Source organism: Pangasianodon hypophthalmus, chromosome 19 (genome assembly GCF_027358585.1).
Source record: "Pangasianodon hypophthalmus isolate fPanHyp1 chromosome 19, fPanHyp1.pri, whole genome shotgun sequence".
NCBI classification, from domain to species: Eukaryota; Metazoa; Chordata; class Actinopteri; order Siluriformes; family Pangasiidae; genus Pangasianodon; species Pangasianodon hypophthalmus.
In genome coordinates, this window is record NC_069728.1 from 6399642 (window position 1) to 6523870 (window position 124229).

The following is a 124229-nucleotide window of genomic DNA, read 5'->3' on the forward strand; positions in this document are numbered from 1 at the left end:
TAAGAAAACTGAGAGTTGGTGTCACAGCCTTTACATACTGAAGCAGGAGAGTGTATTTGTATAGAACCTTATTCCCTTATTAGGGAACTGTGAGGACAAACATTAGTGGGGCCCTTTGTGGAAGTGGCATTGAAAATGGATGACGTTGTCTTCTTCCTCTCCAATGCAAATGTGGCCTGCATCTTCATCGGCGTACGGCCTGTCCAATTAGTATTCCACAAGGATATCTTCTTTCATTGTTAGCATAATTGGCTAATGAGCAAAACAATCATCTAATTAGTTAAGGGATACAGCTGAGGCAATGAATGAATTAGCAAAGCTTCTAGTAAGAGTAGCAAACACTGTCATTTGCTTTGTAATCACATTATAAAAAGGCTTGTCTGACTATTACAGCAAATTTTGAGAGCATTTTAGGAACTCTTAGCATTTTAGATAGTCACCAGTTGCTTGGAACCTATATTAAATGAAATGTTCTTCTTAAAACTGTGAAATCAGAGCTGGTTCAGGAATTGCTGCAATGTCACAAGGTCTCTAACAGAACCTTAAACTGGACTTTTAAAACAACCATTTTCTAAAATGGAAAAAAAAGTTCATTTATCACATTTAATTTGGGTAAACTCTGTGCTAGTTTTGGGATAGTCGTGGTGCTGTTTCAGCAATTCCTACTCTGGTCTTTTAGGAATGAGGGTGAATGGGGGCAATGATGGAATGAAAGAAGAGTAGACATAGCCAGTCTACTCAAAACAAGTCTCTCTCTCTCCTGTTCACTCTTTATTACTAACACACACACACACACACACACACACACACACAAGAAGTGATTCCCTCATTAAGGGTATTGTCAAAATGCTGATGTAATGAAAGTTAATCTGCTGCTCTCTCCTTGGCTAAGAGGCCTTTGTAAGTGTGATTACTCTGCCCACCCCTTACACAGGTTCATTAAGTCATTGAATGTGTGTGTATTTAAGTGTATGAATGCAGAGACAATGCACTTTGGGAGTAGATAACAAAAGGCAAGACCTTCTCAGCATGTGCTTTAGAGCACGTAGGCTAGTCTGAAAGGGAACATGAGAGTCCATCTATGTCTGCATAAGCATCAAGTCCCTGAGTAAGGAAATGCTGAGTTCATTGTCACACGATAAGTGTGTGACAAATCTGCTGTTTGTTAAAAGTAAATCACGTAATATCACTGCACCCTCTAACTGAAATCAGAGAAATCAAATATTATAATAAAAAAAAGAACCTTAAACAAGGTGACAAGGTGAAGGTAGTCCTCACATCAGAAGCAGCGTTTTCTGAATTAGCAATAATATCTTATTGCAATACGCAGAATCCCGCCAACTTACTATTGCTGTCACTTTGCATAGGATATAATATATAGCCCATGGTGCAGCTGATATCTTTTATACACTTTGCTGGCCACAGGCTTCAGGATCTTGACGGTTGCAATCTGATTGGCTCTCTGCATTTCTGTGCATGCCCACTTCTATTAGCCAATCATCAGTGACTTGTGACAAAATGAGCTTTTTGGAGCGAGATCGTCACTGGACTGAAAAAAAGTTCACAATATCTTTTAATATCATTGGGCATCATTTATAAATTTTTTGTGAAAGCTTGTTCACAGCATAGCTCTTTTGCGTTTAGTGACACCCACAAAACATTATTTAGTAATAACACCTTTTCAGGTAACAGCACCTGAAAAGGAAAAAATTTCTGGAGCCAAATTACAAAAAAAATGTGAATTACTGTAGGTGTTAATTAAGTGAAGTGATGTTTGGCTTCCAAGACATCATGTGATATAACAGGAGCTTGCATTGTATATGTGAATAGCTTGGACAGGAATGTACTTAATGTACTGAGAAAAGAACAGAAAACTTGTTTACTCAAAACTTGCTTACGATGGAAATCCAGCGGTTTGATTCCTTCAGTTTTATTAGATGCAAGTTGAAAACTAGATCTATTACCCTTTATTAATTTGGACAATTCAGAGAGAATGTCATAGCAATGTTGTTCTATCCAACTTTCATACTATGAAATATCATTCATTCATTTTCAGTAATCATTTATCCTAGTTAAGGTGGTAGTGGAGCCAGATTCTATCCTGGGAACACTTGTGGTGAGGCAACAATTCACTTGTCATAATGCTTGTCCATTGCAGATCACCATACACTCACACATATTTAGCATAGTGAACCCACTTACTGGCATGTTTTTGTGAGGTGGGGGAGCAAACACGGTCACAGGGAGAACATGCATTGAAACTCCACGCAAACAGTAACCCAAGCTCAGGATTGAACCGGAGACACTGGAGCTGTGAGATGGCAATGCTACGTACGGCACCACCGTGCCACACGCAATGGATTAGTACAATAAAATGGAATTACAGCTACTTACACATTCATGAAAGGTTTGTCGTATCCATATGCAATCAGGCCAAAATACCTGATTTGGCCTATTTACTTTGAGAGGTATTGATTACGTTGGCAACGCATAACCAAACGTTCTTCTTCAGTTCTTCAGGAAAAGTAGTGTCATCTTCAGAAGGATGAATTTTAGAGATTTAGATAAATTTATAAATGCGTTTGAATGAAAGATTGCTGAAAGCATTTTTTAAACATTTTTGCGTAGATATTTAATGACTGCCTCTTCAGTTGTTTTGGGGTTTTGAGTAAACAGGTTTGTTTTGATCAGTAATAAGTAATGAAAAGTGTCGAAATTATTGCCAAAAGTAATAGCACATGTACTACAGATATGGTAGATTTCTCCTTTAACGCTCAGTCACAAATCACTCTCAAAGTTAAATAAATAAATAAATCAATCAATCAATAAATAACAAATATATAAATGTGTCAGAATATCAGTATATTAAATATATAAAAAATATCAATATATGAAAGTGTCAATTTGCTTTATGAGTTTGCTAAGTGGACATAAAAAAGCAAACTATTTAACTTTAATTTTAGCACTGATAAATGACCAGGCATGACTTAACCAAAAAAAAAAAAAAAAAAAAAAAAAGAAAGAAACAAAATGACAACTCAGCATCTTTTCAGCAGTCCTTTCATGGTGTCCATCATTTTTCTTCACTGTTAAATATTTGGTTTGAAATGTCTTTTTGAGAATGACTGTGTACCGAGATTAGGAAAGTGCTTTTTTCATCTGGTGTGTTAAATTTCTTTTCTTTCTCTCTCTGTTCACCTTTTGACAGCAGGCTTTGTGTGAAGACTGTGGGAAAGTTTCCTTTCCTGATGAGGTCATGCATCCAAACCCCTCTTTCACTTTCTCTGTTTCACACACACCCACAGGATTGGGATATGCCATGACCTGACAAAGAAGTGTGTGTGGGTGGATAGGGGGTGATTAACAGTTAATCAAGTATACAACAAGATCTTAGCTGTTGAATGCATGTTGGTAAGTGTGGAAAAAAGTGAAGCTGGGTTGGAAATGCTAGAAGTGATGTAACAGTATCCACGGTACTTTTTTTTTAACATGACACCTAATTTCCTTGACAAGGCTTACTTTACAATTCTATATAAAAAGTGCACATTTAGACATGACAACACATGCTCAAGTAATACACACCAACCCCCATAGCTCACGTAGGCACCAGAAGTTAACATGAACCCCCTCTGGACACACATTTACATATACATATACCAACCCCCCAACCTCAGATTTTTCTACATCCTAAAGCTAAACGTACAGACCACCAACCCCCATCCATCACGTACATCACACGTAATCCACATACAATACACATGTTCCCTATAGACACATGATAGATAACACATCAGTGTCCTAATACGCACGCACACACACACACACACATACACACACACACACACACACACATACATATATATATATATATATATATATATATATATATATATATATATATATATATATATATAAAGTTGTTAAAAGTTAGTTATTATAATATATTACGATTCTTGAAGACTTTGTCAATGTTATAAAAGTATTCTTGACAGTTCATTGTGATACAGCTGCAATGCAAGTTACCACAATATTTGTATCCTATTATCATATCATCCAGCCTATTATTGCGGACCAAAATCCACAGCATTTTAGGGACAAAACTAAACACCTCTCTGTCTGAGACACTAACCCAATCCCTAAGAACTTGTATACACACACACTCAAAACAGACTAAACAGACTAAATGCAATTTGTCAGTACCGAGCTCATGGACTACTTCCTCATGACCATGAGTTTGTTGAAGAAGAATCCCAGCTGGGCACCCATCCAAACAGACAGACAGACACACACATACACACACACACACACAAACCATATACATTCATTACACCTCAAACACCTCCATCCTTGAGAGGCACGCTTCATACACACAAGATCTAAAGCATCAAGCGGCCCAGATTACGAATCTTTCACTCTTAGTCAAGCATGCTGTGACTTGAAAAGAGGCAACATAAAGGCAATGAATAAACAAAGCGAGAGAAAGGGAGTGTGTGTGTGTGTGTGTGTGTGTGTGAGAGAGAGAGAGAGAGAGAGAGAGAGAGGGAGAGACAGACAGAGAGAGAGAGAGAGAGAGAGAGAGTGAGAGAGAGAGAGCTAGCACACACAGTGTTATTATGGCTTGAGCCATCGTAAGTGTTTCCAGTATAGATATTTGTCTTTTCTTGCAAACACCCATGCACAATTAAGTGTAAATGATTGTCTCCATTGCATTTGTCTATACTTATGTATGTTTTAGATCGCATTTCCATTTTATATTTTAAACATTGTATGTGTGTCCCCACAGTGATATGAATATCTGACAGTTTTGAACTTGTAGGGACATTTGGCTGGTCCCCACAGGGATAACTACTTTTTTTAATCACAAAAGTTTTAAATAAAAAAGCTAAAAGTTAACTCTTTGGATACTGAGGTTAAGGTTAGCATTAGGTTTAGGTGTTGCATAGCATTAATTAGCTGCACTATTAATTATGTCAAAGGAAGGTCCTCACAAGTATAGTAAGACGAAAGCGTGCGTGTGCGTGTGTGTGTGTTAACTATTGCCACCTGCTGGTTTTGACTGAAACATGTCAGTCTTCATATGTTGCCAAATGAGACTAGATTGCAGAAGTTGCTTTTATTATATAAGCATGTAGGATGCAGTCATATCTATACATCATTTACACCAAATACACCTGAATGGAAGTTATCAGAGCGAGAGAGAGAGAGTGAAAAATTACAAATGAAAGAGATGAAATAAAACTGTGAAAGTATTTGCCATTCCTTCATACTGAAAAAATGTGTATGTGTAGAAACCTGGGGTCTAAGTTCTGGATCTGTTCTACATGAAGCATCTTGCAATTTTATTTATGGAATATGTTAATTAGGAGCTGTTTAAAGTCAGTACACTTACATTTTATATGAAACAATTTGCTTATACTTGTATTGCGTATACAAATACTAAATGGCAAGTACTGACCTGGTAAGCAGCAATAGAAATTATCATCATCATCATCATCATCACTGTATTATGCAGTGGGGGATGACTTAACCAGACTGTAAGAACCAAGAATTAATCATGTTGCTAAAAATAATTAATAATTATTCATTAGCTTCTTCATTGAGAGGGGAAAAAATATTGAAAGATGGCAGAAGCTACATGTGAAAGTGACATACACTGAAAGTCTTCGATATACAGGAGCACTATATGTTGAAGAAGAAAGCTGAGCAAATATGAAAATTATATATGAAACCTGCACTATAAGTTCTCAGTTATAAATAATGTACTGGATATCTGGTCATCTAGCAGTGGAAGAGGAAAAGGCAGTTTCATTTTTGCAGAGAAATTCAGTGACAAGCAATACATCCTTCAGATTGGTGGATTAATTGATATGCTTTATGAGATGAATACACAGATTTTCTAAACAGATTGTAATGCAACGTAATAAATGCTTTATGCTGAAAATAAATATGTGCACTTACATTAAATATGATTCATCGTGAGTCTTACTAGGTTGGTAAATTGATTATAAAAATAGTCAATACTCAATAGAAAAAGCTGGCCAACTCACAAAATGATTGATTTAGTGATCAAATGTTTCTATGGACAAATTATAATCAAGCACTGATGAATATAAAAGAAGCATACACAAAATATGAGCTATGATGCATATGATACATATTTTACCAGTAGAATATGCCAAATGCCACTAATTATTAATATCAGGATTTAAATATTAAAAATTAAAACATTTAATATGTAATTTATGGCAGTAACAGAGAGGATTTGTAAAAATGTAGAGGCTGTTCAAGCCGCTGTAAGCACTACATTTTCAATGGGTATCAAACAGTTTGACTCATTTAGCAGCCCAAATTATCCGTCAAATGTATAATCGAAAAACATTATCTTTTAGACATGTTTATCAGAGTGAATTACCTTTTTGCAGAGCAAAAATAATGATTCAATAACAGTTATTGGACTTGACAGTTCTATTTAATTCAAGAAGCAGCGCAGTTTACTGAAGTTTGATGCATGGCACTGTGAATTCACCGAGAATAGTGCTGAGAAATGTTTTAAGGATTTGATGAATGGCTTTCAAATCGAGGCTTACTGGAAAAGGAGTTGGGAAAGCATTCTCACACAACTTGCAGACTCTGCACAGTACAGACTGTAACTCTGGTATGTAGATCACATGGTGCTTCTTTTCGCAACGGACACAGCCGGTAATTTAAAGTTATTTTAAGCTGAGATGATGGGACTCCCTCTATTGGATGATCGGTATAAAAGGCAAAAGCAGCCTGTGATGAGTTCAAGGCCATGAAGCTCGACTGTGTGCTCATTTAAAGAACTTGTTACTCTGAGCAAAGGCCATGCTCTAGTCCTCAATAGTCTTTTTGTAGTCTTTAATAGTTCGCAGTAGTTTTGATGTCCCCATACAGGTACAAAATGTTGATTTTTGTTGGTGACACCCATCCACATGTCCACAAGTTTGAAGAAAACAGCTGCCATATGCCTCTCAATCCAGAGTGGAATATGAAAATGGCTGAAAAAAAGGGTACGTTTGATTTATTTGGCCTTCTGGGAGCCAATCATCACCTTGGAGACGAAGTTGACGATAGCACTGGCCGGCTGCTCGGGGTCATGCTCTGCGAAAAGGTGACACACGTTCCCTGTGCTGCTCCCACTCTTCCTCGCTACAAAGCCGAACATCCTGTGTGCACACAGATACATGCAAGGCAAAGAAAAAATGTATTTAACTTTACTTACTTAACATTAGTTTTACAGTACAAAATAAGAAACAGAGTGAGATATGGAGATGAGTTTAAAAAAAGAGGAGAAAGACTTACTTTGCATCCAAACAGCCATCTCTTGTCCATCTGTAAATCAAATATAAGTGAGTCTTGCTGGAATACATCAGTACACATTGGGTATGCTGTAGATGTAAGTGTGTGATAATTACTTTCTGTCCTGAGGGTCCAGGGCACAGAATATGACTGTGTTGACAGGATAATGTCTCCTGAAGAACAATCTGGAAGCACAAAATATTGGAGGAACTCAAACTGTGATTTCTGAGGAACTCAAACTGTGAAAAGCAGCAGATGAGTGACACTGGTGTGTGTGTGTGTGCATGTATGTGTGTGTGTATGTGTGCATTTTTATAATGATTTAAAAAAAAAAAAAACACATGTGGACTGATTTTTTTCCACTATTTTTTCTTCATAACTTTAAAAATCTGCAAAAGTTTTTCCTCTTTGTGTGTGTGTGTGTATGTGTGTGTGTGTGTGAGACTTACTTCCTCTGGTTATCTGTAAGCGTGATGCCCTGTGCAGACACTTTGAAGTGAACGATAGTGGAGGTGGCTGGAGGATCCTGACTAAGACTCACTGTGGTGGCCTTTTGTACTGCCTGTACACCTGTCAGAGACTCCAGCTCCACACTGCCCAGGAACCACACATTACACGCTGAAACACACACACACACACACACACACACACACACAAGGTTGGGATCTGCTTCTGTATACGAATTTCCATGCACCAGATTCCAGACTTTTGATACTTTTGAACATTGCGACACAGTGAGGTTGTCAGAGGAAGATATAGTCACTGGACTGAAAAAGAGTTACAGAAACGCATCTTTAAAAGTTTTATAGGATTTTGCTAGAAGCAGTTAACAGGGAGTTAACATCATAATCCTGCATGTTTGCCAACCAGCTATGAAAATGGGTCTGTGGTTGGTTGTCTGCCATGTAATTAAAACTGCCTCGGTCTGTAAATGTAGATGGTTCTTGGCCACATTTATTTATGAACCATTACACAAGACTACCATGTACATGCACATAATAAAGGATTTGAGGAGATTGGAATATTGCAGTCCAGAAGTCTAGATCCAGCCCTTGACGTCAAATATAAATTAGTCACTGTGTGCTATTCTCCACCTTTTGGCACTATGTTTTTAAAAATTACATTTCCTTTTTTTTTGCATTTATTATTTCCACTAGACGCAATGCTTAATTTAATTAAATAGAGAACCAGTGCACTGGAGAGAATTTTCCCAGGTAGTGAGAAAGCACCTGCATCAACAAGATGTAGTAAGTTCACAGTCCAGTTCAGCATTGAATTGACTACAGAGTTTGAATACTGACTGAAAGTATTCAGACCCTTTCAGACCCTTTCATTTTTTTTTTTTAATTTTTTTTTACATTTTGTTATGTTGCAGCCTTATGCTAAAATGTTTTAAATTATTTTACTTCAATCTGCACTCCATATCCTATAATGACAAAGCAAAAACCTGATTTGTGATCATTTAAAAATTTATTAAAGGGAAAAAAATGAAATGAAGGGGTCTGAATACTTTCTGAATGCACTGTATTCTTATTGGACTTTACTGCTTACAAACCTGCTCCTTGTTTCAGTAACTCGGTGGCTGAGTTTGTAGAAGTCTGTCCTTGAGACTCATTCAGCTCTTCCAGAGGGTCTGTTAGTGAGAAAGTGGCAGAGACAGAGAGAGGAACTCAAATGGTTGTAATGTTAAGGTTGAAGAATGCTTGTGTGAATATGTTATAGACACACACACACACACACACACATACAGTACACACAGGGTACCTCTGTCTGGGATGATTAGTTTGCAGGGCAAGGCCAGTGGTGTGATGGAATGTTGGCACACGAGAGCTGTCAAGCTTCCTAGAAGCAATTTAAGAACATATTCAAATAACACATTACTCGGCTGGAAGTCGAGACGGGCGAGACAGAAAGGCATTCTCTGATGATGATGATGATGCATATATAGAAATATAGGAGTGCAAAATCTGGCCACTAGAGGGAGGTAATGGTGTAAAATTTTGTGAGAATTAAAAAACTCTTGCACCTGCATCCACACTGACTTGCCAGACACACACACACACACACACACACACACACACACATACCGAAGTAGGGTTCGTTTGGGCAGCCCTTCAGCCTCACTCCTTTCTGTGTGCACTCGATCAGGAAGTGACGTACAAGCTCACTGGTCAGATCCCCCACTGCACACAGACACAGCGTTGGCATTAATTACAGACAGTACACCTGAACCCATAAGCTCAGGCTAATTCTGATTACATACATACATCGTTCAAAGTTGTTTTCACAGCATTAAATTTATAATTCTTCAATTTAAAACTTCCGTATAAAAAGATCCAGGTCACATATAAGTGTCACGTATGAGCTCAGTCGCAAAAGTCACAAAATAGACTCAACAGCTTAAAGTGATCATGGTCCGATATGCAAATTTGAGAACAACGACATTGTAACTACAGAAGTTTATAACTGCAGTAAATCTGGATAGCTAGTCCACCTGAAGCAACTGAACAAACAAAATCATTATTGTTATGGTTTATTTTGACAGGTTTGGCTACTGTTAAGTCAATTGCTGAGAATATGACAAATATGACAATTGAATATGCAAATAAAGTATGAGATATTGAATTCCCACTTGTGTCTACCGGTAACAAATCCGAGCTTGTTTGCTAGCACTGATGGCTGAAAGACAATTCCAAACTGCATACTCATTGATCCTGGCAATTTTAATGAAGGTAACAATGTGTTCCTGTATTACATGTAGTTGTTTCTAAACCATTTATTATTCAACATAGATCATATTGTTATTTAGAATTGGTACTTTAACTCTCTGGACCTGTTGGCGGATGAATATTAACACTAACTGTACATACCTTTTCTGTTTAGTTTCACTGTAGTTTACTGACTACTTCATAATAGGTAAATACTATTAAGCATTAAATAATGTGTTAATATATTTTGTTGCTTTGGGGAATCCAGAGCTGGATGTAAGTGTGGCTATGTGTTTTTCGGGCTGACCTTCTCCCTTGCTAAAATCATCAGCTTCAATTTTTTTGAGTATTTTTCAGCTTTGTGTTAAAGGACTTTCTCTTTTTTATCTTCTCTTCTAACTCTTCTATCTTTTATCTTCTCCTCTCTGCTCCACCTTTCCTCATCTTGTCCACTTTAACAGAAAGCTAGTTAGCATTATGATTATACCTGTGTCTTCAGACTGAAAAGAGTAAAAATATTAATGCTCTTTCTTTCTTTGCTGAAGTACATTATGGTATGGTAGTTGTGTGATTGGTTGTTGGAGCAGAGAGGCAGGGAGATGTTGTAACTGTTGTAAAATCTCCCAATGCTCCTGCACACAGCCTTAGAAAGAGTTAAGATAGTTTTGTTGTGATTTCTTCCCTCACCCCACTCTTCCCAATAAAGGCTCTGACCACAGATATAGATAGTTTGTACATGTGGTTGAGGATGTAAGTGTGTTACATTGTTAAATGCAGTGTGTGTGTGTGTGTGTGTGTGTGTGTGTGTGTGTGTGTGCGCGCCTCGCTTCCTTCCTCTGATTGAAGGAGGCAGATGGTTTGTGAAGTTGCTCTGATATAAACACACACATTACTGTGCATAGAACAACACCTTGTGGCAACAAACACAAGCAGACCTCAGTCACGGCTCAGTCTCTGATTTGATTCAGTTCAAAGGCAAATATGTACAAAGAAGTTTAAATCATACTTATGAAAAGTTTGGAAAGAATAAAAATAAAAAAAATATATAGCCAGAGTAGGTGTGAATAAGCTCTGTATTTTTAGTCTCCTCACCTTTCTTGCTCTGCTGTAGGACGGAAGGCGGGGGCGTGGCCACCTTCATGGCCAGTCCATACGCTCCTCTGAATGAGTGACTGTCTCTGACGATGAAGGCGCCGGGCTCTTTATCCTTCAGCACTGTGATGGCTACAGCACACCAATAGAGTCAATTCAGAAGATTCATAATGTTAAGCAAAACTGTCAAAGAAAAAAATGTGGCAGACATATTTATGAAATCATGATTAATGCTCACCCTGCTCTCTAGAGATATCCGGCTTATACCAGAACTTTGATGTGTCTTGAACAAATTTCACGTTGTCAGCTTTACTGGAAAATGAATCTGTTTCATGTGGAAACAACATGATTAGCATTTTTTGTCTTCAGTTCTGTTGAACAGGATTTCTATTTTGACTTTGAAATCAAGATATCTTTATTGATTATGTGCAACAAATGGACTGGAATATTTTTTGGCCCAAATGGTTAGAGAATATAAAGAAGATCTGACAATGTACATATATACATGTATATTTTATACATACAAAGATAATAATAATAGAGTATGTGTCCATTATGCTGGTATGTTGGTATTCATCATTAACGTCCCGCTCCCTAAATAAGTGCACCACATAAGCAATTAAACAATAGTTTTTCCACCCTTTGTAGGGCATTATATGTTTAAATTCTGAGCCATTATAAATGTAAAAGATGTCATGTGACCTAAATTATGTTTTAACCACATCAGATATGAGTCTCTTGATATGTATGCCTGAAAATACAGTCTAATCTAATATCAAAATATGTTTTGATATTTTGTCTCTAAAAGAAGTATTTTATCTTTGTATTATTTCTTCAGAAACATTGCTGACAGAATGGAAAACACAAAGTAATGTTGGAAAACTGAAATTAGACATAGAGAGAGATTAGCTTCACTGAAAGTGAAGTGGGCTGTAGTTGATAGTATAGGTATTTTTTTTGTTTGTGATTAAAAAAAATTATAATAGTTACATAAATAACTCACTGCTATGTCATACAGACTTTTAATTTCTGGTCATCTCTATGAACAGAAATTAGCACTGCTTATGAAATACCTTTACAAATACAGGGTGTCCCAAGTCTCCATTCACAGGGGAAATTAACACTTTTTAGCAAAATCTCTTGCAAAATTTTTTATATGTAGTTTATATTATATATATTTTTTTCAGATAGGCTTTAAGAATGCGTTTGACAAAAGAAGAACGTATTGATATCATTCTCATTGTTGGATCAGGAAGCTGTCACAAGGTTGCAATGGACTTTAACAGGAAACATGGCAAGCACACCACACACCACACTGCTGATAAACTTATTAACAAACTCAAAAAGACTGGAAGTGCTGCAGACCAACTGAGAAGTGGACGTCCACGAATATCCACTGACGAAGACACAACCGCCGTGGTGCTGCCATACATAGTCCCCTGTGTATGAAGACGTTTGGGACACCCATATATTATATACCTTATATTACAGACTTTTAATACATCATACAAACACTTAAGATTATGGTCTTTTATAAAACATTATCTTATATTCTGTGGTTCTGAGTATTCAGGTACTCATTTGGAATACAAATTTCTGAAGCCTGTAAAATGCTGTTCGGGCCGGCCCGACTTTAATTTTCCTTTTACTCAAATGACTTGAAGATCTTTATTCTTTTTCAAGTTGTTTAGAGAAAGCGCATAATGTTTCATATTTTACCTGGACTAGGAGAAGATGCTGGAGGTGACCCATTATTATTGGAACCTCCACTTAGGCTGAGTGGCGAGTTCAGGGATAGCTCTCTTCCATCCATCCCTCTCCTCTTTTGAGGTAACAGCGGCGGCTGCGTTCCATTTAAGCCCAGAGACTCCAGACCCTCCATTGCTTCCAGTAGACTAAGCTCCAAGTTCCCTACATCAAGACGGGATGGCAGGGCACGAGGGGAGCTGTGGGCGTTAGGGGTGGAAAGTGAGAGTGGAGGTGAAGGCTGGGGTGTGTAGAAGCTCAGGGGGGTGTTAGAACCACTCTCTAACCACGAATGTGCTGGAACGGGGCTGGAGGGACAGAAGAGTATAGAGAATATCAGAATAGAAGATAGATCAGTATAATTTCAGAATCTAATCCAAACGCACAATATCGTGCAGTATAATACACAGATAATACAGACGTTTGTGCTCAGTGTACATCATGTTCATTATTAAATCTGTTTATGTGGAGCCTCTGCCATACAAGTCCCTGTGAATAACATGTTTCTGTAAAAAAGATAATGTATTAGAACAAACAGATTAATATAAACCTGTGACTATAATCACAGCCAGAATTACTGTCCGAGCCATACTGTTATAGAAAATGTTCTGATCAATCAAATTTGAGAACTTAACAGCGCTGTGGTTTGAATAGCTTTATTATGCTTGGCCATTTAGAATATTTAATCATGAGGATAATTCTGTTTGGTTGTAAATCAATCACATTTATTATGTTTTAATAAATGTTATTATGAAGACTTTTAAAAATTTTTTTTTTGATTGCTTTATTCAGAAGTTTTATATATCTTATATGCAAAGGGCCTGTGTGGTTGCAGGCTTTCATACCAGGCACACTTTACAGGAGACCAAGCTGAAGTGATTAAACAAGTGGAATCAGGTTTGGCTCCTGCTTGGTTGGAATGAAAGCATACAGACACACTTTCCCTTTGTGGATGAGATTGAAAACCCCTGGCTTTATTTCTCGCTCTGATCTTTTCATTGTGGTCTTTTTCACCAACCCTGTGAGTTTGTGTTCTGAGTTTTGCAATAAATGAAATATAATGAACAATGCAAGGTCAGTAGGTTTGAGTGACAGTACCTGTCAATGTTGGGGAGTGGACTTGAGGTGCTCACTGAGCGCATGGAGCCAAACCCTCTCTGGCAGGGGGCGGACCTCGATGTTACTTCGGAGTGAAACAGGTCTCCATCTGATGACACAGAAGAGTGTGTCATATTATCCATATATCCCCGTGATTCTGGCAGGGAACAAAAGAAATATTCTAAATGCAGTGAATTTCATCCAAAAATTTTTCATTTAGTAATTTATATGTAATTCTGCCTTTTGTCTGTATAACAACACTTCTAAAAGAAATGAAACTCGTGCAGTTAGGACAGTGTGTCTTTTTCTGGTTTGCTTTGTCAATAACGTCTGAACTTGCCAACACATTTAATCCTGTTACGTATGAGGAGTTTTAAAAACAATCAAGAGTTGAACAATAAAGTGAATGCATGTGATCGAATGTTTGTGTCCTAAGTGTTAATGGCTGGTGGGCTGCACACACCCCCACAACCACTCATACACACCCAAACACATTCCTGACATAGTGCACATAACACCACACAGAGGAGGCTCCCCACAACATTTCTCTCCTTCACCGAGTGCCTCGAAAATACAACAACCTGGACAACACGTTTTAAACAGTAGCAAAGTAAATTCTCACTAAAACCTCCACATGTCCTTCTTCAGTAATGAAGTTCTTTAAAAATGGGCAGTTTTTCTGTTCATAAGCAAAATCTTTTTATTCAGTAAGTACAAGAGAAATACAAGGAATGTGTCATGGTGACGGAGTCAACAACAGAGAATACAATTATACAACATACAATATGCAATATACAATACTTAATATACATAATATACAATAGTTTACACAATAGAAAGTAATTTACAGTAAACATACAACAATTTACAGTAGACATCGGCAGCTGGTACATATAATTATGGTGCAGTGGGCTGTTAAATGCAAGGTCCGATTAACCGTCGGACAGGTTACAGTGGTGGAAAGACGGAACAACATATCGAAATCATTACCATTAAAATCGTGTAATAACAAAGTTTGCCAGGGTTACAGTATATGTACATAGACAAAGAGACAAAGAGAAGTGGTGACTAAAATTAAGTTTCCAGATGGATATAGTGGAGAAAAGTGACTCACCCTAAAACCCCAAACCTCAAAGTGTATACCCAAAAGCTTTGAAATCCCAAGTGCTATTTACTCAGAGACTTGTAGGGTCACCCAGTGGAAGTGAACTCGAGAGGGATCCATGGAAGAGAATGTAGAGGAATTGAATAGGCATTAGTTTGATAATCTGAAAAATCCTGAAATTGATTATTTTAATAAATAATCTGACTCAAGCATCAGGATGATAAATGACCCTGTGGGACTCAGCCAGTCCATGGGGTAAACTTGGGAAGATGAATTTTCCATATCAGAGGCCAAAAGATCTCCCCATCGTATGCTGCATTCAACTTGGGAAGTGGGAAGTCGTAACTTGGAATTAGGTCATTTTCAAGGTCTCCGTGCTTGTCTTTTGTTAGCAACAAGCTAGCCAGCTAACTGTGATGAGTGATGCATATTTTCCTCCTCAACACAGCAATCTGTGTAGTCAGTGTTATAGATGTAACAAGCAAATATTCTGTTTGCTGATTGATCTTGTATATACATTATAAATCATTTTAAGTAAAGAAGCGCTACTTTGATGCTTGACTGTTGATGCTGTGAGCAGCCATGTTGATTTGATGTCACTTGCTGAACTCAGGGTTGTGCAGACCTCCCCAAGTTTCCAAGTAGGAATTCAGAGTAGAGGGGGTGTTTTCTGTGGGTTTTTTCTTGTCTAAGGTTGGAAATTCAGAGTTACAAGTATAGGTGGAATGAAGCATTACTCACAACACGTCCATTTCAACACACAAAGATCAGGAGGGGTATATCACAGCTGAAAATGTAAAAACCAAATATGGCTTTGGAAGATTCCTAGGAATTGTCAGCATGTAGACTTGTGTTATTGGTTACTTTCTGTCATCATTTCATTTTATGGCATTATTGCATGCAATCACATATACTAAGGAAATACAATAAGCTTCACCAAACACTGGGGTGACAAGATAACAGCCTGGACAACATCAGATTACAGCAAGTAGCTGATTAAAGTCCACTCTGTCTTATTTACTGGTGTAAGCCATTTATAGGGACAATAAGAACAAAATGGCAACAAGTATATGCAAAATTAAGGCATGAATGATACAGAACATTAAAACAATCTTCCACTATTTCAGACATATGACTAACATGGGGAAATCAAGTGGTTTGGATATTGTGGGTCTTTTCTTTTTGGGGTTTTGCTGCTGTTTGGTATGAGAACGATGCACACAAAGGACTCTCTGTGCTTGGCAGAATAGAATACTCACTACCGATATATCCATATATCCAGCCCATAGAGAGCCAGAGATTCATTTCTTTCTATATATAGCAAGTGACTACACCACACATTCTAAAAAATGTTATATAAACTCACTCAATTCTTAGCTTGCAGGATTTTGAGAGGCTGCAAATGATTAAAAAGTGTGTGAGTGTCAATTATTTATTCCAACAACAGAGTCTCTCTGGATTATATCTCCAGAAAGACAAAGAACGACTTTAGTGTTACAGGCTTAACAAACTCACCATTCACAGGAGGTATGCGCACACACACACACACACGCGCGCGCGCACACACACACACAGCCAAGTTGAAAACTATTCAGCTGTTGTGATCAAAGCTGCACTGGGGAAAATGAGTGGGGGGAGGAGAGACAGAGGGGTAAGTGAAAGGAGAGAAAAGAAAATTTCTTGACCCACAGAATGGTTAGTGCAACGGTATGACACACTAGTAAAATATTCCCAAATTATTTGTAGTGCTATGAATCATTTTCATGATTAAACTCTTTCTTCCATAACGTCATCAGACCTAACGGAACATTCTGCATTTAACAAGGATAGCCATCATCTACTCCGTTACTTATAAAATGTTTCTAGTCATAAAGGATAACAGTAAAAATAAAGACTAATAATATCTAAAACAAATCAACACTGCTGCTATACTAAAGGACTGACCAATGAAACGTGTTTTGTAGGAGTATTATTCATGATTCCCTAAACTAATCTTTCACCATTCTTATGAAACAGATCATTCCTTAATCTAGGCACAAACTGAAATGAAATGACCAGGCATGTTTATACCCATGTACAGGCCCATAGCAAAATAAGTGTCAGCTGCTCCCCTTGCAATTACCCTTATGCAATTCACGCAGACTTAATGAGTCATATCTAGCTCATGTTGATTTCAATTCTCCTCCAGTAGCTCAGTAGTTATATCCCTGATCATTAAGCATAATAGTGTGGCTATAAGATCAGTGCAGTAATGCCAGTATGTCATTTTTTAACTTGTATGGATGAACACATGTTCTTCAAATACCACGTTGTCTTATAGGTAATAATGTGGTGCCATCGCTTTGTGTCTTCTTGCCCTTTCTTTGCCACTCTATGTCTAAAAAATCATTGCTGCCCATGTAGGTAGGTTGCTAGTAAATTGGAAATGTCAGACACATTTGCCTCAGATTGCTCACCATGTTCTCTTCCAGGCAAATAAAATTAGAGCTTCCTGAGTAAAATGGTTCCTGAATGAATTGCCAGGACTCCATTCCATCCAGAACAAGGAACCACTCTCTGACTTTAAATGACTGTTCTGATTTTATATGAATAACCACAAATAATTGAGAAAAAATGGACAAGCCTATAAAACCATACCTTCCAACAGAATATAATACGCCTAATGCGTTAGCTTTAGCTGTAACTGCTGCAGTCTGCATGGTTTAATATACATGGGCATCTCATTCTTTGGCAAATTCTTAGGAGCACTAGGCTGTGCTCTTAAGAATTCTTCTAAATGCCAGTTTAAAATGGCGCATGTTCAGAACCAAGGCATTATTTCACCAAAAGGAGGCAGGCTGAAAAGCAGCCTCGTTGGGTTGATTAAAAGAAAGCACATTAAGAGAAATGGCTAAGAGTCTGTTTGGTGTAAGCCATGTGTTTTTGCACTTTCTCTTTGACCCTGTCTGTGATTCAAAGGCAATGTGTGGAAAACACTGACCTCATTTCTGTATCTCACTGCCTAGCAGGGGTAGTAATAAAAAGAACAAAGCTTTACATAATGTATATTAAACACACAGCCTTAGGATCCACCGATTCTCATGATATTGGATGAAACTGGACATTCAGTTGTAAATTACTTGTGATTTGTTGCTTCTGTCTGGTTAAGCACCATCTAAGCTTGAAAGCAACAAGTGTTCCAAGTGCTTCTGGGATACTTGAGGACTCCTACACTCCTTTTCACAGAGACATACATAAACCCAGGCTTTCCAGTAGTAAAAGAAAGATCTATAGAGAACATTCTAGCATAGTCAACAGCCAGAGGAGTAGATACAAGAGATCAGCACACACTTCAGTGCCTAATGCTAGGAGTCCACCTATTTTATGATTTCAGTGTCTTGTGTGCTTACATACAGCAGCTGCCCAGCAAAACCTCATTCTCTCTCTTTCTCTTCAGGCAACACAATTTTATCCAAGGGAATGTTCTGTACCACAGACAGCCACAAAAAGACAGGGGTAGAAAAATAAAACTGAATATTTTCCACAAAAATGCATTGGTGTGAAAATGTGTCTGTGTGAGACACGTGAGGAATTCCAAAGACCTTTAAATCATGGACAGACTTAAAAAAAAATAAATAAATAAATAAAAAACACACACACACACACACACACACATTGATACACTGCAAAAAATGGTATCTTAGCAAGTGAAGTTTAAACATATTTATTAATTTCAAGCTTGAATTTGTCTGTTTTATTTTAATTATTATTTTATTCTATTTTACTGGCATATGATTTTGCATTCATCCTAAAATCTGGAAATAAGCACACTTATCTGCCAATAGCTAATATTTAAGGCTTGAAACAAGCAAAAACATCTAGAAACAGGATTAATAGTTTTGTACTTGTTTAAAACAATCTACAAAGGAGTAACATTAGCTGAATTTGCCTATATTCAAGATATTTTAATCACTAAGATATCATTTTTTGCAGTGTGATGTTGAGGCATGGACAAGTAGCCAAATATGTTAATGTGCTTTAATGGTGTTTACAAGCTGCTCCTATCTGCACCAGATCTGGAGACTTATCTGGAGTTTGAGTTAAAGCCTCAAACACATTCTTCTCCAAAAGTGGAGGAATGGGCATAACAGGAAGAGTGTGCAAAAGAAACCAAAAAATAAATATAGAAACATAAAATCGTGCACAAAAATACACACAATATCTCCATAGTTACTACAGCAATGAAAGGGTTCAAAGTTTTTTCTGTACACAAGACATCAGAGAAGGGAGGTTATGAAGAGGCCGAGATCAGGACCGACAAAATAAATAGGGAGAGAAATCTGCATATGAACGCAGTGACATTCCAAAGCCTGTTTGTAAATACACACATTTCCTGGGGTTGGAATCTGCATGTTATCAGCGCATGAGATGTGAAGAGAGAGCAAAAGAAGAGCAAAGAAAGAAAAGACAAGAGCAGAGAAGAGATCTACTCTACTAGGATGAAGATCTTCTTACATTGCCTGCTGTCTGAGTAGACAATGCAAGCCTGCCAGAGACGGTTACAGCAAATGGCTAATCCATTAGCATACACACACACACACACACACACACACACACACACACACACACAGGTATTAAACAAAAGTAAGAACAAACTTTGAATACATACATGTATAGAAAGTACTTTTCACACATACCTAGAGAAGCGGTCATGATGAGGAAATCCTCATGGGAGACTCCTACACAGAAAAAAGCCGACTCCTGTGGTTATGTGTAAAGTCTCGCAGATGTCTGTCTCCCACTATCACTGAAAGTATGTCTCTGTCCCTAAAGTTCACTCTCTTTGTTCCCTCACTATGCTCTGCTTTCTGACACAAATAATAACAGCATGTTACACAGTTACTGTCTGTTCTCTCCAACTTTCCACTGTCCCTCTCTCTCTCTCTCACACACACACACACACACACACACTGTCTCTCTCTCTCACACACACACTCACGCTTTCTATTTGTCCGTGCCACGATTGAATGAAGTCATTGAGTTGGCCGAGATCTGCGAGCCTCCAGATGGAAAACTACTCCATCCTTTCTTCCTAGAGTAATGTGCCATTGAGTGACTGCTTTGAGGAGACACAGGGAGGGACAGAGGGAGGGAGAATGAGAAAGGGAGGGAGGGACGGACAGAGAGAGAGCAAGGGAAGGTCTGTGGAGGAGGAGGGTAGACGACTGCCCCCGCCTGGTGCGAGGCCGAGGAACAGAGAGAAGGGACACTTTAGGCTCATTAACATATGACTTCATGATGACTCTCAGGCTTTTCACTAAGCATCCTGCAGACCTTCACAATCTGTCCTGTCCAAGAACAAGGCCAGCACCACAGGTCAGAGGTTAGGATGTCCTCTTACCGGTGTCCATATGTTCGCTTTTTTTCTCAAGTGGCATGTGCAAGCACTCCAAACATTCTCTTTGTGTGTGTAACACGCACAGTCTCGTGTCCACTTCTCTACAGTGAGTAAAAGTACACTAGTAAAACATTCTTTCATTCTTAACCCTTCCTGGAATACATACTGCTTTTGTAAAATTTGAATTCCAGAAATCACGCATTACACAAAACTGATCACCTTGTTACTTAGTAGGGTTGCTATTTAGTGTTATTTATTTATTTTAAAAAAATATTTGATGCCAGTTGATATTCAGTAGTTGAGAAGTTATCTAGGCAAGGAAATACCAGGCTACACTATTGTCAGTATTCATCAGAAAAAATAGCACAATACATCAGTTACAAGTCTCAATAATTCAGCCTAGCAGAAGCTCTAATGATAGGTATTACTCTTCGCTATTTCACTATTTAAATAGCCAAAGGTAATAATAACTGCCATAAATCAACTGTATTTATACCATTCTTGAATCAGAAGGGATGCATACATTTTGTAGAGCAGCAGCTCTGACTGTACCATAAACGAGAGGTTTATCAATGAGCTAATTAATGAGTAATACGTTATTGTTCCTATTGTAAGAGCATAGTATGACAGACGCTCCACATAATCTAATGCTAATAATAAATGGATTAAAATCTGTTGTTGTTTAGCAAATTGAAACGTATAATCATCAACATGGTGAAGCTTTCTGTTAGGAGACGTTGATGTAATGTTTATGAAAGTAGTCTTGAGTGTCAGTGCTTTCTTACAGTCAGTAAGTTTCCTAACATGGAAAAGTCTTCAGGACAGAGGGTTTTGTGTTTTCTGGTTTTTCAGTCACATGGCAATTTAAAAAAAAAAAGTGAGATAAAAAAGCTAGGCTGATGAGGGAACGACCAGTTTATAGCTACTATAACGTAAGCGATAACAGGAACGTGTTTTACGGATGTTCCACAACATTAAACGTAATTATAAACAGTTAAAAAGAATGGGTCATACTTTAAGAAATTAAAAGTTTGCTGTGGTAGAATAAAGCACTTCATTGTGTTCTGTTATATGTAGATAATCTACTTTTGGGGCTGAATATCTGTGTATAACATCTCGGTTCATCATGTGTTATTCCTTACATAAACAATGAGCAAGTTCTCAATGACTGACCATTTAACTCTCAATAAACCTTTAAAACAACGTTGTTAATAAATGGAACCCAGTGTGTGTCATTGGTGATGTTACAGCATTTATTACAGTTGTTAGATTAGTGTAAGTTGTTTATTTAGTTAGTTAGAATTTAGTTAGTGTGGTTGTAAGCTTAACTGGAGGGTCACTGGAACTGAATGGGTTAAAACGTAAGCCAGTCACACTAATTTGTTTCTTGGGATGCTGTTCCTGTACTGCAATTTTTATATATAGAAATAGAAAAAAAGAGCTGTTTATATGATGCAAAATGTTTAGAATATTTTAACACACTGCTGTGCACGTGAAAAAGTGCTGGAAAAAAAAAAGTTCCAGTAAATGAACAGAACAGTGCAATCCTGTGTTTAATATTTGAACTCAGTTCTGAATATTATTGACTATTTGAGTTGAATAATGAGCATAAAGTAAATTGGTGCTTCAAACATAAAAGAGTATTTGTATTTGGAATATTTTGAAACTAGAAATGTTTTTGAACCAACAAGTGAATCCATACAAACACAGAATTGAGGTTTACGCTGCTTTACGTATGCTAATAATTACAAGCAACTATCCAAACCAGAGCAATGTTTCATATTGCTTGAATCTGGTATTGCTTGGATGAACGTGCAGGGGGTTAGTACAGCTCCCCAGATGGTACAAAGCTGTTACTACAAGCACAAACGTGCTGTTTATTTAGATTCATTATACGTTTGTGAAGAAATGGAAAAAGGGATGAGCTACTGCACTCAGTGACTCTCTCTTTCTCTCTCTCCTTAAGTAACTCAGTAAATATTTAGATTCTTCCTTTAGTGGCTATTTGGTTTTTAAGCAATCTACTATTTTTCACATGGTTATTTTTAAAATAAAACATGGAGAGTTATTAAGGAACCACATATAATTTGGTTATATAAACCTCATCAGGAAATTATAATGCACAACTCTGGAACCTCAGAGGTTCCTCCCTTTTCTTGTTTGTTTGTGTTTTGTGTAATGGAGCCACTTCATATTTCTCAGTTTAATTTACACAGTATAGTTGATGTAGTAAAAAGATTAAGTGCAGTACAAAGTTTCCAGAGAAACACCATGTTACAGATAACAGTCTTGTCAGTTGTGCAAGCAAAGTGCTTCTGATATATATTTAAATCTATTATTTGGCAGATGTTCATATCCAAGAAGGCTCATAATTCTACTAAGGGAGTAATAGAGTGTTTGGTAACCTAAAATAAATACTTCAAAACCTAAACAATACAATAATACTCCAATAATTTGGCATCATTTGCAAAAGTGGGCAGAGAGATATTTTAATATCTCTATTTATACAGTTTTCAATCCACAGCCTTACAGAGATATGTACATCCTTAAAAAAAAAAATCCCAGTTGAGGCACAGGATGTCCATTTCCTGGCTCACAAGGCCACTTCCTGTAGCAGAAGGAGCTATTTTAGCAGCTACACACATTTAATTGAGGAAGCTGATTTTGGGGAGTTTGGGGAATACTTCTCTAAAATGCACACAAAAGCATTTGGTTGATACTTTGTTTTCATTATCTTACTCTTGCACGTCAAGCAAGCATGTATGGCTGCACGCACACACACACACACACACACACACACACACACACACATAGTCATAAACTGTGTGTGTGTAGTGTAGTGGGCTCTGTGCCAGTAACCCTGAATGATACTACAGGGCAACTTAGTGCAGGGAGTCTCAAAGGAAATCAGACCAGCTGCATGAGTTACTGTAATGAAGTTTGTGCAAAATAGCTCATAAAGAACAGTCATTTAGGATTTTTGAGATAAAAACACAAGAAGTGGTACAGTTTTGAGGTTCTTCAAACAGAGTTGAGTCCATTAATTACTATGAGCTATGATCAGATACTACAATGCATTATTTGTTTCCTGTATAAGAGCAGACAGGTGAGTTGCGTTTACCTTGCTGTGTCCTTGAGAGCAGGTGCTGTGGGCCAGGCTGAGAGCTGAGACTCACGTGGGAAAAGTCATACACACTCTTCACTGGTTACATAGAGGACAGAAACAAAATAAGCACTTATTAATTCACTCACAGGTTGTAGCTGGTTTAGAACAAGTAGCATATGCAAGCCATATTTCATGCATTTATGCTTTTTTTTATAATATACTTTAATATGTATCATTACATTTGACCTGATTACATGGCTACATACATATTTGTCATGTGTTATCTAAACTAATCATTTTTGCAGCCTCTGTATTTATTTCGAAGTGACTCTATTGAGTAGACTGTTTTAGAGACTATAATAGAAAATAAACTTTCTGATAAAGGGTGACTGTCATAAATCAGTGAATCTCAAGAACAAGCTTAGGGTTATTGATGAAGGAATGTGAGGTCATCAGACCATTCAGTCTGGCTGTCATATCTACTGAATCAAATAACTGATGATAAACATATATCTAATAAATGCAACATTGTGGAATTATTTTATTAGCATGGTGAGATCATGGTTTTGAATACAGCCTGTGCACATTGGATTGGCTGGCACAGTCATTTTATTTTATGCCAAACTTACAAGAAAAAAAACACTGTTGTCAAGGTGGAAAAAAGAATCATTGACAAAATGGAAACATTCATTTAGTAGGAGGGGGTCTGGTGTGTGTTTGTCAGTGTGTATTTGTCTGTGTGTAGCAGTGAACTGGCCACACACTAACAAACAAGCTTTTCAAAAAATGTCAAGTTGTCATTCCAAAAAAAAAAAAAAAAAAACAAGAATTTTTGTTACCAACTGAATGTTTCAATTGCTAAATTAACAAATGTAGCTGGAGTGTGTGTGTGTGTGCGTGTGTGTGTGTGTGTGTGTGTGTGTGTAGTGAAGAGCTGGCCAAAAGAAGCAGCAAGCTGCAAAGCATTTCTTTCATTTGATTTTTTTCACATTTGCGTTTTACACTTCATGTCCAACAACAACAACAACAACAACAACAACAAAAGCCCCCATACACAATCTCAGCCTGGTTCTGCTGGGTTCTCTGACAGGCATACGGCCAACACTGTAACAATGAACAATGTAGATACTGACTGCAGTTTAGATGAACGCATGGATGCAAGTTATGCACATAAATGGAAAAACAACTCACACCAGGGGCAGAAGGTGTAAATGGGCTAGCAAGGCTAAGCTACTTGTCTTTCAAAGATAAAAAAACATCAATATAATCTAATTAATATATGTATAATTTTTGGCATAAAAACATTGTCTTAAAGCGGTTTATTTTGCACTTTTGCATATTTTGAAAATAACTGCATTACCCTGCCACGTTAGCACGTGATTTGCAAGCCCATTTGTGTTTGGAGAGAAGAGGAGAAGTTTCTTGAGCCCGTTAAGTCTAATCATATGTTGTGAAAAACACAAACATTAAGCATTAATGTTTTAAAATGATTTATTACATATTGATCTTATTCAAATAGCATAGTGGGAGGAGTTAGCTTGGTTAATTTATGTTGGTGCAGAACGTCACATACAGAGCATTCAAGTGAAAGTTTGCTATGTCGCTATGCAACATGTGCTTATGCCAGAACATTGATATTCATCATATATAAGGTACATGCAAACGTTTTTATTCTAAGAGACTGGGATGAACAAAACATTTAAAAAAAAAAACCCTTGGTGTACCAGATATAAGTGCTGTGACAACCAACCCCACCCTATTCAGCACATTTTTGTGTGATTTTTTAAGAAAAGGATCTATAGATTGAAAATGTGAAATATATAGATGATCTGTTGACTTTCTGTAGTGTCTGAAGTGGGCTATCCAAATAAAGCATTAAACTATTTCACCAACTATTTCCATAAAAATACAGAACCTCAGTAGGCATGGTTTCTAAAAATCTGACAGCATATCTATAAGCAATAGGAACAATATTGGAGGATTTTTTTAGGTTTATACAAGTGAGTCAGTTAAGTGTTTGCATACCTACTATTTATTTTGTAACCCTAACACTGGACAGTGGTAATGGTAGTAAATATAACTACGCTGTAGATATTTTAGAACTAATAGACACTCACTGACAAACTGAATATTACTTTTAAATACTTTTATTACTTCTGAATTAAGATGCCAAGAGCAACACCTCAGTCACACAATTAATAATTCATCCATTTTTGTACTGCTTATCCTACACATGGTGACTTATCCCAGAAGGCTTGGGGCACAAGGCGGGTTGGACGGGGTGCCAACCCATTGCAGAGCACAATCACACACACACTCACACACTATGGACAATTTAGAGATGCCAATCAGCCTACAAAGCATGTCTTTGGACAGGGGGAGGAAACCGGAGTTCCAGGAGGAAACCCCCGAAGCACAGGGAGAACATTATATTATTATCAGGACATCAAGTTTTATTCATGATGAGTAAAGAATATATATTTATCTGAATCATATCTCTTGACTCTCCAACAGTAACATAAACAATCTTCTAGGACTTACTGTAAGGTGTAGGAGGTGTCACAGGAAATGCAGGTGTCAGTGGAGATTGGTTCAGATCCACCCATAACAGACTGTCATTCTCAGGACTGAATTCCCCATATTCCACTGTGTCACTACCATACTGACACACACACGCGCACACACACACACACACACACACACACACACACAGCAGGCCAGATGTTTATTCTACATGGAGGTGGAATTAGTCATAATGAATGACAAATATACTCTGGTTACAAAGGGGGCACTGTATGTGTACATGACATGATGTGTGTGTGTGTGTGTGTGTGTGTGTGTGTGTGTGTGTGTGTGTACCTCCAATGATTTGCAGACAGCAGGCTTTGATAACGGCTGTAAAAAATCACCATCACTGCACCTGGATGCAGGATCATTAGTGGCATTAGTAATCAGCTTATTTCTCCAGCCTGAGAAAGAGAGAGAAAGAAAATAGAGTTTAATAGCAATTCCATGAATTCCAGAGTCACTGTGTAAGAAATACAGTATTCCAGGGATTAAAGTGAAAACTTTCCACAGTCATTATAATATGTTGGGATTGGTCCTTGCCTCATAGTTTTTGTTAGGGGTGCGGCCTGAACAAGGATATAATAATATCAATTTTACTGTGTAGAACAGATTTGACCAGCGACAACACCTCTTTTTTTTTTCTTTTGCCAAGTTTCAGTATTATACCTGAAATGTTCAGTTGTGATCAGTTGTAACTTGTTGAGAAGGAGAGGGTGCAAGCAGAGCAACATGGATGCAGATTGTTTGCCTGTACAACTGAGAAAAATACATCTATTGGCAGTTGTTCTGCCCGAGGAGTTGGCTCTCTAAACAACTTATTTATTACACTCTTTCAAACTGACTAAAAAATATTCCAATGTTAGCAAATCGACAAGATATCCAGCATTGCAGTGCGCTCAGAGACATATTCAGACCCTGCTGAGCAAGCTTGCTATCCTTACACGTGCTTCAAATTGGGTCATAATTTTTCTTAATATACTCCATGAAGTTACTTTTCTTGCATTTTCAGCTTTCACTAGCTGTTCACAGAATCCAGTGCGATTTAACTTATTACAGTCCACTACCTGACTCCAAACCAAAAATATGAAACACATTTCATATACACTGACTCTGCCTGGCTCACTTTCAGACTCCCTTTATCAAAAGGGAAGATAAATTAGGTCTGAACAGAACAAACTCAGCTATTTTTGATGTAAAACTCCTCTGTAACCTCTGTGTTAATGACCTGGGTTTGGCCCTCTCTGTTTTGGGCTGACCTCAGCACAGCAAATGTTTGCAACTTTGCTACATAATCCATTAGAGACTATTTCAATTGCATGAAATGGTAGCTGTGAATCTTCTTCGTCATAAAAATCTTAAGCTGGACATGGCTTCTGACAACATCTAACAGTAAGAATTACAGTGAAGTGGACCATAATCACAATATTATTAATAACAGTTTTCTGACAGTTGAACATTGATTTTAGATCCTTCAGTGAATGCGACATACAGTATCTCATACCTCTGTAAAACAAAGAGACGTTTTAAGTTTTCAAATGCATTCCTAAGCTCTTATGCAATACATCTGCAAACAGAGACACACACAACAGGACGTACTCCAGAGTTACTGTATAAACATCCTTTCTATTTCTTTCTACAGAGGGGTCATTGCACCGTTTCACTCAAAGCCCTGTTTAGGAATGACCAAGGACACACATCGAGCACGTGAGTAAGGAATTACAGTACCTAATGACACCTAGATTACCTGAATGGTCAGGTTAGATAAAACATTCTGAATAGGAAGTTCTGGTTTTGGATAGATATGTTCCAATAAATTACTAAGCAAATTGAGAGAGTTTGTAGATAAAACTCGTTATTTATGGCTCTGGGAGTATAACAGCTGCCACCAAAGGAGTAAAGGAGGAAATTCAAGAAGCACATACTCATAAACTAACCATCACATAAAGCAATACGGCTCAAAGTGCAAAGGTACACCTGGAACACAGTCTGCATTGCTGAAATCAGATTTGTCTTTCATGCCAGGTTATTAAAAAAAACATATAATCAGTCCCTGCTGCCTTGAAAACATACAAGTTTCCTAATTACAATAATTGAATATGTTTACATGGCATTTAATATCAAACCTATCTGAAAAGATGTAAGCACATAACCAGAGGCCAATATCACATTTACTGGTTTATCATATCATAGAAATTTTCCATACCAAATTCCAAGGACTTAGCAGCATCATGATCACAAGATGTTGAATATAAATGGACAGATTTTGCATTTTTCTCAGCATTTATGACGAGAGTCGATTTTAATGTCATTGTGCCAGGTTTTAAGAAAGAACTTGGTGAAAGTCATAGTTAAACAGCACAGTTGCTCTACCCCTAGATGTTTACACACCCAAACGCACGTATTATGCACACACACACACACACACACACACACACACACACACACACACACACACTAAGGATTGCCCACGGCAATACACTCCAGTGTGAAGGAGTTTATTTTCTTTAGCTGTACCTGTTCAGGGTTCTACATAGAGGTCCATTGTACATTTGTGTGCGAGCGTAAATCCACTCAAGCCAACATAAGCTTTCCAAGTTACGAAAACACATAGTGAGTCAACGGTCTTTCAATTTTTTTTCAATCTTTCTTACACAGTGGGCAAAGTCAAATATCTTTTTTTTTTTTGAAGGCCTACAGTCATGTGGTCTATATTCACTGTTTCCGTTGTTCCAAAGTAAACCAGAGGTTCTCATTAAAATGTGTTTATGTTTAAAATGTCCTGAAGACAGCAGGTCCAGTCTGAAGTTCAGTTTAAAAATATGATTAAAAAAAAATCATATTGCATGTTAACAGTCAGGGATCAATAATTCTGTAACGTACTATAGCAATGAATCATTTTTGACATTATTGTTAAATATATCATTTTGAGTTTTTATTTGAAATTAAGTTTAGCTTTAGTTACTTTTAAGTTTGCTTTTGATTCTTTTTTCTTCTTTTTTTTTTAGCAACTTTAGTTTTCCTGATGAATTTAAAATTGAATTTGGATCTGCTGTATATGTTCAGGTCATTTTCAATGATTCATTTTATTTAGTTGTAGTTTTATTCAAATTCAGCATATTACTTTAATTTTACCTCGCAAATGTTTTTGCCATTTTAGTTTCTGCTTTTGCTGACCCTGGTTTAAACTAGTCCATTGGCCTCAGCCCTTTTGTGTGAGTAGGTCATGGTATTGGTTTCAATTCGACTGTAGTGCTCAAAACTAGCCCAGCTGTTTGTCAGGTGATGTGGTGTGTTCTGTCTGCTTCAAATGACTGTTTGTACATGTCTTTGCCCTCATATGTGTAGCAGCCTGGGAAAACCCTTCACATGGTGACATTTTGACATTTTCTACTCTACATAATTCTGAAATATACAGGCCTTCCTGAACTGAAAGATTTTTCTCTTGTGCATGTATCTTAACTGCAAGTAAGGTTCATTTTAAGTCTGACTAAAAGTGAAAAGGGAGAAAATTACACTTAATGATTCCCGTCGGACTGCAGCGCAGAAGCATTGCTAACATTTTAAGAGCCAATGTCTGGTTACAAACTGAAATGATTCGACTTATGTCCAGTTTGCTACAGCATACTGCTATCCAACAGCATGATCAAAGCCAGGCATTCAATTTGTGAGGAAATCACACCGAGCTAGGAAGATTATAGACATCTTTAAATAGAAGAACTGTTTTTACCATCACAACAGTTAAACTCTCATGGCATTTGTAAAACATTTGTTGGCTCCTAACACAACACGATCTTTGCGACAACACAGTCATCTTTTTATCATTTATCATCTTTTTTGGCAGAATTCAGCCACATCGCTATCTGAGAACAGTACTGTTACACTCAGAGGCACAGGCAGTTACAATTATAAAAATATGTGCCTCAAATAAAATATTGCTGTGCCTCTTTACATTAAGTAAACATCTTTATCTTTGAGTGGCTATGCAGAGGAGATGCAGGGCAATTTTCGATTTATATAGTAATTAGTTTATAATTCTTCCATGTTACTGGGGAACTCTTACCTGATTGGCTGGATTTTGCTTGGCCAACTAAGGGTCCAACTCCATTAGTGCGCACAGAGGTTGAGCAGATCATGTGACCCCTAGCCAGTGTGGGTACAGGTTCAAATTCTGGGTCCAGGTCTAGGATCAATTGGTTCAGCTGCTCAATTGATTGGTCAATATCCAAGGCGAGGGAAGCGAATTCGTCATCCTTGTCTGCCGCTGGTTCCGCCTCCAGAGAGTCATTTTTAATCCCTGATTCCACCTTCTGTTCCAGTCTATCTGGCATGGTGTACATGTAAGAATCAGCAGAGACTAGCTGTTGCTGCTTCACCCATATGTGTGTCTGATCACTGCTAGGCGATGTGCGAGTGTGAGTCCGTGTGTCATCCGGGTGCACCCCATCTCCAGCATCTTCTGACTGGGCCGAGTACTCATGTCTACTCAAAACAGGAAGTTTAAGGCCTGTTTCTTTAGAGTCTGACACTATAGCAGAAGATGTTTGCTCATCCTCATCATCTAGGATATGGGTTTCTCGTTGCGCACTCATGATTTTACCATTCATGTGAAAAGCAGGGTCTATATGATGAAAAATTTCCCCTGTTGTTCTCTCATCTCTGTCACTTGTGACTGCAATTTCAGAGGTTAGGACATGCACACGAGGCTGCTCTCCTGCCATGCTGCCCCTAAGAGTGGCTTTCTGGACTTGGCTCTGGAGCCCAGTGCCTGCTGCTCCGGTCCACAGCGAGTTAGTGGAGAGCCCAGAATCACTGCTTACGGAGGACAGTGTGCTTTCAGTCAGCTGAGCTGGGGGTCAAATACACAGAGAATAAAAAGAATTATTTTAAAATATAGCCTATATAGGGTCTGCGTGCAAGGCTACATGGCCTATATAAATAACAACAGAATAATGTTTTTTTTTTTTACATTAGATGTCATAGCTCTGTTTTTAAGGACCATATCAGTAATATAGAGATTATATTAAAATCGTATTAACACTTGCCTAAATATAAAAGAAAAAAATATTTTAGACAGGGTCACATGTCAATCTCTTATTGGCACTCATACCTGCCACCAGGAAACTCCCCAAACATGTGCAAGGGTTTGTGTGTCTGTTTCCGTCTATATTGTTTATATTGCTAATAATTAATAAGAATATATCCTGGATAATTTAAAATTAAATTCTTTGGGATAAAATGTAAAGAAATCACCTAATTTCATATGGGCCTGGTTTGTGCTTGATTGTAAATATCTTATTTTCATTCTTCTGAAATTTTATTTCTATGATTTATGTTTCCATTTATAATAGTTACTTTTATAACTATACACCATTTAAAAACATTTTCTTGACACTCATATTCCACAGGTACAGTACAGTGTACAGGTGTGTTCAAAACCAATCATACCAGAATCCTCTGCTGACATACACTTCCACCTTTACGATGCTGTGTGTCAGATCTGACAGTCTAGACACACAATGTCAACACACTGACAAAGGATTATTAACATGTCATGACACACACACACACACACACCTGACAAGCTTTGTCTAGATTTACTTTTGTCTGACCATCATACTATGTTCCAGCACATCATTCACGCAGCAGCAGCTGAACACTGAACAGACCTGATAATGTGTGTCATCTCTCTTTCTCTCTCTCTCTCTCTCTCTCACACACACACACACACACATACATACACACACACAGTTACAACTCACGCTCCCCAAACAAAAGAGGGACACACATGTTGCAAGAAAATTTAGGGTTTTATACAAAATTATACAATCAATATCATAAAGCAGACGTATAAAATAGATGCATGCTAAATAATCAACATGATAAAACAAAGAACGAAGGAAAGTAATGAGAAAAAGCAAGCAAAAGAAGGAAGAGAAAGCCAGAGAAAGAAGAGGCATGCATTGTTTTTTTAAAGATCTGGAGAACTCCCAGGTCCAGGTGATACTTCTGACAGATAATAACACGTCCTCTTCCAATTTCCTATAATGAGACAGACATACACAAACTCCAACACCAAAACATGTCTAGGGGGTCATCATATGCACACACACACACACACACACACACACACACACACAGATTGCAGTCAGGTAACATGTCTTGCATGAAACCACCAGCATCTGTACAAACCCAAACATGTACTCACCTAGTTTCACTCTTTCTCAAAAGCTCACATCACTTTTTCCTATCACACATGTCTGGGGTTAAAAAGCAACCCCCAACATCTCCACTCCTAATCCCAGTGAGAGACTACCTACACACTGCTCTCTCATGGCATTCCAAACTCAGCAGTTAATCAATCTCTTCCATATGTCGGGATACACCACACATTCCAGGGTGTACATTCTGCCACTAGGAATCAACATAGTTGACCCTAAGTCTCATAGACCCTAAGTCTAACAGATTCTAATCTATGTCTGATTACAGTTTTTGCTTCTTAGGTGATGATTTTTTTATGGAGGATAATTTGATTCGCTGAAATTTGTTGATGTATAGAATGGATAAAAAGCTGGAGGGATGAGACATCACTTAGTTCTTTCCTTTCAATTTAATCATGATACAATCTCAAGTTTAAAAATCACAATGTTGCCATGGCTACACCAAGGACGGAAAATGCCTCGAAACTAATTCGTTGGCTTCTAACTTTGTAAAAGTGTGCCTCCACTTAAATACATAATGAAGTTCTGTGACCACATAAAATTAGACAAGGGTGTTCTCTGAACTGAGTTCCTCCTATTTTATTCTCTAATCTCTGGATCATGTTAGGATTTCACCCTAGTGCCTCTTAATTCAGTCAGTATGAGGCGCTTTGTCTGGTGTGTGTTTCTGTCCATGTGTTCCTCAAAGCAGATGGACAGAGATGATTTTGGAAGCAAAGATATTAGTGTAGAAGATATTAGTGCAGTTCAAGATAAACATGCACACACACACACACACAAACATACATAACAGCAACAAAACACATGCATATACACATCAGTAAACTAGCAAATCACCAGAAAACAGTCTCAACAGATGGAAATCCAAATACCAGGGATGCGTGATAAACCACAGCTGGCTAGTGACACACTCACACACACACACACACACACACAAACACACACACACACACACACACAACTCAACAATCCACTCTTCATGAGGTCATCTTTCACAGGACTTATGGTCATACCAAAAGGCTTTTGTCATATAAAAGTATCCAAGCGACTACACTAACACTCATACATCTCGAACATAATACTTCTTTTGAGTAGTTACACCTAAAAAAAAAAACCACTATATTGCAATCTACATAGGCTGGATTACAATTATCTGCAGAGACCTCTCATCCTTTTCACTGCACTAAATTTCTTCATAAATTACCCCACATTAGATTATCCAAAGGCCAAATTACCCAAAGTACAAAGCGTCACTCTTATTGCATTACTATGTAAGCACTGTAAATCATTCCTGCTTGATTGATGTTCCATTAAAATACTGAAAAAGCCACATGCATTAGACAATCACATGGACAATTAATTGCAAAATCAAATCCCATAGACCTCATAGAACATACTACAATGCACCTATCATTCAATACATGATTGCACACATATAAATACACGAATATACAAATGTTTTTTATTGCATTAACATCTCTGCATACTCTATCTGAAATCAGTAGATAAGAGCTGTAAACAATAAAACCGTATAAAGAAAATCAGGTAGCTATAGGCAACTTTTCTGTGACAGAGGAAGAAAAGAAGAGAAGGAGTTCTAACCGTGCGTTCCTGGTGGTTCGTGTCCATTCTCTCGGACTCTTTCTCTTTGCTTCTTACTTTACTTCCTCACTCTCTCCGTACAGCTTCGCAGGGGCGGGCAGCTTGCATTCTTTACCATGAGGTGATAACAGCTCCCCTGTGTCGTCTTTTCTTTCCTCCACTTTCCTTTTTTCTTTCTCTCTTTCTCCTATTTGTTTCCCTACTGCCCCATTCTGCTGTGATATGAGTCCCTCCCTCTCCCTCTCTCTCTCTCCCTCTCGCTCTTTCCAGGTAACCCTGTGTGGTGCCTCTCTTGATGTAGAGGAGGATCCTAGCTAAGGAAACATTATTCCTCTTAGAGTAGCCAGCACAAGTTTTATCCACACACACACACACACACACACACACGACCTTGAGCCGTCCAAATATGGTGTGGGGAATGTAAACAGGAGGGTGGAGCTTCATGCTGGCAGAGAGAAAGGAGTAAAGAAACAAAGAGCAAGGTAAGGTCGTGACACAGGAGGCAAGAGAGAAAAAGTATAGAGAAATGGATGGATTGTGGAGGAGATGAGAGAACGTAAGAAGCGACTGAAGAAAAATATGTAAAACTGTATTCCACTGCATTACTACAAAATGTGACTCACAACAGCAAGCCGTTAATATTGTACATGTACATACAGTTCTATAAATTTGCCTCTCCTAAAATCAGGGCACTGGAATTCTCTTAACATCAGGCATCTCTAATTACACAGCGGTTCAAAACTGACTTACACAACCAGATGTGCATCAACTGTAAATCACTGCCCTCTGACAAACACACACTTGTGTTTGGGTTTGTTTTTTGGAGAGTGGCAGAGAAAAACAGGCTGCCTTTAAATATCCGGCCTGTTATTTCCTCTGTCTGGAGTCCAAAATGGGTCCAAAAATGTTTCACTCCCAAACGCTCACTCAGTCACATACAGATGGTGTGGAGTCTCCGTCAGTGGAAGCGCACAAAGCAAGCTGTAGTATTGTCTGTGTCTCACAGTTTCTCCTTATAGCTTTCTACAATGCTTTCTATGGCAAGAGAACTTCCACGCCTTTGTGTACTTAGGTGAACGTTACCATCTATATGAGAATAAAATGTTTCCTCTTTAGCTGTGTCGAGGTCAAAGGCAGGTTAAGGCAGCAAAATAATACAAGACGACAAGATCTGGTAACATTGTGACATTGGTGGAGATTAGACATAGTGGTAAAAAGTAACATTTCATTAATAGACGATTCATTCCTGTTTGTTACATGGCAGCTGTGAGAATAAAGGTTGCAACGGAGCATGGTTGTTGGTGCCAGATGTGCTGGTTTGAGTATTTCAGAAACTGCGGTTTCCTGGGATATTCACCCAATTTTTACGCAGAATGGTGCAAAAAGGTTTTTCAGGCAGAATTGCTTCGCTGATGAGGGACCTCAGTAAGACTACAGTAACTCATATAAGCACTCTTTACAATCATGGTGAGCAGAAAAGCATCTCAGAATGCACAACACATCAAACATTGAGGCGGATGAGCTACAACAGCAGAAGACCACATCAAGTTCACTCCTGTCTGCCAAGAACAAGAATCTGAGGCTACACTAGGCACAGACTCACCAAACCTGCACAGTTGAAGATGTTTTTTTTTTTTTATCTTCAACTGTAAGTAAATTGTTCGATATTCTTACAACTGAAACTTGCCTGTGTGAACTTGGCTGTGTTCTCTTCTCAACAGTTCATTTACTTCAGGATGGTTTACAGTAATTAGAGCATTTCGATTGAGTCATGTGACACAGTCACCAAGCCAGTGAGTCTGTTAAAATACCCCTATCCTCAAAAACAGGATTTTTAAAATATTAACTTCTCTTGAATGGCTGATTCCAACTGCAGAGATAATGTTTGGGTGTAGTCTGTTAGCACAGCACCAAATTCACTTTCATGTTTTACTTCCATACTTCCATAATAAATACTTTTGGAGCATTATTTAGATGCCATTGTACCAGGAATACTTAGCTGCAAAATGTGTGTTAAGCAAGCTAGCTAATTTTAATAAACAAAACTGAACAAAATTGTCTTTGTTGTTATAGCGTATTGTGACAGGTTTGGCTATGGATAAATAAATTATTAAGAATATGACATTGAAATTCAGATACTGAATTCAGATACTATTTGCCATGACAAAGTTGACTAGCAATGAATTATCAGGGAATTTGGGATGGTAGAAGGATGGCAGTGTTTCTAAACTGCTCATTGCTAGACACTGGCATTATAAAAGTGCCAGGATCTATGAACTGTAGACATTTTAGTTGTTTAGGTTATTAAACAATGTGTTGTATATGGATTATTTTAATGGTTTAAAATGATATCTTCATGAGTATTTTAAGCTGATGCACTCTCACATGCAATTAGTCACATTCTTCTTCTTTTTATTATTATTATTAGTAGTAGTAGTAGTAGAAGTAGCAGTAGTAATAGTCATAGTACTATGTATGTCATAATATGTCAACTGGCGGCCCCACCATATTGTAGCGAACTGAATTGAAGATGACTAAGAAACATAACGTGAAATTGATGTTTGATGAGTAGTCATGAATTACTCATCAATGGATAAGTACTAAATGGGAACTGTCGTCACCACTCTGTCATGTTAGTTGCTCCAGACCTTTGTAAGGAAGAAATTTTATGAAACGGGATCTTCACAATTTTTAGTCGAATATCCTTGACCTAGAGGATCATTCATTCATTCTTTCTTTCTTTCTTTCTTTCTTTCAATCGATTGAAACTCTTATCAAAGTTTATTGAGGTCAGGCATAATGATATGAAATGATAATGGTAAATGGTAAATGATAACTAACAGGCACATCAGAGTCCCTTCCTGTAGTTGATAGCTAAACATGGCTTGTAGCTCTGGAGGACAAAAGAGAGTCTGTCCATGGCTTTGTTTTGTGCCTTAAAGCCGTTTCATGTCTTAAAGCTACAGCTATGAGAATTCCAACAATATAGCACAAGAAGTGCAATTCAAAAAGGCCCAAGAGGATTTTGCAGGACTAGGGACAAACCATATGTTTCCTTATACTGTAGGTACGTAAATGATTATGTCAATATGTGTGTGTGTGTGTGTGTGTGTGTGTGTTTTGTTTTGTTTATTGAAAGTATGTGGTCCACATCTCCCTTGTAAGTGAAACATGCTTCCACATTAGTAGAACAAATTCTGTAAATATTCCCAGGATATTGGTATCAAAGGCTTCAACTTCCTGTAAACAACAACATCCCGAGCCCACTGACAGTGTACAGCATTTGTGTTTGCAGCTAATAAGGCAGTTAAAAGACTCAAGCAATTTGAAGGAAGTATCTTTTTTAAAATCATTCTTTAATACTATGTCCACTACTTTGCAATAGATATACCTTTGATTCAAGTAATTTCTTTTGATTTTACCACACCACAATTGTAAAACTGATATCAAGAATATCCATCTATTTTCTGTACTGCTTATCCTACACAGGGCTGTGGAGAGCCTGGAGCCTATACCAGGGGACTTGGGGCACAATGCAGGGGTCAACCTGAATGGGGTGCCAACCCATCACAGGGCACAACTGCACACACACTCTCTCACACCCATTCACACACTACTAACAATTTGGAAGAGCCAATCAGCCTAGAACGCACATGTTTGGATTGGGGGGACCGGAGTACTTGGAAGAACATGCAAACTCTGTGCACGCAGGGTGGAGGCGGGATTCGAGCTCCCGACCCGGAGGTGCTAACCACTAAGCCACAATGCCCCCCTATCGAGAATATAATTACTGTAATAATATCAATAGATCTCTTATGATCTATAGTATATGCAATATAAACAATATTCATGGAAGACACACAGAGCCCTTCACATGCTTGTGAACGGTCCTGATGGCAGATTAAACATGATCATTTTAAACTAAACAGAATATAAGAACGTGTGTGTGTGTGTGTGCGTGTGTGTGTGTGTGTGTGTGTGTGTGTGTGTGTGTGTGTGTGGCTACAGTACCTCTTGCTGTAATGTTCTCATAAGAGTCCCAGTGGACTAGAGGATCCAGAGTGTCGTAGTCAATGATAACTGCAGAGCTGTTCTTCCAGCCAACACTACCTTTATCAAGAGTAACTAACATCAGCATGACAAAGAACAGGACCATGCCATGTACACAAGTATTCTGATTTGTCTTTTTCCTGATGTTATAATCTACTTTAAACAGAAATATGAATATGTGTTTGTACCCTAAGGCGCACACATACAATCTTCCTGATACAACATGATACAACAACTTTAGTCAATCATGAGCACGATTATAGCTAAAGGAGCTGTTGCTTCATCTCCTTCTTATTCTTCTTCTAAATGTCCCTCAACGACATCAGTCGTAACGTACGACCAAAGCAATTTGTCTTATACAAAAAAATAATATATATAAAAAAAATATAACAATAAAATAACATATAAAGAGACTTACCTTGTGGAAAACCTGGAATTTTTGCCATATTTTCTGAGAAAACTACCTCCACCTCTCCTTCTTCTGGAAATCTGGGATCTAGGTTAGAAATAGTGGAAATAATTAAATTAGTTCAAAAGAGAGAATCATAAAATGTTTTACTGTTACATACAACCTACCAATGCTATTTCTTTTCTCTTCCCTTCTAAGTACTGCATTTTAATATCTAACTGTGAGGACAGTGCACATGAGTGGCTGATTAGTTAACTGCACGAGTGTGCAGGTGTACAGGTGTTCCTAATAAAGTGGATGGTGAGTGTATATATAAAAATTAAGATTATTAGTGCTATTGAAGTCAAGACTACTGTGGTATTCCTTTTTAGTAGTTCTCATGCATTAAGTGATGTTAAATCAACAAAACAAAAATGCAGGCCAGATGCAATTATTCGCATATGCAGGCCAGATGCATTATTCATATGCAGTATAAGTAAAAGCAGACCAGGTCTTTATAATATGCATTATAATCATTTCTTCATTAAAAATCTCCAGACAGGAAAACAAGCACAGGTCATATCCATTATGCTGCCCTGTTTTCTGGTAATGATGGTTTCCAGCAGACCATGTGGAGTGCTAATATTGGAGTCTGCTCTATATTTCAGACGACATCACAGCATTCTAGCTATGTGGACAGATGGTTTAAAATAGGGATGTAACTGAATACTATTTTTATTTTTGGTTGTATTAAACAGATAATATATTCTCAATGGATATAAATAAAGACATGAATAGACTCTTCACTATATTATTGTTTTGCCAGAAAGGTTTCACCTGGCATTGAGACTATTTTTTTATGTTTATATGTTTATGTGGGCCATTACGCTTATATACTTCTATTATTTGTTTGTTCATGGAACAAAAAAAAAAAAAAAAACATGTCACTTGATGCATTTACAGCATTTATTTATGACATGCTGACAGTGCTGGCATTTCCAGCTCTGTTTTTTTTTTCCCCAGTGTTTCCAGAGGCATATTCCCTTCTGGTTTGGGCCAAGTCCATTTCAAGTTTAAATCAAAATACAGATACAGATTTGAATATTTGGACCACTAAACAGATACAGATACAGATACAGATAGTGGCATTGCATTAAACACCCCTTATTTATAATATGGGCATAAAAACAGTATCAGTATCTTCATGATATACCATTTTCACTAAACTGAAGTTGAGTGGTCCTATTTGGCTGAACCTGTAATCATGTAGTGTAGCGTGTTTGTCATTGCAATACTTGCCCTATGAATGTGTTAATAGTAGATGAGCACAGAGCTAACACAGATAAACTCTCTAATGCTGTCACAGATAGCAACATTGGTTCTGTCTGTTATGTACTACACACGCAGTGCATGATTTGACAGGTGCAAAATAAATGTGTCTCTGGCTCCATACTTGATTTGTGTGGCAAATATTGTACAGTGTATGAGTCTTTTTATTATTCTGCATTTGTTTGTATTGTATGAGACAGTTACTGCAAGAGTGTTCAGAAATACTCTAGAGTAGTTCTTAAGTATGTGATTTGTTTGGTTAACACAAAACATTTCCTATTTTCTTTGACAGAAAGCAAGGACACTGCATCACATGCATCGTTCAAGTCCTTGCTACAGAAACAAAAGTCCAGCAGCTGGAGCTGGATCTGGTCCAACTCCTCCTATAAGCCTAACCATAACCCCTCACCCCTAACCCCTAACTCTAACACACACAACACTGTACAATATGAAACAACATATTAAAGATACATATTGTTTCCAGCCCCTTGATTTTTGGCTCAACTCCACAAAAGTAGGAGGAGCCGGATAAGGTCTGACTCCACCCCATTTTTTAAAATTTATTTATTTATTTATTTATTTATTTATTTTTGCAACAAGGAGTACCTGCATCTTTGAAGCACTACGAGCATGAGCCAAAACATTACTAGTGTGAAGTGGATGGAAGGGACAGGGCTTCCAGAGAGTGTCAGTTGATATCGGAGAGCTTCGAACAAATATCTATTGGCTCATCTGCCGTTTTTATTATGAAATAAAAACATTGGCGTAGGTCCCAGGGTATGCTGATGTTAAAATGTGGTAAACAAACAAAATGCATAAAGGTTGCTATTCATACAGTCTTTTAAAAATTTATTTTTTGATATTTCCTATTTCACCCCTCACCTGCAAACCCCGCCCCCTCTCCCCCATTCTACAGTTTTTTGGGTGGCACGCGCCACAGAAGGACAACCAAAAATTCTATCTTTTCCCTCTCTGAAGTGCATGATTTCACACATCCACTACTCAGTGTGTGTACCTTTGTTTGCAAGATCAAGGTCCTTTTTGTGGAAGACTGAAGGGTGTCCTTGAAGAGTGCCTGTGTGGAACTGTATGCGAAACACAGCCTCTCTGCTCCTCTTTGCAATGTTCTTATAATAGCATACAATCTGCAGAAAATATGAATTACCACTTGCACAAGCCAAATGAAAGGTTAAAAATGCAGTGCCACTTAAACTACAAAACATTAACAATGTATGAGTGAGTGGCCACCTAGAACATGTCATTAACTCACCAGAATGTCCCCTTTGAGAAGCTGTGGTGGTTCCAGTGCGAAATACACTTTGTCTGTCTTCCCCACAGAGACCTGACTGAGAGTCACACACACTGATAATGATATTGCCACATCACCACACATGGTCATTTTTTGTGTAATGTGTATGCATCTTACTGTATTCCTGTTGTGCAAACCAGCTGCATGTCTTGGTATACTCTCACAAACAGTCCACATACTAAAAAAGACAAATGCTTGAAGATTCAGAAAGTAATGCATTTAATATGTTATTTTGGTGTGTCTTTGCTGTGTGTGTGTGTAGCTCTTGCCTGTGGGGTGCAGATTTGGCATGTGCTTCAGAGAGATGCAGTGGAAGAGGAGAGGAGAGGAGTTTATCTTTATCTGATGGGCCAGGAGCTTGCCAAACATCTGCACATACCTGAATCACACACACTATCCTCAATCTCCCCATAGCACTGCAATGAAATTCTTTCAGTATAAGCACACACAGGTTAAAAGCCTTGAAATATCTGATGCCTCTTAAGAAAAACAAGGGACTGGATTATGCTTAAGATGTATGACATAAAAATACTTTTTTTGGATGAAAGCATTAAAAAAAGGAGAAAGATTAAATATCTGACACAGAGTCTACAGTCTCTGGAGCTGTACTGGAGGGATGGAGCAACATTCTTCCAGAAGTTATTCCCTCAGTTCATATTTTGATGGTGGTGGTGAAAAACATGTCAGACCAAAATTTCCCACAGGTGTTCAACTGGGCTGAGATCAAGTGATTATGAAGACCATAGAATATGATTTACATCATTTTCATCCTCGTCAAACCTTTCAGTGAGCCCTTGTGCCCTGTGGTTGGGGGTGGAGTTATTCTGTAAGAGACCACTCCCTTCGCGATAGAAATGTTTCATCATGGGATAAAGCTGATAACCTTGTAGAATAACCCTGTATTGATTGTGACCCTTTCCTCTAAGACAAATTCTGCCTGGACCACATCAGTATTTCTGTGAGCTTAAAGTATAGCCATAAACTAAAGCTATGAATTAAAAATGTATAATTATCTATTCAATTGAATCCCCAACTATAAATGTAGAATAGGATGATTTTAGGGAAAAGAAGGGCTAACAGAAACTATTAAACTATATGCCCTAGGTGTTAATAGTGTGTCTAAAACAGTATAAATATAATATTTCAGATTAGATTAAATGATTTCTACATTCCGGTGAACATTATGAAAGGCTACACTGGGAAAGTATTTTTTAACTTTGATATCAGGTTGTATGCAGGGTGTACTGCGCTAATCAGTTCTTGCCTTAACTAGGGAAAAGACGACGGAAAGTTGACTAGTCCACTACTCTTTTTAAATTTTATATATAACTAATCATCTAGTAAAAAATCATTAGTCATACAACCATATAAACATATGTCATATAATATAATATGATAAGCATATAATAAACACATAAATCACACAATAGTCATATAAGCTTTATATCTGTAAGCTTATATACAAATATATAACAGTAACAAAGAGATTTAAGAAGACCTCACAAGGAATGATAAGTACATACTGTATATAAATGTCCTTAGTCTCTCATCTGTGTTGTCTTTGCGCTCCATCGGTTTTTCTTTTTTCAACGGATCATATCTCTGAGGGTTTTACGTGATTTGGAGCCAATCACTGAATCATGGTGGACGTGTTTCTAAATCATTTTAAGTCTGCAGCAGATCGTTGGTTTTAGGGCGTTCGTGGCATTTCAGAGCTGTGACGTGTGAGCATATTTACACTGTACAGTGGCGTGTGTGGAACATGGGCAGTGGCCCTGTTATGGATCTGTTCAAACGCTGAGCAGAAGTTATTTTTTTGCAAGCTAGCATGAACCGAATGAAACAAGGCATGTGGACAAGTGGATCCTAAGCCATGGCAGCAAACTACCCCCTACAGTATAACACAGCCCCAGGAGTCAGGCCTGTACTGTTCCTGCATATCAGTAGAGTTCCCTGTGATTATTTGCACCACTGATCTCTCAAATGTGCATTTGTCTTTGTAATGAGAGGTTTATGCACTGCAACCTGGCTCTAATGCTCCTCTCTGTGTAGTTGTGGAATGACTGTTCTTGCTGAAAGTCTGATCACCTCCTTCATTAACATTCTTAGTCACCTAAAGAACAGTTGCTCTTCTGCTGTACTGTATATTGTACTAATGCACAAGCATCATGATAATTAAATGTGCATATTTTCCACCTTATTTACTAATGTCTATATGTACATGTCACTTTAGCCACTGTTTAGTTTTGCTGTTACCACCCCAAAGTTGATTATTTTCCTATAGCAGCACATCCCAAGATTCCACTTATACCACAGTGATTTGCCAACATTAACAATTTTTAAACATTATTTCATCCATTTGTAGTTATGTTTAATTTTGTGGAAGATTCGCAAAACAATTTAGTTCCTGTTCTCACTTACATTAGAACAGCTATAAACGGTCATTCCTTCACCATCCTCTTTTCGCTGATTTGAAGTTACAAGACAACCAAATGTCATGTTACTGAGAAACCACAAATCTCTCTGTCCTGATGACTTGAAACGTAAAGAAACAGCTTTACCTCTGTTTGATACAAAGTGCTGACACTGGAGACTCCTTCCAAAAATGCAAAGCATCTCGTCACAGAAAACGTAGTATTAGAAGTTTTAGAATGAGTGAATTAATTTTTTTAAAAAAGTGATTTGGCTTGAAGTTGGACTACTGTCTCAGCCATGCTGTTATAGAAAAATAGCTGATCAACTAGAACTCAACAGCACTGTGGTATATGTTTTATGTGCCATACAAATAAAATGTGCAATATGCAAAAGATGTTTAGAGGCAGCTATCAAAGCTACAGGTGGATACGTTATTACAGAATACTTATACTGTTATTACAAGATCACTATAAAACATTCATCAAGGGAAATGCAAGCTTTTGAACTTATATCAGAGTGAGGAGCCTCTTGCATTTGCATTCTTAGACTGAAAGCTGAAGGGTCAATCAGTATATCACAGAAAAAGGAAGTAGGAAAAGTAGAATGAATGTTCTCTGTCCTATCCTTATGATCTGACCTCAAATCACATTCTGGACATTCCCCCCTTATAACCCTTTGCTCTTGTGACTGATCTGCTGCTGTAAGAAGCCTAAACTTCCTGTTTCTTTCTAATTTTTTTTAATGAAACTTAGAGTATTGCTCCACTGTAAAAATGCCTGTGTGATAATTAGAGAGAAAATGTTTGCCTTTTCTGAGAAGGAGTCATAAGGGAAGCCATCTTATCACTGTAGAACCGTTTCATGGTGTAGCAGTCTAAAGCCTTCTCTTCGCTGAGAAAGAGAGAGAGAAAGAGAGAGACAGAGAGAGAGAAAGATGGAAAGGTCAATTAATATTATACAATGAGAAATCAACAGATAGATACTGTAGATGTGCATACAGGTAGCTAGATGATCATTTAGGATCTCATATAGTTAATGCAGTAGTACAGTATGTATCATATATCACTTTAATGTTGTGTGTGTTATTGAGCTTTCATGTAGCTACAAAACTGGCAAGGAGCAGGCATTTGGATGTCACGTGGCAACCCTCCCACAAACAAAACAAAACTGTGGCTCAAAGTTCATCCAAGTAGCCTGTTAGCATTAAGCTATACCTGACCTATCAATCCCTCTTTGCTTATTATAAACAATGATTCAGTACAGTGTTTACAATATGTATTTATATGTATATCAGGGGTGGAAAATAGTTGTACTTTGTTACTATATGTGAATACTTGTACTCTTACTTAATTACATTTATATTTCCAAGAAAAACAAACTTTTTCTTCTTACATTTTCATTTAGATTTTCAAAGTACTCATTAAATTCATTTTAATTCATTAAAGTCTCTTCTTTTCTCATCGAGCCAATGACTGTATGTTATACTTGTATGTCAATTCAATAATCTCAGTTTAACACCCAACCACTTCAGTTTAGCATCCAATGAAGTACATCAATGTAGAAAAAAACTATTTTGTGCTATAGCTATCGGTGTGTGTGAACATGGATAAGCCACCGGATTGCAGTGTGGAACTTGAGGATGAGCGCTCCTGGCCCTGCCTCAGTAAAACATTTCAATATGGTGACTCATATAAAATGTGGTGTCTTGTTTGCCTCGCTAGAAGGCATGACCTACATCTAATTGAAAAAGAATGTTGAGGTAAGTTTTGCTCATTTGCAGACATTAACTGGTTATATTTAACTAAGCTGGCCTGTTTTCATCGCTAATGCCAGGTTAGACTAGCTTTGATTCCAGCAGCTAACATGATTGGCTAGGCAGCAAGTCATATTTGATTTAATGGTAAATATTGGTTATTTAAATGGTATTTTACTTCTGATTAATTCATTAGCGAACTACGTAGTGTTAGTCACGTGTATGACCAGAGATTGAATGATGTTTTCAGGTAAAATAGCATAATTTTAAAATAAAAGTCATCTTCAAACAGTTTTAGATTTGTTTTAGAAACAAAAGTTATTTTTCACATGAACATATGACATTAATTTAATCAGTTAAATACTTTATACATTTTAATACTCCAGTACATTTAGTATATTTATGGAAGTGGTATCTCAGTGGTTAAGATGTTGGACTTCTAATCAGATGGTCATGAATTCAAATCCTAGCACTGCCACTGCTGGGCCCCTGAGTAAGACTCTTAACCTTCAACTGCTCAGCTGAATTAAAAAAAAGAGAGAGATAAATATAAGTTTCCTTGGATAAGGGCATATACCATAAATTTGAAAATTAGCAACTTTTTGACTTTCAATTGAGTACACTTTTTGTCTGGATACTTTTAATTGAAAAAGATTTTGACACATTATCTATACTTTCACTTAAATATTATTTATCAGTACTTGTTCTACCCCTATTTAGTACTCTCTCGGCTGTGTGTAAAATTCTTGGTCTATATCATCCTAATTGCTTAAAATGTGTTTGTAGTTTAAGACTTGCTAGTGTACATGACAGCTTGAATATGTATAATGTTACTTTTACCTGCTCGAGATGCTAGGGAGGTTGATGTAGGATGAAATGACTACTCCTATCCGGTCTTTTGTACCCTATTAAAGAAACAGTGAGAGAATGTATATGTGACTCAGCATACTTAACATTGCATCATAGAAGTACATTGTCTCTCTCCATGTCATACATCACATTCATTATCACCATTGTCATGATGTAGGCATGATCCTAGATTAACTCTCTTATTCTCAAACAATATATATTATATACTATATAATATCTGTATATATACCGTATTTATTTTGCTATTTATTAAAAAATTAATCCAAAATCTTGCTCAGTCATATTATTCTGGATGATCTAAATTTTAAGCTGATATCAGGTGTCACCCAGAAGAAGATCCCCTTTGAGTCTTGCTCATTATGGATCTAACTCTACATCCAGAAAGCTGCTTCGTGACAATTGTGTTTATTGTTAAAAAATGCTGTAGCAATACAATTGAAACTTATTAATGAAACATATTTCATTCAAATGGAATCACCTCTGTGATCCTAACACAGATTGCTAACTGTTAGCTTTGCACTGTGCTAGCATCGCTACTGCCTTAAGTAAACAATAACATAAGAGCAAGTAATAAAAACTGCATTTGGTTGTGGACTCAGACTTTTGGACCCTACTGCATTAGGAAGGATAGAAAGCGTCCATTAGAGAACATTCAGCGAAATCTGTGGAATAGTAATGATAACTAGGGATGATTGCCAACAAGGCCTGGAAGAGAGGGATATGGAGAGAACAAAAAGATGGGCTGAGGGTTTACCGTGCAGTGTAGCAGGAGGACATGCTCGCTATGAGTGCTGAGCCAGTTCTCGATGCTTTTACACATAGAACACAGTAGATGTAGGGATGGAGCATGCTGTTCAGGCCAGCCAACATCCAGTACCTGAGAGAACACACATATATAAATGAAAGAGACACATGGTCATGTAGTGACCAGGTTTTAAATATATCTTGCCAACGTTCTGAGTTGTAGACTTTACCCTGACGTTTATCCTCCTTAGCTCTTCCCTGGGCTCCGAGAGGTTAATAACCTGCCATCAGGAAAAACACAAGACTTTTTTATAACACTGACTCTAACACTGACTCTATTAAAAAAGTGGTGTTTGTATAAAACTGTTTGTCTTCACCATGTAATTGTCTGAGTGTTTGGACTGCAACATCTGTGTGATGTTGCGTAAGTTGTGCAGGTAGGTCTTCTCTGGGCATGTCTGATTGAAGGATACAGCAATGATGCGTTCTGTGATGTAGTTCAGGTCAAATTCACATCCTTCTGCCATCATTGCACTGCTCTATAATAATAATAATAATAATAATAATAATAATAATAATAATAATAACAGGATCTGTTGAGTGGCTCCATATGATAAACAAAAAGGTTAATATATAGTTAGACGAAAACTCCACCCTGAAACATGTTAAATACATTCACTGACCACTTTATTAGGAACACCTGTACATTCATGCAATCATTCAGTCAGCCAATCATGTGGCAGATACAGGTCAAGAGCTTCAGAATGGAGAAAAAATCTCTAAATGTCTAAGGGATTTCGAATGTGGCATGGATTTGGTGCCAGATGGGCTGAGTATTTCAGAAACTGCTGATCTCCCAGGATTTTCACAGATAACAGTCTATTGAGTTTATACAGAAGGGTGCAAAAAACATCCACTGAGCAGAAGTTCTACAGGATGAAACACCTTGTTGATGAAAGAGGTCAGAGGAGAATGGCCAGACTGCTTCCAGCTAACAGGAAGGCTACAGTAACTCAAATAACCACTCTCGTGATAAGCAGAAAAGCATCTCAGAATGCACAACACACTGATGCTTGAAGTGAGTGGGCTACAACATCAGCAGACCACATCAGGTTCCAATCCTTTCAGTCACAAACAGGAATCTGAGGCTACAGTGGGCACAGGCTCAAAACTGGACAGTTGAAGATTGGATAAACATTTTCAGCAATCTCAAACATAAGTGATGGCAAGTCAGGTTTCACTGTTAGCTCCAAAAAAACAAAAGATCAAGAGCTTCTATTCTCACTCACCATTTTTCAGTGACATTTAATGTATTAATGAGAAATCCAGTATAGAATAGGGGAAACAACAAATGTTGGATTTAAGGTTCCAGAATGCAATGCACCTATACAACACAGTTGTGCTGAGTTACAGCTTCAGTTCAGCTAGTTAGCAAGCTACGACTTGACAAGCACAGTGGCAGTTATGGCAGTATTAGCATGAAACTTTCATCTTTCATGCTAATACTGCTAATACTTCAGCTGAGTGACCAGATGAAGAGATAAGAGAGCAAGACAGACTAAAGCAATAAATGCTGCTGCATCAGTCCCTTTGGGCAGAGATAAAGCAAGGCTTCCCATTCATGCCACTATCAGCAGGTAGTCAAAAATCCATTGTGGGTAATGTAGGCCTCATTAACCAAAGTGAAAACAGACTGACATGTTGATGGTTTTGAAGACATTTAAGTGGTGGATCCTTCTTAACACTGCAAGTACTGCAAGGCTTATTCATATAAAATATAGCAAGCTGCGGTTTTACTGAGCTGTTTCCTCAGGTCATGGCTAAAACTAAGCTTGAAGTGAGAAAAAAATAAATGAACAAGTTATGATGCTTCCTGGGTTGAACATTGCTACCATTTTATCTTTATCCTCACATAATCGTTATAAAAATATCTGTGCCAGATTTCATAGGAAGGATACTTTAATAGATCTGAAGAAATAAAGCAGAACATTTAATGACCTATTGAATGTCATACCCTCATAAAAGGAGCACAAATTCTTACTCGTACACATTCTTGTTTTTTAAATTCATTAAAAGCAGACCATTATGTATAACTATAAAACCTACTTGAAAACACATCCTTACACACACTCTTTATGATGAAATGGAATTATGATATAAAGTATGTCAGTCATAACGTGTCTGTAGTGAAATACATACACAGTTCAGCTTGGCTACAGACCAGTCACACCTTATGAGAACACAGGAAAGAAAAGAGCGTCTAAAAACGATCAGTCCAAATGTTTTACTTTCTTTCCTCACTGTCATTATTGTCTCCAGAGTAAGGGACTGCAGCTCATTAATATAAGATTGGTTTCACTTTAAAGTTGAAAGAAACAGTATGTTTTCTTTTGCTGTACATAAGCAATCTTCTCTCATTAGTGTGTTCGAACTGGTTACTGTTTAATGCATATATTCATCAACACTTATATCATCACATTATCTTATATCTTATATCTTATATCTATCAACATTATTGGAGTCTTGTTTGGATGATAACAATGTTGCATATAGAACAAAGTTCAGATTCCTGGCTAAATACATAGAGCTTACCTGGATTACAATGGGATTACAGTGTTTGCAGTCCCACAGGATCATCCACTGTATTCAGCCAGTATAGATGACAAATGAAGAGGAAAGGCAAGAAGGGGAGATGAGGACAAAAAGAGGAACACGCTCTGCACGCCGCATGATACAGCTCACATGCACTTTGGCCAGCATTCTGTATGTGCGCATGTTCTTCTGTTGTCAGCACTTGTTCTCAGTAAGTATGACTAAAGCAAAGAAGTCAAGATTAAGGGACACACCCCTTGCCTATTATACCGACGTTACTCTGAGTCATACAATAAAAAGAATACAGAGTGCACCGCTTTAGTGCTAAATATTTTATTTTATTCATATGACATTTCAATTAGTAGTTAATGATTCATTATAGATTAGCAAGTTAATTCATCAAACTATACATTAATTTACTACCAGCTGTCAGGAGGTGCACATGGTAAAAAAAAAACATTTGAATAAAATCTGTCAAGTATCAGGTGGTACTGAGGTATAACCTGTGGAAGGAGATATGAGTGATTATGAGAATAGAAGAAGCTTTATTGTACTCAGTAGAAAACATGGCACTGTGGCAAATAAAGATCTTTTTGTAGCTGGGTCATAAAGTTAAATATTACCTATCTTTTGAAGTATGACTGACTAAACTACTAAATGTTCATATTTATATAACTGACAATATTTCAAATTTCACTGCTGCTTCAAATACAGTACTGAACAATGCAGAAATATTTCTTCTTGCATCCATATTTTTCCCTTTAAAAATAGAACTATAGTGTGTTCAGAACTGTTACACAGTTTTTAAAAAATGACTGTTCCAACAGATTTCATTTCACCAGGTATAAACAGTTGTTGCTCGTATTTGTTGTTAGGAGAGATATGTAGTGTTCTTCTTCTTCTTCTTCTTCTTCTTTCGGCTGCTCCCGTTAGGGGTCGCCACAGTGGATCATTGGTCTGCACATTTGATTTGGCACAGGTTTTTGTTTATGCCAGATGCCCTTCCTGATGCAACCCTTATCCAGGCTTGGGACTGGCACTGGGAGTGTACTGTCTTGTGTAACCCTAGTGGCCTAACCACTAGTCCTCCAGGGACCCACAGCAGAGACATGTAGTGTACAGTCAGAATTTATTGCTAAATGTCTTCTGTCCTATAAGCTACACCTACACTATGTGGACACCTGACCATCACACTCATATGTGGTTCTTCTACAAAAGTTGGAAGCACACAATTGTCTAGAATGTCTTCGTATACTGTAACATTACAATTTCCCTTAACTGCACCCCAGACCTCCTCACCCAAAATCAGTGCCTGACCTCACTAATGCTCTTGTGGCTGAATGATCACAAATCTCCACAGCCACGCTCCAAAATCTAGTAGAAAGCCTTCCCAGAAGAGTGGAGCTTATTATAACAGCAAAGAGGGGACTATCCATATTAATATCCATGGTTTTGGAATGGGATGTTCAACAAGCATATATGGGTGTCATGGTCAGGTGTCCACATACTTTTGGCCATATAGTTTAAGGGTCTGGTACATTTTATTAAAACATGTGCCCCAGAACTGCTTACTTTCACAGAACAAGAAAATCTTGTTCACTCACTCACTGCATCACATAAAACTCTTTATTAACTTTTAAAAACAGGATTCCGTGAAGGTTTTTCAGTCCAAATCTCATTATGTTGCAGCGTCCAAAAGCCTGGTTTCCCGCTGAAATCTGGCACACATACATGAAAGTGCTGAGAGCCAGTCTGGTGGCAATCTTCAGTATCATGAAGCTTGTGGCCAGAAAACTATACAAACAATATCAGCTGTTCTGTGTCGTCATGCAGACGGATCCCCCGTTTCACTTCTGTATCTTGACTACAGAAAGTATTCAAACATGACAGACATCATAACATCATCCAAACATTTTAAAATGACTTCTGGTTGGCTTAAATAAGCTTTAATATTTATAAAGTTCATTGTATTGTATGTGGATTTGGCTTAATCTTTGATTTTCTATTTGATTTTGTCTTTGAAATGATACAACCACTATACAAGTTTGCCTCGCACCTCTGGGGTTGGGGGTTTGATTCCTGCCTCTGCCCTGCGGAGCTTGCATGTTCTCCCTGGGCTTCTGGGGTCCTCCGGGTACTCCAGTTTCCTCCCCCAGTCCAAAGACATGCGTTGTAGGCTGTTTGGCATCTCTAAATTGTCTGTAGTGTGTGTATGTGTGTGTGTGTGTGTGATTGTGCCCTGCAATGGGTTGGCACCCCATCCAGGGTATCCCCTGCCTTGTGCCCCGAGTCTCCTGGGATAGGTTCCAGGTTCCCCACAACCCTGTGTAGGATAAGCGGTACAGAAGATGGATGGATGGATGGATGGACAACAGCTATAATTAATAATTAGTGATATGTTTCATATTGAGAAAATGGTCCATGAATGAAAAATATGGTGAGGTAATTCCTTAAAGGATTACTTCTGCGTAGAAAAACAGAAAAGCACTTTACTGAGCACTCACTTATAATGGAAGTCTTATAATGGAAATATATGAAACACATAATTTGTGGAACGCATTCATTAATTTTTCAGCCCACGATAGTAAACGTGTATAAATCAGTCATGTGGCTGGAGGTTTCAGGAGCAGATGGTTAACAGCAGCAACTCAATTTAATTCAATTTGATTTGTATACAGTACTGCTTTAAAAAGTAGAAATTGCATATAGATTTAACTCAAACAGAAGCTAATTCTATTCTTATAATATTGTTAGTGGGTTAGATCACAAATATGATCAGTTTTAATAGTCTCCCTTGTGCACACATTGGAAATTATGCAGATATTGGTAGTCACAATTCATTTGAATGTAAAGATCCCAGTCAAGAAAGTTCACGCTGCCGATTTGTGCATGCGCTGCTCACATTTCTCCTTCTCTGAATCCATCAATAAAAAGAACAATCAAACTTGCATGCCCGAGAATTTCAGCTGTCCCAAATTCTTTACCAGGAATAATAGCAATTCTAGCAATTGGTTAACGACTAGTAGCTAAAACTAAAGGCGCTGTCTCAGTTTCCAACTGAAGTGCCTCAGTTTCTGTCTTATTGCCCAGGGATATCACAAAGCTTCAGAAAAGGACAAATAACCAACTACACTATATGGTCAAAAGTATGTGGACACCTGATCATCACACCTACTCTATATCCCATAATCTCAGGAGAGTTGGTCCCCCTGTTGCTGTTATAATAACCTCCATTTTTTTAGGGAAAGATTTACACTGGATTTTGAACATGATTGCGGGGATTTGTCCATTCACCAAGAGCATTAGTGAGGTCAGGAAGTGATGTCAGGAAAGTCGGTGTTCCAGTTCATCCCAAAGGCGTTTAGTGGGGATGAGTTCAGGGCTCTGTGCCGGACACTCAAGTTCTTCCACACCACATTATATGCAAGTTGGGAGTAAAAAGGTTTTCCATTCTTTTCTCAGAACAAGTCAAATCCTCTCAAAGTGGATTTGTAAAGCATAGCCATGGTTCAAATTAAAATTATTATATTAACAATATTATAGTTCTTATATAATAGAACTATTATAGTATACTATTATAATTATAGTAATTAGACTGGTCACTTCAATTGAATGGGATTAATTCAACCCCAAATAACCCAGAAACAACCAAGTGTCAACTTAGATGTGATGGAGAAAGTTCAGGAATAAATATATAGATTAAACAGTCTACACATTTAAATAATGAGCCTAACATTTGCATAGTTGGATTATGTTCATAAAACTATATTTATTCATTGTTATACTGTTTAATTGATTGTATTAATTTATTTAACACGTGAAAGGGTCCCTGGCTGCAAGAAGTTTAAGAATCCCTACTATAAGATAGATAATTAGGCAGTCATGGCTAGACATCAGGTTGAAAAAATAAAAACATTTAAGTATTCAAACCAGTGTGAACAACAAGTGTGTGCTGCCTCCTGCTGGCTGCGACATTAAAAGGGTATAAAGCAACCCAGCAGAATTCTTAATAACAAAAAGAATTTAAGATCTAATGAACATAAATTTTAAAAATTAGCATTTACTTTAACATATTTACATTTTTAATACACTTATTTACTGATTCACAGTTTTTGTCTAGACAAATGCAGCTTATAGAAGTAGATTGTTAAGAAAAGATATTACTACACTGTGCTTAATCAGTTCATCGTACGGTTGTTATAAAATGTTAAAAACAACAACAAAACATTATATCTATCTAGTGTCATTTTTGATCTGAAGCTCAGATGGAGATGCCTGACTGGCGGCTACTGTCATGGGTATTGTGTGGTCGTTTAGGTCTCTCTGCTTCATAACGGACACGCTCCTTATTGTACTGGTTCACATGTTGAATTGTTCTAATAGTAAAAAAGGCTCCCACGGCATATAAAATGGCCGTTATGATGCCAAACAGTGCCACAGCTGCATCTGCACCACTCACATTACAGTTCATCCAAGTCAGTCCGTTACGTGCGTAAAGTCGTTCACGCGTTAAACACACATCCGTCGAGTTCACCTTGATCACAAAATGTAGATACAGGCCCACTGCAGTGACATACGCCACTGCTCCAATCAGCTGGAATGCAAACTGACCAATCAGGAGCTTCCGTGAAAGCACATGGGCAGGTTTGTTGCCCGACATGACAAAAAAGAGCGAGAGCACGCCGAAGGTGATGCTGAAAGCCAGGCCGCCATAGATTCCAGGAGCTCTCATTTGTGAAAACTGCATGTCAAGGTCTCGCACCTTCTGAAGCTCTGTCCCTTCAAACGGGATGACAACGTCGACGAAACTTCCACCTCCAAAATTCGTAGCCGACATGCCTGACAGCGTCACGTAAGCGGCCACGACACAGAACAACACCAACAGGTTGCTCAGAAATGCGCACATCAGCACAACACCTGAAAAACACAAAGGTGAAAAAATACAAACTTACAAATGAGAATATATATCTTTCAGATAAGCAAAAATAACAAAATAATGATTTGTATCCAATAAACCTAGCAATACAAATAATAGTAAAGGAATGTTTGGATGTGTTGGAGAGTGGCGTTATAGAACAACTATTATATTCAAATCAGTCTGCTGCAACCTGAGAGCACACAACCAGTTAAACCAGCTTAAAAGAAAAAGGAAACATATGCAGTATCACAGGGCGTGGTTATGGCATGGAAAACAAACTACCTGTGCTTTAAACATCAACTCACTCACAGCTTTGCTTACTGGATGATATATTAAATGGAGATAAGTAAGATGAGCTCAAAAAATTACTGGTGGCGGCAACATTTCTGTTGATATGACATTGTGATATATTAATATTGTGTTGCAATTTTCTGAGTTTTGTAAATATTGCCAGGTTCCCATTTTTAATCGCAGTAGGAACTAATTGGAAGATACAACCTTGGATGGATTAGTTGACTTTTCCCAGTTAAACACCAAGTTTTTGTCAATGTAAAAATCTCAGTTTTCATAAAACCTTTTTACAAAATACTGCAGTACGCATTGTGTCATTACTGTCCATCTCTACTGCCAAGCCACACTTAAATTCCAGATACACACCCCTCCTGGAGCAAATGTGTGCACACTTCGATCCATGCACTTCTTCTGAAGTTGACCTTCTCCCATACTGGGAATGGGATGACTGGTTTCTGCTGCTGTACTGGGTCCTAGTAGATGGTCTGGTGGAAAATAAGTTACTTGAGGAGCATAAGAAATGGTATGACAGAAACACAGAAATGATATGATGCAAACAAACATCATACAATTGCTTTTTACACATTCGTACGTGAAAAAAAATCCTACTAAGTGTTACAAAGTCCCATAATTTGTCTGATAGGATCAAGGATGAGGAAATGGGGAGGAATGTGTATACTTCCTGGAACTAATTTTCTAAAATAATTATCCAAGGTTGTAAAGAAGCTGGCAAACCCAAACAAAAGGAGTCCAGCATGAAGTGTTAGGTGGATACTGATGTAGAAATGTCACATTCGAGTGAAAGTGTAAGAGTGTGTGCTTGTGGATTTACCCACCTGCTGCTGGAGGATGGTCGCGTCCGTTGTTGCTGTTGTTGACTCTCTCTGTAGCCCCCTCCGTGTCTCTCCCTGCGCTCTCGGTGGCTTCTGGCCTCACTCATAGCTAAAACACACACAGCAGGGAACCGGAATGTCAAGCCTTCAAGTCGCATTTTTTCACAAAAATAAAAAAGTTAACGCTACACTTAATGTTTCTCTTGAGCCAAAACCTGAAGTCACCTTACCAAGTCACCTTACATATATCAGTTTTCACAAAACACATGCAATACTTTAGTTAAACAAGTGCAGAAAAGTACAACTTACTAGCTATGACGATGATACGGTCATTTGTTTCGTGTTATAATCCCAAAACTCCAGGTTTATGTTGGAGGAATTTCGCTCTGCTGCCTTCCGTGAAAACCCCGAGACCGCTTCTGAGTCTCGGTCACGTGCTGAGATTCACACCTGGAGAAGGGGCGGGGTTTAGGTTGTAGCGCTATATAAGCTCGCGCTCGCGGGCTCGTTGATGAAAGTATAAACTTCAGGTCTTTAGGCTAATGGCTAAGGTATTAGATAGCGGAGTTTAGCTCACTATAGAGCTAAGAGTCAGTCATTTGAAAATTTACACTCAGTCTTTGTGCTGTCGTGGATTCCCATTCATTTGTCTGCCCTGGTGAAAGGAGCGTATATAGCTGGGGAAAGAGAAGCAGTTGCTGAGGTGATAAGAATGCTGTGAAGGAAGAAATGAGGTCGTTTATACGCCAGAATGTTTGTGTTGAAATCACTTACACCACTGAATAAATCTCAGAATCTCATTATTCCTAACACTCTGATGGCTAATTCCTGTCAGGGTCAAATGTCATGCAGTGTTTGGTGAATATCATCATGGAATGACTGGCTTCGTAGTCACTAACACATATAACATTTATGTAATAAAACTTACTCTCTCTTTTTTTTTAGGATTGTAATTCAGTAAAATGAACTAAATTCTGATTCACTCGTTTGCCTCACACCTCCAGGGTTGGGGGTTCGAATTGCCTTGCATGTTCTCCCCATGCTTCGGAGTTTCCTCTGTGTACTCCAGTTTCCTCCCCAGTCCAAAGACATGCATTGTAGGCTGATTGTGTCTCTAAACTGTCTGTAGTGAGTGTGTGTGCTCTGTGATGGGTGTCTAGGGTGTCCCCCTGTCTTGTGCCCCGAGTCCCCTGGGATAGGCTCTGGGCCCCCTGCAGCCCTCTGTAGGATAAGTGGTACAGAGAATGGATAGATACTTTACCTGAGTTTTAATGAAATTGAATACTTACACTCTTACTTAATTAAGAAATTTCCAAGAAAAAATACTTTTTACTCCTTACATTTTTATTTAGATGTCCAAAGTAATTGTCATAATTCTCGAAGCTCTCTTCTTTTCTCATCCAGCCAATGACTGTATGCTATATATCAAATAATATGGGCTTAGTTTATCATCCAATCATTTCAGTTTAGCAATCAATCAAGTCCATCAGCGTATAAGAAAAGAATAAGAATGCAAGCCCTGATCTTCTCATGCTACAGTGTACTTAACACTGTATCAATCGGTGTGCATCTAAATATGGATAAGTCACCGGGTTGCAGTGTTGAACTTGAGTGTGAGAGCCTTGGCCGTACCTGAGTAAATGTTTTAATAAGCTGGAGGAAGCAAAGACTCATAAAATGAGACGTCTCCTTTGCCTCCCTAGAAGGCATGGCCTCCATCTAATGTGAAAAAGCATGCTGAGGTAGGTTTCACTAATTTGCTAAGATTAACTTGTTTTATTTAACTAAGTTAGCCTGTTTTCTTTACTAATGCCAGGTTAGATTATTATTGATACCAGTAGCCAACATAATTGGCTAGTCAGTGAGTCAAATTCTAGCTAATAGTAAATATTACAAACTTACAGAGTTTGAACAATGTTTTCAAGCAAAATGGTGTAGTTGCTATAAAACAAAAATCATCTTCTAACAGTTTTAGATAGTAGTTACTTTTCACATGGAAACATGCCATTAACTTGATTTCATTAGTTAAAAACATTGATTTTTTACATCTTAATGCTTGAGTAAATTTAAATGTAGCAAATTTTTGACTTTCACTTTACTACATTTTTGGCTGGATACTTCCACTTTTAACTGAGTAAGATTTTGACACATTATCTATACTTTCACTTAAGTATAATTTCTCAGTACTTTATCTATCTCTGTATTCTAGTGCGTGGATTGGCTACACTATATCAACCCTAGGTATGAATTAGTGTGTAAATACTGTAATGAATGAATGAATGACTTCTCTGGGACATTTGTAGGCTATTGAAATAAGGGCACTTACCTATATATGACAAAATAATATAAGGTACTGATATGTTGGCATTTCCTTTTAATAACCATCTTTATAAAATTAATTTGCTGTAACCTTTATTACATCTCAAGCAAGCATGCTAGGAAACTATGATATATGTCAAATCTGTTGCCTACAATATTGTAGCAATACTACAAACCAAACAAGACCTTCAAATATTAGTCTTGTGCACCTGCTTTCAGTTTTCACAGGGAAAAAACTTGAAATATTCCTCCTTATATATGATATAGACATAGACTTTGGTATTTCTTGGAACTGGATTGAAAGAACATTCATGCCATTGCCCATTCCCAGTTAATTGCCCAATTAGCAAGATGATTGCTTCCCAGACGTGCAAACTCCAGCATTTCCTACAGTCTAAAATGATGTCTCTCTCTTTGTGTAGTAGAGAAGTGCCAAATCGTGTGTTGTGTGAGCTGTATTTCGGTAGGTATTCATATTGTATCTACATAAGACTTGAATACAGCAAGAAACATTTAGGAAATAACTTCTACCTTTAAAATGAATGTTTTTAATCTTCTGGAGGTATAGTATTGAGGGAAAATGGATGGTGGCTTTGAAGATCTTGAGCTACGAGAGGCACAGAGGGAATACCTGGACTTTTTGGATGATGATGTGAGCACTCCAGAAAATTTGTTCTCATTTTCTTCACTTTCAATTAAAAAAAAAAAAAACACCCATTAGACCACCATGGACAGTTGTATCTCTTCTCTACATCTTTCTTTGTGGTGGTTGCTTCACTGAAACAATGAATGTTTGCATTGTTCTACATTTTAATCAGATAACATAGATCTGACTTTGCTTGAATGTCTTCACAGCAAGACCAGGGTGTGTACCATGAGAAAGTCAGAAGTATGGTGTCTGAGGGACAGTCTCGGCTAATCATCAACATTAATGACCTGCGGCGAAGGAATGAAAAGCGAGCCAAAGAGTCAGTGACCCTGCTTTGGTTTTGTGAGAATAGATAACATAATGTGACTTTATTGGTTGGGTCGCTGCCAATGTTTCCTGCTAATATCAATATGTCAGTCTTTGACAGTTTTTGGTTAAATGCCTGTTTTCTTCTTTGGTTGGCTAACATTTTGATTTGGATTTCTAAACAATAGAATGGTATTGATTTGTGTTTTCAACAGACTTCTGAAGAATGCCTTTGGTGAGCTGGTTGCATTCCAGAGAGCTCTGAAGGACTTGGTGGCCTCCATTGATGCAACGTATGCCAAACAGTTTGATGAGTTTCATGTTGGTTTTGAGGGCAGCTTTGGGAACAAACATGTCTCCCCTCGCACTCTTAGTGCCCGGTTTCTGGGAAATCTTGTTTGTGTGGAGGGCATTGTTACCAAGTGTAAGTAAATGTGTTTGCTAATTTTATATTTCCATATGTCTTTTATATTTCCACTAGTTTCTTTATGTATAGTAACTTTCAAAAATCAATGGGTTTGTTCAATCGTTACAGGTTCACTGGTCAGGCCAAAGATCATGCGCAGTGTTCATTACTGTCCTGCCACTAAGAAAACCTTGGAAAGGAAATATACTGATCTGACTTCACTGGATGCATTCCCTTCAAGTGCCATCTACCCCACCAAGGTGTGTGTCTAATGCTAGTGGTGAACAAAGCCTGCTAAAGTTGTTTTAAAATTTATACTTGTTGACTGTGTGTGTATAGGATGATGAGAATAATCCATTGGAAACAGAGTTTGGGTTGTGCTGCTATAAGGATCACCAGACTCTGACCATCCAGGAGATGCCAGAGAAAGCTCCTGCTGGGCAACTTCCCCGCTCAGTTGACATAATTTCTGATGATGATCTTGTGGACAAAGTTAAGCCAGGCGATCGTGTACAGATAGTTGGTGTGTACCGGTGTTTACCTGCTAAACAAGGAGGATTTACCTCAGGAACCTTCAGGTATGTGTTTATTAGGTTTATTAATTGAACTGCTGCTAATGTTTCTTGTTAATCTCTCAGTCTTGGAGGTTTTGCAGCTTTAGGTTAAATGTCTGTTTTGTGCAGAACTATACTGTTAGCCAACAATGTCAAGCTGATGAGCAAAGAAATTGTTCCCACGTTTTCTGCTGATGATGTTGCCAAGATCAAAAAATTCTGCAAAACTCACTCTAAGGTAAGCAGCAAAGGACCTTGCAGATTTATGTGGATTTACTCTAATGGTCAATACCAGTGCTCTGCCTTGACCTCCTAAGCTTTAAGACATGTAGATTTTGGTGTGTGTGTGTGTGTGTGTTCAGGATGTCTTTGAGTACCTAAGTCGATCGCTAGCTCCCAGCATCCATGGCCATGAATATATAAAGAAAGCCATCCTCTGTCTGCTGCTGGGAGGAAATGAGACCAACCTAGAGAACGGCACTCGAATCAGAGGCGACATCAACATCCTGCTTATAGGTTAGACTTATGTGAAGTCATCAATTTTTTTTAATGACTTTTGAATTGATGCATAAGTAAACTTCAGTGGAGCTTGATCAGGTTGTTCTACCTTCCTTGTTTAGCATAATATACTTACATAAATGTGTAATTCCTTAACTTAAATGTACATAAAACATTGGGATGGTGATGTAAATATTGTAATCTTCACAAACTAGTGCATCTTCTAGATTATTTGAGCCAAATGCTTTGTTTTTTTTGTTTTGTAGGTGACCCATCAGTTGCTAAATCTCAGTTGCTGAGGTATGTCTTGTTCACAGCACCAAGAGCCATTCCTACCACCGGACGAGGCTCGTCTGGGGTGGGTCTAACTGCTGCGGTTACCACTGATCAAGAGACAGGTGACTAACATACAGTATAAGTGTGGGCTGTTGTAATATTGGAAACATTAGTCGACATGGGTACTTGTAAGAGGAAAAAATGAGTACCAGGAAAATGACTTTAAAGTCTTTAAAGCTTTGTATACTTTTGCCAGCTTCTCGATGCTTGTCTCTCAGGTGAGCGCCGGTTAGAGGCAGGTGCCATGGTCCTTGCTGACAGAGGGGTTGTGTGTATTGATGAGTTTGACAAGATGTCTGACATGGATCGCACAGCCATCCATGAGGTGATGGAACAGGGGAGAGTCACCATAGCTAAAGCTGGGATCCAGGCCAGGCTGAATGCTCGCTGTAGTGTGTTGGCTGCTGCTAACCCAGTGTATGGAAGGGTAAGATATTGTATGTTAGCTTTAGGGTATGCTAACTTCTTATTAGTCTTGTTCGCTATGTAGTGCTTTATCAGGTTTTTTTAATCTACAGTGATTTACTTCCCCTTTCAGTTAGATTAATTGGATATAGTTTGGCATATAACTAGATATATTTAAATGGGTTGTATTTGTCTCTTCCCTTCCTTTGCTCATGCCAGTATGACCAGTATAAAACCCCTATGGAGAACATTGGACTGCAAGATTCCCTACTCTCTCGATTTGATTTGCTCTTCATCGTTCTGGATCAGATGGATTCAGAGAGTGATCGAGAGATTTCGGAGCATGTGTTGCGCATGCACAGATACAGACCCCCGGGGGAGCAGGAAGGAGCAGGTGAGGCTGTTATTTCATGGTGGAAATAAATAGGACCTGCTGGACAAGAAATTGGTGCAAATGTTAGTTTTCACCCTATTGCTGTAAGTTTGAATGTTGATGCCATGGCTTCTGGAGCCAGCAGTCTGAAAGGGCATAATCAGCCCTGCTCATGGGGAAGGAGGCCATTCCTTCTTCCCTGACCCAGAGTGGTTAGCCAATCAAAGGCATTTGTAGTACTGGGTAGTTGAACGCACTTGAAGGAAAGAGCCAGCTTTCCAAGTACGTTGCATAAGTAGCAGTGGCTTAATGTGTCTGGAAAATCAGCCTTTGCCCTTCTGGATATCTATGTGATAAGTAAATAAATAGTTTGTTGAGAATTGACAATACCTGAATATAAAATCCAAACAAATTTTCTGCTATATTGAGAAACCAGCATGCAGAGCTTATCCGTGTTGTACTGTTTTGGCTACCCGTTGGTAATAATTCTGTCCAGTTGGCAATATAATGTCTCTTGGTGTATTACATACTAAGACTGACTTTGATTTTGTGCACAACAATAGCGATGCCATTGGGAAGCACAGTGGACGTGTTTGCCACAGAGGACCCAAACATCACTGAGGCCACTGAGCAGGAGCTGCAGATCTATGAGAAAAAGGACAATGTCCTCCATGGCCACAGGAAGAAAAAGTAAATTATTTTCATTGCTTTCACATACAAAAATGTTTGTTTTTCATCAGTGCTCCCCATTGAAATAGCAAACTGTACAAGGTTTAAACAAAATGGATGGTGGAATAAGGATAGTTTTTGTAAAACCAATGACCAAAATTGGTCTTTTAGGGAAAAGATTGTCACCATGGAGTTTATCAGAAAATATATCCATGTGGCTAAGCTAGTGAAACCGGTTCTGACTCAGGAGGCTTCGGACTACATAGCCGAGGAATACACCAAACTGAGAAGCCACGACCAAGTCAATAACGACTTGGCAAGGGTGTGTATCCGGGATCTCACTGAGAATTTGTTGTCCATTGTAAGTTTTAGTAATGTCTGTTTATTTCAATGATTTGGTTTTAAACTTTGCTACAGACAATGCCCGTCACAGCACGTGCCCTAGAGACTATGATCAGGTTGGCTACAGCCCATGCTAAAGCCCGCATGAGTAAAACGATTGAGTTGGGAGATGCAGAGGCTGCTCTGGAGCTCATGCAATTTGCCTACTTCAAAAAGGTAATATTACGATGAGCTTACTTAAAAAAAAATCGAAAATATCAACTAAAACCTATTATAATTGGTTTGTGTAGATTCTGGAGAAGAATAAGAAGAGGAAGCTTCCTGAAGATGGTGTGGACACAGAGATGGATACGACTCAGAGCCAGGAGACCCAAAGTCAGAGAAGTGTCAGGTCTGAGATGATTATTAGTTTTGGGATTGCATACAGTATATTGAATAGTAGTGGTGCCTTAAATCTGATGTGATTGACGCATGGATTGGTACTGTCCATAGGAAACGTTCTCGTGTATCTAAAGATGACATGGATTCAGCAATGGCAGAAGACTCTGATGACCCATACAACTTTACAGAAGATGAAAACAGTCAGAGATTTCTATCACTTGCCAACATGACTACATAAACTGTTTCAATTGTTTTTACTCTCACACATTCAGCATTTTGTTTGATAAAGCTGGTTGTGCTTTCTTTTACCATAGCCCAACCCAGTCAACCAACCAGGCCAGTGTCTCAGAGGAGTAGCCAAAGGAAGAAGACTGACATCAGTCAAGACAGGTTGAGTTTTGTAACTTTTTCCTTTTAACCCCATGCTGCAATTCTGTTTTTTTTGGGTTTTTTTTAAATTAATTTCTCCCTGTAATATTTCATTTCAAATGTTTTTTGGTCTCAGGAGTATCTTTTGCATGATTGGTTATGACCTACTTCTCTCTGAACTCTGTTCATTTTCTAGCATGTTATTTATTGACCCTTGTTTCAGAATGAAGGTTTTCAAGGCAGCCCTCCTGAAAGCATTTAAAGTGACCAGGTCTCAGTCTGTGCCAATTCCTGAGCTTCTCACTCACGTTAACAAAGGCCAGTCTGAAGAATTTGACCAGCAGGAGGTGCAATTACTTTTGGAGCGCATGCAGGATGATAACCAGGTCATGGTGTCTGAGGACGTGGTCTTCCTCATCTGATAAAACAACGGTCTCTAGATGTGATCATGGAATTGTGATATTGTTGTATATCCTTATGTATTATTGTCTGTAGTGTTCATTGTTAGTAATTAATAAATAGTTTGAGCACTTATGAAGGAGTTTTTCTTTTTTGACAGATGAAAAGCAGGGGTGAATTGAGCTTAAACACTGGTTACAATTTTCTTTTGAACATATTTAAATGTTTAAATAGACAAGACAAATTTGGCAAGCAATTATATATTCAATTTAATTTTAAAATTCATACACTGATTTAGTTGGATTAAATGCATTTCAGTTAGATGCCATAACTATTTTCCACTATCAGTTGAGCCACCTGGAGAATTTCTGCAAAGAAAGAAATAACCATAATTAACACCAAAACTTAAATTGTCAATTATTCATTTTTTTTATTCAATATTATCTGGTCACTTACAGCCATCTATTCTCTCTGGTACAATCCCTCCTTCCGTATCTGTTGCTCCACTCCTTTGGAGTCTCCTCACACCATACACCACACTCGCAAGTGCAAGCAACAATGTAAGCACACCCACAAATGCAAAAAACACCACTCCTCTAGAGTTTACAGTGGATGTACTGGGTGAAGAGCTTTTCTCTTCACTGTAGGCAGCAGGCTGAGGCACAGGCTGAGTCTCCAAAAGTCCAGTCACATCTGAGCAAGAAAAGCAGATGAATAAAACAATTATGCTGTGTGTGACATTGGTGTCAAGGTGTTGTATTAACTAAAAGGGCTGTGATTAATAAATTTTAATATCTACATAAAAGTGGTCATCATTTTCTTGGACATTAGCTCCAAATTCACCTTCTAGACTAAGGAGGAAGATGACATCATTTCCTTTGATGAAATCTCGACTCTTTAGACGGCTGTGTGTGATGAAAGAGCTGGTGCCAGTACCCGGTCCTCTGTAGTATGAGGTACCGTCTGGATTTTTTACCAGACTGCCCACCTTCTGCGGGTCATCCCAGAAATATTCCACATTACCCAGAGCTTCAGGAAAGAAACACATCACTCAACATTATAACCAGAATCTAAAATACTTGGTGTTATAACTGATACAACATCTGAACAATGTGGTAAATTTCAAAATCTCTGCATGCTTTTTTCTCCTCCCTTGTTATATTTTTATTGCTTCCTTAATGATGAAGTCTCCCTGAATATTATAATTGTAAACAATCTGTGTAGGAAATAAATCATTCAATGTTTTAATGCCTAAATAACTAATAAAATTTGCCTAGGAGCATATTTAATATTTTTAACTTAAGTAAAAATTGCATAATTGAATACACATGAATGAGTTTGGAAACACCACATTTTCTTGTCACCTCAGATAGCTAGTCTCGCAATTGGGTAACTGTTATCTGTTAGTCAAACGAGCTTGACTTTGCCACAAGTTGGAATTTTAGTATTGGTATTTTAGTATATTATAATTCTCAGTAATTTATTTAACAGTATCTGATGACCTCTTTCCTCATATTTGATTTGGAGCTGTTTTTAAAACCGGATGCCCTTCCTGACGCAAACCTCCCCAATTTTATCTGGGCTTGGGATTGGAACTGGGAGAGCACTGTTAGTTCCCTGGCCAGGAATCAAACCCGAGCCATGATGGTGAGCGCGCCAAGGCCTAACCACTAGTCCTCCAGGGACCCATTTAACAGTAGACTAATGTGTCAAAATATACTATAACAATTCTGATTTTGTCTAGCACTAAAATTAACTTAGGTAAGCTAGTCAGGCTAGATTAGCATGCAAGTTCTGTGGCTAGAAGTTTGGATAATCTTAAACACAAATAGGAATATTCCAACTAAGAAAAGATAGCCATTCAAAAATGGTGTTTTTGAGTTGGGGGTGGAGGTCCATTTACTTTTATTCTGTGTTTCTGTTTTTAATTCTATATAGTTCATTTTCTTCTTACAGTCAGTGGAGGTCTTGCTGGGGTCAGTGGTGATCATTCTTTGGTTATCCATGCGTTGCTGAATATTTGGGTGCTGGTCCATCAGTGCTATGGTAGCCTGTCTCCATGGGCATGGCCATTTCAACTGGCTGTCATTGGGACCAGAAGTCAAGTGCAAATACATGGCCATGTCATTAGAACTGCCTGATTTCCCATTAACATACAGACCAATCTGGAAAGAGTAGCCATCAGGAGATAAGAAGGTGGGGCTGTAGATCTTGGAGCCAACAGGTGTTGTGGCGAGGAGGCTGGTGAAGTTCTGGATGTGCCACGTATGGTGAGGGCATTGTGTCTCTGACAGGTTGATGTCATCCAGAGAGAGACCTCCTATGGACGCCCCCATGCCCTTCACCCCTTCAAACACTACCCGAAACTTCTGAGACGCGACTAGAGTCACATGGTGAAGCTCCCAGGAGTTTCTCTGGCCACCTGTCTCAGAAAAGAATATATGATCCATAATGCAGAATTTGTACCTGTAACAATGTGTAATAAGAAGCTAATTCATTCTAAGCACTAAAATACTAGACTGTTCAGACTGTGTCTTGAAATCATGCATCAAATTATCAATTATTATTTCATCACTGTGTAAGTTACCGCGGAATGTCTGAATGAGTCTCAGCACTCCATTAGGGCTTTCATTGTTATATTCTTGAACCCATATGTTTAGCTGGTCGTCAGCACCCCCGCTGTTGTACATGTAGAATTGCAGGCATTGACTCCGTCTATTAGGATAAAAGAGTCGACTTTCCAAGTAAGCATTATCTCCAGGGTTCCCTGTGGCTGTGCTGAAATGCATAAAGAAACCTATACCTGTGATAAAAAAGTAGACGATTAATTTTAAATAAATATAAATGTTTGCAGATACTCAATTTTAGCATTAATTAACATATTTAAGTATGTTACATTATAATCACATTTGGTTTGGTATAAATTCAATACAGAAACTCTATCTGAGCTTATTAGAATTTTTGGTGTTATGTGCCTTTAAAATATCTAAAGATTAAAAAGGCCAAAGTGCTGGTGTAGCAGCGTTATAAAAAAAAAAAAAAAAAAAAAAAGGAAGCAAAGTAGCAGCATGATGTCCATCCTAGTTTGCTCTTTTCCGAGAAGAGATAAGTGTTATCAGTGGACAGTCACGATCAATAGAATACAGTTGAAGGGCTATAAAAGTTACAAAACTGTTTTCAACTGTAATAAACTATGTTCATACCATTGCACTGGCCCATGTTAGTGTAGTCGGTGTTTGGACCTCCATCTACACTCTTCACACGCACCCACTTTGCCTTTGCATCCTGTCCCTGGATCATACCACAGATATTGGGCTGCTCAAAGCTGCAGGAGTCCAAGAAGGTAGACGATGTGGCTGGAGATGTAAAAAAAACCACCACACAATAATCAAAAGAGGAAGGTGAACGAACAATCCTCCTCCTTAGGGCCATTCAGTTTGATGTTAATAGTACATTTCTTATAGGCTATATTAAATAATCATGATAATAATAATAATAATGATAATAATAAATATCAAAAAGGACTTGAAAGGCTAAAAGGACTTTATCAAAGATTAAAGAGAAAGTAGGATTTTATTGCTATCATAAACAATGAGTTATGAGGGCAAGGGTGCACCTACTGCAGTTATACAGCCTGTTTAGCTTGCGCACATCACTGGAACTGAACTCCATGCGCTGGCCAATCATGTCCATGAACTCTGGAATCTTAGTGACGATGGTCGGTTTGGTGTCCTTGTTAAAGGCAGTCTTACTGTAGTGCATAACAGAGGTGTAGTCGTAAGGAAAGCCTAGAGCGCTGGAGACTGTGTCATCATAGGTGTTGAAGTTGTGCTCTTTGCCTAGGAATAATGCAGTGTAATGAGTCAACCACAATGCAGAAAAAGGGTTGATTATAGGAAAGTAAAATTAGAAAGAAATAAAAAAATATAGGGATGTTTACAATCCTGCCCTGAATCTTTGACTCCCTACTCCATACATAATGCAACACACAGAATATAAAACATTAATATTTACTCATTGTGGTGTCCTAATGACAACTATAAAGCCATTTGGATTTTAATAGATTAAATTGACCAATGGCATAGTTACCAGCTTCAATCTGGTCCCATATGATGCTGACATAATCATCTCGGTCGGCTCTGGATTGCTCGTGCCAGAAACCCAGCGCATGCAGGAACTCGTGCTCCACAGTTGCAAGGCGATCACAGTTGCTGCCAATTGATAACCTTTGCTTCCCTACATGACGATTTCCCACAGATGAAAAACATCTAAAAATATGCAAAAATGAGAATGGTGGTAAAAAAGGGAAGATATATTTAATTTTTTTGTGCTTGCTTGCATATTAACGTTCTGTGCTAGTGCTGAGAAAATCTGCCTACAAACAGTTGTGAGAGGTGCTGTTAGTGAGAGTTTGTGGCCCATGAGTGAGGGAGTTATTCTGTGTCGTTTGTAAGTCACTCATCAATGAATCAATGCAATTTTAAACTTTTTAAAAGAGTATGTGATGTGTCGTTCGTTTCCAATCTTGATTTTAAGAATCGATTCTTCTTTGTCTGATATCCAGGATCAATTCTGGATAAATATTGGTTTAATATTGTGCAACATTTCTACTCTGCAAAATTCCATGTTTTTATGAATTAAAATCACTTGAATTTAAATTCCTTTTTTGACGCATATATCACAAAAACGATGTCATGTCTCTTATACAAACCATAACGTCACTTCCCTGCTATAGTGAAACCAAACCAGGACATTTTAAGCTATGTGACATTCAGTAGTTCACCTTCACACATTGTGTGGATCGCACTTGAGATCATTTGAAGCAAACCTCAGCTCACTATTTTCAGGGTGACCAGAGGCTTGTCTGGTCTGCACCCAGTCTTCAAAATCAACCAAATCTTATGAACTCTTTCTGCAAATGGCTCTGGGTTCTGGTGTGAAAAAAAGTGTGTGAATGCACGAATCTTCCTTACCCAGAACCTTTGAATACAGAAATGTAGTTTGGCTCTCCACTCCAGGGTTTGAAGTCAATGCAAGTTTTGAGTCGGTATTGCTCGAATGCTTTCAGAACCACTCCTTTAGCGTTGATCTCTGTGCACAGTCAAAATGGTGAGGATGTGTATGTTTATACTGGAATATATAAATAATATAACTGGAATTATACTATCAGACAGGAATTTGTCTATCAATTGTTCTTTTTTAAAAAAAAATGATTGGAAAAAGAGGATAAGGCAGGTTCTTACCCAAGCTGTCCTCTAGGTAGTAAGGCACAGTGGTTGGCCAGCGATACTCTGCACCCAAAATACTGTTCTTGCCATCTCCCTGTTAACCACAGATTTATTCACGGCAGAGTGACATATGGACTACTGCCAATTAACATTAAACTGATGGACATAGATATAGGCAAACTGTAATGTTACAGAAAATTGGCAAACAAATGATTCATAAAACGATGCACTGACCTTTTTAATCACTATGTCTCCCTCTACCAGATCAAGTCCTGCTTCTGTTACACAGAAATGTGAGGTCAGTTGTTAACAGCACACTAACTCATAGTGCAAGTGTGGCACGAATATAAAACACAGAGCATTTGTGTTATTTTCAAACGCACTCCATGCTACACATTAGTGTAATATCTCATTCTTACCTTCATTTATGTCAACAATATCCCAGTCTTTTCCATCATCGATGTCCACCTCTGTAAAACCTAATATTAAAAATTCCAGAAATGATCTCATCAAAACAGCATATTTTCCTGGTTCTGATACAAGTATTACATGCTTTACATTATGTATATCATATATATATATATATATATGTGTGTGTGTGTGTGTGTGTGTGTGTGTGTGTCTTACCTGAGAGAGTCGAAGCTGACTATAAGAGAAAGACATAATATGACTTTTAGCAGATCATGATCACCGCTTTAACGTTCAACAGCATGAGTGATATATATATATATATATATATATATATATATATATATATATATATATATGTATATATAAATATGTGTAAGAGGTTATTGTAACCATTTGTGCATACAGGACAAACAGGACATCTTCAAGTAATATTTCTGATAATATTTTCTCTTTTTCTTTTCAATAGAATGTGATAATTTAATTTCAGTCAAATTGTTTAGCGATAGTGTTTAGAGATTTTTTTTATAATAACCTCATAAGAAATACTACATACACTGTAAAAAGTGTTGAATATCTTGAATAAAGGAAAGGTTATCTAATATTTCTGATAATGAGAGTATTATATAACAAGACCCTCAAGCCTGTAGTCACGTTTTTAATTTTTACTAAGATATCTTATTCAAAATATCTTCACCTCCTAAGATATATTGTTTTGCAGTGTACAAGGGTGAGTCAAATGAAAACTTTTTTTTGCTGCATCTTTTGCATTGTTTATTGCAAATAGGTGTCACAAAATTATCTGATTTTTTTTAGATAATCTCCATTTTGTTCAGTGCAAGTGTTTCAGCGCTTAACGAGCCTCCAGATTCCTCTAGAAAAAAAATATTCCAGTTGTTATTAATTTATGTCGCACTTTTAAGGTTTTTATTCGACTGACTTATATATATATTAACCTATATTCATGAAAATATCATTTTTTTAAGATATCATTTCTGTAGTGTTATCAGTTGAGAAATCCTGAAAGCAACACTTATGCCTTTTCTTTGAGATGCTGCTTTATTCTTTTATCATGACATACAGAAATAAATTTGCTTTCTATTCATAGCACATTTCAAGATTCATTTTTTACATAAGATTTCCTTTTATTGTTTATATATCTGTTTGCACAGATGTGTGCTGAATTATTAATAAAGAAATTGCTTAAGACTTACCGAATAAAGTCTCTCAGCACATAACAAACAAATGACCAGAAATGTCCAATAAGAGGCCATAGCTGCTGCTGTGTGTGTATGCTGCTGTTACACACTCTGCATACATATGTGTTTGTGTAAGAAATATATAAAACGAAGAGAAAGTGCTGTGTTGGCAGGAATCTGTGATAAAGAAGGTGTTCTGATAAGACATCTGATCAATGCTGCTGCTGTAAATAAGGTTATTAATAATGTTGTATTACGTTTATAGATAATAAAAAAAAGCCAGGTAGATGTTCCATCTGATTACACCATGATATCAGTGCTGATTTCTGATTATAGTAAATCATATATTCAATAATAATAATAATAATAATAATAATAATAAAGATTGTAGTTGTGCTAATAGGCTTCACATTTACAAACACACTCTTGTGCGTCAAAGTTTTTGGAACTCTTTTATTCACATTTAAAAATACAGGTCATGTAAGGAGTTAATGTAAGAAGTATAAATGTAAAAAGTAACGCATATTAATACCAGTAGATTAGTAGTGCAATTGTTGCTCAGAGTGCAAACATATTTGTATAATGCATGTGATATAACAGAAATCAGACATGTCAGAGAGCTTAGAATAAGCAAATATTACAAGAAAGGCTTCCTTTTGAAAAGTATCCCGTGTCCAGATTAATCGGATTGTCATATTAATATCACTCAAACATAGTAATATCCATGAATGAGTATAATTACAGTATTACCTGATGGATGAAATAAAAATAACAGTTTCTATAGTTAATTATATGCTTATATGCTTACATGTTCTGCATCCATTACAAACAACCAGACATCACTGCTTCAGAATCGTATCATTTAAATCTGTTATAGTCTTAACAAAGTAATATTGGCATTTGTGGGAAAACACGGTTTTTATGTTTGTTGCCATGACCTCAGTATGGCATCCTGTAAGTTAATATCGTCATTCTGGTGGATATTCTGTTCAGGAAAGAAGCAAAATACAAACAGTTATTATAAATATAGATAAATAAGTTTTTTGTTTATTTCTATAAATGCATGCTTCTGGTGCTATGGATCTTACAGTTATGTCATCGATGTAATAGCTGTGGCGGAGGTTGAGATGGCCAATGAAATCCCTGCTGCAGTAAGTTGGGTTACCATGAGGCAGTGACACACACACGGGGCAAACCTAAGGGTCGTGAGAGAACACACAAACAGAGGTGCATATCTTCACAACACTACTTCTCTTGTCTGGGTTCTCCCTGCGTTATCTTAGAGGTCATGGCATTGCACATGAGTATGAAGTGTAATGTAACGCTCTTTTAAGTAATCTTACTGACCACTTGTCTCAGGTCATTGAGATGGTTGTCATTGCAGTGATCACGCAGATCCAGGTCATCCAGGCCACCTTCCTGACAGTATGGACAATTATATGTTCTCAAGATGTTTCTGGGAGAAAACAGTGAATATAAGAGATGAATTATTTCAAAGAATTGAAAAAAAAAATTGGCAAAAATTAAAACAGTGAAAAAACAGTGACTGTTATGCTGGGGCATTTTTGCTGGCATTGTTTGGATCCATTTGTCCAAGTGTCACTGCAAATCAATACAAAGTTATTCTGGCTGATCACCTTTATCCTATGATGAAACATTTCTATCTCAGTGGGAGTGGCCTCTTCCATGGTGACCCTGCCCCATGCAGTGCCATAGACTAAGGCTATACATTTTTAAATGTATTATTATCTATTATATAGATTAACACCAATACCTGTGGCTCTGACAATAACAGGAAGGTTAAAAAATGGTTGCTGGAAAATATTCAACTGTATGCTCTATTAGGTGATTTATTATACTGATTAAAGTTTAGGGGGTGCATAGACTAGTCAATTTGACTAATACTTCCACTTGACTAGTTGGAACAATAGCAAAAAACAGGGAGGCAGATGGTAAAGAAATGCAGACATATGGTAAAAAGCTGGCTAGCTTTGTGCTGACAAAAGATGAGCATGGAGGTGTCCTTTTTTTTGTTGTTTGTTTTTGTTTTGTTTTGTTTTTCACACTTTTGTACCTTGAATGTACCTCAAGGTCAAAAATGACCCGTTTTCTAATGTAAGTCAAATGCAGTAATAGGCCTACTGGTAATACTTAAGTTTTACCAAGTAAGTATTAATTTACTAAGTAAATTAAGTATTACCAAGTTACCTACTGGTAATACTTAATTTATTAAGGGTCTTGCAACCTTCATATATTCTATATTGGTCTTATATCTGCTTTCTGAATATTGAAAATATCGAAGAACTCACATGGGATTATATCTGTTATATCCTGACCAGACGTTTACTGGATAGTATGAAACTGAAGTAAATCATATGTTATGGCCTTCACAGTCACCAGATCTCAACCCAATTGAACATCAACAGAAGAGGTGATCAAAATATTATTGAGGAAATATCTTTTGGAAGAATGGTGTTCATTCTTCCAGTACAGTTCCTGAAACTTGGTAGTCTATGCCAAGGCACTGTGACGCTGTTCTCATGGCTTGTGGTAGCTCAAAACTTTGTCAGAATGGTTGGAAGCTTATATACATAGTACAGACTGTACGTGTGTGTGTGTGTGTGCATCCATGTCGCTGAGGCTATTTACCCTGAATGAGATGCATTTTCCATCATAGTAATTTGACTGGGCCAGTCCCTGTAGGGAAATCACGTATTAGTGTAGCACAAAAAAACTCTTACACACAGTATAAGTTTTAGCTTGAAATAATTTGAAAAAATGAAGGTAAATAATGAAGTAAACTCACATGTCATCGGGGTCATCTGACTGGAGGTCTGGCTGAGGACTGGTGTTTGCTTGGATGCTGATTGGATTTGACGCTGGGGCGACTGATACTACAGGAGCTACTTGAATATTGGCTTGGCGTCTTGGTCTGGGAACTGGCCTTCCGAGAGCAGGATTGGAGGTATCTTGTACAGCAGCATTTGAAGCAACCTGATTGAGCAGGCTGGCATTTGGGGCGCTGGCTGTCTGTGAAGCTTGTGCACTTGCAGCTCTAAGTCGGCTGAGGAGACTGTAGTTGGACACCAAAAAGCAGAGAAATAAAATGTTGCAACATGTTATATTTTTCTAAAAACATCTATAAATCAAAAATAGTCTATTTGCTGTGTATTTTTTTTTTTGTTTACGTTGTACACTAAATAATAATTTGTAGTTCATTCATACTGTAACCTAGCAGTTGTCATTTATTCAGCTGGCTTATCCTGACAGGGGTGGAGTAACTGTAATTTGAGTAATTGTACTTTTTGAGCACTTAAGTACTATTTTGGAAGATTTGCTATTTTGGATACTTACTCAAGTACCATTGGAATTGAATGATACTTTCACTAAACTCTCAAGTATTCAATATATCAGGTTTTCAAGAGGAAATAGCATACTTGATACATACATAGCAGTACTTGAAATTACTCGTTAAAAAAGACCATCATATCCCATTTTCTTTTTTTTTTTTCATTTTTTCCATCTCTTTTGCTGGATTTATCAACTATCGCTACAGGATGATATGTCATCTTTGCCTCCCACAAAACAAAATGTCTCCCTTTACAAATTCACTCCCACATCTAAAGGATCTAACTAGCTTTCACAGTACACAAACTGTACTTTTTCCACCCCTGCATCCTGAGTTCATAAATCTGCTCAGAACTTACGCCTGTACATTGGGGCCAACGGTTCGTGTGGTCGGAAGGAAGGCATCGCTACCTTGCAGATTGACGGTGCATGGTATGGCAGACTGAGGGAAACAGCAGGGGATTGTTAAATGTACAGATTAGTAATAACTTCTCAGCATCACAAATCTTGTCTGGTCTTACCCTAAGTGCAAGACTGACACGGTCGTTTACGGGGCTCCTGCAGTAGGGACACTGGGGTCTTACTAAAATTGCATGTCTTAGACAAGACTGGCAAAACCTGTAACGAGAGAAAGATGAGATATAATCATATGCCAGCCATTTATTTCAAGCTGGACAATTCACTAGCAACACAATATAATAATAAATAAGCTTGGATATAGTGCACTGATGTCAGCACTATCAGCATGTTTACTTGTCATGCAGTGGAATTTCCCCTCAGAAAAACACTTTCACTTTGCAGCTGCCAGGAACTGCTGCATTTATTGGAGGTTACGCTTGACCTGTTTTCAGTCACAGCTTATTCAGTGAAATCATCTCAAAGATAATGTACGACCCTGAATTTATGTCATTTCATCGAAAATTTAACCATTTATGCCACATTCATGTTAAAATAATTTAAGATTTGAAAAGGGATTGCGTGCCTGTGGTTGAAAGGGTTAAGCATCAAGCAATATTGAATATGTTTTATGTTTGTGAAGGATACTCAATATTCTTTTTAATGAAACATATACAATGGATATAAAAGGTCTACACACTCCTGTTACAAATGGCAGGTAAAAAAATGAAACCATGATAAATCATGTCAGATCTTTTCTCACTTCTAATGTGAAATTGCAAACGTATACAGAAATTTTTAGGGATTTCCAGTAACCTGGTTGCATAAGTGTGTACATCCCTAAACTAATACATTGTAGAAGCACCTTTTGATTTTATTACAGCACGCAGTCTTTTGGGGTAAGAGTCTATCAGCGTGGCACTTCTTGACTTGGCAATATTTTCCCACTCTTTCTTGAAAAAACATTCTAGGTCCATCTCCTGTGCACAGCCCGCTTCAGGTCACCCCACAGATTTTTATTTGCCATAGCAACTTGTAGTTTTCATAGCCCAGACATGTGAAGAATACGAGAGATTGTTGTCATATGCAGAGAGGAATCAGTATGTGTCGGATATTCCTGCAGCTCCTTTAATGTTTCTGTAGGTCTCTTGGCAGCCTCCCTGGTAAGTTTTTGTCTTGTGCTTTTATAAATTTTGGAAGGACGTCCTGTTCTTGGTGATTTCACTGTGGTGCTCCATTTTCTCCACTTATTGATGATAGCCTTTACGGTGTTCCATGGTATATCTAATGTTTTGGAAATTCTTTTATACACCTCTCCTGATCGATGACTTTCAACAAGTAAGATTGCGTGCATGCTTTGTAAGCTCTTTGCGGTGCATGCAGTCAGCAGTTGGATGAAACAGAAGATGTGAATAAAATCCTACAGAAACAGCTGGTCTTCATTTGGGGTTAATCAGAATAATTTCATTGATGACAGCTGTACTTTGGACCATGAGATTGAATGTGATTGGTTCATTCTGAACACAGCCACATCCCCAATTATAAAAAGGTGTGCACACTTATGCAACCAGGTTATTGTAACTTTTTTTAGTTTTCCTATTTTTTCCCCCATAAAATGTTTCTGAGTGTTTTTCACTTAATTTTTATACATTGTAATTTCACATTGCGGGAGGAAAAACTTCTGACATGACTTATCTTGGTTTCATTATTTTTTACATCACAAAAACCTGCCATTTTAACAGGGGTGTATAGACATTTTATATCCACTGTATGATTTTTTTTTCCAAACTACTGGTTAAAGTCCACTTTTATAGGTGGTGCATTATGAGTAACTACTATGAACTACTCTCTATAAAACACCTAAGTAACCTAAACAGTTTTTTGCTTAAACATACTGTATATGTACACATAGTTAGACAATAAGATAAGATAAGACAAGACCATATGTCTATACCATAGTTATTGACTGAACTGAAGCACATGAAAGTTGTATTTTTGTTCCCTTAAGTACTGTACCATTTCTGGATATATGTATATCTGTTAAGCAATGCTGCCAGAGTACATCTGTAGCAATTATGACTGACAAATTTTGTACAGGATAGGATACATTACAGAGATGTGTTTGTATTCATTATGTACTCGTTGTTCCATGTGTTCTACTTACACGTCATATATTTCATGCAAACTGATCTGACCTACCTCAGTAAAAAAAACAACAACCCAGTATTGTTGCTTCTCTGACATGTACTTTGGTTGTCTACATATTATTGTTGTCTAAATGTTGTCTGTATTTTATTTTTCTGCATTTTACACTCAACTGGAGAGTATCCCCATACTCCCCCATAAGAAAAAGTACCTCATAAGAAAAAGCACAAAATACTTACACTTTTCTGCAGCATGAAATGGGCTGTGAAGGATTCTGTAAAGGGCCCTTACACACAGGGCAGTCATCGTCCATGTCTCCGTCCATAGTCTTCACTGCCTAGCCAGGTTCTAACTGAAAGCAAAAACAAATACAGCTCATAATAGTGTGACTTCAGGCTCATGCCAAAACGTCACTTTCTGTAATAAGACTTCAACTTCAACTTCCTTATACGTATCTGTATTAAGGCAGTCCCATCCCAGGCAGGTTTGTGATAGATTTGTTGGGTGTGTCTTTGCTGCTGTTTACCACCCTGTATTGGAAAGTAACACAAACACGAAGAGAGAATAAAATTAAATCAACTGCAAAATAGTCAGACAATGGTATATAAATGGTATATAAATAATATAATACTGTATTTGAACAAATGAAATAAACTGTATATAATAGTGTTTAATATCATCTAGACAATTTCATCTAAAAAAATTCTCGACTATTTAAACTAAAAATCTAGACTATTTAAAAAAAAAAAAAGATTAAAATAGAAAGGTCCTGTAATAGTCTCTCAAAGACTGCACCAGAGTTTATTATGCAAAGGGGGAAAACCACTTCCTTTAGCTGAGTAGTTCTCAATGTTGCCTAGACATTTCTGATCATTAAGGGCTTTCAGTTTCAGTGAAACCTTATAGTTATCAAACCGTAATAGAAAACCAATAGAAATTGAATACAACAGTAGTAACATGCCCTGACTTTCTTTCTTGGTAGGATCTCTGGGTGCAAGATTATGTTCCTGCCAGGAAATAACCCAGCTGACTGAACTCATTTAAGTCATAAGTCTGAGTTAATGAGTTCTTCAGGTGTTTTTCAGATCTTACAGATAAAGACAAGCTTTACAGAGAGAGCTTAAACACCAAATCACTCTCGATAAAAATTGCTGAGCAGTCGAAAAATATCTGCTTTAATTTCATAGGAAGCCTAACATATGGATCCGTTCATTTATTTTTATTTGATTTTATTGTAGTACAAATCTTTCAAATTATTTGTGTTTGTCAGGTTTATTTTTCGCAACCCTACGCTTTCATTTTCACAAACCATGGGCACCACTAGATGGTGGCACTTGGCTGTCATGTTGGAAACCCCCTGCCTTACACACACACACACACACACACACACTCTGGTCCAGAACTGGCGTTGTTGACCCCTTAGCTAATCGTATTGGATCCAAAAATATCATTTTAATTTTAAATCAATATAAATATGTGTGTGTGTGTGTGTGTGTGTGTGTGTGTTAACCACATAACTATAATTGTTATGAATCCATGCATTGCCATTAACTTTTTCTAAAAAATGTAATTATTTTTTTCATTTAGCAGTGGTTACCATATATACAGTATGACTAAAGGTTTGTAGACACCTGACCATCACACCCATATGTGCTTGTCGTACATCTCATTCCAGATTTAATTCCCCTTTGCTGTTATAATAAGCTTCACTCTTCTGGGAAGGCTTTCCACTAGATTTTGTAGCGTCTCTGTGGGGATTTGTGTTCATTCAGCTACAAGAGCATTAGTGAGATCAGACACTGATGTTGGTGAGGAGGTCTGGGGTTCAGTCGGTGTTCCAGTTCATCCCAAAGGTGTTCAGTGGGGTTGAGGTCAGGGCTCTGTGCAGGACACTCGAGTTCTTCCACTCCAATCTTAACACACCATGTCTTCATGGAGCTCTCTTTGTGCACAGGGGCATTGTCATGCTGGATCAGGTTTGGACCTCTTAGTGATAGTGAAGGGAAATTGTAATACTACGGCATTCAAAGACATCCTATATTGCGGCAACAGTTTGGGGAAGAGCCACATATGGCTGTGATGGTCAGATGTCCACATATTTTTAGCCATATAGTGCATACTGGTAACCTGGTATATAAATTTCAAACATACGTGAAATGATTATATTAAAATATCAGCGATTAGGATAATGGATTGATGATAACAATGAAAAGGAAGTGGGTTTTTATTTTAAATCCCCATAAATATAATACTGTATTTTAGAGAATTCTCTCATTCGTTATATGTCTGTCTTTATGGCTTAAAACTATATTTAAGTGGTTCTTTATGTTATTTTCATATCAGTTTTCCCCACACTAAATCAAACATTGCAGTCAAATAACGTGTACACGTTATTTACAAGATATTTTATTTATAATATATGTGATGTTGATGTTATATATTTAAGTAAATTACTCCGTATCAAGCTGAAATCTGAAAACATTAAAATCATGTTTCATAATTTAACTCAGCACTACTTTTATTATGAAGAAAAGTAACGCTCCTGGCTGAATCCCAAACCATCCGCTACTCCCTATATACATGCACTATCTAGGGTTCAGAGTAACAGTTTCTACACGCTGTGTGGAACACTGTGTAGGTAACATTGATGTATTTGGGATGCGGCCCGTCCTCAGCGGTCGCCTGACAGCCGCAGTGGTCGATGGGAGTTAAATTGATTAGGAGGCGAGTGAGCGTTAGGATACAACATGGCTGCCGCGGTGGGTTGTCAGTAGGGGAGTTGTTTTTACTCTGAAGCAGTTGCTTTATTTCGGTTAAAGGCAGAGGACAGAGTGCGCGCTCGGGTCCCGCCATGGCTCGGTGTGCTCAGTCCGTGCAGGAGTTCATCCAGGACTCGTTCGTGCCCATGGTGGCTGTGCTGTGCAGCGACGACGCCGAGAGACTGAGCCGCAAAAACAACCTGAGTTTCCCCGAGCTGCTGCGGCCCTTCTGCCGGCTGACCTCGGAAGGTACGAGCTAACATCATCTCCTTGTGCTATTGAAGACGCATACACGATGAGCTCGAGTTTGTTTTTGTTTTAGTTATTTGTTTTTTTTTTAAAACATCCGCGTAAACACACTTGGCTAGCGTTAGCAGGATGCTATCAGCGGTTAGCTCTCTGCTCACTTGACAGGAACCGGAGAGCTGCTCGTCCCTAACCGCGCACTCATACACTAACTAGTGCGTCACAGTGTAGGAGCAGGGCAGCTGACTAGCGCACTGAGTAGCAGGCCAGGGTGAGGTGTGTTACTCGGTTTGGGACACAGCCCAGCCCTGAGCGGCCCTCTTTCTTTTCTCTGTGTGTGTGAGAGACACCTGATCGGTTTGCCGGTTACCCGAGTAGCTCAGCAGTATCGGATATCCCTAGCTAACTTCTTTAAGAGCTACATCTTTACTTTTCAGCACTTCATCAGCCCAAATATTAGCTTGTTAGTTAGCTAGCCATGTTAGTACGGCTAAGCTAGCTGATCGGCTGGCTACACCCTCTTTAGCTAGTAAACAGATTATCTGTATAATGCTCCAGGTATCTGTATCTGTATCAGTATCCGGATTGAAACAGGAAGTGGGCGTGGCCTAAACCGGAAAGTGGATTTTTTTTTTTTTAATATACATATTTTATATATGAACTCTAGCACTACTCCCACAGAAATACTGGAAAACCCTGTTAAACACAAAGGTAGAAATGGCAACACTGGCTACGTTTACATCAATTGCACATCAAATTCCGTATAAGATCTGTATTCAGGTTGCAGTCGTATTCCCCAGTACGATGTTTATACGCATCCAGGCGTCTGAATATTCCTGTACACGTGGGTGTTGTAACTGGGCTTTCAAGCGCTCCTGGGAAGTTCGTATTTATGAGCTGGGAAGTCATCATTACAGCGTCAGGTGCGTTCAAGTCACTTTGGTCAGAGCAAGATGGCGGTGTGCCTTCTCTTATTAACCACAAAAAAATACAGCAAGGTCTTTTAACTCTGCTTCTAGAAAATGAAGAACAAAAAATACACATCAGGTGTCTTTTGCTTTTTTAGGTTTTAAATCAGTTTATGAAGCCACTGTAAACTTTATCGTTACATAATAATTGTATCGTAGTTGTACAGTGCTGTCGTATTTTGTGCAGGCAGTTAGCTTGTTTAAAAAAAAGCCTGATAAAGAAACGTCACTGCTAAATACCCATTCAATTTCAGCTAATTTACCGTCAACTACAGATGCTGCATCCACTGATTCCACCATGTTTTCTTACTGACATGGACTCTCAACTCGGAAACTCAGAGCTCAAAGAAAATCCCAAAGAAAGTTTCCCATTCATAATTATGACTTTGTGGTGGCATTCATGTGCGCTCAACTCGTAACTCGTATATCTCCTTTCAGTAGATTTTCTGAATAAAGCGTTTACATACAACAAATTAAATCAGGCATATTCCAGGGTGGGAATCGGCATTCGGGGAGTCAGAATATTATCTTAATCTGAATCGGGTAATCAGATTACGGTGTTTACATGACTCAATACTAATTAGAATATTGCCAAATTCTGATTAATATCGGAGCATCAATGTGCATGTAAACATAGCCACTGTCAGTGTGATGTGTGGTGTGTGTGAACAGTTCCTCAGCCTCAGCTACATCACTCAAGTTCATAATGGGCTACTTGCACAAACACTTCCGCATTATAACTAAAATGACGCTTCTGCTTCCGGCTTGTCCACTATAATCACAATGGCGCTGTTTTAACCCCGTCATCTGAAGGAGCTCCCGAAATAATCTACTATGAAGGTAAGAAAATACCTATTAATTGAAACAGACGCAGAGCTAATGTTAGCCCAACACTCAAGTATAAGACTGCAAAAAGCAAACGTTAGAAGCTGCTGTCTCGCTGTACTGCCGAACGTAAACAGTGCTACCGGTGACACGAGATGTGCGCAAGATCCATTTCAGAACGGAAATACAGCATAGCCCTGAGCTCACGTAAGCCGTAGGAACCCTTGCACTATGCCCACGGAAATATTGCAAAACTCTGTTAAACACGCAGAGGCAGAAATGACAGCACTGTCAACGTGAGCAGTTCCTCAGCCTCAGCTGCATCACTCAAGTTCATAATTCATCTCATTCATTTTTACAAATTTAATTGGTTCTGTTTCCCAAAATGTAAACAAACAAGCAGCCTAAAGCGCAATCTGGACAAGATTAAATTGATAAATGGGATTCTGGGGTAATTTCCTACATTACAGGTGCTGCTTTGTGATTTTATTTCCGTCCAGATCGGTCACATCGGCGTTCTTCTCCGTCCTCCTCTGAGAAAATTACAGACCAGAATTACTTTCTGTTTTTCACCAAACTCAGCGTTCGGATACACATCAGTGATTTTCTGTGCAGATGTGTGATTGTTTTATTGTATTTTCCAGTTCTTGCTGGAACCTTGGTTCGCCTCAAACTGAAATAAGAGCCAGTGTCTCTTCTCTTCTCAAGTGCCTCTTTGACCGCGTGTTGTGATTGGAGCGTGATCATATGACCACATGACGCAAACATTCGGGATTGTAGAAAACACAGCCTGCTAGAAATTCACATCTCATGTGGTCATTTTATTCTTTATTCTACTCATTATTAATTACTTGATAGTTATTATACAATTATTAACTTATTGTTTACTGCTTATAATTATACGTTTATCTACTTATTATTTATTACTTTTATCGATTTTATTACTGTCACCGATATGTAAATAGGCTAGCAAGAGAATTTGCCCATAATTCTGATACTTAAAATATGCCTTCTCTGTCATCCTCATTAATCATGGATTAATGGTAGGCCTGCCCCAGATTCTGAACAAAGTTTGTCATATTTTGATTGGAGGTTACTAAATTAAATCTCATCATATCAGGTTCTGTGGTATCATCAAATATCTAATCGTTGCCTTAAGAACTGAAATTGTATCCTATCATGTGGAAGCCTGAGGTTTACCCTTTAATAAATGACATATTATAAACACTGAGTTTATTTACAGTCATGCTGTGTCTCATTCCCTGCGTCAGCTCAATTCGACTGTCCTACCTCTCTCTCTCTCTCTCTCTCTCTCTCTCTCTCTCTCTCTCTCTCTCTCTCTCTCTCATTGTCTTTTTTACCCTGCCCTGCATAAACGTCACTTTCAATTTAGAAATCAGGCACACTGTTTTCTTGGAACAGATTAATAAATATAATGCAGGGTTTTTTTTAAATAGGACAAAGCAAACTTGGGTGGTTGTCAGTGTACATTAGTATCATTTATCTGTGGGAATCACTGATGCTGCATTTAAACAACGCTGCAAAAAATTCCGTGGTTCCATCCTTGTCCTCAACTGAATAGTAGTACTGCTACACGCTTTGTCTTAATTTGTATATTAGTACTCCTACAGGCTTCGGCCTAAACCAAATTTAGGTACTCGTACAGGCTTCATTCCAAACTGTGTATTAGTACTCTTACATGCTTTGCTCTAAACCACATATTAGTTCTCCCACAGATTTTGTCCTCAACTGCATATTAGTACTCATACAGCGTGAACTGAAAGTGGATAATGCAGAAATGGTTTTTGCCAGCACTCACTGTAGCATTGCTAAAAACTGGACTTGCTGTGAACAGCCCTTTCCCCCTCCATCCCAAAGGAGCTCCAGAAGGGTAAAATCCAGAGACTGTGCAGGCCAGTGGAGCAGTGAAATCTCGCCATCACCATTCTGTTATGATACTTGCTCTGTGACATGGTGCATTACGATGCTGGAAATGTCAACATGAGTGTGAATAAAGAGTAGCCAAGAGAGGGTGTAGTAATGATGTGCAGATACACCATGCTGTTCTGACAGTGTTCATTGACCCTAATGTGTGCCAGGGAAAAAACAAAACAAAAAAATCATTGACACTACACCAGCAATGTGTACGGTTCATACCACACAGAATGGTAAGATGATTGAAAGTCAATCTGTTAGCAGCATTTGGTCCATAGTACCTTGCGTTTGTTGCATCAGATCCATGTCTCACTTTCATCTTCCACTAGTTTCAGGAGTAAACTGCAATGTGACTTTGAATTCACACTGTTCACGACACATCTGAGTGGTGTAAGTGCCTAATCCAACCTGAATGGGCTCTGACACTGGGGTGACAGAATGCATCATTTCTCTCAAGAAAACTAACGCAGCTCACTTAAAACCTGACATAAGAGCATCTATTCCGGTGTGAGTACTGTTACTGTAAAATAGGACTAATCAATAACATATCGTCATATTGCCGCCATAATAAATTGTCAAAGCTCTTTGAGATATTACAGCTATTGTGATGTCTTTCTTTCTTTATTTGTGTATTTTATCAATTACTTATCCGTAAGTACCAATTACAGATTCTGCAAGCATTTGAACTGATGTGAAACATTTCTACAAATTTTTTTAGAATTATAAAAAGTATTTAAAAATAAAAAAAATAATAAATGTTTTAACCGTCTCCTCTTCTTTTGTTTTTGCTATACACTGAAGACATTTGGATTTGAGATCAAAAGATGAATATGATGAATATTTAAACAACTTAGAACATGACACCTTTTGTTTGAACCCACCCATTTTTCAAATGATCTGAAATATTGCAACATGTGTCTGACAGATGTTTCTTGTTGCCCAGGTGTGTCCCGTTAGATTGACTGTTTGAAAATTAATAGCACTGAATGTCTACTCTTGGTTTGAGCCCTGGGTTTCACCTGTAAAGACTGCATTTGTTGTTAAAAAGGATAAACCTACATGAAGACCAGAGAGCAAGCCATTTTGAAGCTGAGAAGAGACTGAAAATCAATCAGAGCCATTGCATAAGCATTGGGCATAGCCAGCACAACAATTTGGAATGTCCTGTAAAAGAAAGAAACCACTGATGTACTAACAACCAGACATCGAACAGGTCGGCCAAGGAAAGCTAGATTGGAATTCACAAAGTAATAGAGAGATGAGCCACAAAAGTTCTGGAATCAAGATTAACCTCTACAAAAGTGATGGAAAGGCTGAATTGATCCAAAACATACAAGAGGTAGTGTCATGGCTTGGGCCTGCATTCTGGTACAGGCTCATTAATCTTTACTGATGTGACTCATGATGGTAGCAGCATCTACAGAAACATTCTGTCTGCCAATTTACAGAGAAATGCGTCCAATCTAATTGGAAGGAGCTCGCGGCAAGACAATGACTCAAAACAAAGCACCAACACAAAAGGACTTCATCAGGGAAGGAAAAAGTGGAAGGTTTTCGACTGGCCAATTCAATCACCAGACCTAAACCCAACTGAATATATATTTCACCTCCTGATGAGGAGCCTGAAGGGAGAAACCCCCCAAAACAAACAACAACTGAAAGACGCTGCGTGGAAAAACATCACAAAAGAAGAATGAATGCAGCAGTTTTGTGATGTCAGTGGGTCACCGGCTTGATGTAGTTATTTGAAGCAAGGGATATGCAACCAAATCTTAAGTGTTATTTACTTTAAGACTATTTGTTCTTATGCTTTTATTTACCTAAAACTTGGTGCTCTGCCACCAAAGGCCGCAGGGTATATGTTGTTTAACACATCTAGTTGTAAATAACAGGAAATGGAAGCTGACATTCTGGTCTATTGTCTATTAGTCATCTTTTGAGCTCAAACCAAAATGTGTTCTGTGTATAGCAGAAACAAAGTTATTGGCCTTGTTTTTCCAGTACTTTTGGAGGAGACTGTATGTCTGTTCTGTCAGTTCTAGGAACACTCGTAAATAAATGCATCCCGTGAGAATTGGCCTTGAGACGCTAATGAACAGCAGTGCTTCTTGTAAAACTGATCTCTTGAGTTTCATGTTGAGGACTCTGAAAAAGACTCTGAAAAAGTCTGTGTGCGCATGGTGTCTGTGGCAGAGGTAATTAGATTTAGATTTATTTAGAAATGTTTTGGACGGTTGATGGAGGAGAAAAGGCTCTTCAGTCTTCATTTAGCAGCTGTGCTGAAAACAACCTGCTTACACTAGCGTATTTGTGATGTGGTTCACTGCTCTTTGTGTGTGTGTGTGTGTGTGTGTGTGTGGTGTGTGTGTGTGTGTGTGCGCGCGCTCTTGGCTTAAAGATATATTTTTCCCCATTATGTTTTTTTTTTTTTTTTTTCCCCTGTGATAAGAATGTTTGATACTATCGAATACAAAGACTATTTGTCACTTCATTAATAGAAGAGAAATCTCATTGTTCTACGGTATTGCCGTCCCTCAGGTCACCTGCGCGACCCCAATAACCAGATCGTGGTGGTGAAGGGGCTGAGGATCAGTGTGACAGGAGTGAACACTCGGCCAGCGCACCCCACCGAGCTGGACAGACTCCTGAGCCAGGCCGTGTCAGCCTGTCAGCCCCCCGAAGGACCCGCTGCTAACGTCATCACTGCTGGAGACTACGACCTCAACATCAGCGGTGAGTCACTCCGAGAGAATGGGGAAAGAGGGGTGAGAGAGAGACTAGGGAACGAGATGTGAGGGTGTGGGGGAAAGAGAAAGAAAGACAGGAGTAGAGGGAGGGAGTGGGAAACAAGGAAAGGTTGGGACAGATGGGACCATAAAAGAGTGGAAGAGAGAAACAAGTAAAGAGGGAGAGGTGGAGTGAGAGATGGGGAAAGACATGAAGAGAGAGAGACAGGGAAAGACATGAAAAAAGATGGGAGCGCATGACATTGAAAGAGATTTAGACAGAGAAAGATAGACAGCGAAGGAAGAGATGGGGAGGGAGAGAGGAAGAGAGAGAGACAAACAGGGGAAGAGATGGGAATTGAGAGAGAGAGAGAGACAGGGAACAAGATGGAGGTAGAGAGAGAGAGAGAAATGGAGAAAATAGTTATAGACAGGGAAAGTGATGGGGGGGAAAAAGATGGGGATAGAGAGTGAGGGAGAGAGAGACAGGGATGAGGAGAGTGTAGGAAAGAGAACTGGAGAGACAGATAAGGAGGGAAATGGAATATGTAAGAGGAAGAGAGGAAACAAGGACGAAATGGAGAAGTTAGAACAGAGAGAAAGAGAGGGGAGGACATGAGGAGAAACTGCATAGTGAAGCAGAGGAAAAAAAGAAAGACAGCTGGGTAAGGAAAGATGGAGAAACAGAAGGGAAGGAGGAAATGAAGCTGGCAGTGAAGTGAGTTCTTTTAGAAAAGAGAAGAGACTGCTGTGGTTTTTTTAGTTATTACAGGAAACTTTTTGTCTGACTTGTAAGAATATTTTTTGCTCACGTGAGCTTGTTAAACTAACCGAATTGACAAGAGTGTGACTTTACTGGTTTTACCGCAGTGAGTTATGTTCAAGCCAGTTTAGTGAGTTTTCATCTCTTATTTCTCAGAGAGGGCAGCAAATCTCATAAAGGCAAGTTTGTGTGTCGGAGTGAACAGCTGACTTTATTATTCCTGACCTGACTTCTTGCTTTCCCCATTATAGCTTTTAATTTTACACATGGATGTCATTCTAGTTAAAAATAAAAAAAAAAAAAAGAGAGAGAGAAAAGAAAAAAAAATCTCACTCACACATGACAAACTATGTGCTGATTAAACCTCAGTGTGTGATGGAAAAAGTGGCTGGCTGTGGCGTGTCTTCAGAACTTCATTCCTCTCTACACATTTCAGCCTCCATGTTCTCCAAGGCCCCAGTGGACCATCGCTTCATTTCTGTGGTTACTGTGATGCAGCACACATGGTGTCAGGGCTCCTGATTAACAGATCGGAAGCTTGTCACCAAGTATTCGATTTTTATTAATCCAAGAGAGTAAAACTAACCCTGTTGTCTGGGTGGGAAGGATGTTTGGCGTTTCACTCCCCTGTAGATCAGAGTGAAGCTAGCCAATCATGGATGTCAGTGAGCTCATGTTTATGGAGATTAGCATCCATGTGCAAGCGAATACACTGTGACATTTCATTTCAGTCGTAGCCTTTTCAGTGGGATGTGCATGGGGCAGGCATAGCAGCACAGCTTCATATACACTATAGCACCAAAAGTTTGTGTACACCTAGCTGTAACACTCATGTGTTTGTTGAACATCGTATCCCAGATTTATTCCCCCTTTGCTATTATAATAACCTCCACTCTTCTGCAAAGGCTTTCCACTAGATTTTGGAGTGTGGCTGTGGGGATTTGTGCTCATTCAGCCACAAGAGCTGTAGAGAGATCAGACACTGATGTTGGTGAGGAGGCCTGGGGTTCAGTCGGAGTTCCTGTTCATCCCAAAGATGTTCAGTGAGGTTGAGGTCAGGGCTCTGTGCAGGACACTCGAGTTCTTCCACTCCAACCTTGGCAAAGGAAGTGAAAGTGAAGGGAAATTGTAATGCTACAGCATGCAAAGGCATTCTATACAATTCTGACTTTGTAGCAACTGTTTGGGGAAGAACCACATATGGGTGTAATGGTCAGGTGTCCACATACTTTTGGCCTAATAGTGTGTATAAGTTTGATATGTTGATAACTTCAGTATGTCATACAGTCAGTATGATAACAGCACAACGCAGGTCTGTTTCCTTGAGCGTGCCTAAGAAAGATGGAAGAATGAAGAACCCCCAGTGGACACTGCAAACCATTTTGAAGGTTGTCTGTTGGTAGCAAGTCTAGAAGATTGGACTCGAAAACTGAAAGTGACCATCCCTAATACATATAATACAGCCAAGTTGAACATACACTGATTTATTTTATTTCATATTAATGAACTCTAAACATTTTTCATTCACCTTGATATGTTTAAACACAAGGTGACTGGTTCTTATAGCAGGAAAGTTACATGACCTGAAAGCGTACATGACAGATTTGTGTTATACATTTTCGTTTAGTGTTCATCAGTGTTTCCACATAGCTACAGATTGCTGATTCAGCAGCTTTCTAAAACCCTACAGGGATAATGGGACAATGGATGCTCTGGAAGTCTTGTTGTTAATATGGAAGAAAAAAGAAAGTGCTGGGGACACGATCCCAGTATACGTTACGCCTACACCAGCCAGTTTATGCAGCAGGCGATGGGATTCGGAATAATTAAAGCACACTATAGTTACAGCTTGAGATGCGTCACACCCCTGTGAAGTGCACCGAGTTTAATTATAAGCTCTGTCCAGACAGGATTAAACTGATATGGAGTCCTGGGGAAATTTCATATGTTACAGGTGCTACTGTGTGATAATATTTCCATCCAGATCGGTCTTGCTGGTGTTTTTCTCCGTCCTCCTCTGAGAAAATTACAGGCAGAGTTACCTACTGTTGTGTTTTTTTGTTTTTTTGTTTTTTTCCCCCCCAACGAACTATTATCGTCTGATAATTTTAGTTCCATCTGGATACACACGTCTATGATTTACTGTGCACATGCCTCCTCACGTTGGGGGAAAAAAATATATATATATTTGATTGCTGCTACTTGCTGTATTTAGTCTTATAGTTTGTGTATTAGTGACCCGCCCCCAAATATTTAACACTTCCCGTGTCTCAAAATGAAAAATGACCGTGCCTTTAGAAGAGGCACTAAACCATATACTTGGTCCGGGCGGTAAAACCTCGACTACACACACTAGCTGGGAAAGCTCTGTCAGGAGGAGGAAGAAAATAAAATCAATATAAAAAGCAAGATCCTGCAGGCTGATTAAAGGAGCCATTATAATGGCAGCTGCAGGTATAAAGCATTACTTAATGTCATTACTAGCATGACATACACACAATCTCTATTAGTTTTAATAACTTTTAGTTTTCTATAAATAATGACTAGTTGTATTGCTGCAGTATCTTAAATATCTAATGGTAAAAGCTGATCAGTTAATACTGTAAAAGATTTGATTTTTTTATATTCAAACTGCTAATTATTTAGTTATTAATTTATCAGCATGTATCATCAGATTTTTCAGGAACTGACCACGTAAACATCTGCAAACATCCAGAGTCGTAGAAAATACAGCCTGTTGGAAACTCGCTCGTCCTGTGGTAATTATATTGCTGTCCAGACACGAGAGTTTTATCACTGAATAGACGAGTAAAAAATTATTACGGACGCCCCTGTGATAAACTAATCCAATCTGAATACAAGCGTATCAAATGAAAAATTTCCGAAAATCAATAAGGAGAGCTTTTTGTTCTTTTTCTTCTCATTGTTGAACCTACAACAAATAAAAGCACCAGTATCTCAGTCGCAGAATCTGCTCCTTCTGCTTGTAGCGATTTGTCCTTCCTCTGATGCTTCTTGGACAGGTGATGAGAAGTCGCCTGGGCTTAATAGTTAAGACACACCAAATGATCTGGTGCCTGAAAACCTTTATTTCTAAACTGGCTGTTTGAAAGCGGTGTGTGTTTGAGTGCTTTAACCCAACCCTCTGGCTCTCTGCCCCTTTTCTCCCCCTCCTAGACCGCTCGGTCAAAGCTAGCGTTCCCTGGTACTCTGACTGGAGAGAAACGTTCACCCAGCTCAGCTCCTCCAAATACTATACAGGTACTTGCTACAGGCTGCGCCGGGGAGAAAAGGGGGAGTTGAATTTAGTCTTAATCACCCACTCTTCTTCTCCTCTTCCCCTTTCTTTTTGTAGCAGATCTGTAGCCCACTCTTTTTTTTTTTTTTTTTTTTTTTTTTTTTTTTTTTCTTCTTCTCCCTCTTTCTCCTCCTTCTAGTCCTGTCTTTTCTCACCCGTCAAGGTGTTGGTGACAATCTTAGTATGTAATGTGAATATACAGAGGCAAATGACTCATTGTGTGGCTGAAACGTTAATGTGGTTATTGGTCAAACATAGTGATTATATAGTACGGTTATAAATATAGTAATGGCTTTAATAGTCTCAGCTGATGACATGCTGTCAAATTTTGGCCATTGTGAAAGGCACACAGATTTTTGGATTGTATATTCACTTTCAAATATTTGTGAAGCTTTGAACCCATGAGTCATTTCACTCGCTCTCAAATCCGTCTCTGTTCTCTAGCCTTTTCTCTTTCTAGATGTCTAGGTGCTTTAGATCCTGCTGCTGTCTTTGAGCCTTTTTGTTAATCACAGACAGAACACATCTGACAGAACACACTCTCTTTGCGCTGGTAGGAAAATATAAACTCTACCGGCCAATTTTACAAATCAAAAGAAGCCAAATTTAATAGAATGCCATCGGATAGATTTTTAGGATTTTAGCGAGTGAATCAGATGTGTTCAAAATGTGATCAAATGTTTTTCTATGTAATCGCTCACTCTTCGGTTGGACCTCTGAGATTTTTTTTTATTTATTCATTTATTTTTTTGGTGAAGTAATTCTTGTTCTGTTTCTCTAATCGACTTTGCTACAAGTATGTGTCTGTTGTCTTTAATATTATTCATTTGTTTGTTTTCTTGACAATTATCTTAGGTTGTTTGAATAGTCAGAACGCAGGTTTCAGCTAATGCCACTGAACTTTCAGTGAGTGTTTTGCATAAATTTTGCACAAAACCATGCCAGCTGATTCGCACCTCTTTGAGACGGAACTCATTTAATCAGTCCAGCAAATCAGTCTCAGCAGATTATTCAACAGATACACAACTATTATTTTCTATCATTATTATTTAGATGTATTTGAATAAATTGACATTTTCTAGTTAACAGTTTGAATTTAAATCTAAAGAGATCCAGGTCTGTTGTATCTACAAAGCTTATGATTTCCTCTGGATTCTTTCTCCTTCCTCAAAAAGCTGAATACTGTAATGACCTTGTGTCTCGTTCCTCTTTCAGTGACATTCTCTCCTCTTCTGTCCTCTGTCCAACCGTGCAGCAGGCTTCACTTCTGCCCCGCTATGCAAAAAACATTAAGTGTGTGTGTGTGTGTGTGTTTTAGCAACAACACCATGGTTTGAAGCATACAGGGAGAGTTTTCTACAGTCCATGCCTGCATCGGATCACGAGTTCCTCAACCACTATGTGGCCTGTATCCTTTATTAGTTTCTCTCTCTCTCTCTCTCTCTCTCTCTCTCTTCCCCTTCCCCTCCCTCTTTCTGTGTGTTTCTGTCTGTCTGTCTCACTCTATATACAGTGGATATAAAAAGTCTACACACCCCTGTTAAAATGCCAGGCTTCTGTGATGTAAAAATGAGACCAAGAAATCATTTCAGAACTTTTTTCACCTTTAATGTGACCTATAACCTGTACAACTCATCTGAAAAACAAACTGAAATCTTTTAGGGGGGCGAGTAAAAAATAAAAAAACAAATCTGCCATCATTTAAAGTGCCTCTGATTAACCCCAAATAAAGTTCAGCTGTTCTAGTAGGCGTTTCCTGACATTTTCTTAGTTGCATCTTACAGCAAAAGCCATGGTCCACAGAGAGCTTCCACAGCATCAGAGGGATCTGATTATTAAAAGGTTTCAGTCAGGAGAAGGGTACAAAAGAATTTCCAAGGCATTAGATATACCATGGAACACAGTGAAAGACCATCATCATCAAGTGGAGCAACAGCGACATTACCAAGAACTGGACGTCCCCCCAAAATTGATGAAAAGACGAGAAGAAAACTGGTCAGGGAAGCTGCCAAGAGGCCTACAGCAACATTAAAGGAGCTGCAGGAATTTCTGGCAAGTATGTGTAGTACATGTGACAACAATCTCCCGTATTCTTCATATGTCTGGGCTATGGGGTAGGGTGACAAAACTGAAGCCTTTTCTTACAAAGAAAAACATCCAAGCCTGGCTAAATTTTGCAAAAACACATTTGAAATCTCCCAAAAGCATGTGGGAAAATGTGTTATGGTCTGATGAAACCAAGGTTGAACATTTTAGCCATAATTCCAAAAAGTACGTTTGGCGCAAAAAGAACACTGCACATCACCAGAACACGACCATACCCACAGTGAAGCATGGTGGTGGCAGCATCATGCTTTGGGTCTGTTTTTCTTCAACTGGAACTGAGGCCTTAGTCAAGGTGGAGGAAATTATGAACAGTTCCAAATACCAGTCAATATTGGCACAGAACCTTCAGGCTTCTGCTAGAAAGCTGAAGAAGAAGAAGAACTTCATCTTTCAGCACGACAACGACCCAAAGCATACATCCAAATCAACAAAAGAATGGCTTCACCAGAAGAAGATTAAAGTTTTGGAATGGCCCAGCCAGAGCCCAGACCTGAATCCGATTGAAAATCTGTGGGGTGATCTGAAGAGGGCCGTGCACAGGAGCTGCCCTCGCAATCTGACAGATTTGTAGCATTTTTGCAATGAAGAGTGGGTGAATATTGCCAAGTCAAGATGTGCCATGCTGAGACTCATACCCAAAAAGACTGAGTGCTGTAATAAAATCAAAAGGTGCTTTAACAAAGTATTAGTTTAAGGGTGTGCACACTTATGCAACCACATTATTATTATTATTATTTTTTTTTATTTTTACTTGCCCAACCTAAAAGATTTCAGTTTGTTTTTCAACTGAGTTGTACAGGTTACAGGTCACATTAAAGGTGGAAAAAGTTCTGAAATGATTTATCTTGGTCTCATTTTTTTATATCACAGAAGCCTGGCATTTTAACATTTTAACAGACTTTTTATATCCGCTGTATCTCTCAAGCCTGTTTTGCTTTTCTCCCCCAGAGCATGTTTGCCCTCATGCTCATTTCTCTATATCTCGTTATCCTTTCCTTCCTGTTTTTCTCCTCTGTTTCTCTGTATTCACTTCCACATTAATATTTGGTAGCTCTTGAGTGTGCGGCCTAAACTTAAATGAGTGCATATGAATTTCACCACTTCTTTGAAATATCTGTATAAAATGACTAATAAGAAACAGTGGGAAGAAACTGACACTGCCTCTGTCGCACTTTGTTGTGCTCAAACTAAAAGCCAGTGTCTTGATTCTGACCCGCAGGTCAAATTTTCTGTTTTGTCTTTTAACCATATTCGAACGAATAAACCACATCATACATGCAAAGTATTAAAGTCACTACTTCAAATTAAAGCCACTTCATACAGCACCTTCAACATTCATACATTATTGTCAGCATGAGAGAGAAAAAAATCTACACTTTTCTCTCTTTTCTTCATTAAGTCGCTTCTTTTGCTGATGCATGTTTTTTGCAGAGTGTGTATCTGCATCATGAATGAGGAGACAGGGATTATGCGTAAGCATAGCTCGAGAAGGGAATGCGCAAACCTCTGAAATGTCAATAAGCGGTGCGAATCTGTGGTGCTGTACAACAGGCAAATCGGTTGAGCAGAGAACTTTATCGGATACCGTTGAGCTTGTGACGTTTTAATGAGCACAAGAAATAGACTGATTTCTCTTACATCATGTAGCCAGGACCAGGTATTGAAAGGAAATGTGCTTCTGGTAGCGATAATTTTTGCTTTGTGTTAATTTCATATAGCTAACTTTGTGCTGTTTCTCTTTCACTTTCTCTGTGTTTATTTCTGAAAGCCCGCTCAAGCCCTCAAGTAAAATTCTTTTAGTATGTGCAACTTTTCCACAAAGGAAATAAGGTAATTTTTAGAATAATATTGCTACAGATTATAGTGTAAACAACTCTTTCACACCCAGTCCATTACCCCTCTCCATTCTCCTTCCTACAGTTAAGACTTAGTTGTTTTTCTTTTCCTGTACAGTCAGGTTTGTAACATACTGCACAAGTTCACATGATGCGAAAGGATGTTAACACTCAGCCCCACACGTGCCTGCAGATAGTATATGCTGATAGAAATCAGCCCTAAGAACCATTGTCTCTCACTTTCTCTCACATTTCTCACACTTCTCTTTACTCCTGTATCTGTGTCTTTTTCTCACGTTTGCACATTGGCTTGCGTTTTCTCACTCTATCCATCATTTTTTTTTTTCCTGGTCTTTCTTGCTCTGGCTCTCTCCCATTCCTTGAGTGTTAGAGTGTGTGTTCCTTCACTTGAGTGTGTGTAGGTATGTTGGTGGTGTCGTCTCATGAAGCCGTGCCCACTGAGCAGTTTCAGAAGCTCTCTCAGGAGCAGCACAGGATCCAGCACAGTGGAGAGTACACTTACCCCAAATGGTTCATCCCCAACACCCTCAAATACTACGTCCTACTTCACGACGTCAGTGATGGAGACGAAAAGAGGTTTGCGAAGCACCAGTCTAGCTGAATATTTATTTATAGGTTGGCTGGTTTGTGTGGTGAATCTGAGAGATTATTTACTCACCCAGGTTTTTCCAGTTACTGAGCTGCAGGTTTACACGTTTAACATTGTCCTTAAAGGCCTTTCTGAGGAAACGTTGAAAATTATCTGACATTTAAAAAGGTTCAGGAACTGTCTTGTTTTAAAATTTCCAAACAAAACTTTATTTAATGATTTGTGCAGTCTTCCCTTCCTCCAAATACTTTTTACAAGACTTAAAGGGAGAGGAACTTTTTCTTTATCCATAGTTTTAATTTCTTTTTTACCACAGCACAGTTTTTGAATCCGATGATCAGAAGGTACGGATAAATTTTAGGTAACAAATATAAAATAAATATAAATGTATAAATATGTATTAATGCTCTCATTCTAATACATTATTGTTTCTATAGTAACAGCTTATACACAGGGACTTGTATGGCAGATGTTCCACGTAATCTGATCCCTATGATGATAAGCAGTTTTTAAAAAAAACGTGTTGGTTGAGAAAACGTATAATTGTTGATGTGGTGATGCTTTGTCTTGGTTTGTTTTTTTCGTTAGAGACATTTATGGAAAGTAATCAGTACTTTGTAAAAGTCATGGTGCTTTGTAGTTTTTTAGGGAATGTATAGCGTTGCTATTATGTAAGCGATAACAGGAACTAACTTGTATCGTGGAAGTTCCACAACAGTAAATGTAACTATAAACCTTTAAAAAGCGTGTTATTATTCATTAATAAATTAATTTATTATCATTGGTAAATTGCTGTGGTATAAGCATAATAGCGCACTCCAGACCGTGCTGCTACACAAAAATAATGCATTTCACATCGGGCCGTATTACACCACCCTGTGTGGTATTTTTGCGTAGCAGCACGGTCTGTTGTGTGTTGTTCCTTACTTAATGAACTTGCATATATTGGAATATGACATTTGCTGTCCTTTGCTCTTACTCCCTCCTCCTCATCTCCTACTTCTCTCTACAGGGCAGACTCCATATATGAGGACATGAAGCAGAGGTACGGTACTCAGTGCTGTTACCTGTTGAAGATCAACTCCGGAACAGGTGCTGCTCGGCCAGATGAGCAAATGCCTGACCCCTGGAGTCAGTATCTACAGAAGAACCACATCTACAGCTCTGTGAGTTCGACAGCAACCTATTTACATTGTTGACACTCATTCCTCATATAATTCCTAAATTATATCTACCACATCAGTAGCATTTGACCCTATACTGAGAAAATAACTGAAAACCTGTGAACATGAAACTCATATTTAGTGGAAGTCTAAGGGTTGTTGCTGAGCTCCATAAGTATACTTTTACAACAAACAGGACTTCTCAACAATAAAAGGTCTTAGGATGGGATAGACATGAGAGACAGTCCTACCAAAGATGCTCTGTCATATTCTCCAATGTTCCAACACTGTAGCAATACAGTAAAAAGGAATTCTAGTTACTCATCCTTTCCCTAAGGCTTTGTGGTATCCACGTGCCATCTGATCCACCTATGTTGCCACCACAAAGTCTGAATTGTACTGATTTAGAGCTTACTTTAACAATACTTTTGGCTGAATCATTTATGAAAGCTTTCTACAGAGCAGTCAGAATCAATCTTCCACCAAAGTAATGATGATGCCATATGATGCAGTATTTACATAAACTGCTGCTGTTATATAGCCATTTTCCCCTTTCTTCTTTTCTGCTGCTACACGTTGAACAGCATGAACACCAGCACACTTCGTTCCCCCTGCTACATTCACTTGTGGTTGTAATAGCCTGGTAACTTCCTGCTCAAGCAGATCTGCTACCCCGAATCGATGGAAAGATATCGCACCCACAGCCAGATGATGATGTTGCGCAGACTGAGTACTATGTTGCGCAGACTGAGTACTATGCAACATCTAGCAATCCAGGAACCACTCCTGAACACAAGAGCTCCTATTATATGGGCCTTGCAGTGTTCCATGAAGGCAAACCTGCCGAGTGTTCCATCATTCTGTGGTGCTATTTAGACTGAATGGCAGATGTCTGATCCTCAGATCAGCTGCTCATCTGTCAGGAAAGATGTGTGGGGCTCCCTTGCCTTACCAGAGACTGGTCTGCTGGGTGGTGGACATCACCACCAAGGCCTATAGGCAGGCTGACTGCCCAGTCCCAACAACACTGAGGACTGTCTCTTCCTAATGCACAGTTCTTTGAGGCATGACTCCTCCCCCCGAAGTCTGTGCTGCTGCTACCTCCAGTTTCTACAAGGCTAATTTCACCCTCCTTGTGGGGTGAGTGCGACATCATCTCTGAACATCATTCCCATGACTCACTGCCCCTGGTGGTTAGGAGCGGTGAAATTTAAAGTTGTGTATGTAACTGTGGTTCAGTGCATCATACCTCACTTTTTGGCATTGTTGATGGTTATTCAGGGTTATGCAGGGTCCTAGAACAACTAACTAGAGTAACTAGCATTTCCCATAAATGTTGACTGCCTCAGCAACTGCTCTTAGACTTCCCTCAAAAGTGTTTTGCGTAATCTGGCGTTCTTTTGTCTCAATACAGGTAAACGTGTCTAAATTCTTATCATTGGTAACCAGCGAATATGTTGAAATTAGGTTTGCTGGAATTTTCCTCTAACCCAGCTTCAGACTTGCTTGCTACAGCTTTGCGTAAGCTTAAGCCTTCCTGTGTTTGCACGATACAGGAGCAGTACGAAGAAGCTATGGTGAATAATGTTGGGGAGAATAACATTCAGAATAACTCTGAAGTGGATGGACTTGACACCTCAGGTGATTTTCTGCATGGAACACCAGTGTTATTAACCCATTTTAATTGAGGGAATGGTTCTTTAATATTCTTCTGATGTTTTTCTCACATTTACAGATGCAATCACCAATACCCATCCACTGAAACTGGACCAGACAGCTGACCCAGGTTATCCCTGCAACCCCCGCGAGGCTATGAACAGTGTGGACATGGATCTATCAAGGTCACAGAAACAGACCCCAACATCATCACAGGCTCATGGTGCCTGCCTAACCCTCAATGACCATGACCGCATCCGCCAGTTCATCCAGGAGTTCACCTTCAGAGGACTGCTGCCACACATCGAGAAGAACATCCGCCAGCTCAATGACCAGGTGTTCTCTCTTTTACACACACTCAAACACACCATATACATACTATTGCCAAAAAAAAGCACTTTTCTCTTGAACGCATGAAAAATATTAGCATTGATGAATACATGGTGTTTCAACAATACACTGTTTTTTTAGCATCACATTTAGCTCAGTGTATCCTTTGATCGTACACTTTTGTCAAAATTGGACTTCATTTTAAAGCAAATTAATTTCCTCAAAACAGTTCTTGTCCTTTCATCTTTTCATCTCATTCATTAACCCTGTCTGTCTCTCTCTGTAGTTGGTGTCAAGGAAAGGGTTAAGTAGGTCTCTGTTCTCAGCTACAAAGAAGTGGTTTGGGGGTGGCAAGGTTCCAGAGAAGAGCATTGCTGAACTAAAAAATACTGCAGGACTGCTGTGAGTGTGCAGATAATACACATGGGCTTGTTTTTAAGAAATGCTCATCTGACCTTTTGACCTTTGTGACCTCAGATACCCCCCAGAAGCCCCTGAGCTGCAAATTAGAAAGATGGCTGACCTGTGCTTTCTGGTTCAGCACTATGAGTTGGCCTACAACTGCTACCACACTGCCAAGAAGGACTTCCTCTCTGACCAGGCCATGCTGTATGCTGCTGGAGCACTGGTTAGACACACACACATGCACACATGCACAGTAGATATGTGGCTAGCTCTGATGCCCTAGCATGTTATGAAACTTTTGTGTTTGTATGTGTGGTTTTGTAGGAGATGGCTGCTGTATCTGCGTTTCTGCAGAGTGGAGCCCCCAGGCCGTACCCTGCCCACTACATGGAGACAGCCATCCAGACATATCGAGATGTCTGCAAGTAGGACATGCGTGCATTTTATTTTATTTTATTTTTTTATTATTTTTTTTTTTAATCCACCATTGCTATTTTTGAGCATGTATTTATTTAGAAACTGTGCACATGAACAGCCTGTTTAGTAGCGGGAAGTAATAACTTTACTTTACTCAAATAACAGGCTCGTGTCATATGTAGCCTGCTATTTGAAGTGTAATTTTAACTGCAGAACATCATGTTGCATAGGTAAAAAGTGAATGATAAACTTTTTAGTTGTAATGATATAAAGACAGATTTGGCTTTACATGTTGTTTCATGACAGGAAGGAAGTGATGCTTATCGTCACCTGAGATATTTATGACATTGCATTTTGATATGAGAAAATAATCTTGGTTTTAGTAAATTAGGCTTCTGTTTGAATCATTGAGAATGGAGGGAAACCTATTTTTGTAAACGAAAATAAGATGCTATCTGAATAGGAGTCTATTAAACACTGTAAAGGTAAACAGTAATTTATATAATAAGGTAGAATATAATAATTTTATAGATTTTTTTTTTTTAGGAGTAACTTTGACTTTATAATCTGTCTAGTTTTATACTTTGTGTGTGTGTGTGTGTGTTATAGAAACATGGTCCTGGCAGAGCGCTGTGCTCTGTTGAGTGCTGAAGTACTGAAGAGTCAGGCCAAATACTCAGAAGCTGCAGCTCTCCTCATCAAGATGACCAGTGAGGTGAGGTTTTTTTTTTTTTTGAAGGTGTAAATATATGCGCATTTTCTGCGCATACTGATTTGGTACTCAATTCATTCCTGCTCTTTCTCTGGTATTTTTTATAATCCTTATCTGTGTTTTAATGAGAATGATGTGGATTTCAGCTGCAAGGATTCGGTACTCTGCATTTGTAATCTGTCTTGTCTATGATAGGACTCTGACCTGCGGAGTGCGCTCTTATTGGAGCAGGCAGCTCACTGCTTCATTAACATGCGCAGCCCCATGGTGAGGAAGTTTGCCTTCCACATGATCCTGTCAGGCCACCGTTTCAGCAAAGCCGGACAGGTGAGACTGAGCCTTCTATTCTATAACGCCACTCACTGCAAAAATGACATCTAATCAAGTCGAAGTACCTTGAATATAGTCACATCTAGTAATATATCACATATCTAGTATTTCCTATGATAAGATTACAGTAAACCAAGTATAAGATTATTAAACCTGTTTCGAGCCATTTGTACATTTCAAGCTTGAAATAGTCTTGTTCTATTGGCAGATAATTTGACTCATTTTAAGCATTTATTTCTAAAAAGAAGCAAAATTATCTGCCAATAGAATAAGAAAACTACAAGCTTGGAATGAATAATGTCCAGAAATAGGTTTAATAATCTTATATTTGGTTTATTGTAATCTTATAAGAAATACTAGATAATTTTGACTATATTCAAGATATTTTCACTTGCTAGGATGACATTTCTGTCTGGGCCAAACCAGTACCTGCTGTCCATTTTAAGGTGGTTTTAGATCAGTGATAATATCTCCAGATAAATTTCTTGAGCAGGTTCTTTTCAACTGTAGATAAAAAAAAAAATTCTCCAGTACTTGAAAATGCTGTCTGACTGGAACCAAGAGCCAGTAGTTTCAGGAGCTTGAGAGTAGTGTCATTTTGTTACCATCGCTAAGAAAATCAGTGAAATTAAATAGTGTAGCCTTATGTAGTCTGAGGAGCAAACATTCAAAATGTATTCTGGAGATTGCCATAAACTAAATAAGCGCTAATAAGAAAATTGCTATCAAAAGTCTTTTAAGCTGGTGCATGCTCGGAATCAGTAGCTAAAAGCAGTACAAAGATGTTAAATTTTATTTATATAGCGCTTCTAACAAAGGACATTGACACGTAGTAACTTTACAGATATCTGGATATAGATTTAGTTTCATTCCGAATGAGCAAGCCAGAGGCAGCAAAGAAAAAACTCTCTGAGACTACATAAGGAAGAAACCTTGAGAGGAACCAGACTCAAAAGGGAACCCATCCTCTTCTGGGTGACGCCGGATAGTGAGAATATAAATCATTACTCTTCTACAGCTGTATACTGTAGTGTCGAGCAGTGCTGTGTGTGTTGGAAAGATAAGCATTGTTGATTTTGTTTGAGTTTTAGTTTTAAGTCTGTAATATCCAGGTGATGTACTGGAACACGTGTGTTGTCTTGCTTGTAATCACTGTCTGATAATATCTTTGTGCTGTGTCTAGACACTGAGGGTAAAATGTAAGCCTTATTGAATCTGTCATAGTTTCTAATGTATATTGTTTTAACAAGGTGCATTAGGAAATTAACACATAATTACGTAATGAATCTGTTCTCTCGACCTCCAAGTCAGTGCAAAAGGGTGCGAGCACTGATTTTTATATCCGTCTGTACTGACATGGCTTTCTTTATATATTCTATTTTTATTCCATTGTAGGAAGAGGTGTACACACACAGATTTCAGGAAGTCATCATTTTCCACCTCATATGCGTTATTCTTATTGCTTTCTCTGTTTGCAGAAGAGACATGCATTGCGGTGTTACTGCCAGGCCATGCAGGTGTATAAGGGGAAGGGCTGGACTCTTGCCGAGGATCACATCAACTTCACCATCGGCCGACAGTCCTTCACTCTGTGCCAGCAAGAGAACGCCATAGCCGCTTTCCGACACATTCTGATCGGCGACAGCAAGCAGTCTGCCACGCAGCAGAGCGCCTTCTTCAGGGAATACCTTTATGTGTATAGGGTAAGAGGATGATGCCTAATGATGCCATACCAGATGAAAGAAAGTATATAGGTGATACCAGTGTTTTACCTGGTTAGATGCATCATGTACAGTATTATGGCTGCTTGAGAACATATGTGATTTATAGGAAAAGGAGAGACAACCATGTGGTTTGAAGACTGGATATTTGGAATATTTTAATTTTAGCTGAGTGGACTTATTTGAGTTCATTCAGCCAGCAGTGGATGATGAAAGTGAGGATCAGAGTTAAACCTGGCTCCATGGGTGCCAAATTAAACTTATGGCAGGAAGTAAGGCACTACATCTGTTACACAAACCTCCAAGATTCATGAACTCTGACTGGAAAACACAGCCTTGTCTTGTAACACAATAGACTGTGAAGTATGTATAAGAAATAAAAAGCATTATTTGTATTGGCTGATGTAGGTGTATCTTTATAGCAGTTGGATTAAGACTATAAAAAAGGTGGTAATTGAATCTATTTTTAATAAATCCACTTTGGTCAGAGATTTTTTTATTTTTTTTTCCCCCAGATTTTGTAAAAATGTAATGATGTCAGCATTATACGTGTTCACCAACAGAGGTGTAAGTTTAGCAGAAAATCGCTTATTTTACATTTTGTCTGGAACACCAGGGTTCTTACTAATCTGTGTAGCTGAAATGGCTTTAGATATTTTGTCTACTGATATGTGACTATTTATGCAGAGCAGCCGATTTAGGACAGTACTGATTTTGAATGCAGACAGGTTGAAACAAAAATCAAGTTGCAGAACCTGTTATAGGCCAAAAGAAAGTGTCTTACACTTTACAGAATATGGTACAAAAACAGCTAATAGCTTACTGAAAGTTGGCACTTTAACGTTGAATACCTTTTTTATTCTTCCTGATTAGGTAGGGATCCCTCTTTGTGGATGACTGTGGAATGTTTCCCATTTTGACATGTCAGGCACTAAATAGGGTGTGGGATAATAGCTCTGGATGTATAGGAGCCATAAGACAAAAGGATCCAGGATTTGAAGCTTAGGGACAGGAACATGCTGAAGCAAGAAAGAAAAGTGTAAGGAGATTCAGCTTGTAGATTTATATGTGTCCTTTCTGCGGAGCAACACAATCTTTGAATGGAATTGATTTGGAAATGCTCTCTATGTGACTTTGATTTTGCATTTCTGTGCATTTTTGCCTGTACTTTCAGAGTGTGAGTCAGCCGTCCAACGAGAGCTCTCTGCCTCAGCTGCCCCTGCCCTGCTTACTCTGCACCCAGACGCGCGTGTTCTTTGGCCACGAGCGCAGACTTGCGGAGGGTAAGACATGCACAAGTGATGTATACTAGCTCTTATTTGCACACGCATACACATGAATATGAACACTTGAGGGGTTAAATTCAAGCAAAGTACTTGCAAAATTCTCACCTGCAGTCATGTAAGCAAAGCCAACATTTTGCCCCAGTGCAGTTTCCAAAACTTCTTTACTCACAGGACATACACAAGCAACAGCCCAGCTTGGTCTCAGTACCTGAGAGTGGAGAACATGGTGGAGGACATTCTGTTTCAAAATTCAAGATTTTGAAGACTGGACAAATTTATATTTGTATATAAACACTGATGAGCCATAACATTTCAAATCACCTGCCTATTGTATAGGTCCCCTTGTGCTGCCAAAACAGCTCTGACTTATTGAGGCATGTACTCCACAAGACCTCTGAAGGTGTGCTGTGCTATCTGGCACCAAGACGTTAGCAGCAGATCCTTGAAGTCCTGTAAGTTGTGAGGTGGGGCCTCCATGGATCAGACTTGTCTGTCCAGCACATCCCACAGATACTCAATCAGATTGAGTTCTGGGAAATTTGGAGGCCAAGTCAACACCTTGAACTCTTTGTCATGTCCCCAAACCATTCCTGAACAAATTTTGCTGTGTGGCAGTGTGCATTATCCTGCTGAAAGACACCACTGCCATTAGGGAATACCGTTGCCATGAAGGAGTGTACTTGGTCTGCAACAATGTTTAGGTTGGTGGTCCATGTCAAAGTAACATCCACATGAATGCCAGGATGCAAAGTTTCCCAGCAGAACATTGCCCAGTGCATCACACTGCCTCCGCCAGCTTGCCTTCTTCCCATAGTGCATCCTGGTGCCATTTCTTCCCCAGGTAAGTGACGCACACGCACTCGGACGTCCACGCACTCGGACGTTCACAAAAGAAAACGTGATTCATCAGACCAGGCCACCTTCTTCCATTGCTCCATGGTCCAGTTAGATGCCCCCGTGCACATTGTAGGTGGACAGGGGTCAGCATGGGCACTCTGACTGGTCTGCGGCTACGCAGCCCCATACACAGCAAGCTGTGATGCACTGGGTGTTCTGACACTTTTCTATTATAGCCAACATTAACTTTCTCAGTAATTTGTGCTACAGTAGCTCTTCTGTGGGTTCGGCACAGATGGGCTATCCTTCGGTTCCCATGTGCATCAATGAGCCTTGGGCGCCCATGACCCTGTCGCTGGTCCAACAGTTGTCCTTCCATGGACCACTTTTGGCAGGTACTAACTTCTGCATACCGAGAACACCCCACAAGGCCTGCCGTTTTAAAGATGCTCTGACTCAGTTGTCTAGCCATCACAATTTGGCCGTTGTCAAAGTTGCTCAGATCCTCACGCTTGCCCATTTTTCCTGCTTCCAACACATCCACTTTGAGAACTGACTGTTCACTTGGTGCCTAATGTATCCCATCCCTTGACAGGTGCCACTGTAATGAGATAATCAATGTTGTTCACTTCACTTGTCAATGGTTTTAATGTTATGGCTGGTGTGTGTGTGTGTGTGTGTGTGTGTGTGTGTGTGTGTGTGTGTGTGTGTGTGTGTGTGTGTACTTATATACATTTCTCATGCATTTGCGCAAACTTTTTTTTTTTTTTTTTTTTTTTTAGATTAACCTCTGCCCTTTAAGTATATAGGAGTGTTTTAGCTAGCTAGAAAGCAAAAGTAACGCTAACTGTACATGCTAACTATATGAACGTATCCATTCTTGTATAGCATCAAATAACGGTGTACCATTATTTCAGATTTCAGACCTGTTGTATCCAGAGGTCCCTGTAGTATAGGGGGATTATGGGGAAAAAAATTGAGTTTTTCACTAGTAGAGAAAAAAAAAAAAAGCTGGTAACATTTAGCAGAGTGGATACCCAGCCAAATATAATTATTGTAGCTACCCATCAGGGTGTCTTTTACCAGAGTCAAACATTACGTAATAGTGTTTTTGTTTGTTTGTTTGTTTTTTTGTCTTTATGTTCTCATGCTTTTCAAATCAAATGATTCTTGAAGCTTAAGAGTGGGTTGGTAGTTTTAGATGTCACTGATTGCAGGCATGTGTGTATGTGATGTTCACAGGGGAAAAGCAAGCAGCCACCCATGTGTGGCTGGATCAGGAATACGACCGGGAGCAGTCACAGCTGTGGGCGGAGTTGGAAGAGCAGGTGGTGGCTGTGGTCAACCGGGGCAGCGTGCCCGTCAGCTTCCAGCCAACTCAGTACTGCCTCAGCAGTCACACCGATAACCTGCGCTACCCCCTCGCTGTGGTGGAAGGTAGGACTCCTCTAATGTCTCCAGCCACCAGTGAGACTTTCAGTATTTGTTTCACAACATGCCTAACAAACTATATTTTCCAGCTCTGTTAAATATTAACACAGCTGGGTGAGAAACTGGGCATAGAAACTTTCACAGCGTGTTTCGGTACAGTGACTGTGGCAGCAGCTTAGTATTGCTGAAGGCTATATAATCATGAAAATGCTAATATAAGAATCTCACTCACATTACAGAGTGGTTGATGTGTATAATGTTGACGTGGAACCTTTTTTTAAGCATTTGTCATTTAAATCTGGAGGTTTGCATGAATGTTACACCTGTGCAAATCCGTAGCATAAATCACACTGCCAACATGCTCCATTATGCTGCACCTCTGCAGAGCCCATTATCGTGGAGGTGGTGTTCAGAAATCCTCTGAAGGTTCCACTGGCTTTGTCCGAATTGTCTCTGCTGTGGAAATTCACTCCCAAGGACTTTTCTGGGCCTCAAGGAGGCACGAGTGGAGAACCCATCTCTAATGAAAAGGAGGCAGCCACAGGCAAAGTAAGAGAGTCTAAAGTTGTCCAGGCTTTGATTGTTAGTGTTTAATTAGGCCTCCTGTGTTTAATGTGCTTTCTGTGTTTCAGGCCACAGCACTCAATGACCTTATCAGCACTGAAGTCATTCCAGAGTTCCCTATGAGTCCTGAAGAAACAAAAGTGGTGAGGAGTTTTATTATACTTTTCTTCTTTTATTTCTTGTTTCTTTTTTTCATCGTCCTGTTTGTTTGGTGTATTTGTTCATGTCTCAGAAATGTTCCTTTTTTTATTCTGTCATTGTGTTAACTATTGATTTATTTATTGATAGATTTATTTATTTATTCCAGGCTCGGCTGAAATTGCTTCCTCATAAAACAGGAGAGCTACATGTCCTCGGTGTGGTCTACAATCTGGGCACTGGAGAGGAGGACAGCAACACTGGTGAAGGTATCTAACACTCACTCACACTCCCTTCTGATCCTCAGTGACGAGATGAGTTTCATTTGTAGCAGCCTAACTGCCTTTTTATATACCTTTTTTATTTGCATTATGGCACACATGCAGTTCTAAGTTTGTATTCAAATATGTCATATGTGTTGTTGTCTGCTACAAACCAATAAACTTAACATATCATTTCATCGTTGATTTTTTTTTTTTTTTTGGTCATTTATTATTTTACCCTGCTCTGGTGAATTATTCTATGTTTGATCCTACTTGAGTATCCGTTTCAGTGCTTCCAGAGCATTGTTGTTTCTCTTCTGCGCTCAGCAGCCAGTCGTTTGATGTGTGTCCGCGGGAGGCAGGATCTGGAAATCCAGGGGCCGAGACTGAACACGACCAAAGAGGAGAAGACCTCTGTCCGACACGGATCAGACCGTCGCCTTGAACCTATAATCACTCCTCCAATGCCTCTGCTGGAGGTCTGTGCAGCAACCTTTAATCCCTTACAGCTTTAGTCTTGCTTGCAGGTTCACTCTGGAGCTACCAGGCACCTGTTATAGGAGCTCTTACAGATATTTTCTTTATCATCTTATCCCAGGTGTTTTTCATTAACTTCCCCACGGGCTTGCTATGCGGCGAGATCAGAAAAGCGTGGGTGGAGTTTGTCAACGTGAGCGCCGTTCCCCTCACTGGCTTGCGGGTGGTGTCCACCCACCCGGAGTTCTTCACCTTCGGAAGTGCGACCTCTGACCTCACCCCAGTGACCCCCACTGCTGCTGAACACTGCTCCGCCTACAAGACAATGGTCATGCCCCCGTCTGTGGCTGCAGTGACGCTGGTATCTCCTGCATCGTTTGGCGTGACTGGGGATGACCGGCCCACAGTAGCTGAGATTGCTTTAACAGAAGGAGTTCTGGGACCCGGCGAGGCACTACAGATACCACTGTGGCTCAGAGGCCCTGACCGAGAGGGCGTGCACGAGATCCACTTCCTGTTTTACTATGAGAGTGTGGAGAAAAATGCAAAGCTCAGGTAGCCACCAGCAGAGGGAGCTTTTTCCCCCCCATATTTTATTCAAAAACGTGCTTGCTGAAAATGACGGAGTTCACAGCTTTGAATGACTACTCTTCACTCTGTCTTTCACTTTTCCCTTCCTCATTCTCAGTCACCGAGTGCTGCGCCACACAGCCTTCATCTGCGCGAGTCGTTCGCTGAGCGCAAGAGTGACAGCGTGTCGCAGTAACACGCTGCCAGGAAAAGTCAGGAGAGAGGAAAGGGAGGAGGAGCGCTGCGGCAGCATGCTGGTGTTCGTGGATGTGGAAAACATCAACACTGTATGCGCCTTCCCACAGACACTCCTTACTTTCTCATGCACTAACAGCCTCTCTGTTTACTTTCTAACTGAAAGTTTTGATTGCACACCCAATCACTAAAAACACTCCCATATTAATATATGCAAGATGCTAAACAACACATTATTTCTTGCATGTGTGTTTGAGTCAGTGCTGAAATCAGTAGTAACATTAATGAGTTTAGAATTTGTCGTTATTCAGAGTAAGTATTGTAACAGCTCGCTCTGTCTCTCACGTACAGAGTGAAGCAGGAGTGCGCGAGTTCCACATAGTGCAGGTGTCCAGCAGCAGCAGACAGTGGAGGCTACACAAGTGCATCAATCCTGCTGGAGACAAAGGTCCGAATTTTTGATTGAAAATTTCATCTCCAAATCCGTTCTCTTGATCACCAGATCTTTCTTTGACCTTCAGACTGCCATACTACTGACGGTCATAGTTCTCATACAGTAAATAAAAATGTGCAGAATTACATTTTTTTTGTATTTTGTGCAAGATTTGGAGTGTGAGCAGATCGGCTTGATGCAGGACTGCTGATATGAACCTAACACCTCAGCACTGAGTTAACAGTTCTTACTTAATAACTGTTAATAACTGTTAATAACTGTCTCGAGACTTTTCCTGACACTTTGGCTAGTGATTTTTTTTATAGTCAAGTCTAGGGGTGTTAGTTTGAGATTTTCAGGTTTTGAGATTCTAGTAGGGAAAAAAAAAATCACTTTCTTGAGATTACACTATTAACTGTTTTAAAAAGAAAAACAAGCTGGTGGTGAAAATAATAGGAAATAATTATTATGAAATCTTTGTGCAAAGATCTCTTTACACATGCTTTTGTGTGTATACTCACCATCCGCTGTATTAGAAACACCTGCACCATCATGCAGTTATCTAATCAGCCAATCATGTGGCAGCAGCATCATGCAAAAAATCATGCAGAGGTCAAGAGCTTCAGTTAATGTTCCCAGTCCTTCAGTCTGCTAGTGTGTACTGTACCTTAATGCTGTGATAACTCCTCTCAAACACTAGGGGGTAGAACAGCTATTGCTCAGGTGGTTTGGATCCTTAATAATTGCTGTGGGCTTATTGTAACAACAGGGAAACATGCATTTTGTCAGTGTCCCACATAGAATTGCCAGTGGTCTTCTCTGCATTCCTCACAACACGGTGAAATGCCCTCCTGAACTGTTCTTTCACCATACCACACAGTGAAACCACTTATAATGACATTCTCCACTGTACTTCAGTCAAAGTTGATGAATGTGTTAGTGCTTATGGCCTATTTTCTCAGTCTATGAAAAAAGAAAAAAAAAAAACCTGTTTTAATGGTTGTACTTGTGTTGTTAGACCATTTAAGCTTTTCTGAGATCTGTAGTCCAAGGAATTTGAAGCACTTGATTTCTAAATGGCATATAAAAATCAGGAATTAGTGGCATTGAATCAGTATTGCAGCAAGGCATTTAAATTCATGAAGGTTTAGGTGACTGTGTTAAAGAGCACTTGCTGTACCCATCACTTCATGACCATCAATGGCAAAACTGAACAAGCAGAGCAATACAACTTGCTCAAAAGGTGCTTTGATCAACAGTTATAAACACTTTTCAACTTTCACATCAGTACAGAAGAGGGAATTTGTTGAAGAAAATATAGTTTCTGTGATACCCAAGGCACACTGCTTCTCAGAGCTTTACTCTTTACTTACTCTTAGCCTATTTATGAATGAATATTGGGTTTAGAAATTCAGTAGAGAATAGGAAATGTGCAGTGTGGGAATTAAAAACAGAACACTCTTTGTGCAGAGTAAAATATGAGCTTTTATTGATCAAACCTCTGACCCTTAAGATCTTAAAGTTGCAAAATCTGTGCGCATTAGTATTTGTGATTTCGTTTGATCTGGAGTGTAAGAGAAGCTTCTTTTAAGAGAGATTTCAAGCAACAAAGTCAAGCAACAAAGCTGCAAAAAAGGAATGAAAGCGCTGTGTGAACATTTCCAAGATACACATTTTCTTATTGATCTAAATCTAAATCCCTTGTTTAATTTGATTTTTTTTTCTCCTCCCTTTTCCAGACTCTAAGTTGGGCAGCAGGGAGAGGGGGAAGCTGTGCTTCAGGGCAACTAGATGCAGAACACAGGAAGGTGAGAGACACCCACATGCACAGCATTTCAGTTCTTCAACTTTAACTAGCAGATAATTACTGTTCATCAGTGTTAACGTGTGCCAGCCTACACATTTCACTTTCTGTTAATCGGTTCTCATCCCAGTTTCAGCTGCCTGCGTTTCAGCTATACGTAGTCCTCTGTTAATCAGTGGTGATATCTCAAACCTTCTGGCAGTGAAAACATAGCAGACACAAACACTGCCAACTACAGAATACTTCATACACACTCAGCATTCACTTTATTAGGATTACATTTATGCATTGTACATTTATGCACAGTTATCTAATCAGCCAATTATGTGGCAGCAGTGCAATTCAAAAATCATGCAGATACAGGTCAAGAGTTTCAGTTAATGTTCACATCAAACATCAGAATGAGGAAAAAGTGTAAACCTGTGGCATGGTTGTTGGTACCAGATGGGCTGGTTTGAGTATTTCAGAAACTGCTGATCTCCTGGGAATTTCACACATAACAGTCTGTAAAGTTTACACAGAATGGTGCAAAAAACAAAAAACATCTTGTGTTTGACGAGGGTCTGCAGGCTGAAACACCTTGTTGATGAGAGCGATCAGAGGAGAATGACCAGGCTGGTCTGAGCTGACAGGAAGTCTATAGTAACTCAAATCACTCTTTACAAGCATGGTGAGCAGAAAAGCATCTCAGCATGCACAAAACATCGAACCTTGAGGTGGATGAGCTACAACAGTAGAAGACCACACTGGGTTCCATTCCTGTCAGGCAAGAACAAGAATCTGAGGCTATCATGAGCACAGACTCACCCAAACTGGACAGTTGTAGATTAGGGGGAAAAAAAATCATCACTTGGTCTTTTTCCAGTCTTCAGCTGTCCAGTTTGGGTGAGTCTGTGTTCATGATAGCCTCGAGTTCTTGTTCTTCGGTAAAGAAAGCAGACTAAATGATGTAAGCAGACTTATTTATATGAAAAAATTTCAGTCTAGATGAAGCTGATTCTACCGTTAACTGCACAAGACTACCTGTTGACTACAAGACTAAAGTTTTTTGGTTTTTTTTTTCTTCTTCTTTTTTTCTTTTTTTTTTTCTTTTTTTTCCTCTTCATTTAATGGACTGTTAACACTTTATCCCTTTGCATGAAGTGAAGAGGTGTGCCTAAGTCGTTGTGTTTTGTGTTTTTTTTTTTTTTTTTTTTTTTTTTTAAATCCCACTCGGGATTAAATATTTTTTTTTTTTTTAATTCCACTAATCCCACTAAGAATTCCTGCTGCAGTTATTTGTGTTGTCCTTCAAAGCTAATATAAAATTTTAATAAAATCTTTGCACTGTAGCATTGTGACCAGCGCTGTGTGAAAGAGTGTATTTGGCACTATGGGCTGCACATTACTATCCCATCTCTCTCAGCTAGTTAGAGTCAGGTCAGCAGTCCAGATTTGTTTGCACCAATTAAACAGCCTAAAAATAGCATTACGAAAGGAAAAGATGACTAGAAAACTGCTTTTTTGAACTGCTTGACTCAAAATGCCACCCACAGCCTAATGGAAGCATTTAATTTGTTACCCATTTGTGTGTGTATGTTTGTCTGTGTGTTGTGTCACACTTTGCTTTGAAGCAGTGTGAGGCTTTTTTTTCATTCAGTATTCTCTTATTTCTTCAGCTACCTCAGACACAACAGAGAAATACACTTTTGCTGACCTAAACCTTGGCAATGAACAGGTAAATCATAAGCCTGTTTCACTATAATCATATTCTTCAAATAGACAGAACACATGAATCAATTTTGTTTATATAATTGCTTTTCACAAAGACTTGACCTGCCATTTTTAATCAAATTCTTTACTTGATCATTTTGTTCTCATGCTTATTTCTTTGCATTTGTTTAATTTTGTGTCCCTGCATAGATTGTCAGTTCTATGACTCCATGTGCGGACTTCTTTTTCCGGAGAGGTCCGCCCTCTGAGTCCAGGAAAGGAGGCGTGTCTCCAGGTGGAGCCACGCACATGAGGAGGCAGAGCCTCACACCTGCTGGCAGGACGGATGACAGCATAATGAGTGTCGTTCGGAAATGCAGTGAAGTGGAACTCGACATCATCGTCCTTTGGAAGGTACTTTACTGTTCCTTCTAATCAGTGAGACTTTATGAACATTTACTTAAATCATCTGGCAGAAATCATTATAATATACACTCACTGAGCACTTTATTAGGAACACTACACTAATACTGGGTAGGGCCTGCCTTTGCTCTCAAAACAGCCTCATTTCTTCCTGGCATGGATTACACAAGATGTTGGAAACATTCCTTTGAGATTCTAGTCCATGTTGACATGATTGCATAACATAATTCCTGCAGATTCTTCAGATGCACTTTAATGCTCCCGTTCTACCACATCCCAAAGGTGTTCTACTGCATTCAGATCCGGTGGCTGGAAAGGCCACTGAAGAACACTGAACTCATTGTCATGTTCCTAAAACCAGTTTGAGATTAATTTTGCTTTGTGACATGGTGCATGATCATGCTGGAAGTAGCCTTTAGAAGATGCTAAATTGTGGCCATGAGGGGATGCACATGGTCAGCAACAATACTCAAATAGTCTGTGGCATTCAAGTGATGATTGACTGGTATTAATGGGCCCAAAGTGTGCCAAGAAAACATTCCCCACACATTACACCACCTCCACCAGCCTGGACTGTTGAGGCACGTTTGGTCCATGGATTCATGCTGTTGGCTCCAGATTCTGACCCTACTATCTGTGTGCCTCAGCAGGAATCGAGATTCATCAGACCAGACTACGTTCTTTCCAGTCTTCAACTGACCAGTTTTGGTGAGAATGTGCCCACTGCCGCACAACTCTCATTGGGTGTTTTCTCTTTACTTGCACCGTTCTCGACTCTAGTAAACTATAGAGACGGTTGTGAATGAAAATCCCAGGAGATCAGCCGTTACAGAAATACTCAAACCAGCCTGTCTGGCACCAAGGATCATGCCACGGTCAAAATCACCGAGATCACATTTTCCCCCCATTCTGATGGTTGATGTGAACATTACCTGAAGCTGCTGGCCGTATCTGCATGATTTTATTCATTGCAGCATGTACCTCTGGGATTACGATTGTTGCAGATATATCGCTTCTCCGCCTAACAGTAGGACTGACCCAGGACTCTCTATATCCTGGTTGATTGTGTGACAGTTTTCCATCACGTAACTCGTATACCCATGGAAGAAGTTGGCTAGAGGTTATTGTCCTGACTAATGCTAGTCATGAGTAGTAAAGTACTGCTTAAAAAACAGCACATCTCATTTGACATCGCGTTTCTCCCAAAGTGGTCTATAAACTACAAGAAACAGTGAGTTTGGCTTTAATGGCAACGTGCACACCCAAACACATACTCAATATAGGTAGGGCCTCCAGCATTATTACTTTGTGTAGCGAGCAAAGTCAATAGGATGTCATTTGGGATTTGCCTGACTAGAAGATGGTGGATTTTTTAACTTTATTAATAGTTTTATTTATTAATAGTAGTAAGAATTAGCCAAAATCAATTAAAATGAATCTAAAACATTACACTGTAGTTTACTGTTGTCACTGGAGAAGGACATTATCAGGATAATTCTCTGACTCCTGTGTTTAAACAGTCAGTGGACAATTTCCACTGCACTATTTCTAGCTCTACCCATATGTCAAAGCTGAACTTGCATGGTGCTTGGGGAAAAAGATAACAAAACTTTACTGTGGTGCACCGTATGGTGGAGAAGTGCTAATAGACTGCCAGACAGACATTATGTTTGTTCTAAGCAAAATTATTAAACAATTCAGCTTCCTAGCTGATTTGAGGCCTTTAGGAGCTTTACACTGTGTGTTAAATTTCTGAAATACTGTTTCTAATGCCTTGTACTTCTGTTCTTGCAGGCTTATGTTGTGGAGGACAACAAGCAGCTCATTCTAGAGGGACAACTCCACGTTGCTTTGCAAACTATTGGCAAGGAGGCATGCTCACTCGCACAGAAAGAGGTATCTCTCAAAAGACTTAACGCTTTGCTTGCATTCTCTCGTTATTGACTGATTTAAAAGCAATTTCTAATCGCAGTTCAGAGGCTGATTTTAGTGGTGGGCGATCGGTATCGCAATATATTAATGTCACAATGTGTGGAATTTTTATTCACTTTCACTTCACCTATTATGTTACATTCAATTTCAACGAGAATTCAGTTGTGCAAACCTGTTAGCAACACTTCCAGCAGTGCGTGTGTGACATGAGTATTTTTGTTCCACACTAAATTGCTTCTGTACTGAAAGGAAATATGAATAATTTGCTTGAGTGAAAATGTGGTAGGCTTCATTCTGTTCCAAATTTTGTTACTAATTTTGGGACTCAAAATATGACCATTAAAATAATTTAATAATGCAAAATCATTTCATCATTTTAATCATTTAAAAAGTGCAAGAAATATTATATTACCTGGTTTGCACCATGGTTGTGCACCATTTACACCGCAGCACAATTTCCAGCATCAAACATTTCACATTCCTTTTTATTTGCACTTTTTAATTTTTAATTTTTTGATTTGGACCAAGAATTTGAATTTTGGTACCTCACTATTTGATATCTTTTAATCTTCCAACCATTTTTACTTTTCCATTAAACATTAGTTCCTTAATTAATTCAGCTCTCGCTCCTCTGGAACAGATTACATCTGGTCTGTTACCTCTTTTTTTTTTTTTTTTTATACTGTTGCATAGCAACCGTTGTCATAGACACTCACTGAGGAAGTAATACATACAAGTTCAGATGTTGTTCACTTGTTTACCACACACACAAACACTAAACTGCATCCCCCTGCGTGTCCTTCCGAGTATGTCAAGTGAGAGGATTCTGTGACACAGCTTTGAACCAGCACTGTGTTATTGTCTGTGTGGCAGGAAGCTCAGGAGATGGTGCTGCTAAAGTTCAAGCCTGATCCTCCACCTCCTGTCAGCAGACCCTCACTGGAACAGCTTTCTCATCTCATCAAGACCTGTCTGCACTACCCCGAGTCCTATGACCACCCCTTCCCACAGAAAAGGTCTCTCTCTCTCTCTCTCTCTCTCTCTCTCTCTCTCTCTCTCTCTCTCTCTCTCTCACACACACACACACTTTTGAGGAACCATCCAACCTTAGAGGTCTTTCATAATTTTAGACAAACTAATTAGCTTATCAAAATATCCATGTACCTGGAAATAGCATGTTCACTGAAGTGACTGTGAGTTTTCCAGGAGGTGCTGTGAAAGTTGTTGTATATTCATGGCCTCTAACTGGAAAATAAAGTATACATCACTACACCTGGAGACTGAAAACAGGTTAAAGGTCAGAGCTCTGGACAAGTGACCAGTTGTTATGGAGATGAATAAGCCTGAGACTATGCGATACAATAGTGATGGGTCACAGGCACTCTTATTTTACCATTCTGGTTCTTTGTCTTCCTCTCCTTTTGCTGTCTTTATCGTCTAATAGGAGGACCAAAAAAAAAAAAAAAAGAGAGAGAGAATTGTAAATAGCAATACCAAGTACCTCAAGAACATGAACATGCTTCACAACTATAGAGGGCAACCTGGCTTTAATCAAATCCTCACTGATTTATGTTTTTTAATAAAAGATAGCAGAATTGAAATTAAACACCCAAATCCTAAATGAACAAATCAGTCATAACGCAAAGATTTAATGAAACTTAATGTAATTAGTGATCCTTCAATAGACAGGCAATCTTGCAAAATTGAAAAGATACATTCTTCTAAGATGACCTTCTGTAAGCATTTGCTGTCTCGTCTATAAATTATGAAAGATGTACTGGAAAACGATTTCATAAAACGAACGGGAACCTGAAAGCGACTTTGGTCTGTAATTTGACAAGCAGTTATTTGATATGAAGTTGGGTGAGTTCCTGTATGCTCCAATGTACATTATTTCCTGTGGTTACATACAGTATAGATAATCATCTAATGGCTTGAATGGCCTACTTCAAACAAATTCAGTCAAAAGCTTTGTCTATATAAATTCTGAAGGAACAGATGTTGGAGATGAATGTATGATATTGGTAAATCTACAGACTGCAGACTGAATACAAATTAGTCTACTGTGTGAATGAACTGTTTTTGATTCATTTTGAATTATTTCTTCTAATTTGTGTCACTTTGTCACTCTACTGCTCCATCTGTCTCTCGTCAGCTTATGCATGGTACCGGTTACCTTGACTCTGTCCAACTGTTCCTTGGCTCAGGTGGATGTCATCATTGACCTGCGCCAGAAAACGACGAGGTAATCAAGACTGACTAGTGTTTGACAAACTACAAGCACACTGTGAAGTTATTTTTTCGGTTGTGTGTGTTTTGTCTAAGTGCTGTCTCTCTTCTTGTTAGCCCCGAGTCACTAGAGGTGCATGGTGCGTTTACATGGTTGGGGCAGACCCAGTACAAGCTGCAGCTGAGGCCACAGGAAGTCCACCAGCTATCGCTGAAGGCCTGCTTCTTCCAGGCTGGTGTGTATAACCTGGGCACGCCGCGGGTCTTTGCCAAGCTCGCCCAGTCAGGCACCATGTGTGAGACCAGCCAGCAGAGCGCCATGCCAGCTCTAATCATCATTAACAGTGTGTGATCCAGTCATCGGTGCAGGACTGCTGCTGCTCCAGCCTCAACTCGCCACCCTACAGCAACAATTCTCTTTCAGACTGCAGCAGTTTTCTACTTCTTGTTTAAAAAGAATTGAAAAACTAAATTTGGGGGGGAAACAATATACCGAGGTTATGTTTAAGTGCAGTACTGCATCTGACATTCTTGTAATCTCTGGGGAGATGATAAAGACCAACATACCCATAGTTGTTTTCGTCTTAAATACAGAGAATGGAGTTGAAACGTAAAAAGGTTCTTTTTTGTCTTTCCCAAGAATATTTCTCATATCAGCATTTTTTTTTTTTTTTTTTTTTTTTTTTTTTTTTTTTTTTTTAATTTTTATGAAGTCCATTTTATTTACCCAAATCAACACTTCAGACTAAACCTGTGCGTGTGCGTGCGTGCGTGCGTGTGTGTTGCTAAATAAATGGGTGTCTCCTCATATTGCCAGTGTTTCAGGCACTACGCTTCACTTCTGCAGTAACAAAGACTTTGCTCCATGTGGAATCTTGAAGCTGCATAACTAAAGATATAACCTGCTGCAGGACTTGTTTTCTCTGCCTAACGGATCATGGCATAATTTCTTATTCAATGAGCAGGCTGTACAAGCTGTCAAAGCCAGTGAGGTGCGAATGACATCTGTTTGACAGTGAGGAAGCGGTGGCATGAGTAGCCCACTGCAGTACTGTGACACGCTGTGTAATACTCTGGTGTGTATTGTTTTGCTGGACTGGGCTGATTTCACAGGAAATATGTCATTTTCTTTTCTTTACAAACCAATCATTTGCTCCTCTTTCCACCTGTCACCCCTGATTAAACTGTTATTTAATGTATCTATGTGATTGCTTTTCAGACAAAATGATGTATTATATTTATAACAAATGACTGTAAATAGAATAAAATGTAACCAGATAACCACAAAGTGTATTTTGGGTCTCTCAATGCATATTATTGGTGCTGTATATGTTTACTGAGCCAAGTTTACCTGAATTGTATCATTGTTTCAGATTTAGCACTGGTAGTCTACACAACCCATTTAATTCATCAGTGAAATCTGCAGTGATGTGACCCTTCAGGACTGGGGATTAATACACAGGCTGGAGCTGATTGCTTATTCACATTGGAATAAGGCCAGGCAATGTTTTTCAAAATTTGTCCAGTTTCAGTGAACCTGTGCCTGCTATAGCTTCAGGATCTTGTTCTTGACTGACAGCAGTGGAACCTGATGCGGTCTTCTGCTGTTGTAGCCCATCCGCCTCAAGATTTGACACGTTGTGTGTTCTGAGATGCGTTTTCTTCTCATGACGGTTGTAAAGAGTGGTGAGTTGAGTTCTGTAGCCTTCCTGTCAGCTCAAACAGATCTGGGCATTCTCTGAATTCTCTCATCACCAAGGCGTAACTGCTCTCAGAACTGTTGCTCACAAAGTTTTTTTGCACCATTCTGTGTAAACTTTAAAGAGTGTTGTGTATTAAAATCCCAGGAGATCAGCAGTTTCTAAAATACTCAGACCAGCCCTATTCTCACCAACTACTGAAGCTCTTGACCTGTATATGAATGATTTGGTGCATTGCATTGCTGCTACATGATTGATTGATCAGATGATTGCATGAAGGTGCAGGTGCACAGGTGTTCCTAATAAAGTGATTGGTGAGTGTATATGATGATTGCCCCTATGAATGAGCAGCCACTGACTTAAAATGAGTTAAATTCATATCCACCTTTTCTGTGCAACACCAAGAGTCTGGTTGTAAATAATTGCGATGCCTTCTCCTCAGCCGAATGGATGATGGTGTTGTATATAGCTGGATCCTGGACTCATTTGGTCTAATCCAAGTTTCTGTCAAAGTACATCCATGATCAGTTTTGACCATCCTAGTTCAACTTTATTTCAAAGAACTGTGCATATGTTTAGCTTTTCAAGAACGTAACTTTGTCATTAGTAGTTAATCATTGTTATAGTGTAAAAGCTCCTGTGGTTATGTTTTGGAGCCTGTAGATGATGCCTTGAAGCATGCTAATATCAATTAGGCTGAAAACATTCCAAATAAAGGGGAAAAATCTGCTAATGTCTTTTGCCATTATCTCCATAATCACAAATCATCTCACAAATTAGACAATAACACCTGAGGAGCAGTTTAACCATGTATTTTTAGTCTGAGTGTAACACACTATAAAAAATACTAAAAAAAAAAAAAAAAAGACTTTTTTTCTTTGTAGTCATTTATAAGACACTTTGAGAGTGAGGAGATAATGGCATAGGAGATACACTATATGGCCAAAAGTTTGTGGACACCTGACCATAACATTCATACAGCATGTGCTTGTTGAACATCCCATTCCAGATATAGTCCCAATTTGCTGTTATCCTCCACTCCTCTGGGAAAGCTTTCCACTAGATTTTGGAGCGTGGCTGTGGGGATTTGCCCATTGAGCCACAAGAGCATTAGTGAGATCAGACACTGATGTTGGGTGAGGAGGTCTGGGGTTCAGTCAGCGTTCCAATTCATCCACAAGGTGTTCAGTGGGGTTGAGGTCAGGGCTCTGTGCAGGACACTCGAGTTCTTCCACACTTCCAGCCTTGGCAAACCATGTCTTAATGTGATAATGACAATGTGCACAGGGGCATTGTCATGCTGCAACAGGTTTGTGCTCCTTAGTTCCAGTAAAGTGAAATTGTAATGTTACAGCCTACAAAGACATTCTATACAATTGTGTGCTTCCAAATTTGTGGCACTAGTTTGGGGAAACACCACACATGGGTGTGATGGTCAGGTGTCCGCAAACTTTTGGCTATATAGTGTAAGCAGAAAGTGCAAAAGAAAGTACACAAGCCAGTGATTTAAAAAAAAAATCTTTCTTCTTATTGAGTGTTTTGATAGTGTGTTAGCTTGTATGTCATTGAGGATTCTGTTTTGCTATCACTGGTCTTTTGCCTAGTGTTCCAGACATACTGTTTGTGCCAGCGCTACTGGTGTTCTGAAGACCAACTGGAGAACATCACCATGCCATAAAATCTGGCAGTGGTCCTTCTTGCTCCAAAAACGGTCAAAGGGGAGTGCCTTAGGGTAGTTCCCTGCCTCTCTGTATACTGAGTCTTGTTCATCTGTCTCTTTCCATGTAGGGTCTCTTGGCAGGCCTGTGTCGAAATTGTTTATCTGTAATTCTTTTTTGGACCATGACTGCTGGAAATTAAATAAGGCTGCTCATCACTTGCAGACAACAGCTTCTGACTCTTATAAGCAATAAAACCCTCTTTGTCTGTGTCTATGCCAAAAGGAAATACTTATCCTAAAATAAACTATTAACTATGATGATCTGATAAACTGTGAACATGATTACATTTGAAAAAGCAGAGACTTGTTGTGTTCATAATTATCACCATCTAATGCATCTTTTTTGCATTAGATTTACTGTCCAAAAATGATTAACGAAATTGCTGCTTTAGAACCAAAGGCACAGACCATTTATCACTATTAAAGTAATCCCAAATACCATGACTTACTGCTACTGTTGATAAAACCCAGTGCCATTATTACTGTGAATAAAACAGGACCCTGACTAGGACAAAGCAGTTACTGACGATGAATGAATAACTAAAATTCTTCCTGTTTTGTAATTGGGAGATTCTTCATTTGAACAAGAGTCTTAACGTTGCAAGTGTGCCAATGAATTATAATAAGCTTAACAAATAAAACCAGCTAAACTGAAACGCTCAAAAAAAGAGAGAGGTAGCTATTAGTGTATAAGTGTTCAATACTGTAACAAATTATTAATGTCAGTCACAGCTGTCGTGTGAAGAACAGTGACTGGAAGACTTATCAGGTAACAGGTCTGTTGGCTTGGCCATGTTTCTGTGACTGCTAGTTCTGCTCCAATCAACTGACACAGGAGCTGTGAGACTGAATTTCATCCTAACTGAGCTCTAATCATTTGCTATAATTGTAACAAATTATTATTTTATTATTATTAAGTTAAATGGAAACTTCCTCACTAATGTTAAACTGACATTCTTGCCACCACTAGACAGTTGTCCCAATTAGATGATAATTGAGGTTGAGTTGGAACCATATTTGTATTAGATTCAAGACTGATACCTGGTGCGAGACGGCTATATAGTACTGATTGATTCTGAGCAACAGAAACAATCAACTGGAACATTTTGGGGCACTTTTACTGACCAGTCTATTATGGAAATTATAGTATTCATAGTTAACGACATAATGTCAAATCAAATCAAGCAGGCTTTATTGTCTGTCCTCTCATCACAAACTGATATAATATTAAGAATGAAATATAGTTCCCCCAGATGCTACAGTTAACATGGGAAAGCATGAGATGTCAGACAAGAGATTAAGTAAAATAGTGACTGACAGTGCAAAAGTCAATAAATACAGACAATAGACTATGCAATAGACTCTAAACTATACAGTAAACATTAAACACTGCAAAAAAAAAAATCAATTGCGCAGTAGTAATGATAATGTAAACTCTGTTGATAATCCTGAGTGCCATTATGAACATGTAGAGTGACTTGTGCATGGATTGTTAAATATTATGTCTCTTGTAAAGTGACTAAGTGCAGTGATAGTAATGAAATGAAATAAGGTGAAGTGGCCGTCATACCAATCAGATGAGAAGTCTAATGACTTGTGGGAAGTAGCTTTTCATGAATCTACACAATCTGGCCAAAAGTATGTGGACATTTGACTATCATACCCATATGTGTTCCTTCCCCAAACTGTTCCCACAAACGCAAAAGCACCCAATTGTCTAGAATGTCATTGTATGCTGTAGAATTGCAATTTCCCTTTACTGGAACTAAGAGGCCAAAACCTGTTCCAGCATGACAATGCCCCTGTGCACAAAGCGAGCTCCATGAAGATATGGTTTGCCAAGGTTGAAGCGGAAGAACTCTGGTGCCCTGCATAGAGCCCTGACCTCAACCCCACTGAACACTTTTTGGTCCTTGTACCATTCCTCAACTTGTCTCACTTCCTCTCTGTAATGCTATCTCATCACTTTTGGTGTTGAGCTCCAGCAAACTAGATAATGTAGCTGTTGTGATGTTTGCCATCATGGGTGAGCATTGTGTACAGCAGAGTATACAGTACACAGCTCTAAAATAGTCAGCTCAGGAAAATGTGTTAATACTCTTGGTAGATTTAATGTACAGTAAATATAGCTTTGATTTTCAGGCAACAGTCCTGTTTCCATGCCATGAGCTACCACTGAAATAAAAGTAGCCTTTCTAATGGTATTTTACAATTGTGAGACTAGACCGAGGAACCTAGAATGTCACTCTGTGAGGTAGGATGAGGCTGATAAACCTCTGTAGGAGGTCAATGTCTTTATTTGTCATTGACAAAGAGCTACATAATGGATAATACTAGTAGTGAAATTCCTGGTTGCAGGTTCCAGAGTCATGGAAACATATTACAACAAACACAAGAAACCTGAGACTACAGTACAGTGCGCATGTAGTGCAGTAGAAAACTGCATTATACTACAATATACCATATTATCTACCAGTAGTGATAAATGTGGTGTGACATACTGAAGAAAGAATATACACAGAAAATGCCTATTTACAATAGAACACTGTACATGTGCGTATGAATGGTTTCTAAAAAAAGATGATGTGGTGGCTTCATATTACTCAGAGAAAGCAAGCTTGTTAGGTGTCATGTGATAAGGGAGAGCTAACTGGACCATGGAAACTAGCAACAACTAAATTCTCAGAATAATGTGTTGGGAGGAAAAAAGAGTTATGTAATAACATAACTGTAATATGTAATATACAAAATGTTTAGGATATTCTGACAATGTTTGCCACTGATTTGGGTTCTAGGGGACGAAAATTCAGGAATAAGAAGCTCTAATGGCTCCAATAACTGAATATGATGGTACTGTGCTTAATATTTGAACAGTTGGATTATTCTCATAAAATTAATGTGCTGATTATATTAAGAAGGTCCGTGAGAAATGCAAAAAGTTCTGAACCCTTAAATAGACCTGATCTTGCTCTGACCACCATTATAGAAGAAATATACCATAGTGTTATATTTGTGCGGCAGTCTGGAAAAAATCCATTGGATGTCACTGTGACTGATTTCTGGAAAATTTACCTCAGGTGATGAAACTGAGACTAATGTGAATGATGCTAATAATCAGAGGGATAACTAATTTTCCACTGTAAGTTTATAATTCTTTAAAAATGGACAGTGATGTTTTTCCGTAAGTGGTTTATATGAAAAATGTAGAAATAGGCAGGGTGTTTGCTTTCTTGGGCACAGGATGATATTAAAACAGGTTAAAATAATTATGAGCTAAGAAATGAGGAGTGTTGGAATAGTTTGTGGTGTAAATACAATGATTTCTAATAAACTAAAAATGTTTTCTCTGACTCGGTCAGTAGTGCCAACTGTAATTCAAATCACAGCTTCAGGTTAATGCGCATGTTCTGATACTTTGTCATTTCTATAGTAACAACTCATTCATAGGGCCTAACTACAATCTAAGACTGATAAGAAATGGATTAATCATTGATATGGAGAAGATGTTCTGAGATGTTTATTTAACATTTTTGGAAGTAGTCCCAGGTGTCTTTGTAACAGCGCTTTATAGCAGTCAGTAAGTTTTCCACTATATAAAAAAGAGATGCTGATGTGGAAATGCCTGTGTATAGATACTATGATGTAAGTGATATAAGGAACTAACTTGTCTCACGGATATTCCACAACATGAACTGGTTTAACACTAAATGGTTAAAAAGCATCACATGTGATTCATTAATAAATTTGGCAAATTGTTGTGGTATATGTGGAATAAAACATTTGCTGTTCATAGCACCCTGTTGTTATTTATAATGGCACACCCTGTCACAGTTTATTCCTTACCTATTTTTTATTATGTGCATATATAGTTACATTTAAATGTATTGAGCTGATATTAACAGTTTAGACTCCAACTAAACTGTACACTGATTAACTAAATTAACTAAACTAAACAAAGACTCATAACTTATTGGTGTATAGTGCACACTACCCTGCTGAAAACCTGACCATCACACCCCAATCTATCCTTGACCATCCAATTCCAAAGCCATGGACATTAATATGGAGTTGGTCACCTCTTTGCTGCCGTAACAGCTGTGGGGATTTGTGGGATTCAGCCACAAGAGCATTACTTAAGGATAGCTCTGATGTCGGGCAAGAAGGAATGGCATGCATTTGCAGTTCCAGTTCATCCCAAAGGTGTTCAGTTAGCTTGAGATCTTGGTAAACCATGTCTTCATGGAGCTCACTTTGTGCACAGGGGCATTGTCATGCCGGAACAGTTTTGGGCCTTTTAGTTCCAGTGAAGGGAAACTGTAAATCTACAGCATACAAAGACATCCTGTACAACTGTGTGCTTCCAACTTTGTGGCAACAGTTTGGGGAAAACCACATTTGGCTGTGATGGTCAGGTGTCCACATACTTTTGGCCATATAGCACAGGAACTGTTAAACCACACACTGAGCTGGTAGACCATCCCATCTTGGCCAGTTGGTATATGGTGGTGGATGGAAACATTTTCTGAAATACCACTACGTATGAAACATTGTAGGTGAGTTATTTAAAAAAAAAAAGTACAACAGTAAGGTGCCTAAGGTGCATTAGGTAATTTTTATAAAAAGAAAAAAATCTAGTGTAATGGTTAAATAGGTGGAGGTGAATAAGATTTCAGTACTTTTTTCTCATTGAGCCCACACCCATTTCCATTCATGTACACAATGTTCCACTCCCAGAACTTATTATAGTGCAACTAGAGTTACTATTAGCAAGGACTGTCATGACATCACTTTGACGCACACTCGGCTATTCGACTGCTTTAAAGCCAAGGTTTTTTTTGTTTGGTTTTGTTGTTGTTGTTTTTGTTGTTTTTTGTTTTTTTTTGAAGAAACAGAGATGGTACGGTACAGACACCCTCGGGAGAACAATAATGAGCTCTTACACAAAACTTGTAACAAACAAAACTTGTAACGTAAAACATGTAACAAAACAAAACAAAAAAGGGATGAGAGATGTATTAAAATGTATTAAAGTTTCATCCTCATGTCCACAATATGAGCAGGTGCTATGAACATCAGTATATTAAAACACAGTAAAATTCACAGGATATATCTTGTGCAAGAATTTAAAATGGTCTTCTTTGGTTTTGTTGGGAATACAATACTTACAACCATGCTTTTCTTCAGTGTATACTGTCAGTATAGGCTGCTCAATGGAATTGGGACGATTGGGAACGATTTGATCTTCGTGCTGGAAAATCTGGCGAATGTTTATTATTACACATTTTATTAAAAAAAATACTAATGCCATCTAATATCAAAGCAGACTCTTTTGTGTCACACTGGCCATATATTAAGTGACGAAAGCCAAGTTACAACTCTGCAACTTCACCTCGTAATGATTTATGATTTATCCTCACCCAGATGAGTACTGGGTCCCTTTTCAGTTTGGTTCCTCTCAAGGTTTCTTCCTCATGTTGTCTCAGGGAGTTTTTCCTTGCCATCGTCGCTTTTTGGCTTGCTCATTAAGGATAAATTCACATATTTTTGATTTAATTTAATTTGAATGTAT

General features: G+C 38.6%; 6 protein-coding genes across 14 annotated transcripts; 2 read left to right on the forward strand and 4 right to left on the reverse strand.

Moving 5' to 3' along the window:
• Positions 1 to 5098: 5098 nt before the first annotated feature.
• Positions 5099 to 49572, reverse strand: si:ch211-191a24.3 (tensin-3). Of its 4 annotated transcripts, XM_053242194.1 has the most exons (28): positions 49390 to 49570; positions 48997 to 49027; positions 47175 to 47336; positions 47028 to 47078; positions 46808 to 46930; positions 46024 to 46088; positions 44238 to 44321; positions 41286 to 41395; positions 41134 to 41194; positions 40978 to 41053; positions 40723 to 40852; positions 38409 to 38486; positions 37952 to 38050; positions 30181 to 30966; positions 26412 to 26521; positions 26094 to 26214; positions 23568 to 23648; positions 13965 to 14121; positions 12840 to 13174; positions 11359 to 11445; positions 11121 to 11252; positions 9408 to 9503; positions 9085 to 9162; positions 8876 to 8953; positions 7770 to 7938; positions 7437 to 7505; positions 7324 to 7353; positions 5099 to 7187 (listed from the first exon to the last, which is right to left on the reverse strand). In XM_053242194.1, the coding sequence occupies exons 3-28, from the start codon at positions 47325 to 47327 to the stop codon at positions 7043 to 7045; spliced, it is 3504 nt and encodes a 1167-aa protein (XP_053098169.1). In that variant the 5' UTR covers positions 47328 to 47336; positions 48997 to 49027; positions 49390 to 49570; the 3' UTR covers positions 5099 to 7042. The 4 variants fall into 4 exon arrangements, with proteins under 4 accessions (XP_053098169.1, XP_053098168.1, XP_053098167.1 ...); XM_053242193.1 differs by lacking the exon at positions 48997 to 49027 and having other exon boundaries at positions 13965 to 14073; XM_053242192.1 differs by lacking the exon at positions 48997 to 49027.
• A 3561-nt stretch (positions 49573 to 53133) lies between these two features.
• Positions 53134 to 55889, reverse strand: si:ch211-191a24.4 (uncharacterized protein LOC100150331 homolog). Its single transcript, XM_026944690.3, has 4 exons — positions 55741 to 55889; positions 55435 to 55540; positions 54965 to 55083; positions 53134 to 54306 (listed from the first exon to the last, which is right to left on the reverse strand). The coding sequence occupies exons 2-4, from the start codon at positions 55536 to 55538 to the stop codon at positions 53651 to 53653; spliced, it is 879 nt and encodes a 292-aa protein (XP_026800491.2). The 5' UTR covers positions 55539 to 55540; positions 55741 to 55889; the 3' UTR covers positions 53134 to 53650.
• A 226-nt stretch (positions 55890 to 56115) lies between these two features.
• On the forward strand, positions 56116 to 63572 carry mcm3l (MCM3 minichromosome maintenance deficient 3 (S. cerevisiae), like). 3 transcript variants are annotated; one of them, XM_053242367.1, is made up of 19 exons: positions 56116 to 56134; positions 58173 to 58213; positions 58313 to 58402; positions 58606 to 58718; positions 58921 to 59129; positions 59241 to 59371; positions 59451 to 59689; positions 59795 to 59903; positions 60028 to 60181; positions 60430 to 60561; positions 60718 to 60926; positions 61124 to 61298; positions 61841 to 61967; positions 62118 to 62268; positions 62364 to 62504; positions 62579 to 62679; positions 62781 to 62869; positions 62984 to 63059; positions 63262 to 63572. In XM_053242367.1, the coding sequence occupies exons 3-19, from the start codon at positions 58331 to 58333 to the stop codon at positions 63458 to 63460; spliced, it is 2427 nt and encodes an 808-aa protein (XP_053098342.1). In that variant the 5' UTR covers positions 56116 to 56134; positions 58173 to 58213; positions 58313 to 58330; the 3' UTR covers positions 63461 to 63572. The 3 variants fall into 3 exon arrangements, with proteins under 3 accessions (XP_053098342.1, XP_026800488.3, XP_026800490.3); XM_026944687.3 differs by lacking the exon at positions 56116 to 56134 and having other exon boundaries at positions 58094 to 58213; XM_026944689.3 differs by lacking the exon at positions 56116 to 56134 and having other exon boundaries at positions 58141 to 58213; positions 58319 to 58402.
• Positions 63573 to 63663: 91 nt separating this feature from the next.
• Positions 63664 to 70385, reverse strand: mep1ba (meprin A subunit beta a). The gene is made up of 14 exons (XM_026944592.3): positions 70288 to 70385; positions 69293 to 69311; positions 69085 to 69144; positions 68900 to 68943; positions 68681 to 68759; positions 68411 to 68528; positions 67527 to 67705; positions 67058 to 67276; positions 66641 to 66793; positions 66025 to 66240; positions 65392 to 65859; positions 64281 to 64466; positions 63894 to 64130; positions 63664 to 63805 (listed from the first exon to the last, which is right to left on the reverse strand). Coding segments are annotated over exons 1-14 (2040 nt in total). The 5' UTR covers positions 70348 to 70385; the 3' UTR covers positions 63664 to 63803.
• A 320-nt stretch (positions 70386 to 70705) lies between these two features.
• Positions 70706 to 76778, reverse strand: LOC113545174 (E3 ubiquitin-protein ligase RNF166). Its single transcript, XM_026944365.3, has 8 exons — positions 76401 to 76778; positions 74142 to 74238; positions 73980 to 74062; positions 73079 to 73345; positions 72922 to 72969; positions 71620 to 71728; positions 71361 to 71468; positions 70706 to 71257 (listed from the first exon to the last, which is right to left on the reverse strand). The coding sequence occupies exons 1-8, from the start codon at positions 76484 to 76486 to the stop codon at positions 71192 to 71194; spliced, it is 864 nt and encodes a 287-aa protein (XP_026800166.2). The 5' UTR covers positions 76487 to 76778; the 3' UTR covers positions 70706 to 71191.
• Positions 76779 to 78886: 2108 nt separating this feature from the next.
• trappc8 (trafficking protein particle complex subunit 8) lies at positions 78887 to 116528 on the forward strand. Of its 4 annotated transcripts, none has more exons than XM_026944682.3 (30): positions 78887 to 79169; positions 85433 to 85627; positions 89561 to 89644; positions 91000 to 91089; positions 94045 to 94219; positions 95245 to 95398; positions 96952 to 97036; positions 97131 to 97387; positions 97668 to 97783; positions 97859 to 98009; positions 98111 to 98211; positions 98813 to 98918; positions 99111 to 99242; positions 100724 to 100948; positions 102141 to 102249; positions 104332 to 104526; positions 104906 to 105069; positions 105153 to 105227; positions 105392 to 105491; positions 105813 to 105964; positions 106084 to 106517; positions 106651 to 106819; positions 107079 to 107175; positions 108900 to 108968; positions 110623 to 110681; positions 110867 to 111070; positions 112874 to 112975; positions 113885 to 114027; positions 115167 to 115256; positions 115358 to 116528. In XM_026944682.3, exons 1-30 carry the CDS (start codon positions 79013 to 79015, stop codon positions 115590 to 115592), a joined length of 4425 nt encoding a protein of 1474 aa, XP_026800483.3. In that variant the 5' UTR covers positions 78887 to 79012; the 3' UTR covers positions 115593 to 116528. The 4 variants fall into 4 exon arrangements, with proteins under 4 accessions (XP_026800483.3, XP_026800484.3, XP_026800485.3 ...); XM_026944683.3 differs by having other exon boundaries at positions 105816 to 105964; XM_026944684.3 differs by lacking the exon at positions 89561 to 89644.
• The last annotated feature ends 7701 nt before the right edge of the window (positions 116529 to 124229 follow it).

Bases quoted from the DNA above. Each gene is read 5' to 3' on its own strand.
- si:ch211-191a24.3 (XM_053242192.1), bottom strand. From the start codon at position 49,434: ATGATCCTGTGGGACTGCAAACACTGTAATCCCATTGTAATCCAG. The intron at 26,215-26,411 runs GTACACACACAC...TGTGTGTGTCAG, and splicing joins CTGTCTGCAAATCATTGGAG to TATGGTAGTGACACAGTGGA. The intron at 8,954-9,084 runs GTACCCTGTGTG...TCTCACTAACAG, and splicing joins ACTAATCATCCCAGACAGAG to ACCCTCTGGAAGAGCTGAAT.
- LOC113545174 (XM_026944365.3), bottom strand. From the start codon at position 76,486: ATGGACGGAGACATGGACGATGACTGCCCTGTGTGTAAGGGCCCTTTA. The intron at 72,970-73,078 runs GTGAGTTTACTT...ATTTCCCTACAG, and splicing joins TCAGATGACCCCGATGACAT to GGACTGGCCCAGTCAAATTA. The intron at 71,469-71,619 runs GTCAGTAAGATT...CACGACCCTTAG, and splicing joins TCAATGACCTGAGACAAGTG to GTTTGCCCCGTGTGTGTGTC.
- mep1ba (XM_026944592.3), bottom strand. From the start codon at position 70,347: ATGGCCTCTTATTGGACATTTCTGGTCATTTGTTTGTTATGTGCTGAG. The intron at 67,706-68,410 runs GTAAGGAAGATT...GCATATTTTTAG, and splicing joins TCTGTATTCAAAGGTTCTGG to ATGTTTTTCATCTGTGGGAA. The intron at 65,860-66,024 runs GTAACTTACACA...TTTCTGAGACAG, and splicing joins ACTCATTCAGACATTCCGCG to GTGGCCAGAGAAACTCCTGG.
- mcm3l (XM_053242367.1), top strand. From the start codon at position 58,331: ATGGATGGTGGCTTTGAAGATCTTGAGCTACGAGAGGCACAGAGGGAA. The intron at 59,372-59,450 runs GTGTGTGTCTAA...GTGTGTGTATAG, and splicing joins GTGCCATCTACCCCACCAAG to GATGATGAGAATAATCCATT. The intron at 60,562-60,717 runs GTGACTAACATA...CTTGTCTCTCAG, and splicing joins TACCACTGATCAAGAGACAG to GTGAGCGCCGGTTAGAGGCA.
- trappc8 (XM_026944682.3), top strand. From the start codon at position 79,013: ATGGCTCGGTGTGCTCAGTCCGTGCAGGAGTTCATCCAGGACTCGTTC. The intron at 100,949-102,140 runs GTAAGAGGATGA...CTGTACTTTCAG, and splicing joins AATACCTTTATGTGTATAGG to AGTGTGAGTCAGCCGTCCAA. The intron at 112,976-113,884 runs GTATCTCTCAAA...TCTGTGTGGCAG, and splicing joins GCTCACTCGCACAGAAAGAG to GAAGCTCAGGAGATGGTGCT.
- si:ch211-191a24.4 (XM_026944690.3), bottom strand. From the start codon at position 55,538: ATGAGTGAGGCCAGAAGCCACCGAGAGCGCAGGGAGAGACACGGAGGG. The intron at 55,084-55,434 runs GTGGGTAAATCC...ATTTTCCACCAG, and splicing joins CGACCATCCTCCAGCAGCAG to ACCATCTACTAGGACCCAGT. The intron at 54,307-54,964 runs GTGTGTATCTGG...TGTGTTTTTCAG, and splicing joins ACACATTTGCTCCAGGAGGG to GTGTTGTGCTGATGTGCGCA.